Source organism: Salvia hispanica, chromosome 3 (assembly GCF_029641045.1).
Source record: "Salvia hispanica isolate PSC_SH4W2 chromosome 3, Shi_PSC_v1, whole genome shotgun sequence".
Classification (NCBI taxonomy): Eukaryota; Viridiplantae; Streptophyta; class Magnoliopsida; order Lamiales; family Lamiaceae; genus Salvia; species Salvia hispanica.
The window spans coordinates 10,180,581-10,304,684 of NC_142694.1; the positions used below are offsets into that span (position 1 = coordinate 10,180,581).

At 34.7% G+C, this 124,104-nt stretch overlaps 16 protein-coding genes, 1 long non-coding RNA gene and 1 pseudogene across 22 annotated transcripts in view; 8 read left to right on the top strand and 10 right to left on the bottom strand.

Annotated features, from left to right (window-relative positions):
- Nucleotides 1-1,680, top strand: part of LOC148930144 (uncharacterized) — a 2,772-nt gene extending 1,092 nt beyond the window's left edge. The window contains exons 3-5 of one of the 2 annotated variants that reach the window (XR_016136700.1): nucleotides 543-734; nucleotides 808-1,009; nucleotides 1,341-1,680. This is a non-coding gene — a long non-coding RNA (uncharacterized LOC148930144). The remainder of the gene's footprint in view (nucleotides 1-542; nucleotides 735-807; nucleotides 1,010-1,340) is intronic. The other variant, XR_016136701.1, reaches the window with a different exon arrangement.
- Nucleotides 1,681-4,814: 3,134 nt separating this feature from the next.
- Nucleotides 4,815-9,885, bottom strand: LOC125198685 (uncharacterized; annotated as a pseudogene).
- Nucleotides 9,886-11,579: 1,694 nt separating this feature from the next.
- On the bottom strand, nucleotides 11,580-13,491 carry LOC125198684 (uncharacterized). Its single transcript, XM_048096993.2, has 9 exons — nucleotides 13,371-13,491; nucleotides 13,186-13,270; nucleotides 13,038-13,117; nucleotides 12,835-12,919; nucleotides 12,621-12,741; nucleotides 12,319-12,479; nucleotides 12,125-12,245; nucleotides 11,837-12,055; nucleotides 11,580-11,759 (listed from the first exon to the last, which is right to left on the bottom strand). The coding sequence occupies exons 1-9, from the start codon at nucleotides 13,489-13,491 to the stop codon at nucleotides 11,580-11,582; spliced, it is 1,173 nt and encodes a 390-aa protein (XP_047952950.2).
- A 10,562-nt stretch (nucleotides 13,492-24,053) lies between these two features.
- LOC125199427 (Eukaryotic aspartyl protease family protein) lies at nucleotides 24,054-28,377 on the bottom strand. The gene is made up of 10 exons (XM_089068937.1): nucleotides 27,904-28,377; nucleotides 27,320-27,449; nucleotides 26,981-27,228; nucleotides 26,672-26,899; nucleotides 25,910-26,072; nucleotides 25,476-25,549; nucleotides 25,296-25,392; nucleotides 24,909-24,975; nucleotides 24,548-24,619; nucleotides 24,054-24,429 (listed from the first exon to the last, which is right to left on the bottom strand). The coding sequence occupies exons 1-10, from the start codon at nucleotides 28,161-28,163 to the stop codon at nucleotides 24,254-24,256; spliced, it is 1,515 nt and encodes a 504-aa protein (XP_088925063.1). The 5' UTR covers nucleotides 28,164-28,377; the 3' UTR covers nucleotides 24,054-24,253.
- Nucleotides 28,378-32,855: 4,478 nt separating this feature from the next.
- On the bottom strand, nucleotides 32,856-35,340 carry LOC125212225 (ATPase complex subunit). Of its 2 annotated transcripts, none has more exons than XM_048112326.2 (7): nucleotides 35,095-35,340; nucleotides 34,885-34,925; nucleotides 34,702-34,765; nucleotides 34,339-34,599; nucleotides 34,069-34,140; nucleotides 33,353-33,531; nucleotides 32,856-33,250 (listed from the first exon to the last, which is right to left on the bottom strand). In XM_048112326.2, the coding sequence occupies exons 1-7, from the start codon at nucleotides 35,242-35,244 to the stop codon at nucleotides 33,133-33,135; spliced, it is 885 nt and encodes a 294-aa protein (XP_047968283.1). In that variant the 5' UTR covers nucleotides 35,245-35,340; the 3' UTR covers nucleotides 32,856-33,132. The 2 variants fall into 2 exon arrangements, with proteins under 2 accessions (XP_047968283.1, XP_088923612.1); XM_089067486.1 differs by having other exon boundaries at nucleotides 34,702-34,770; nucleotides 35,095-35,193.
- A 522-nt stretch (nucleotides 35,341-35,862) lies between these two features.
- On the top strand, nucleotides 35,863-47,664 carry LOC125214677 (uncharacterized). Of its 2 annotated transcripts, XM_048115798.2 has the most exons (25): nucleotides 35,864-36,332; nucleotides 37,073-37,237; nucleotides 37,718-37,792; nucleotides 38,150-38,228; nucleotides 38,534-38,598; nucleotides 38,900-38,989; nucleotides 39,699-39,788; nucleotides 39,929-40,015; nucleotides 40,263-40,346; nucleotides 40,868-40,987; nucleotides 41,654-41,685; nucleotides 41,821-41,953; nucleotides 42,059-42,604; nucleotides 43,175-43,704; nucleotides 43,791-43,854; nucleotides 43,991-44,081; nucleotides 44,208-44,380; nucleotides 44,817-44,942; nucleotides 45,186-45,256; nucleotides 45,658-45,720; nucleotides 46,626-46,698; nucleotides 46,819-46,938; nucleotides 47,017-47,094; nucleotides 47,177-47,227; nucleotides 47,315-47,664. In XM_048115798.2, the coding sequence occupies exons 1-25, from the start codon at nucleotides 36,093-36,095 to the stop codon at nucleotides 47,414-47,416; spliced, it is 3,348 nt and encodes a 1,115-aa protein (XP_047971755.1). In that variant the 5' UTR covers nucleotides 35,864-36,092; the 3' UTR covers nucleotides 47,417-47,664. The 2 variants fall into 2 exon arrangements, 1 of the variants encoding a protein (XP_047971755.1); XR_007175155.2 differs by lacking the exons at nucleotides 46,626-46,698; nucleotides 46,819-46,938; nucleotides 47,017-47,094; nucleotides 47,177-47,227; nucleotides 47,315-47,664 and having other exon boundaries at nucleotides 35,863-36,332; nucleotides 44,870-44,942; nucleotides 45,658-45,725.
- A 1,069-nt stretch (nucleotides 47,665-48,733) lies between these two features.
- Nucleotides 48,734-51,569, bottom strand: LOC125211927 (serine carboxypeptidase-like 51). The gene is made up of 13 exons (XM_048111891.2): nucleotides 51,317-51,569; nucleotides 51,110-51,204; nucleotides 50,924-51,031; nucleotides 50,591-50,831; nucleotides 50,446-50,489; nucleotides 50,299-50,366; nucleotides 50,121-50,226; nucleotides 49,846-50,045; nucleotides 49,689-49,758; nucleotides 49,571-49,621; nucleotides 49,442-49,494; nucleotides 49,224-49,356; nucleotides 48,734-48,971 (listed from the first exon to the last, which is right to left on the bottom strand). The coding sequence occupies exons 1-13, from the start codon at nucleotides 51,441-51,443 to the stop codon at nucleotides 48,897-48,899; spliced, it is 1,371 nt and encodes a 456-aa protein (XP_047967848.1). The 5' UTR covers nucleotides 51,444-51,569; the 3' UTR covers nucleotides 48,734-48,896.
- Nucleotides 51,570-62,065: 10,496 nt separating this feature from the next.
- LOC148930145 (pectin acetylesterase 8-like) lies at nucleotides 62,066-63,337 on the top strand. Its single transcript, XM_089066324.1, has 4 exons — nucleotides 62,066-62,564; nucleotides 62,647-62,729; nucleotides 62,807-62,933; nucleotides 63,018-63,337. The coding sequence occupies exons 1-4, from the start codon at nucleotides 62,456-62,458 to the stop codon at nucleotides 63,104-63,106; spliced, it is 408 nt and encodes a 135-aa protein (XP_088922450.1). The 5' UTR covers nucleotides 62,066-62,455; the 3' UTR covers nucleotides 63,107-63,337.
- Nucleotides 63,338-71,512: 8,175 nt separating this feature from the next.
- Nucleotides 71,513-72,458, top strand: LOC125212169 (RING-H2 finger protein ATL57-like). Its single transcript, XM_048112256.2, has one exon. It carries the CDS (start codon nucleotides 71,689-71,691, stop codon nucleotides 72,277-72,279), a length of 591 nt encoding a protein of 196 aa, XP_047968213.1. The 5' UTR covers nucleotides 71,513-71,688; the 3' UTR covers nucleotides 72,280-72,458.
- A 1,603-nt stretch (nucleotides 72,459-74,061) lies between these two features.
- Nucleotides 74,062-78,566, bottom strand: LOC125213608 (uncharacterized). The gene is made up of 8 exons (XM_048114252.2): nucleotides 78,393-78,566; nucleotides 77,010-77,884; nucleotides 76,701-76,819; nucleotides 75,660-76,535; nucleotides 75,264-75,567; nucleotides 75,002-75,167; nucleotides 74,819-74,924; nucleotides 74,062-74,718 (listed from the first exon to the last, which is right to left on the bottom strand). Exons 2-8 carry the CDS (start codon nucleotides 77,742-77,744, stop codon nucleotides 74,601-74,603), a joined length of 2,424 nt encoding a protein of 807 aa, XP_047970209.1. The 5' UTR covers nucleotides 77,745-77,884; nucleotides 78,393-78,566; the 3' UTR covers nucleotides 74,062-74,600.
- A 7,233-nt stretch (nucleotides 78,567-85,799) lies between these two features.
- On the bottom strand, nucleotides 85,800-86,408 carry LOC125209184 (uncharacterized protein At1g08160-like). The gene has a single exon (XM_048108795.1). It carries the CDS (start codon nucleotides 86,406-86,408, stop codon nucleotides 85,800-85,802), a length of 609 nt encoding a protein of 202 aa, XP_047964752.1.
- Nucleotides 86,409-87,546: 1,138 nt separating this feature from the next.
- LOC125215244 (cyclin-dependent kinases regulatory subunit 1-like) lies at nucleotides 87,547-90,753 on the top strand. Its single transcript, XM_048116607.2, has 4 exons — nucleotides 87,547-87,662; nucleotides 87,731-87,804; nucleotides 87,914-87,974; nucleotides 90,343-90,753. The coding sequence occupies exons 2-4, from the start codon at nucleotides 87,752-87,754 to the stop codon at nucleotides 90,496-90,498; spliced, it is 270 nt and encodes an 89-aa protein (XP_047972564.1). The 5' UTR covers nucleotides 87,547-87,662; nucleotides 87,731-87,751; the 3' UTR covers nucleotides 90,499-90,753.
- A 2,286-nt stretch (nucleotides 90,754-93,039) lies between these two features.
- LOC125212413 (uncharacterized) lies at nucleotides 93,040-95,077 on the top strand. 3 transcript variants are annotated; one of them, XM_089067526.1, is made up of 4 exons: nucleotides 93,094-93,153; nucleotides 93,757-93,919; nucleotides 94,407-94,542; nucleotides 94,642-95,077. In XM_089067526.1, exons 3-4 carry the CDS (start codon nucleotides 94,460-94,462, stop codon nucleotides 94,772-94,774), a joined length of 216 nt encoding a protein of 71 aa, XP_088923652.1. In that variant the 5' UTR covers nucleotides 93,094-93,153; nucleotides 93,757-93,919; nucleotides 94,407-94,459; the 3' UTR covers nucleotides 94,775-95,077. The 3 variants fall into 3 exon arrangements, with proteins under 3 accessions (XP_088923651.1, XP_088923650.1, XP_088923652.1); XM_089067525.1 differs by lacking the exon at nucleotides 93,757-93,919 and having other exon boundaries at nucleotides 93,040-93,136; XM_089067524.1 differs by lacking the exon at nucleotides 93,757-93,919 and having other exon boundaries at nucleotides 93,052-93,153.
- A 4,018-nt stretch (nucleotides 95,078-99,095) lies between these two features.
- ACD1 (Pheophorbide a oxygenase family protein with Rieske 2Fe-2S domain-containing protein) lies at nucleotides 99,096-101,987 on the top strand. Its single transcript, XM_048113589.2, has 7 exons — nucleotides 99,096-99,769; nucleotides 99,872-100,107; nucleotides 100,276-100,402; nucleotides 100,828-100,964; nucleotides 101,099-101,258; nucleotides 101,335-101,610; nucleotides 101,681-101,987. Exons 1-7 carry the CDS (start codon nucleotides 99,350-99,352, stop codon nucleotides 101,933-101,935), a joined length of 1,611 nt encoding a protein of 536 aa, XP_047969546.1. The 5' UTR covers nucleotides 99,096-99,349; the 3' UTR covers nucleotides 101,936-101,987.
- An 81-nt stretch (nucleotides 101,988-102,068) lies between these two features.
- On the bottom strand, nucleotides 102,069-102,671 carry LOC125213193 (putative histone H2B.1). Its single transcript, XM_048113590.2, has one exon. The coding sequence runs from the start codon at nucleotides 102,598-102,600 to the stop codon at nucleotides 102,154-102,156; it is 447 nt and encodes a 148-aa protein (XP_047969547.1). The 5' UTR covers nucleotides 102,601-102,671; the 3' UTR covers nucleotides 102,069-102,153.
- Nucleotides 102,672-104,175: 1,504 nt separating this feature from the next.
- Nucleotides 104,176-106,957, top strand: RPL9 (ribosomal protein L9). The gene is made up of 7 exons (XM_048109353.2): nucleotides 104,176-104,408; nucleotides 104,509-104,636; nucleotides 105,108-105,153; nucleotides 105,605-105,702; nucleotides 105,787-105,834; nucleotides 106,187-106,365; nucleotides 106,762-106,957. Exons 1-6 carry the CDS (start codon nucleotides 104,268-104,270, stop codon nucleotides 106,305-106,307), a joined length of 582 nt encoding a protein of 193 aa, XP_047965310.1. The 5' UTR covers nucleotides 104,176-104,267; the 3' UTR covers nucleotides 106,308-106,365; nucleotides 106,762-106,957.
- Nucleotides 106,958-110,449: 3,492 nt separating this feature from the next.
- On the bottom strand, nucleotides 110,450-111,420 carry LOC125212684 (zinc finger protein ZAT5-like). Its single transcript, XM_048112914.2, has one exon. The coding sequence runs from the start codon at nucleotides 111,224-111,226 to the stop codon at nucleotides 110,546-110,548; it is 681 nt and encodes a 226-aa protein (XP_047968871.1). The 5' UTR covers nucleotides 111,227-111,420; the 3' UTR covers nucleotides 110,450-110,545.
- A 7,347-nt stretch (nucleotides 111,421-118,767) lies between these two features.
- On the bottom strand, nucleotides 118,768-121,179 carry CSD2 (copper/zinc superoxide dismutase 2). Its single transcript, XM_048117292.2, has 8 exons — nucleotides 120,866-121,179; nucleotides 120,602-120,663; nucleotides 120,453-120,492; nucleotides 120,269-120,364; nucleotides 120,147-120,178; nucleotides 119,979-120,054; nucleotides 119,777-119,830; nucleotides 118,768-119,018 (listed from the first exon to the last, which is right to left on the bottom strand). Exons 1-8 carry the CDS (start codon nucleotides 121,155-121,157, stop codon nucleotides 118,993-118,995), a joined length of 678 nt encoding a protein of 225 aa, XP_047973249.1. The 5' UTR covers nucleotides 121,158-121,179; the 3' UTR covers nucleotides 118,768-118,992.
- Between the last annotated feature and the right edge of the window lie 2,925 nt (nucleotides 121,180-124,104).

Below are 124,104 nucleotides of genomic sequence, written 5' to 3' on the forward strand. Positions count from 1 at the left end.
AGTTTGTGAATAGTGAGTGTGCAATGTGTGTATTTTGTGTAAAATTTGTGTAGTGTGTATTTTGTGTAAATTTTGTGTATTTTCTGAATAGTGTATGTACTATGTAGTGTGTATTTTGTGTATAATGTATCTAGTGTGTGTATATTGTGTACAATGTGTGTATTGTGTATAGTGTGTGCAGGTGTGTGGGTATTTTGTGCATAGTGAGTGCAGTGTTGTGTATTGTGTGTATGGTATGTGCGGTGTGTGTATAGTGTGTTTGTAATGTGTGTAGTGTGTGTATTTTGTGTGCAGTGTGTATTTGGTATATGGTATGCGTGGTATGTGTATAGTGGTGTTTGTAATGTGTGTATAGTGTGTGTAGAATGCGTATTGTGTGTATATTTCCGGTTGTCTCACAGTGCTGTCAACCGAAGAATGTATCGAAACCCGGGAAACAATATATGCAATACTTGGAGAATGTCTCCCTCAAAATAAATGCAAATGTCTGTCTTAAAGTTATCTAAAGATGTTATAATTCACTGTTGTTGTGTCTTGTTGAGGTGGAAACAATGTGTTGGAGATGGCCGTGAAAGGAAAGTTTCCATATCTCAGTGATCGACCCACTATTATACACGTCTCTTTGCTGCTAATCACAATGATAGGAACAACACTACCATGTCCTCTAATCTCTATGATGAGAACGCATTCACAGCCGATGGTCTGCAAATGCTGACAAACAGCTTGTGCTATACGTGAGTGTTCCCTTTAAATCACATTGCATACATTTATGCTGCATTTTTCTCTAACGACTCTTCTCATTTTCAGGTATGCCAGATGTACTCGCTCGGTGTCCCTAGGTCAGTACACACGACGACAAATGGTCGCCAGATATATTTCTCTCATATCGAATCACACGACGACACTACACACTCTTTACCTTATTATCTTCGATTGCTGAATTTTGTTTGATTTGCTGCACAAAGAATAAGAGGATTTCAAAGAGCAAGGATGAAGGCAAGAAGAAAGAGTGAGTTGCCGCATTCATTTAATTTCAACTGCGTGAATCATTTATTTATTTTTTGATTTCCCTACCTCAAAAATATTTCCGGTTGTTTTGGTGTTGAGTCATTTGCAAAGGAGTGATATGATGATTATTTATGATTGTTACACTATTTTTTCATCTTGTCATTGTAGTCATGATAATATATGTGTTTTGATTTTACTCCAGACCATTAAAAGTGCATTAGTACTATTTTGCTAGCAATAATGGTAATGAGCACTTGCCTAATTCTTAAAAGCACTATACCATGATTCAATTGGTTGGACCTAATTGTGATTTTATTGCAAATTGAACTCAGGAGGCTTGCTTTTTGCTTCTTTGAACATTGGATAATAGATAGGAGATGCAGCAGAAGCAGTAGTAGCTTCTACATCAACAACATGTCTCATCAGTCAAACACTAGTTTTGACTTTGTTATTTAAGTGCAATTGCACGTGCGCCGCACTTTTGGCACGAGGGGAAATAAATCTGCTACGCACGACCAAATTTAAATCATGCTAAATTGATAATGAATACAATGTGTTGCTATTTGAACCTAATGATTTTTGTATTTTTCAGGAAATTAGAAGAAATCAATAAATAGGTAGGGGTCGGGTGCGTAGACTATGATTGACAAAGTAATTTTCTTTTGCCTTATCGATCATATTCCACTGTCCCACACTTGGAGTTACAGGTCTCTTTCTTCCATTGTATTCAACTGTCAAGTTTTACGAAATGGATTATTACACAATTGGTTGGTCACAAGCTTATCGTTGTTGTAATAAAATTTAAATTATAAAGACATGGGAGAAACCAAATGATAATAAATATAAAGACATGCATGATTGAATTCTCTCTATCCTTGGGGCGTTGGCATGTCGCCTTCAACTGTGAAGTAGTAACTTGTCTTTCATTCAATTTTCTAGAGAATCTCTGACCATCGATAATCTTACAAAGTTGTTAATGAAGCGAAAGAGAACAACAGTTGCTTATTGTTATATATTTTGCCTTCAAAACAATTCATGATTTTTTTTCTACAACTACAAACCTTTGGCTATCTTGATATCTTTTAATAATCTCTCTGTTTGATTTCTTGTTTTTTGAGAGGTGGTTTTTGCATTTCCTGCTATATAAAGTCTAAGATATTTTGGAATGATAAAAAGCACAATCGGGTTAAATGATTTAAGTAATTTTTTTTATAAAGAAATTAGCTTATATCAATAAATAGGTAGAGAATACCTAAATCATATATTTGGGATTGTGGAAAGGGGAGCACGATGGACGAAGAGCGAAAAAAATATGTGCATGTGATGTGATATTTATGATCATGTTCTTTTTTAATTTTGTTATGAAAAGATGAAAGGAGAAAAGTTTGTTCTTTTATTTGAGTTAAAGGGAATACTTGGGCAGTGGTAGTGATGAAACTAGAAAGTTAAATATCACGGTACTGATCAAATATAAAATAATACTAATAACATTAAAATTTTTAAATTAATAATGTTGGTAACTAATTTCGATGGGTCCCTATAAAACTATAGAAAAATGGACTCAATATCAATATTTTAAAAATTTCTCTCTTATTAAAAAATTATGATATCATTCGTAACTTGTTATAATAATAACAACTGAATTTTTTGATAGATTTTCCATGTATTTACTGTTAAAAAACTTAATAAATAATGTCCATAACAAAATTTCTTCGCTACTTGGCATTATATTCTTGGTGCAGAATAATGCAAAGGTCTGTATTAAAGATGTTGCGTAATTCACTGTTTGTTTTGTCTTGTTGCTACTATCATTTTGGTAGGCTGGAGGTCGAAACAGTGTGTTGGAGATGGCCGTGAAAGGAAAGTTTTTGCCTCCGTTTTAAACTTCTAGTGCCGGAACTTAAAATATCCGTTTTAACGTGTAGCCTTCTATTTTCGTATTTATTTCATCTGTTGCTTTGCCTCCGAGCAGGGTACAAGTCGCCCCACGCACTACCATGTTAATGCCTTCACTTCTGATGGCATACAAGTTCCGACGAACAGCTTGTGCTATACGTGAGTGTTCTCTTTAAATTACTTTGCACACATTTGTGCTGCATTGCTGTGATGTCTCTTCTTGTTTTTCAGGTATGCCCGGTGTCCGTAGGTTGGTGCTCGTTGTTTTTTCTCCGATCGAGTCTAACTCTCTCTTCTGTAATTTTCCTAAGATAACATCTTCCTTGTGTTTGCAGTTCCGCCTGCGCATCTTGCTGCTTTTGGTGCTCGTTACTATATTGAAGGCAGTGATTTCTCTGACAGTGGATCGACTTCTGATGCTGGTCGGGAGGGGAACAAGGAGGTTGCCCCTCTGCCTAAGATCAAAGACTTGTTAAGGATGTGATGTTTTACATCTGAGCCTATGCTTGTTTAATGGTAATATATCTAAATAACATTTTGGCCTTTTGATGGATATAATCTCTCTTTTTTATTGATAGTATCTTGTTTTGAGTCCCTCTGCTTGCTATATAGAGTTTCAAAATATTTTGGAATGTAAATAGCACATAGGGGTTACATTTTGATACCAAAGTTGTTTTTGTTTTTTATTTTTTTTATATCAAAGTTGTTAATATTCATGCGAAATGGTTGCATTGAATTGATGAATCGGTATGTGCAAAAATTGAAATTTTCAAATTGAATGATTAGATTAGTGAATGAGTAGCAAGCTTTGGTCTGAGTAAAATTGTGGAGTACTTGTATTGGATATGATGAAATTGAGATATACACATTTTTATATAGTAATCTTCATTAATTTGACAACATGTGACACATATGTGGTCACGTCATCAATTTGAGACACAATGCACCACAGCATTACATTGAATTAGACGATTTGTATGATAGATAATGAGATAATTTGAATAATGGAGTATGAATTTCTTGATCGATTTTTAAAACCAAATTTATCGAATTATCACAGAGCCCTTGCTTCTTGAAATGAAAATAGAAACAAAAATTAAGATCCGAATGGGGTAAGAAATTAGTTAATCTAAGCCCATCAATTAATATTGGCCCACAAATTATAGCATTTTTTAAATTGGGCTAAGAAATTAGTTAATATCAGACAATCAATAAATTGGATAAAAGTACCAAACAAATAAAATATTGGATATTTTTATAGTACAAAGTTCGAGAAATTTTATTTACTTTTTATTTGTAGCATAAAATATTTTTATTTTTATGAGACGAAATAAGATATTTATTCTTTCATTTGCGTCATTATTGAAACTAGTATCACACCCGTGCGATGCACGACCAATTTTATTTTCATCACACTTATTTTATACGTTGAAATAATTTTATGAAATGATAAAATGAGGGTACGAAATCTAAAATCGTAGATATAAAAAATAAAAAACATTATAAAAGATATAAAATCAAAAAACGTTAAAAAAAATTATACACAAATATATTGATGGTGAATTTGGCCAACAAAATACATGCATATTGCTATTAATATTATGATAGATTAAATTACTAAATTTTTATTTGTATTATGAATACTCAACATTGACATATCAATACATTAATAGAATTTAAAATCAGTGAAAGATATAAAAAGTGTATTGGTGTATAATTTTGAGTACGACAAAAATGTGCTAATGCAACTAATGATTATGTACATATTTTTAAAAAATTAAGGCGTGCAAAGATGATAAAATTAGTGTTGACAATAGCGACAATATAAAAATAAAATAATCAATTACATAGGCAAAGCATAAATAAATCAAGCATTAAAAAAAGTGAACTCAATAAAATTTAATAATAATTTATAAATTCTGGAAAACTTCTTTGTAAACAACATTAACAGTAGAATCACAGGTACCATCACCATCTTCATTACAAACTAAAACCTTCAATCCTTCACGACTTGTAACTCTTGACACAACAACATATATACAATTGTCCATGGCTAAAAACAGATCTTTTTAAAAATAAGCCAACATGAGCAAGCGATTGACCTTGACTTTTGTTAATTGTCATGGCATAAGACACGGCCAAGGGGAATTGGCGTCGTTGAAATTTGAATGGCAACCTTGGATCAGACGGCGTTAATGACATCCTAGGAATCAACACCTTATGCCCAACATTATGACCGCTCAATATTTTTCCCTCCAACACATGATCACCTAAACGTGTAATGATCAACCGCGTACCATTACACAATCCATTAGCATGGTCTATGTTTCTAAGTAACATTACGGGAGTGCCAACCTTCAATAATAACTCATGATTAGGTGCACCAGAACACTTTAAATTATTCAAAAATTCAACTGAATGAATCTGAGCAAAAGCATTTGAAGTTGTATCAGAATTTGATATGCTATCTGAGCTCAAATAAACACGACCCTCTGAATCATCCAAGGAAATCATGAATTCATTAACCATGTCAACAACATCTAAAGTCGGTGCAAGTATAGCTCGATCATGCAAGTAAGAGCTCAATTCACCATGGTTCATATATGAAGGATATGTGCTTGCCACAATGGATTTTATAGCATCCCCATCATCTCTCAATACAATATCAACAGGAAGATCAATATTGACGTGACCATTATTAGGACCCCCCAAAACCCCATCTCCAATGGATGCTATCCACTTAGAAAATTCGTCTAATTTGGATGCTTCTTCACCAGATTGAACACCCAAAAGTCGCATATTTTTAGTTAACTTTAAAACCTTACAGTCCTTCCAAAGATATGAAGAATTAATAGTAGCATTCACAACATCTTGGCGGCTGCCCTTAGGAACAACTGGTAATATCTGTCTAAAATCACCGCCAAACACTACAGTTTTCCCACCAAATGGCGTTTCCAAACTCAAGTCATTGCACACGCGCATGATGTCACGCAAACTCCTATCAACGGCTTCAATACAATGTCTGTGAATCATAGGTGCTTCATCCCATATGATAAGCTTTGCCCTGACGATCAACTCCGCAAGTGCACTTCCTTGTTTTATATTGCAAGTAGAATCTTCGTTTGGATTGATAGGAATTTTAAATCGAGAATGGGCTGTTCTCCCACCAGGTAATAAGAGGGAAGCTATTCCACTGGAGGCCACATTCAAAACAATTCCCCCCTTCGAACGAATTCCAGCAGACAATGATTTCCATATGAAAGTTTTTCCAGTCCCACCATATCCATAAACAAAAAACATTCTTCCATGATCTGAATTTACATCTGCCATTATGGAATCATATATATGCCGTTGTTCATCTGTAAATTTTGAGAGGAAGTTTAAATGATCTCTTGCTAAAGCTTTTCGATCGTAACATAATTCATCATTGATCAATCTATTGTGAGAAGTTTGAAAATATTCCGTAGTTGGATATGGCATACAATCAAACTCACGCAAACTTCTCCCAACATTCACTAACAACTTCTCAATCTCAACCAAAGTCAAATTTTGGAGTTCATCATCTTTCAACAATAAATCTACAATCACAGAAGAAAGACATAAGATGATGAAAAAAATATTTATAACATGCATATATATATATAATAACCAATATCAATAAAATATACACAATTATACTAAATTTACCTGCATGTTGTAACAACATCCGTTGTTTGTACAGAATATCTTCAGACAAAAATTTCCAACAACTATTCCAAACAACGTCTGCTCGAGCGATAGATTCTGATGCTAGTAAACTCACAAAAAGCAACCTCAAAGAATGTGCAGATGCCCAAACAGAAGCTTTAATAATCCCATCAATGTATTCTTTATCATCATCTAACAACCCCAATGCATAGCAAGCATCTCAAAATGTGTCATAAAGAATACCATTAACACGTCTAATGTCTTCATAGCATGTTGCTCCACGAACAATATTTAATAAGCATCTTAAGTAATACATATCACCAGAACCTGGAGGAACATAAATTAATCTCCCAATACAAAATCTCTGTTTCCTAATATGCCAATTACCATTCCTCCACACAAACTTTGTTGGAAATTCAGCATATGTGAGATCTCTACCATCAATATAAGTGTTATTCGCTTCCATCCAACCTAAAAACTTGCTTTGATGAACTGTTTCTCGACTCAAAACACGATCCAATGGTTCAGATTCATCAAAAATCACATTTTGTTCATTTGGAAGATGAAAACTTAATCTTTCAACGGCAGGATCTTTGTATTGAATATCAAAACCAAATATTCTCCAAGTAGCTTCACATGATGATATGTACCTACAATCATAATACAAACTGACTTCGTCTACATTTTTTTCCACACCATCCCGATCAGATTGGAAAAAAGACGCTGTCACACGATCATAACCTTTATTTATGTATTTAAATAAATACTTAATTGATCGTGATTGATTGCACCATTCAACATTGATATGCCCACCATATTTCATCAGTAGAGCACGATTGTGTGGAATGACAAATCTATTATCTAATGACACACCACCCTTGAAAACAACATGGCCATTGTCTCTACGCCTATAAATGGGATATCCATCCTCATCAAACATAGTTGCATCAACATATTTCTTTGGGAAATATTTTGTACATCGTCCATTAGCCATGCACGGAGATGATTGTCGAGCAACACCACACGGCCCATGCATCATCAAATCTACCACATTTTCATGATATAAACGGTCATCCTGTGGATCTGGGATTTCAGCCGAAATAATTTGATCAATATAATCAGCATCCACTTGTTTGTTTCTTTGGCTTAAAAAAAAAGCAGAATATGTGCATGAGGCAACCCCCGCTTTTGAAATTCCACCGTGTAGACAACTGTAAGCAAAAGAGTCAATCCAACATAAGTATTTAGTATAAGTTATTCAATCTAATATTGATAAAAAAAAAACTAATACAACTTAGCATACCTGCTTTTACATCTCCAAAAATTTTCTCCTTTCTGAGATCCTTAATCAAATGATCCAATTTAACTTTAAAAACCCGACAAACAATATCAGGTCGATCATCTGATTTCAAGCCTCTAGATTCTAGATATCGAACAATTTCTGGCCATTTTGGATTACAAGTAAAAGTAATGAATAAGTTAGGATACCCAACCCATCTACATATAGCCATTGCATGTTGATAATTTTGGATCATATATCTTGCACCACCAACAAAACTCGAAGGCAAAATAATTCTTTTCCCACGTCTCGACCCATCAGCCTCACCTCTTAATACTGCATCCTCCAAACCTTTATACATCTCAGCGCGCAGTTTTTTTTGTTGCGTTCGAACAAACCGTAAACGGCCTGCCTCAATCATTGTATATGCATCAACAACAAATTGTTGGAATAAACGTCGAGAGTACAATATAGCAGAGCACTCATCAACTCTTTCATGCAATCTATATGCAAAAAATTCTTTTGGACTAATCCTACACCTCCGTTTTGAAGAACCACACAAATTTGAAAATCCAATATCTTCTCGATAACCATCCTCACCATATGGAAATAAAAGTGGATATTGTAGAGCAAGATAAGATGGATGTAGTTCTGTAATGCGCTGAAGTTGTCCAGATTGCGACTCAATAATTATATCTCGATCACCCAAAGCTTCATCAAAATCTCCAACAATAAGTGCGGCAACCTCAGACACGGAAGGTAGGTTATAAGTCCGACCATCTCTACTTCTCTTTCCAAGTAACTTTAAATTTACATTTTTTTTATTTTCTTCAACAATTTTTTGTCTGGCCATTCGAAACGTTTTTACCAATACATTATAGTCATCCAACATTTTTTGTATGTCCACGACTATTTCAGAGTGAAGATTATGCACAGCACTGTTGCCCCTTAAATATAAAAAATAAATATTAAACTAAAACATAGTAATAATATGTAATCTAATGTGAAAGCATATAAACCACATACCTTACTGATTGTAATCTATGATTAACCTCATTCTCAGTATCATAGATGTATAATTGAGTAAATTTTGGTTGACAACCTTGTAGCGGCAATAAACTACCAATCAGATGGAAATTTTGGCCATGCAAACGAAATGTAGGAGGTGAACGACCCGTGTACAGACTATTATCAATCTTTCCTCCCATCGAGGTAAATCCAAACATAGAATTGTATGATCGAATGTTTTTCAAATAGTGGTCACTTTTCAAATCTTTAGAGAACATTAAGTTATGCAAAACTTCAGGAGGAGGAAGCATCTTAGGAATTTGGATATTCCCATTTGCACAACAAACTGAATATTTCGGTTGAATTGGTTTAGAAGGTTTGCCCAATCGTTCTTCATACCAAAATAATGCACCACAATATGAGCATGTAAAAGAAGCATCACCAATATCACAATATTCTGCAAACAATGTCCAATTTAAAAAAAATTACAAAAACAAATATAATTAAATATCATGTATAATCGCCACATTATAAGAATTGTAAATATTTATTAGTGGCAAGAATTATTATGACATAAATAAAGATGATAAGGACACAAAATTCCTATTTAGTGCAACCTTAATTTTTGTAAACCAATATCTGCACTAAACATTTAACCTATCGTGTTATTATTGATCTATACCATAATTCAAAATCACAAATATATATCCAATACCACTAAATAAATAAATTAAATAATGCAAATATAATTGATAAATTAGATAACGACTTTTAGTAAAATATGGTAGAATAGTAATAGCTAAGGCACACCAGCCAAAGGTATATGCCAAACCACCTAAATAGTACTCGATATATAACCGATGAAAATTGCTATGTGAAACTTACCTGAACTGTAATGTGCCATCTCCTTTTGAACACAACTATTAAGTTTATTACTCCAATAACTTTGTCCACAAAATCTCCAAACAATGCTAAATATTTTTGACAACTAAGAATATGTATATATAGATAAAAAATAGTCCACGGCAATAAATGTAATATCTCTTACACAATCAAAGTTAAATAAGAAAAATTTTAAAATAGAAACACCCAACGGCTATGATGTTCAACCAACGGCTATGGTGTTTCAATTTCTTCATTCATGGTTTAGTTTTTTTAACATTTTACATTGAAAATCATTTTATAAACATTAATTGATTTAAAATAAATTTCATACTAATCATTCTGCAACACTTCAAGAAAGATTTAAAATTTTTACTTAAATATTTGTATATTTAATAAAATATATATTTTCTACTAAATATTTTATATTAATTCAAATCATAGTCGAAATCATGCTACGATTCAACATAAAATTTCTATATCACTTCTTTGTTATTGCTAAACATAATACAATAAATAACAAAACTAATTTTTAATTAAATTCACTTAAATTCAAATTTTTTACCACCATTTTGAATATTTATAATTTGTGAGTTAACTTTTTAATATTTAAGAGTGTTGTGTAATGTTTATAAAATGTTACAAAATATTCTATTCAATTTGCTTTTGTAACTGCCCACTTAAATTGACAAACAATTGTCACATTAATCGTATAAATTTGGCAGTTTCAAGTCTTAAATATGGGGAAATAATTAAATTACCAACAATTGTCTTAAAAATAATACTCCCTCCGTCTCGGATAATTCGGGTCATTTTGACCGGGCACGGGTTTTAAGAATTGTAATGAAAAGTGGGTTGAAAAAGTTAGTGGAATGTAGATGCTACCTTTATATATTAGTTTTAGTTTTATAATAAAATGTGAGTACGAATGAAATGTTATAAATATGTATGGACCTTGTATTTAGGATTTACTATTAATGATGTTATGGCATTTCATAATTTATGACGTTACTATAAATTATGAGCCTCTTCACAAATCTGTATACAGTAATTTATAGTGTTAATATAATATATGAGTCTTTAATATGAGTATTCCAATTATTATTAATAAAATTTTAAAACGTGGCGGTTACAATATCAACGGTAATAATAATAAATGTGCAAGCCATTTTATGTACTTAGCTTACTCCAATAAAATCTGTGTATTCTCCATAGGGTCATGGTTCCAGTCTTACATTTGTTTTGCTAGAAATATAAATTAAAATTTATGTTGGAATTTTACATAAATTAAAGTTTCATTGCCCATTTTCTAACTATATTTTGAATCGTGAACTCAGACTATATTGAAGGACAACTACTTTTTCGAGCTATTTTTAATAACCAAAATCTAATATAATCTCAGCATTATTCGAAAGCTATCCCAAAAATGACTAAGGTATTAGTCTATCATCATTTTGTTACAGAGATAAACTAAAATAAGCTACTTTTATAATTTTCTAATATCAAGTCCAAGGTAGTGTTCTCATAAAAAGAATGAACTTTTCTTGTTTCACTTTAATAGATTCGCAATTTTTTCTCTAAAGGTTGGTTGTTCTTAATTTTAGAGGATTTTTGTCATTTTGGTGGTATTCTCAATTCGTAATACTACCGGCTGACTAATAACTAATAATTGTTACATCCAATAAAAATTATATCAAAGTAATACAATGGCGATAAACAAAATTAAAACCTCAAAAGTTATATTATTGCATTCCCAAAATAACAAAACATTAAATATTATTACAATCCTCTCCACCCATAAGAAAAAAATCCGTCGGAGTTATTCCTTTTCTTGCTTAATGGCCACTTTTTTAATCTTATTCTCCTCTCCACTTTCAGTCGTCTCTCCTAAAAACTCGAGGTCCAAACATCTCTTTGTTGACCTTTCAGTGGGATGTGTAGTGATAGTTTCCTTGGGAAGAGATGATGAGCTTGAAAGAACAATTTCCGGTCCATTGGTCTGCGGAAAAAATATGCAAAAAACATTTTAAAATAGTAACCATATTAATAATGGTCTTCATGTAATTAAATCGTTACCTCCCCAACATCGGATCCAATCAAAGTAGCAGTGGACTTCAATCCCAATTGTGTAGGAATATATTTCTCAACGATATGCGGCAGATTGCAAACTTTATTTACTGTATATGGATGATTATTCGAATACGCAAAATCATTCCTCAGTTGGACTCTGAAAAGCACACTCTGACCCAAGAGCTTGTCCTCAATTTCAGTAGGAAGACAATCAGCATCGCTGGCCTGAAAATAATAATAAAATTAGCATAAATGACGTCTTTGCCAAATAAAATGATATCATAACAAACATACCTCATCAGGTCCAACGTCGATGTCGCCAACTCTTTTTCCTAACAGTAGCACACTCTCTCTATCCCACAATAGCAGAGAAGCATTACCACTATTGTCAACAACATTCACAACAAACCTGAACCTATAAATAGAAAACCTACAATGATTAAACATTCAAGCAACTGAAAGAGATATTACTGTCATAACAACCGTACCTCGGCAAGGCAATTCGTTCAGTACTATCACAAAATCCACAGTTGAACATATTCTCCACCTTAGTCACCTTTTTTACGCATGTTTTACACGCCATGTAGAACCACGCTCCGTAGTGGCATTCTACAGTTTCTATCTTGCCAAAAATCCAATGCGACCCTTCCTGTGGAACATAAATGCAATTATATGAAATGATATGTGGTGATATTATTTGTATTGAAAGAAAAATGGACGTAGTTAAAGAGATCAAAATTTATTCGAAACAAATTACCTACAATAGAATTTAAAAAAAAAGTAAAATTACCTCAAGCTTGTGAACATCCTCAATAGATTTCACCTCCAAACCATCGAATTCATTAGAGACCTCAACCGAAGGGAAAGGTACAGTTGTTTCATGGCATGGGAAAAAATCGTCACCGGAAATCCTAAAACGATATTGATGAGTAGATTAGATGCCATATATTTCAATTAACATGAAAAGTAAAGCAAAAAGCCGTAAAATTAAAAAGAAAAAATACCTCTCTTTGAATTTGGTAACTTCGTCTATATCATAGTTGATGCAAACTCTAGATGCATTAAAATACGTACTAACACGAATTTCACCTACAATTAAAAATATAAACAAATCAAATATTGCGAAAAAAAACTTTAAAAAATGAAGGAAAGAAGTATCACCTCGAAACATAGTAGGTTTACATAGTTGGACAATAATGATAGGTACTTGTCCTACGACATTTTCCAATTTGCTTGAGATATGAGTCAACAATATCACCCCAGAGTGTACAACAAATGGTGGTATGTCTGTAAGCAACATAGTAGAAAATGAATTTCAATAGAAAATAAAAACAAATTGATATTTCAACACTCACTGCGAATCAGCAATCACACTCTCGATGAGGCGAGAATTAGGTTGCCTAATGACCTTGCCTTGGTCGATAACCACACCAATTATGTCTAAAAAAATAGAAGTAGAGACAATGGTAATACAAATACAAATAGTAATAATAATAACAATAATAACAATATAATTGCTAAAGTAATACTCAAAAAATACCAATGAGAGGCTCTTCGTCCATTTTTGTGATCTGCTTGATGAGATCAAACGTCTTAAACGAATACATAAATCTTGGAAATTTGGAGTCGTCAACTTCAGATATTCGTGTTTTAGAGCACATAGCTATTACAAATGCATGATCCGTAATAGGAGTACGTACTCGATTTCTTCGTGCAAAAAAATAGCAGATATTAACAACTGAACCTTCCTTAATATGGTCTTGAAACTTATTTTGTAAATAATGGGGCAGTGTGCCTTGAATTCTAGTGCCCTGCGTGGAAAAATAAACAGTTAATGGTTTAGATAAATAGCTTAAAAACTGTAATAAGGTAAGAAGCGACACTCGTACCATCCTGTCATGGAAAATACATTCCAACGAAATTACATTTGATTTGTCTCCAGGTTTAAGGAATTCATAAACACGCACACACCGTACTCGAATCACTGACGATGAATTCCAAGGTTTAAGATCGTTGAGGAAGGTAAATTCCATGGTTTCAACAACTAAAATAAAATAAGACAATGAAGAAGTGATTATAATCTTGCACATGCTACATATTTATAGTGTAGATTCACAAATAACAAAGAATGGGAGTTACTTTTATGCAATTAATTATAATATTGCAATTTATTAGTAGTTAAAATTTTGAATTCAAAATTGAATTCCAATGGTTACTCATAATTTATTAGTGGCTCAAATTTTGAATTCAAAATTGAACTCCAATGATTACTCATAATGCAATAGTTTTATGAACAACTAAATATTGTAATCATATACTAATAATGTAATTGATTAGGTGTACAGCGGTTTCATCATTCTATCCACTATGTGCATTAATTTTCCCAATTCACATACGGCAGTTTCTCACGCATTTAGAACATTCAAATAAAAAATTAATTTTCATTAGTATAATGTATTAAATACACACATGACTATCAGCCTTTGAAATTATATTAAACTTTATTCCAATTTGTAATGTATAATATGGAATAAAATAGTTTTAAACTTAGGAAATTAAAATATTTTTTATATTGTTAGCCTATAAATGAAATGAGAAAATATAACCGAAATATTAATAAAAAGCTTTTTTATATTGGAAGCTTATATTTTTATATTGTTAGCCTATAAATGAAATGAGAAAATATATAATGATTTCATCCTTTGAAATTATATTAAACTTTATTCCAATTTGTAATGTATAATATGGAATAAAATAGTTTTAAACTTAGGAAATTAAAATATTTTTTATATTGTTAGCCTACAAATGAAATGAGAAAATATAACTGAAATATTAATAAAAAGCTTTTTTTATATTGGAAGCTTATATTTTTATATTGTTAGCCTATAAATGAAATGAGAGAATATATAATGATTTCATGGGGTTTATAATGTGAATGCAAATATCCAACTTTACACCCTACATTTGTTAATATTTAAATTTGTACCCAAAATTCATAAAAATTCAAAAGAAGGCCAAAACTCGCCTTTTATATATGTATAGATAGATTTTGGGTATAATTCAGTTATCGAATCCACGATTACACTAATTAAAAAGTTTGTAACCGCCACGTTATTAAGAATTGTATTAATAATTTTTAGAAATTCTCAAAACCCAAAATAAATAGCCCCAATTGCAATTAGGGTTTTTATGCTTAGCACAGTCTTTATCGGCTTTCTATCGCAAGCGCAAGCTAAGGCAAGGTTGTTATCACCATGGTCACCGGATATATTTCTCTCCTATGGAATCCACAACGACACTACACACTCTTTATCTTATTATCTTCGATTGCTTAATTTTGTTTGATATGGTGCAAAAAGAATAAGAGGATTTCAAAGGGAATGATGGAGGCAAGAAGAAAGAGTGAGTTACCACATTCATTTAATTTTAAATGCGTGATTTATTTATTTATTTCTTTGATTTCCCTACTAAGAAAATATTTCCTGTTATTTTAGTGTTAGATTCATTCGCAAAGGAGTGATATGATGATTATGATTGTTACCCTGTTTTTTATTTTAATGTTTGTCCTTGTAGTCATGATAATGTATGTGTATTGATTTTACTCAGACCATTAAAAGTGTATTACTCCTCCGTCCAAATTTAGGAGTCTCATTTGAGTTCGACACGAGTTTTAAGAAATGTAAAGAAAAGTGAGTGAAAAGAGATAGTGGAATGTTTATGACTCTTAATATAATGGCATTTTTTGTATGTTTAGGATTTTGCTTTGTATTATTTATATGAAAGTAATGGCATTTGAGTGTAAATTTCATCAACAATGAGGTTAAATTTTATGTCCAAATATGGTAAATTCTAAATGGAACTCTTAAACGGGGACGGACAAAAATGACAAAATAGGACTCTTAAACTGGGACAGAGGGTGTACTTATGTATTTATGAAATGTTGAAATGTGTTTTCCATTTAAATACATAGTTTAAGTAAAATGAGTCTAAGTCTTCTATATAGTAGACGAGTTGTGAACGGCGTTCACAGTAGGTAACTTGTCGGTTGATAGGCTTTGACTTAGGATGACAAATCGTGCGTGTTGGGTCGTTATCGGGTCAACCTGTTAACGACACGACCCAATACAAACAAACACGAACACGACCTGTTAAGACAATTCCAAACCCGAACACGAACCTGACCTGCTACCCTCAAATCCGAACAGGCACGAACCCGACACGAACACATTAACAGCACGAACCACCTTGGTCAACACGACACGATAACAATACATACATGACACGACACTATAACAACACGACCTAATAACACAGTTAAAACCTGATAACACGGTAAGAGCCTAATAACAAATGCTCTTAATTAACAAAAGTCGCATAACCTTGAATCTGATTATCAAGAGTCTTATTAAAAACCTAAAATCTGATTACATAATATGATCTAATGGACAATAACATCAATATATTCGTAGCAACAAAATCCAACAAAAAAATATATCATTTTTATAATACTAAAAAATAATATTATTATAATATTATTTCTTAACGGGTAACACGAACTCGACGCGAAATTTTCATGTTCTTAACCGGTTGACCCAATAAGGACACATACCCAATAAGCTTTGACCCAAACACATTAATTTCGTGGGGATTCGTGTTGGATTATCGTGTCGTGCCAAAAATTGTCAGTCCTACTTTGACTACCTATCGTGAAAGGTTGCGACGTCAGTTTGAAAGTTTCCTTACCTAAGAAAATGAACGACGTTGGTGTGGTTTACCACTGAAAGGATCAAACAGTGAGATAAGTCTTTCTTGGCTATTTACTGAAAAACGAGGTCTCAGTGATTGTCATTCCTTAATCATTGTTGACATAACATTGAACATACGATATTAATAAAAAATTACTTTGACCTATCAAATTATGAGGGTATGTCATTGCCCAAGAATCCTGATAGATTGGGTAGTGATCTAAGTGGTGCTAGTATTGTTATTGCAATGAAACGTGTGCTATGAGAGACCACTCTGATAATATCCTCAAGAGGTGTTTAGGAAAATATTTTATTATTTAGAAAATTGGTCAGTTGGAATTTATTTCGAATAATAAATAAGGTTTCTAAACTAGATCGCTTTTGAAAAAAGAAATCAATTAATGACAGTTGGATATCAGACTTGATATTAATTAATGGATATTTAGATCTTAAGACGAGAAATTATTTAATTAAAGTGAAAGTCTCGGAATACTCGTAATTTCGGTTTCAGACAGTCAATATTATATCTATAGTGGATGATAGTAATATTTAAGTTTGAGTTTGAATTAAATTAGTTTTAATTTAATCAGTGAAAGCCTGAACTGTGGCCCAACCCAATCCTATAGATCCCTGGTCTTGCCCAAATTATTAACTCTAGATAAGATGAGTAGATAGAATTAATTCTACATATTATTTTTCAATCTCTGCAGTCTCATGGAGAGAGTGAAAATATCAATTTTTAGGGTTATCTTCCCTACATATTTCTATCTTCAATCCTTTTTCAGATTTTGAGGATTCGACAAGCTTTGCCCACACAAAGTTCAATTGCGAGTTAAAGGGAACATATCAGAAGATCCGTGATTGAGATCGATTGAAGAAGGTGATTGTATTCAACCCTTGAATTTTTACTGTACTATAAAATTGCATATATTCAATACGATCTGCGATTATATGCTTATAAATATATTTTTAGTTTACAATATGATAAAAGAATGTAAATCATTCAATCAAATTATATATTTCTTCTCTGATGCTACCTTAAAAAACATTTCAGTTTTTGCCTAAACTAGAAATATTGGGCTTTTTGATGGATATAATCTCTTTATGAAGAGGTTGGTTTTTGAGTGCCTGCGCATTTCTTGCTCTATAGTTTTTTAAAACTATTTTGGAATGTAAAAGAACAATAGAGATTAATTTTTTTTATACGAAAGTTGTTAATATTCAGGCAAAAATGGTTTAGTTGCCTCTTCCCGAGTTTGTAGTTTGTTAATTACTATGTGTTCTTTAAATTTGTGAATTTAAGAGATTCAGTCGAATTTATGTCTTTTGAGTTTGCATTTTTTTTATGCGTTCCTTAAATTTGTGAATTTAAACAGTAGCATGACTGCATAAAGTCGAATTGATGAATCAATATGTGTAAAACTAGATCAACAATTTTTTTTTTTAAATTGAATTATTATATTAGTGACATGTAGTACTATAATGTATCCATCATATTTGAGTTTATCACAGAGTGACAATAAAATTTGTTCAAAAGGCAATAAATTATCCACGGTTTTGATTCTGTCAGTGAGCTTTGTTTTGAGTAAAATTGTATTTGCTGTGATGAAATTTGTATATAGTAGTAGTATTATTTCATATGAAAGGAGTCCGGTTTGTTGCTTTTTTGACTTAGCTATTTGTAATGTATATGTTCACAAACTATTTTTGCACAAACTTCGCACTTTTTTGCACGAAAGAAAAAATCTAGTTGCATACACGAAGGGATAATTTGATTCTCTATCAAATAAAAAACTAGTGTTGTTCAATTGGTTGGACCTAATTGTGATTTTATTGCAAATCTACTTTACTTTGGTATATTTTTGTTAAATTTTTGGAGGGGATGAATGACGTGCAAAACGCCAAAAGCTAAATCATGATATTAAACATTCTCTCCAGTTCCTTGATGAGATCACAAAGTGCAGATTGTAACAAAACGTTTTTGTTGTCATCGATCGATGTTTAGATCCTCGAAAACAAACTCAGAGAGGTATTCACAGTTAATAGAGACGAGCGAGCTCTGCCAGAATGTGGTGCAGAACTCACGAGGCCTGAAGACTTGCTTTTTGCTTCTTTGAACATTGGATAACAAATAGGAGATGCAGCAGAAGCAGTAGCAGCTTCTACATCAACAACATGTCTCATCAGTCAAACACTAGTTTTGACTTTGTTGTCTAAGTGCAATTGCACTTTTGGCACGAGGGGAAATAAATCTGCTACGCACTACCAAAATTAATTAAATCATGCAAAATGTTACTGTGTTGTGTGATTATAACAATACGATAAAACGAGTTTGTGAAACGGAGTTGGGTATTGTCAACCTAAGAATGTATCGAAACCAGGGAAACAATATTTCCAATACTTGGAGAATGGAGAATGTGTCACTTAAGATAAATGCAAAGGTTTACATGTCTTAAAGTTTATCTATAGATGTTGCATCAATTTACAAAAGACCATCTCCTGACTTAATTCACTGTTTGTTTTGTCATTTTGGTAGGCTGGAGGTCGAAACAGTGTGTTGGAGATGGCCGTATCTCAGTGATCGACCCACTATTATATTCGGGAAGGAGCGGCAATATTCTTCCTGGTATCAATTATGTTTGCACTTCCGCCTGTATACTATGCACATCTTGCTGCTTTCCATGCTCGTTACTATATTCAAAAATGGAAATGCTCTGTGCCTTCACTCTAAATTCTACAACATAATGTCATGTATTAATAAAGAAATATAAAAGACCTGTAAACATTCAAGATCTAAAAATTTTAGCTATCTGTAAATTCTTAAATCAGCAAAAACCTCCCGACATCATCTTTGGCGAATACGAGCTTTGTAAATTGGGTGAATTTTTGGATTCATTTGAGAAATTAATCAACAAGAATCAAGGCAGAAGGAAGAGCTAATTGATGATGTGAATTTGGGGATTGAGAATCTGAGATGAGAGAAAGACGATGATGGAAAATAATTTGGTGAATTTGGACTAAAATAAAATTATCTTCTCACAAATCTGTTTTCTTTAAAAAACTCAATTATAAAAAGGAAATAAATTGTACAGCTATTTTACAATAAATCAAATTTTGAATGGTAAAAATGCTGCGCTAATTGGCTCGTAAATAGAATGAGAAAAAATAGGGGTATTTACGTAAATGATAAATATTATACATAAGTATAAATATAATCATTCCAACCAAATAGTTAATTTTATCCAAGATTCAATCTTGCTTTCTCTCCTGATTAGGCACCGTTGTTGACTCAAAGATATGCCACTCAACTGAGTTTGATTTCTACCTTTGTAGCCATGCTAGCATCTAGGTTTTAAACTTCTAGTGCCAGAACTTAAAATATCCGTTTAAACGTGTAGCCTTCTTTTTTTTTATCATTTATTTCATCCATTGCTTTACCTCCGAGCATGTACAAGTCGCCCCATGCACTACTAGTACTATATTGAAGGCAGTGATTTCTCAGACAATGATCAAGCGGGGACTGCAAAAGTTTTGTGAGAGAAAAACTAAAAGGTGGTGTAAATCTTAAATTTGGTGTAAATGATTGAAGTAAAATTAATTTTTAGTGTAATTATACTTAAAAATTGATTTGAATTTGGCATAAATAATTGGAGATTGGTCTAAGTAGTAAGCTCTGGTATGAGTAAAATTGTGGAGTACTTGTATTGGATGTGATGAAATTGAGATATATACATATTTTATATAGTAATCTTCATTAATTTGACAACATGAACACACATGTGGTCGCGTCATCAATTTGAGAGAGAGTATAGCTTATACTCCATCCGTCTCAACTAAGTTGAGTAGTATTTCTCTTTGGGATGTCCCAATTAAGTTGAGTCATTTTCCTTTTTAGTAAAAAAAAAAACATCCAATCACACTTACTTTATTTCACTATCTACTTTACTCTATCTTTATTTTTTCTATTTTATTATTTTCTCCTACTTTTCAACACAATTTCTTAATCTCCGTGACCAAAAGTTATATCTCAATTTAGTTGGGACGGAGGGAGTTTCTTTTTGGTAATCAAGCATATTCAGAATATAACTGAGGAGACACTTTTTGGTACTTTTTAAACATTGCTCATTTTGTCTTCCAATATGTGTTCCACGTTGATCCGATATAAGTTTTAAGAAATGTAAAAGAAAATGAGTTGAAAACGTTAGTGGTAGGCGGGTCCTACTTTTTTATTATTAGTTTTATTATATAATGTGAGGGAAAAGAGTTAATGGAATATGGTGTTATTACCAAAAGTAGAAGTGAAGTGAGAAAATTAATAGGGGATGGATCAAAACAGAAAATTGAGTCACATAATGGAGGGCGGAGGAAGTACTTTTTAATTTGTAATTTATAAATATTATATAATTTTATAAAGCCTATACAATTTTCTTTCTGATTTATAAACTATATATAATTTTATTTCTCATTATTTTATTTATTTAATTAGTATTTTGTATTTTTTTTTAAAGAAAATTCAGTGTGTCGTGCAACACACGCGGTTGATACTAGTCTTTAAAACAGTCAAATTGCTGATAATTTAGAATAGAATTAAATAGTTGTTGAAGTATTATTACTCTGTTTGTATTAGTTATTTTAAAGTGTTATAATCAGTTCTTTTTTTATTAATTTAAATTTATATTTAATTAATTGCAACATGTTTTTATTTGTCTAATAAAATGTTATTACACAAATTTTCTGTTTCAAGATTACGCAATGACATTGGTTCTTAATTCCGTTGATTTATTGTGAATGTATAATTAATAGCATGTGCAAATTATATGGCACACTTGTCGCACTGGCACGCAGGGGCGTATCCAGGATTTTATTGTAAAAGGGGTAAAATGATATATAGGAGAAAAAATTTATATTTGAGCAGGAGCAATAAGTATAATTTTTTACATATATTTAAAAATTTATAACAAATTTATAAAGACAAACAAGAATTGATGAGGGGCATTTGCCCCACCATCTAATAGGCTAGATTCGCCCATGCTTGCACGGGTGGTGATACTAGTTTCATTAATATGAGAATTTTCTGCCGTATTTTGTGAAATGTTGATGTTCTTTATAGCATATGGTCACTCCATGTTTCTATAATTTAATTTTTTTTCTTAACATTATGGCTATGCATACTCTTTTGTTGCTCTTTTACTTACAATACTTATCTGGCAATTCGGCATTCATGTTAGGCCTGAGATGGCATCTATAGAGGCACGAGTGTTGCCTCTGTCCTCTATAGAGTTTGAGTTTTGGGCTTGCATCAGCTTTCCGTGCTCAGTACTATATTAAAGGCACTGACTTCTCTGAGAGTGGGATCGGCTTCTGATGCTGGTCGGGGTGCTACTCGAGAGAGGAACAGAGAGGTTGGACCTCTGCCAAAGATCAAAGACAATGTGAAGGATGTGATGTTTTTCATCTGATCCTTCTGCTTTTTTTGTTGGTAATACATATACATTTTATCTGATGATGCCTTAAAAACAATTCAGTTTTTGCCTAAACTATAAATATTTGATCTTTTGCTGGATATAATCTCTGTTTGAAGAGGTTGTTTTTTTAGTGTCGCTGCATTTCTTGCTCTATAGTTTCTTTAAACTATTTTGAAATGTAAAAGAACAATAGAGGTTACTTTTTTACATGAAATTTGTGTTAATAGTCAGGCGAAATGGTTTAGCTGCCTAAACTATAAACATTTGGCCTTTTGATGGATATTATCTCTGTTTGAAGAGGTTGGTTTTTGAGTACATCTGCATTTCTTGCTCTATAGTTTTTAAAATATTTTGGAATGTAAAAAGAACAGTTTGATATGGAAGTTGTTAATATTCAATTTAGCTAGTTACCTTTTTCGACTTTACAGTTTGTCAATACACATTTGCACAAGCATTTGCACAAACATTGCACTTTCCGTGCATTTGCAAAACCTAAACTAAATCATGATAATTAAACCATCCATTACCATCGATTGGGTCGGACTGGGTTTCTTAATACAAATTCGAAACCACTCCACCCCAGTACCACCGGTGAAGTTGGTCGAACGAACTGGGCTGAGTTGCATATAAAATTTACATTTTTTACAAAAAATATGTATTTTTTAATTTCCCTCCGTCCTAACTAGATTGAGTCGTATTCATTTTTGGGATGTCCCAATTAAGTTGAGTCGTATTCACATAAGTATTCACTATTTATCCCATTTAGCCCCATTCACGTGCACATCATGTAAATCATACATCACCGAAAGATTCATGTAACATCATATAATTAACAGAAATGTTTAATAGCAGTAAACTCCATATCAAAATTTTTGATTCCATATCATCTGCACACATTTATATTTATAAATACTTCCCGGTTTTACCATTTATTAGTCATTTCCTAATCATTAGCATCTTAGGCACGTACTAGAACATTAGAACACATATTGCCATTTAATAGCTAATTATAACCATAATTTATTGGGTATCCCATTTTAAGAGTCGCGGTTGGAATATTCCATAAATGGTATTAGGCCCCACATTCAACTAACTTTTTTCCACCCACATTTTATTATAAAATTAATATAAAAAGTATGACCCACATTCCACTATCTTTTTTCACCAACTTTTATTTACATTTCTTAAAACTCGTACCGAACTCAACCGGGATTCCTAAAGTGAGACGGAGGGAGTATAATTTCTAAGCTTAAATGTTATTCTATATTCATTAAATCATTTACACAAATATACATGCTAATTCAAACAATTAATGTTCGGTCCTTTATCAAGTCATATTTTTATTATCAAGTCATAACCATATTTATTCGAATGTAAATTTTGCATTAAAATAAAAACTATCCATATGAGAACTTAAAATTATTCAAGTTAGACAAACGCTACTTAACTCGCATCAAATATTGATATCAACCAAGATTTCTTACCCATTAAATACATAACATTTAATCCTACATTATATTCATTCTCACTTTCTCACCCATCTCACTCACTTCAATTTGTATTCCCAATCATGTTTAACTACATCATTACTCATTAGGCATGAAAAAGTAAACATGAAAATTTCATGAAAGACCATCTCCATTTATTTAATTTTTTATCCATATAGGTTCTACAAAGTAAATATTACTATAGCTTGAAAGTAATAATCAAAACATACTCAGTAACCTCATAATCATAATTTTTTTTCAAGAATTAACTCTCACACATATACATACCAAGAATTGATTTTTGAATGCCTCTTCATTTCCTTCCATATAGAGTTTAAATCATGTTAAAATGTAAAGATCAGAATTGGGTTACCTAATATGTTTACAAATTTAATAATTTCTGATTTCTAGGAAGAGCATAACTAATATCCTTTCAAATTGAAAGTAATCAAATTGAGCGATTATAATGATATGATGATGTATCCCATTTGCAGATGTGTGATGTCACGCTTCTCTAAATTAAAAATAAGTAAAAATCTGTGCAATAAATCTACAAATTTTTAAAAGTGCAACAAGACAAGACCAATTCTATTCTAATAAAGATATAGTAGTATCTTTTAACTTAACTTGGAAGCCTGCAATTTTATCTAAGTATACAACATAGAAACTACCAAAATGAAAAGAATTTACATAAGACCTCACACAAGAGATTCATCATGATTCATATCACAATAATGGGGGGACGCCAAAGAATGCTATATGCAGTAGTAGTGCTACAACGAAGATCGGTATAAGCTTGGAAGGCGCATAATCTGCCGAGTTGCTATTGTCAACTTGCCCAGCATTGAAGAACTCCGTTTTACCTGTACTGGTGGTTGTAGAGACGTTCACAGATGACGAACCTGCAGAACACAGAGTTTGTATTAATGAGTGAGTCGAAGCAGTTTTTGAGATTGCTGGCATTGTGTTAAGTTGAGAACGGGAAGGAGAAGGATATCGAGCTGAGCAAGGAAAGCTTACAGTCGTAGTTTGCCCATCCAATCCTTTGACCAGCTATATCATACACAACAATCTTATCTTTCAGAACAAGATCTGCAGGGAGAGGTGCCATATATCTCAATCAACAGCGAATAAAGAAAGTCGAACATGGAGTCTGGAACAACACATAGATGCCATATATCTTAAGCCTCATTCAGTACTAAAATTGACCATCCCAACACATTGGACAGAGATTTCATATATATGTGGAATACAGAAATCAGATGAGCCCAGAAGATATGAGGTAAGCATTTTATTAATAACTTTAAAACTTGCTGTAACTGTTTGGTGTATATGATTATAAATATGCATGGATAGAATAGGTAAGCTGAAATATTCGTACCGCCTAAAATGGTAATTCCTTGACCCTGAATTTTCTGAATGCCGATGCACCACACTGCAGCACCACCCTATGCAAGCAAAACATTGCATATTTACCAAACATCAAGAAAGCAAAGGGAAGGATAGAGAGCTGTAATACAGAGTATAGTGAATAGCATATATTTAGATTCCAATCAAGGATATCCATAGCTGAATATGAATAACTACTTTCTCCATAATGTAGTCGAGTATAACATATGTCAGCTTCAGTTTTAGATTCTAAGATCAGTGTCGCTAAATGCCTAACTCTATGACAAATCAAATCAGTATGTTTCCGGATGTAGTCAGGTGGAGGGCTAATGCTACAGTTTTTCTGAGAGATTCCAAATGCTACCAAATGTTGACTTACAATAGAATTCTGCTGCAAAAGATAGTCTTGAGGCCTGAGAATCATTGATGCACCACCAGCAAAGTTCAGAGTAACTTGTGGGAATATTTCTGAGACACTGGAGACAAAAAATAAAGAACAATTTAAGAGGAATGGCCAGAAAGATGCGCAAACAAGAATAATTAGTCTCAGATATAAAACCTCGAGGTAGTTAGATAGCACTGATTTCCCTTTGCAAGCAGAGGGCGAACCGATCCTGAGACGGTTTCTGTGATCTGCATGGCCAATAAATACTCCACATATCAGATATCGGAGTACAATGAAATTCAGTATAAGCCTTTGCTTTGAATAACACTGTTCACTCTATTTGAAAATTACAATACAAGTTTTCTAAATTATAATTATAACACCACCATTGAACCATTCACAATCAAAACACTCACATATTGGATAGCAACAAAACAATGTTGTTTCATCAGTATAACGACTCTGTTATAAGGGAGGATGCAATATTAATCTTAAGAGATGGTTATGTGCAAGGCTTGAGAGTAATGCTTTAATTGCAGATAATGGTAAAGATTCCATTGGTTGCACCATTTAACCAAAAATTGAATATACCCTCTTTTGAAACTTACTGCAGTAACAAATGGATCGTAAGCCTCTTCCGCAAGGTATGCCAAAGTTGTGCCTGAATCAATTATTGTTCCACGGTTGCTTGAAGTCGCAAAAACAGATGAATCAATGCTCAGTGTCCGGCCATTTACAGCTATACTTTGTAAATTTACATTGTAATGTGGCCTGGAAAGATGGATGGAGCAAATATTTCAAATTGAGTGCTGGTGACATATCCAACAAGTTGAATTAGTTAAGTTCATAATATTCAGAATCTGAAGTATAGACAACACTTGCAACATGAAAAACAAATTCCAATGAGAAGGCCTAATCCTTAAACTACAGCAATTTCAGAAAACATTCATGATATCCTAAGTCAACATTCAGCACTTCACAGTAGATAACTTTCCAAAACATATGAAGTAATTAATTCTGATTGAGGACGCTAGAATAGCAACAAACACACATTAACTTAAGACATGAGTTTTAAGTCATGAGTTGTTGAATTGTGGTTTTAGCTGTAGCAGACTGTTTATTTACCTATTAAGGCTAGTTTCAGAATTTCAAATATTTAAGGAAAAGACAGAGACAAATGTATCAAGTAGTTCCTATGACTACTAATCAAGGAGTCCCTTCTATCAAGGAGTACATTTCTGAGACTACGCTTTAGTAAAATCAACCAAAAAATAAACAAGGCTTTACATGGGAGAACTTAAATTCACCATAGATTAACAAAAAATGTGGAAGGCAAATAATTGAAGATTTTCTGGCAGGAAAATACATACTGTGATGGAACAAGTGGAGTGAAAACCATATTTGGCTCCACTATTTGACCAAGAACCAATATGCCACCACCACCACTCTCTCCTCTCAAACAATGAGAAAACGAATATGGGGTGATTCCCTGCGATGAAAGCTGTGAAATCACAGATAATCCCTGCTGTCCAAAACCAAATATACCATCAACTGCCCTATCTGGTTTGGTAAGGTCCCCAGTTTGTGATGTGCTACAACTGTGAAGGAATGTACCCAAGAAAATCAATTGATAAAAACAAGCACAAATGATAATTGAACTAGTAAGAACAAGAACTAACCCGAAAACAACAGGTGCTGAATTATTGGAAGCCAATGTACTCCCAACTACAGAGTCGAAATACATCGAGTCATACACATAGTAGCCAGATGTCCCACTGCCATCACCATACTGGAAGGTATACCCACACTGGTTCTGGCCCGAACAACCAGAATCAGAAGACTGAGCCCCCAGAGCACACCTCTGGTCAGAACATGAGATCGGTGAAGCCGTGGATGAGCTGGGAGGATCAAAAAACTCGAGCTCTATCTGTCGAGAAAAACAATGCATTTCAATAAACCATCAGTTTAAAAAACTTAAATTTCGAAGCAACGGAATTTGCAGAAAATGTTTGACATACTTGAAGTCCACTGGATGAGGGACAGCCTTTACAGGGATTGCAACTAACCCATAGCACATCACTTCCAGTATCTATCTGTACATAGAATTCTTTTGCCGGAGTTCCCAATTTTACTCTTGTATAATATAGCCTGAGGAACAACCCAACAAGATATAATCAATGAACAGCCGAGCTTACAAAATGGAGCATTAAATTCACACTAAAAATTGAAGAAATTTGTGCAGCATTCCGTCTGAAATTGAAGAATATATTCTCTACGAAAATTAATTGCACAACACAACACAACACATCACATTCAATCACGTTGGAATCAATTCAAATGCACTTTTGTAACAATGAAGCAAAGGTTTTTTGACTTCGACAGTTAATTCCAAGAAAGGAACAAAGATTTCACAACAGAATCAGCTTTATATCACCATTCTTCATCCAATCAGAAACAGGCATTCTGATATCCAGCTCATTTATCCGTTTATTTCCATAAAGGGGAAATTCTTCGTAAAACACCGCACATTCACCTTTCCAATCCAAATCGCCCAATCACAACAATCCAACGATAAAATTAATCACAAAATTCAAAATCTCACCCAACAAGATAAGGATCATAGGTGCCTTCAACCGAGAAATCGACGACGCCTGAAGGCGGCTGCTGCTGCTGCTGCTGCAACAACCTACCGTGCCTGACTCGGTCGCGGTGCCTGAGTTGACTCACCCCAACTCCCTCGTGACTCGCCCTCTCCAAGCTCAGCACCATTCCCTTCCCCTCCCCATCCACCGACGCCGCGAAAAGTAGCACCGCCGCCGCCGCCACGATTGCCTGAGCCACCAGAATTGTCGCCGGCGGCATTCTGCTATCCACACACCACCCCCTTTTCCCCTGCTTTTTTCTCTCTCAATTTTTCACCTTTCCTTATGCTGTAAGCAACAATACGGAGATTATCGATATTTATACACGAATTTGTATAAATACGTGAGAGTATAATCAGTGATTATGCATTGTGCATAAATCTCTGTGGGCGCATGAATTTTGAGAGAAAGAATGAGAGAGAAAAGGAGAGAGAGAGAGAGAGGGAAGAACAGATAACTGCAGCTTTATAATTACGTAAGATGTGGATTGTTCGCTGCGGTTGATTGTACGTTGAATGGAAGAGGTTGTACGCTTACTTACTTTAAGGTTATTTCTTTGTAATTTAGTATAATCATAGTAAATCAATTGTTTAAGCAATCTACACACTGATTTTCAAAATTGATAAGCAAAAATAGAATTTAAAGATTGTGAATTTTCAATTGTAGGCTATTGAAATACTTTGCCAATGGCTAGTAGAGGAAAACATTTGTTAATTAAGTTGTGTTTTAGAATTAAATGATACTTTCTTCGTTCATAATTAGTACTAATTGTGTTTTTTTAGTTTGTTTAGTTAACAAAAAATTGTCAATAAATACTTAATTTGATAGATCGAGTTAAAATTACATAGTATCAATATTTAATCAACAAAAATTAATCTATTTTTAATTTGGGCCATTTTCTTAATTTGGTAGTTTTAGAAAATAGAGTGATTTTGATAGAGTTTAAATGATAGTATTAGTACTTAATATAAAGAAAACCATGTGTTTTGTTTAGCATTTACTCATATACAAGACTTATTATCGATTAACTACAATATAAAATTAAGATTCAAATAGATCGATGTAAAAATCGTCATGATTTTATACCTACAAAATCGCCAACTTTGACGATTGTATTGACACAATTAATAATTAATTTATTAAGATGATTGATACTCCTACAATGTTGACTCACCCTAAAATAAATAAATAAATTCAAAAACAAAAATAAATGCAATTGGTCCACCTATTATAAAACTGCATGAAACTGCAGCCATATTTGTCTTAAAATTCTCTACCACGACGCAACTATATTCTAGAATTGTTTCTAATTCTTATCCGATTAATTTGCCAAATAATACATTATGGACAATTATTCATCACGATTAATTTATCATATTGGGTAAGCATATTTAGTTTAACTGCCCCTCTCAACTACTGTAACATAATTTGAGCTTAATGAGCCACGGCTGCCCTTATAATCAATAAATTATCATACTATTAATAATAAAAAAAAGAGCGATGCTATTTACCATAATAACTATTATACTCATTTATTAAGATCACCTTATCATCACTATAATGGACTACAAAAAAGAAATACGACTGAACTATAATGAAACGGGTTGAATATTAATTATACCACGTAAACGCATACTAAAGCTTTGATTAATTAAGATGAAATTATTTAAAAACAAGTAAGATATTTATAAAATTATTAAGATAGTGGCAATGATTGGTTGAAAAGAATGTGTTGTTTGATGAAGGATGCAGGTTACTACCTAAAACCATTAATTAGTGACAGTTTACTTAACAAGGAAAATTAAGTTATTTAATATTGATTAATTCTATATACATAATCAATGAAAAAGCTAATAATGGACCAACCAATATGTATATTATTTCTTAAACTATGTGGGGTCATCCCCTAATTCTGTATAAAGATGGCTCATTCATCAGAAAAATAAATTTAAAATTAAATGTACATGATCCACAACTTTCTTGAGATGCTAAAGCTAAGAAATTGCCCAAGAACCTTCTTCAAAATATTATTTTATGGAGTAATATGTTTTGAGTCACACCACCTTTATTTTATTTTTATTTTTTTGCATGCTTTACCCAAAAACATGGTGCCTCAATAATTCAATTCTTTCACTTTGCCCCTAAGAAATGGACTCAAAAGCAAAGTGGGGTTCGCCTTTTTTAGGTGGATTAGGGATCTAATTAATCTATATATATTAATGACGAAGAACTTTAAAAATATATAAAAAAATAAGTAATACTTTTGATGGATTCAATTAGTATTGATACAGTGAAACCAATATACCCAATAAAAAAATAAACTTATGTTTATGTACAAAGAAAGAAATAAACATAAATTACTGGCACCACTGTGGAGTGTGAACCATTATTATTTATTAAGCATGCAATAAATATAATCCAATCAGTCTTCAGTTTATTTTATTTATCATTGTATGGTCTTATATAAGTTTCACCGTCTAAATAGATTTGATATGTCACATGCAATGCAATTACGACGTTTTAAATCTTTTTTTAATTAATCGCATGTCTCAGAATAAATAAATCATTTTTCTCCTAATTAAATCTTTTTTTTTTTTTAATGTTGAAAGTGAGAGTGAGTGTATATTAATTGTTCCAAGGGCTTTTAAGTGTACAAATTTACTAAAGCTAATTAATAATTTTATGGGAACTGTAACTACTTATTGCGATTTATGAAATTCTTAGTATTTATATTACTTTATGATCGTTATTATTTTTGTTCGTAGGATTAATTAAATGTCGCAAAAGTCAATAACTTTGAGTTCAATCTCTTTGAAACGTGGATAGATGAGAGAATTTTGGTCTTTCCTATGACCAAGATCTTTGCTTAAATTAGATGCATCATTTGGCAACTTTTTGTATGATATACTTTCGAATGTCAATCGAGTTTTGAAAATCCATCAAATTTGTTAATATCGAGTAAATTTGAAGTGCTTCCACCATCAAAGGGAATATATATATTTAAATAAATACTAATAATATTTAAGTTCATAATTGAATATCACATTTTGATTCAACAAGAGTTTAAATATGAAATAAAGTAGTGGAAAATGTTAATAGAATGTGTTCTAGTAGTATATGTGTGCAATGAGTTAGTTAAATGTATTATCCATTTATCGAAATTTGTAAAATTGAAATGAGGCATTTAATGATAGATGGACAAAAATAAAAATATGAGAACAAACATAATCTCCTAATAATCCATGTAGTTAACCTACCATTTCAAACTCGTATTGCTGCAAAAAAATTGAGATTGTTAAACGTCCGCATTTAAATAAATTTTCTATTATATTCCTCAAATTTCCACCCAAATCTAAAAGGTTATTTTCTGTCAATTAATATTAATATGTTTTTTTTATGATATTGATATATCGAGTTTGGTAGAATAACTCGACAAAGAAAGTGGAGCACGTATTCTTGTCCAGTGCAGACAACTTATTTGTTTTTGTCAGTTTACTGGTTTCTATCTAACAATTTGTCCATTACCAAAAAGAATTCAGCCAGAAAACCACTTTCAAATCATAAAATAAATAAAACCCCCAATTTTTATTTGAAAAATATAGTAGTACTATAAATAAATAAAGTCAGGAACCGAGTTAATGGGCCCTCTTTTTAGGCCCAATTAAAACAAAATAGTAATTCACATTACAAGATTGTTAAAATGCACACGCCTCACAACAAAACCATATCACGGCCATGTAGAAAACGCACTGTGAGTAATATATCGTGCAACGCAAGGAGGATAACCGAGGCAACGTTAACCAGCCATGTCGGACCGGTTAGACCAAACCGGACTGTGCAACCGGCCACCACAGTACAAATTAGGCTATAGAAAATCCCCGTCTCGAACCGGCCCATGGTCAGAGCATCGCAACCGAGCCAAGCAACGGCTAACCACACGAACGTCAACACATGCTCCAAAGATTCCAATCTGAACAATAATTGGAATGCGAAAACCACAAACGTTGTAGCTATGAATTTAAAAACCTTCCACTTCTTCGATGCCTCCTGACCGCCCGGTCCAGTTTGGTCCGACCCCGTCGGACCGGAACCGGAAGAAAAACCGTCATGGATTAATGCTGATGCGCCCGAAGTGAAAAATGCGGCAACAAGCACAAAGGGGGCGAAAAACGCGTCGTTTTGGACGTGGAGCGAGAACGTGACGGACCGTATGATGAAGTCGACGAGGAGGCCGGTTTCGGTGGTCGTGACAAGGGAGATTATAATGGTGACGGCGAGGGCGTATGATAAGACGAGGGTCAGAGGTATCGGTCGTAGGAAGATGGATAAGTAGAGAAGGAAGGAAAATCCGAGGACCGAGAGTCGGAGATGGTCGAAGAGGGATGCATTGTTGGCGCCGTGGCGATGGACTAAGGCGTAGGTGGATGAATGGCAAACGCGGACGGCTAGGATTCGCTTGAGGGAGAAGATGATGAGTGGTGAGATATTGGTGGAGCTTTGAAGCTCTAGAGATTGGAATCCAAGTTTGAGAGAAGTGATGGTGATGAGAGACCAGCATGAGAAGTAGAGTAAAGCAGAGATTTCCATGACTCTTTTTTCTTTCAAGGATTCAAGAAATTTTATTTATGGAAGTTGGAATTGTGGTGGGGGAGCTGAATTTGGAGCTTAGGTGTTTTTTTTCCTTGCAATATAGTAATGGATATTGATGAGATTATGAGATCTGGCCCACGTGGCGGTGTATTATTGGTAGACAATCAAACTTTGTAAGTTTTATATGCAAGTTGTAATAGTTGACCTTTGACTGTTGACTTATTTTTCCACTTCATATTCGTTAAGATTTACATAATTAAATTAAATTAAATATAATAAAATGACTCATGAATTAGAATATTGCAAATGAGCCTAGTAGCGATTTGAGAATTGGATTTAATTCCTTCGTCTCTGATTTATTGCAAATAGGGTCAAACAAAAGCCATATGAAAGTGCATAAAATCAAATGCAATAATGCATACGACCTTTGCAATCAGAATTCCATGTGGTCAAAACCATCTGGAAATAGATATTGAGTTAGACAGCTTGTAAAAGGATTATTGGCAGGCAGCTACTCTTCCAAAACAACGATCTCGTTCCGTCTTGTTTGCGCGATGAAGTGTCCTCAAATTTGAACATCGAATCAAAACATTTGTTTCTTACTTCTCTTCCAGCAGCATGGATGTGCAACGTAAAAGCGACGACACCTCCTCCTCTGTTGCTGCTCCAGTACCTGACCACCGTATTCTACCAGATTTGTCGAGTAAGAATGCATATCTGCAGATATCAGAGTTGAGGTGTAAGTAAGAAGCCACAAAAAATTGATCTGGGCTAATCACGAAGGTGGAGTAGAATAGAGTATGAAAGAAACTGATATACCCTGCAAGAAGATTTACTATTTTAAGCTCCTTCCTGAAGTAATAATGATCACCAAAGGAATAAACGATCTGCCTCTGCAGAGCATCTTGCTTCTCTGCAGGCGCGGGTTTCCTCATGTACTTAAGGAGTAGTTTCCTTATGAGCTTACGTGACAATAACCATTGATCCGTTAAGGACACCTGCACAAGAGACGTGATCCTCAAAAAACGTTGACATGATTCATTTTGGGAATAGTAATAATGCTTCACATATAAGTTCCTGTATATTTGAGATAGATTATTTTAAAATTCACATTTAAGTTTGCTCCTCAATTGTTTAAAAGGCGATCGTCTTCTATGTTCTAAGCGAGTGCGCAGTAGGAAGGGAAATGTTGCTCGGTCCATTGGTAGTTACAGGAATGAAAATAAAAAAGCATGTTATAAATCACATTACCGAAGTAAATTGAAAAACAAAGATCAGGTGCAGTTCTTCATAAAAATGACAGATTCAATAGTCGGACATTATGTTGATCGTATGAGGTTTTATGATCCTATAACCAAGCCTATATGAAGTAGAGATAGATAGAAAATCTAGTGTAGCCTGTAATCAGTTCAAAAAACTGAAAGCAGTCGAGGAAATTTCAATAATCTCCATTTAGCAGCAAGACAAGAGCAAAAGATAAGTTTGACCGGTAAACCTGCTAGCATATCATTACTATTCAGAGAAAGATGCAATACCTCGTACAGACGAACATCACTTGAATGTGCAAATGCTTTCAAGAAGGGTGAGGTCCACGAGTCAACCATAGCCTGTCAGGTAGTGAAAAAAATTAAAAGCTAACAATTATGTCAGGAAAATGCGCCATAAGCACAAGTTCTCGCATAAATCAAGAACGTATCCATGAAAGCAACTGAGGCATCTGCTTGCTCCATCTCTACACCCAAAAGATGGTAACCTCATAAAAGAAGATGATCTGATAATTGAGATTTGATATACACAAATCTCACCCGCGAGATTTCCCGAAAAGATAGACATATTAAAGACGCCTTAGCACTGTCTATTTCAGCAGTATCTGACGTCAACACGTTCGTATCATTAGTTTTCGAGGTTAGGGACAGCTTAGCCATATTTGATGAGGACAAATTTGCTTCGTCTTCTTTGGAGGTCACGGGAAGTGTAAGCTTAGAACCATTCGTAAAGTAGACTTCAAGGGAAGGAAACTTGAGTGCTGACGCTGCAGGAACTATAACCTTATTCGCTTTTGATACCTGCACCCAAGTCTCAAAATCTACAATCAAAACTCAACCTTATATGCACTCAAAAATCATATAATCAAAATTCTAACTTAGCTTTAAAGTTGTATAACTTACCTTCCCACGATGTTTCTCAAATTCATTTATGTCAGTAAATATACTCCTATTCATCTCATCTTTACTGCCCTAATTCACACATGACCTTCTACATTAGCATCAGTCAAGCAAATTCCCATACCTCAAATTGAAATTCAAGGTAAATGCAATAAATTGAGCAGAGCAACATCGACAATTACTCACATTCGAGCTCGTGATTGCTTAACAGCCGCCTCATGCGCCAACTGCGATCAAATTACGCAATCAATTATACGAAAATGTCAATCGGAACAGATTCAAATGAGACCTATGACCATACAGGGATAAAATTCGAAAATTCCGTGGCGATTTGATTTGTATGATCTATCCAAATTAGTTCCGAAACCATTAAAATGCAATAAATTTTGAGCCGACCTTATAGACGTCGTCCTGGAATCGTAGGGAAGTCCATCGGCAAGGGTTGCAGGGAGGGATAACGGAGGAAAACTTCCCCTCTCTGAAAAGCAAGCTTCCGCCATTAGCATTTCGTAATGCTGCTGAGAGAATTTTCCTCGATCTCAGCATATTCTTCTTCGTTTGGAAAAACCCCTGCTGAATCTCTGTGTTTGCAGAATCGCAATCTAATTTGATCAAAACGATTTGGGCTTAGAATCTCGGATGCGTTTTCATTTTCAAACAAAAGCCCAAGCCATTTAAAGCTTTCTTTTCTATTGGTAATCCAATTAAAAAGGCCACAATAAAAGAATTTTTTTAACAAAAATTCTATATAAAATTGTTATATATGCTCAAATAATAATAACAAAAATAAAAAATACTGTATATATATATATTAAATACTTCATACTTAAAAATATAACAATTATAATAATAACAATAATAATTTATTATTATAAAATTAAATTTGTTGAGTACACATCAAAAGACATGTAGTCACACTAATAATCTAATTTGTGTATGATTCTTTAAAATCGAATTATTTGTGTATGATTCTTTAAAATTGAATCAATTTCTCTCGAGTTGTCAATATTAGAAATAACGGGATGATTTAGGCAACAATATTCAAAATGTACGATTAATTTGTCAAATAAACTTTTCTTCGTATTTATTTCTACTACAAATGTGGCTGAACCTGCAATGGGATGGATAAATAAATTAAGTATTGACTGAATAGAGATTTTTTTGATAAAAATGATGATTAAATGAAGAAATACTGAATTCCCAAATTCTTGCATCGCAGCAGAAAAAAGTCTTCACAATCAATCCAAAGTAAACCCAATCTCAAAATTCAATCGCCAGCAACATTAATTTCCCCTCCCTTTCTCTCTCTGACTGATTGCGCGATTACATGAAATCCGATCTGATCTGGCCGCAATGAGGTGGCGCGATTCGGTCCACGGCGGGGCGTGATTGAGATGCAGCCGGGCGACAATCCACCGACACTTCCGTTTCCACTCAGTCCATTGCTGCTATTGAATGCCGGTGATTTCGGCGACGGAGGCTTTGAATTGTCGCGCTATTTGTTCCTAGGATCGCTGCTCTTCTCGCGACAAGCAGGCGGCATGGACTTGTCCAAAGTCGGGGAGAAGATCTTCAGCTCAGTTCGCTCCGCGCGCTCGATTGGCCTCCTGCCTCCCCCCTCCGATCGTCCCGAGGTACTGCCACTTTCGCTGCTGCCTCAGCTGGACTAATAATTGTGCTGCTGCTACATTGTATCGTCATATTATGTGTGTTGCATTGTGAATGCGGTGGAGTTTGAGGTTACTCGATCTAAGAGATGTTTATAAACTTGGTAAAACTTAGGAGAGGAATTTAGTAAATCATGTTTCGTTCAATGTCCGAGTAACATTATGTCATGTTTGTGCATTTATATTTTGTTTAATGGTTACATTAAGTGCATAGGTAACATTATGTCATGTTTGTGCATTTATATTTTGTTTAATGGTTACATTAAGTGCTTTTTGGTTGATCAAGGAATGCGCATTTTTTTGAAGTATTAAAATTGTTCAAGACAGATGAGTTAGAGTTGCAGATTAAACAAGCGTATGGAATTCACTGTATATCTGATATTTCGGCCATTTATATCATAATGCAATCAATTTGATTGTTTTTAGTTGGTTATGGCTGGGGCTATTTATTTCTCTCTTTTTATATATAATGTTGAAAATGTCCAACATCACCTGCCAATATGCTGACATGGCCTTTGATGCCTTCAAAATGCAACACCATGATTTATAAGTAAGGGAAAAATGATACTGCAGTGTTATCACACTAAAGAAACTGAATTTGACATTTCAATAACTATATCCTTTTGTCTTTTACTAGTATCTATTCAGGTTGATTGAAATTCTCCGAGTTGTTGCTGACTTTATAATGCAACTATTTTGCAACACAGGTTCCAGCACGAGCAGCAGCAGCTGCAGCTGTGGCCCGTGTTCTTGCTGGACTACCTCCACATCAAAGACATAATATTTCAAGCTCTGATGGACTGAGTTTCATAGATGGGAGCAATTCTCAAGGTCAAGCTCTAGATGAGCTTGAGAAGGAATTTTATGAGGAGGTTGTTTGCTCTTTCTTTAGTGGCATCAGTAATTTTTGTGTCTCAATATATAAGTAAATAAGATTGGAAGAAACAACGAGGTCAAAAATTATCTCCTTAAGCAGATTAGTTCTTCATATATGTGAATAATAACAACATCAATGAGTATTTAACTATTTACATGCAATGGAAGGCTTAGAACTACAGTCTATGGTAGAATAATCTTTGGCTTCGTCAATATGGTAGGAGGTGACTAAATTTAAATTCATAGAGGAAAGCTATTCGAAGATGATTGTGGCGTCTTCCAAATTGTTATGTAACATTGGAAATGGAAGTGCATCTCTTAGCTTTTCTTACTAATATGTTCCTTTTGCTACTCAACCGTGATAACATTTATATTTTTAATGTTACTATTACGGTAGATGCTATTGTGCTGTATCTATTTATATTTTATCTACAAACCAGAATTAGAAACTGCTAAGGGTATATATTGTTTTTCAGGAGTTTGATCCTGTTAGACACATTTTAGAACAAATCCCCTCGGAAGAAAAGGAACCAGCATATTTCGAGGAGCAGGTCTTATTCTTCATCTGACCTATTTCTTCTCCCCATTCATGCATGCTATGCTGTTACCTTTGATTTGTTTAACATAACATCAACACCTGTTGTGGTCCTGTTTATTTTTCTTGCTGATATTAATTTTTTCTCTGTAAATTTCCATTTTTTCTTTGTTTTCGTTGCATTTATCCAGACGTTTGTGTTATGTTATACATGGATCCATTGAGTACTCTCCTCAAGCTTTTTTGCTCAGATCCTTTAGCAAGATTGCGGAGGATGGGGCTTGTTTCATAATTATGTTTCTATTTTAAACGAAAATATAATATCTCATCGGTCCATTATTTACAGATCATTCTGCATTGCATTCTTTTGTAGGCTGCTCTTCGATTAGCGCAACTGGATAGAATTTCTGAGCACTTGTCGCGTCATGTAATGGAACATCATGAACAAATGGGTGAGTTTCCTTATTTCCCTTTCGAGCCCCCTCAAGTTTTCTTGCAATGTAGGAAAGTTCTTATAAAAGAAATGTCCATAAACTTCTTTATTGCAAGCGTGTTGCATGATCATCTTATGCTGCATAAGCGTGTTGCCTATTTGGAGTGTGCCTTTCAAATCTCATCTCCTTGATTCTAGAAGAATTAGTGGCTAACTGATTTGGCTGCACAGCATTTTTTACTCTGGTCACAACATATGGTATTCTCTTATATGAAAATTCTAGAATTTTGAATTCCTACATTCTGGCAATATACTTTGTTTCAGTAAATGGGATGAATCTGGTCAGAGAGTTGGAGAAGGACTTGAAGATTGCAAATGTTATTTGCATGGTAAGCAGGTGACTTTTTTTACCATTCAACTGCTAGCCATTGGGCTTGATAGAGTAGTGTAACTCTTTGAACTTGCTGGTAGATCTGATTAGTATTGCCAAACTCAGACTTCTACACGGTTGTCTGAGCTAAACTGCTTAATTCTTTAAGATGCGGAACCAAGTGGAGGCCTATTCTTCCCCAAAAGTTCCATATCTGAAACTTTGATTACTGAACAATCTGTTTCTAGGAAATTTATTGAATAAACATTGATCTACAGATAATGGTTTTGTCATCATGCTTCCTCTTTTATTTATTGCAGAATGGGCGAAGACACCTTACCTCTTCAAGGAATGAGGTATCTAGGGATCTAATTGTTACAGAAAGTTCAAAGAAGAAGCAAGCGCTAGTGGTAATCTGCTCACCTGAAAGTTTTGGTTGACTATTTCAATCTGTTTTTCTTCATTTGGTTCCCATGTTCTCTAATGGCATAAAAAAAACTTTTCATTAGACTGGACATCTATCTTTGAAAGATTGTCATGTTAATCACTTATAGTGGTATTGTTTTTTACATCTGGATAAACCAAACAATGTTTAATTGATGTAAATGGTTATCTAGGATGCTGAACATGAAATGCTTATTTAGCCAAAATTGTTGATCAAAGTAGCGTCACAACTCACAGTTAATTTCTCATTCACACCTCTTATTTCGTTGAATTTAATAACATTGACTTTTAAATGACTCTGGTCACAAATTTGAAATTTCTGTTATGATTTACTTCACTTCAGATATCTTTGGGCTAGAAAGGAATTAGGGGAAGAAAAGAGCAGATGATCCTCTTTATCCCTTAATTGTTAACTAATCTTTTAATCCTCAGCAGCATATTCAACGTTGAGTGCAGTTAAGAAATGCTATTTATTGCTAAGTCTTTCTGTTGGGTAATTCTTATTGTATTTCTTTTGATTAAGTGCTAAGGGTTAATTCTGTTTGTGATTCTAAATGAAAGTAAAGTTAGTAACTAGGCTATACTGTTTTTATTATTTTATTAATCCCAGAGCTAGCTTTGACTGTTCTTAAGTTATTACTTTACTACCTGAGTAATAATTATCGCAATTTGCAGGGCATGATTCCCATCTTGTCTGAGCTTCGTCATGCTGTGGACTTGCAAGTTGCTCTTGATACTTGTGTTGAGGAAGGGAGTTTCACTAAGGTGCTTTTTATTTCATAATGATTATAGAAAAGGGATGTTTTCAGTTCTTTATTTGTCTTTTCGACATCTTCTGCCTTTGGCTTTGCTTTGTATGCATGAATTTAAATATTATCTCTAAATGCTTACCTTTACATTCTCAGGCTTTCCAAATACTGCCGGAGTATTTACAACTTTTAGATAGTTTATCAAACCTTTCGGCTGTGCAAGAGATGAGCCTTAATATTGAGGTGAACTTAACATGCATATACATAAAGAAACGTGTTTTTATTTATCCACCATTGGTGCTTGTGCTTCCTCTTTATCTGTACATATAGGTTTATCTTTGATTGCTTCTATAGTCTCTTAGTGATAATTGTTATGCTTTACTTGAATATATTAATCATTATTACTATTGTATTGTTATTGTTGTTATTAATATGTGTTCTTGGGCTTTCATTTAATTGCATGATGATCAAGATAGCTAATATGGTGCAGGTTTGGTTGGGGAAGACTCTTCAGAAGTTGGATTCAATTCTATTAGAAGTGTGCCAGGACTTCAAAGAGGATGGCTATCTCACTGTTAGTTCTAGATTGCTTTACATAATATGAAGAACTAATCATAAAGTCCTACTTGCTCCCTCAGTTTGTAGAATACCGATTACTATTATAAATTTGTAGTAATACATATGAATAACTATTTATTTTAAAATATCTGATTTGATGTGAATATATATATATATATATATATATATATATATATATATATATATAATCTGTATCTGTTCCACGCATTTTTTCGTTTCATTATGTTATAGGAGAAGTACTTTTACCTTGTGCTTCATTATTATGCATAATTTTTATCATCCAAGAGAATATGAGCACACTAAATATAACCATTATTGGCCTTATATTGATTGATGACGACAAATCCTCTGTAAATCATTGGGATGATAAAAAATAGTACTACAAAATTAAGATAATAAGTTTTACATAGAAGAGCTCACTCCATGCCCTTACTTAACCTTCATGCTATGCACAAACGTTCATTTAGTTGATGCTTGGGGTTAAAATAAAGTTGTTTTGTTTTCTCAATTCTGCAGGTGATTGATGCATATGCTTTAATTGGTGATGTTTCTGGTCTAGCTGAAAAAATACAGAGCTTCTTCATGCAGGAGGTTCTCTCTGAAAGTCACTCAACCTTGAAGACCATTTTGCAAGAGGCAAGAAAAATATTTTCATGAGAATCTAATTGCTTATCATTTGAGTAATGAGGTAATTGGTATGATGGAATGAAATGATCATCGGGATATTCATTCACATTCTATGATCAATATGTCTTGAATCAAGAATCGCCATTCCCAGGGGAATCACCCTTCATAAAGTTGAGGGAATGGCCATTCATTGCACCAGTTTTACCATTTTGGGCTACCCACCAAAATTAGACCAATTCTAAAAATGGAAAGTTTTAAACACTACCAACACTACTAATAATGCGGACCCCACAATCCACTACTACTACTACTATCTTTTCTTCTTCTCTCTCTCTCTCTTATTTTATTGAAGAAAAAAAATTACTAAAATAAATATATGCCTAACAAACTTTAATATATTTATTTAGTATAACAAACTTTAGGAAATGGTTTCAATTCATGAAGTGTATAATTCTGAAGAGAAAAGATAGATAGTTTGCAACTCCTGCTATGTATAGTAAACTAAGTTAGCTTGTGCTTGAAGCACGTTACATCAAATCTGAGCTTTGCTATAAACTAAGTTGATAGGAGCCTTCTTTTCAAGTTTCAACACCCTCAAATGCATTAATTGAGTTGTATGCTTTCATTTAGTATTATAATTTCTTATATGGCTGACACTAAAATCTTGCATTGCAGGACTTTGAAAATTCAAATACCCAAATTACGAGGTGAGAGTTAATCTTATCCTGTACTTTGAAGTTGTTAGGATATTTTTTTGGTCTTGGGGTTTATTTTCCTCAGTTTTCTATGCTTAGATGAAATGTAATATAGTGCCTTTCTTGTTTGGTTTTAAATTTCCCCAGGCTAACATACAGTGATTTGTGCACCCAAATACCCGAGTCCAAGTTTAGGCAGTGTTTACAAGCAATGATAGCTGTTCTGTTTAAGCTGATGTGTTCGTACTATGTAATTACTAACTTCAAACTCGAAGACAAAGTGAGTTATCGCTCTCCAACTATATATATTTGATATTATTTGAATGCAACTGAAAGTGTTAATGAAACATTGTACATTTTTTAAATGCATTATTCTTTCTGACAGGTGCCATCCTGCCATAACCCTAGTGGTAATCAACATGGTATTCTATCTGGGGTCTCCGAGGATACTGCCAAAGAAGTTTCTTCTTCTCTGACAGAAGAAGGCTCAGTTATTGCATCCGTTCAGAGAGGATCTCGTTCCTCCTCAGCAGAAGTGAGTTTGACGTCTGTAACACATGCTGAACGAACTCAAGGTCCTATACGCGAAGATCATTCAACTGATGAGGGAAGAGATGATGGAAGTGCAGCATCAAGTAGTGGGTCCCCATGGTTCTTGCTGCGAAAAGATGCCTTGACGTTTGTTTCACTTGCCTTACAAAGGGGATGTAGGAACCTTTGGCAGCTTACAACAAGCCGTATTTCAGTTTTGCTTTCTTCTCCAGCAGTTTCTTCTACCAGCATTCATCAATTTTTGAGAAACTATGAAGATCTAAGTATATTCATTTTGGCTGGGGAAGCTTTTTGTGGAACTGAGGCTATTGAGTTTCGTCAGAAGGTTAAATCCATTTGTGAAGGTTATTTTGCTGCATTCCATCGTCAGAATATTTACGTAAGTCCAACTCTATGACTGAGAGCATATCATGCGCAGGAATTCCATGCTTCTATGTTTCTTTGGATCTTTCATCTCGCCACATCATGTTGTGACTAACTAAATGTATTTGGTTAGAAGCATTTATGCAAAATCTATATTCATCATCACTTCATCAGTGCAAACATGTGAAAGTTGCAAAGACACAGGATTGCTTTATAGAACAAAAACAGAAAGGTTAAAACTACACTACCTACTAAAAGAAAACTTTGGGCCCATGTATTGCATCTCATCATTACCCTAGCAATTTATACTTCGTTATTGCAGATGCTTGAAGTTGTCTTTCCAGTGGGAGCATAAATTATGTTCCTTCAGAAGCTACTGAGTGGAGTTGTAAATTAGTTGGAATATATCTTTTACTTTGTTTTAGCTTTGATCATCTGTACAGGATTCATGCTATTTGATATGAATGTGGAATATATGCTTGAAGTTGCCTTTCATCATGTGTATTTTGAAATTAAAAGGAAATATAGGATGGAAAAATTTCTTGTATTGTGAGATTGAGATCATTCATCATTATTTGCTTTGCAGGCCTTAAAAATGGTGATGGAGAGGGAAAATTGGCAGATTTTGCCACCAGACACGATTCAAGTGGTTAGTTTTCCAGGACTGGTTGGTGATGGAGCAGCTCTCCTTGTTTCATCTGTCAGTTCTCCCCGTGCACAATTACTACATGACAGTAAATCAGTTGGACTAGCTAGTGGGTCGAAGAAGGGTGGATTTTCATATTGGCTTGAAAATGGTAAGCTGTTTTTGCCAAAAGTGATCGGCAGTTCTGAGGAGTATTCCGACTCCTTCCAGTCCAATGGTTTGGCCACACAAGGATCTGGAAATACTAATAAGATACCCAGGCAAACTAAATCATCCTCTGAAGTAGACACGAACCATGTCAACGGGACTACTCCAGAAGAAGAAAATGAGGATCTTCATGCAGATTTTATTGATGAAGATAGTCAGCTTCCGAGTCGTATTTCCAAACGCGGTCATTCAAGGCATAACTCTTTAAGTGGGAACAATGAAGATTCGATGGCACAAACAGGATCCTCCCTTAGTGTCCTGAGGTGAGCTTTAAGTTCTTCAATTATTTGTCTATAAAATGCTATAATTTCCATATAAGTATTGAGCTCTATTGCTGTTTCTGAATCAGATCGATGGACAAATATGCACGGTTGATGCAGAAATTAGAGATTGTCAATGTTGACTTTTATAAGGTAGGCTCATCTGCTGATAGTTGCTTATTTCAGCAAATTAGTCTGCTTATATATATTGATGTGCATTTGCCAATCTTTTGTAACCTGGTTCTTGTCTTATGCTTTTCTAGTAATTGTATTTCATTATGTTTCACAGGGAATTTGCCAATTGTTTGAGATATTTTTCTACTTTGTGTTTGAGACATTCTGTGAGCATAATGCTCCAGCTAGTGGAAAAGGCATTCCTCGTAAGTTTTTAATTTCCTCTTGATATATATAAGCAAATCATATGATTATCTTCCAAACAGGACAGAATTTCCGCATGTTTACAATAGGTGCCATCCACTAAATAATTTCACTGTTATTTTCCCCAGACAAGGTAAAAACTGCAATAGCAAGAATTTCGCAAGAGTGTGACCAGTGGATAAAACATCAACCAGTATCAACATCTTCGTCATCCCCAACATCTTCAAGTCCATTCACTCACATGGATGTTACCCCTATGAGTCCTCCCAGTCATGTGAATCATACTTCTTTCGGACTGAAGGTATTATGCCTATGGAGTGATCTCATGTTTCTGGTGTTTATTTTACTACTCTAGGAGGGTTTCAAGTCTCTTAGATTTCTTCTTAAATTGTTCTAGTGAAGACAAAGCATTTACTATAATCTTATCATCTTATGCACCATTTATGCTCCATTCCAGCAATCTTGACCCTTAACCATACTAAGAGGAGATGCTAACCAGTATATTGATATGTGGATTTTATCCCCTGTTTATCCGCTCAACTGTAATCTTGTTCAAACATTACCTCCACATGCATGACATGGTTATGACCATATACTAATCTTGTGATCACTAAGCTACTGTGATAAAAGATCTCGTTTGTCCTTACATAGAAACATGGTTTTACTGTAAAAGTACTTTTAGTTGGAGTTCTATTTTTGACTAATATGTGAGTAATTACATTGACATAACGCTGCAGGAAAGATGTTCTGGGGCTGACACTATATCTCTTGTTGCTCAATTATTGCATAGATCCAAAACGCATTTGCAATCAATGCTTCCACGCAAATATGCAGCACTAGTGGAGGACTTCTATTTTCACATGGTATGTTTTGCATGATTATTTAGGGTAATAATCTGCTCGGTACTCAATGACATGTATTTATTTCACAATCTGATGGTTTGGTTTCTTCCTCCTTGCGTACCTTGTATCTTTCACTAGTTGTTTCTATGATCACTATCAAACTACCTTCTTCAGAAAACGATAATGTAATTTGTTTCTCTATAGTTTTTAGTATCTACCCAAACAATGTTGTTTGCAGTAAGTTAACTAATCCATCTTTTCCAGGTTAATGCTGTGCCTGATCTTACTCAGCTTATTCATAGGACAACAGCAAAATCGCTACTGCACATCAATGGGTGAGACAAGAAAAGGCAGTGCTTATACTTGTGATTATATAAATTATTTTAACAACATTGATTGTGAGATATCCTTAAGATGATCAATGAATTTTGTTTGCATCTTATAAAACATCAAACATCTCTGATCTCACATTCCTCATCTCAAGATCTTTGTCTTATGTTTCTTATTATCGTTTTAGTTGAAAGAAAGTATTAGAAGATCCATTTAGCTTTTAGAATACCAATACAACATTGTTTGCTCTAGAATAGTGATTGTTTCCTTTCTGAAATGAAAAATATAATGGCGCTTTAAGGCGGTGCTGTTTCCAGTTGAATATCTCGTGTAGGATATGTTTCCTAGTAGTATATTTTAGAGGTGTCTTTTAGTAGTGGTATTTATTGGATGATGGTTTGAGCAGGTATGCTGATCGCATTGCCAATGCTAAATGGGAGGTGAAAGAGCTTGGAATGGAGCATAATGGGTAAGTTTTCTCAAAGCAAGTACTCCCTCCGTCCCGCTTAAGATGACACGTTTTCCTTTTTAGTCTGTCCCAACTAAGATGATACATTTCCTTTTTTGGTAACTTTCTCTCTCCAATTAATACACTCAACCACTTTTTCTCACTCCTATTAAAATATTCATCTTTCTTTATCTCTCTACTTTAATACTTACATCCACCTTCTCTCTCTCCAATTAAACACTTTAACCAATAACTCCTAAAACCCCGTGCCGGCTAAGCAATGTGTCATCTTAGCCGGGACGGAGGGAGTAATATCTTTAACATTCCGTGCTGTATCCGTCAACATCAGTTACTTTGATGGAATAAGAAGTTATGGTTTGCAGCATTCATTATTCACTGATGAAAATAGGCATGTGAAAAGAAAGGTAAATGTTATGTTATATGTTAAAATGAATCCCTCAACAAAGCAAATGCCAAACCTGAGGAGGGGTGAATTATGTGATTATGAGAAGTGCATGGTTGCAAAGATCAAGAAAATAAACAGAGCAATTATTTATTGGGTTGCATATCAAATATATTAACAGATCTTCCAAAGCTCACCAGAAAGTCATGATATATTTGGAGATAATATTATGAACCATTCTAAATAAAATAAGTGGGACAGGATTAAGAACGGAATATGAATGACCTCAGCATCAGGCAGTTGCTTTCAAAGAGCGGTGATAAACTAATTACTGAAGCATTAGCTGGAAATGGGTGGCACATTTCTAATTGTTGATCATGTTAGCTATCTCTGCTTATGCAGTGCTATAATACATTGTAAAACTTTTGTGAAATTCAGTTAAATCTTCGAGAGTCTTTATCTCTCGATAGGTACTATATTGATTGTGGTGGGTGAAAAAATAAAATACATCTCATGTTATTAGGTATGTTGATTTATTACTGGGCGAATTTAAGCACTACAAAACGAGGATTGCTCATGGGGGTATCAGGCAAGAGGTAATGAGTGGATTTAAATATTCATTACTGCTGCCTAAATTCGTCTCATATTTCTCGTATCTATGTGGGTATGCAAACTCATCGATATAGCTTCTATATATTACACCAACATCAATCTAGGTTCAAGATCTCCTCTTAGAATATGGACTTGAAAATGTTGCTGAAACTCTGATCGAGGGCCTATCTAGGGTGAAGAGGTGTACTGATGAAGGACGAGCACTCATGTCGCTCGATCTCCAGGTACGATTTTACTTCCCACTTACATGATACGATATGTGGTTTGTTTTCCTTATTTGATCAGTACCTCTCCCTTTTCAGGTTCTAATAAATGGCCTAAAGCATTTTGTCACAATCGATGTACAGCCAAAATTGCATATAGTGGAAACTTTCATCAAGGTAGACAAATTTAGTTATACTCCAGATATAAAATATCTTTGTTGCGTTTCCAACAACTTAGCCATTGTCACGGTATCCACAGGCGTACTACCTTCCAGAAACCGAATATGTCCACTGGTCGCGTGCTCATCCGGTATAAAATCATCAATTGAATCCCCGTTAACAGTATCGCTCTAACTGAATACCTCTGATGGATCCTATTGCGCTGGTAATCGTGCAGGAATATAGCAAGAGTCAAATAGTGGGGCTTATCAACCTCGTCGCGACAATGAAGGGCTGGAAAAGAAAAACCAGGTTAGAGATCTTAGAGAAGATAGAATGATGTTATGTTTTCGTTGATGTATTGCTTTTTTGAGCCTTGAAAATTTTGCGATCATTTTTCACCAATTTTCGTATTTATACATATATAAATTCTGCACTACACAATTTTTATAGGATCCAATTGAGGTTGTATATGTGTCTAATCTGTAATATATATTCTCCCCTGTCAAGGGTAAGTTTTTGTATATTTTGGATTAAGAGTTGTACGGCTCCCATCATTATATTTTATACCTGTGCATTTTAGTATTATTCCCTTGTCCCAACAAACTTGCATCGTTGCTTTTGGGCCCGCGATTTAAGGAGGTTGTGTTTAGTGATTTAAACGTGTTTGTAATTGTATAATTCGTGTATAGTTAGTAATTTATTTTCTAGGAAAATTTCAATAGTGAATTGCTTCCTCAGAACCTTCAAGATCACTCCATAACTAAGTTGCTTGCTCAAACTTTGCCAGAATCAAGCTGTTGCTCTATCACTAAACAACATAATTTCCAATCCTAAAACATGAAGAAACTCAAAATCCAAAATCTCTTGGGATTCTTGAAGCCTTGATCATCTATAGCCTATAAACTTGTTTTAGGAGAGGACCCCATGATATATATCTACACAAATCTTGTCAGAACCAAGAAATATTCACATGTTGCAAAAATCAAGAACTGGATAATAAGTAGTTCCATCAATACACACACAATAGAATCAAAATGTAATCATCTGTGGGATTCTGCTCATATAAAATACATTAAAAAAAGAGATGGGAATGAAGAATAATTGGAACAAATAATTGATTTAAATTAGTGAATTGAAGAAACAGTGGACAAATTAACAGCACAGAAAGACAAGAACAAAATGGGTTTTATGCATTTGTATATCAAAGAGAAAGTATAGTGAATTAACAGAAAAGTTCAAATATTTATTTGCAGAAAATGGAAAATCTTGAGTCAAACCTTTTTGACAAAATAAAATTAATCCTATAAACTAATTCATTATTTATTCTTTAAAATTTACTCATTGCCTTTTGAACTAGACTATATATTTTTGCTTTCAAATGGAGTACATACTATTTATGAGTATATGACTAGACCTGTTTATTATTGATATCTTTCCTTTCACATAGAGTGCATACTATTTATGACAATAAGTCAATAATTACTTATACTGTTATTTTTTGTCATTTATACCACACACTATTTTTTTGTCATTTTCTACTTGTTCAGCTGATTTTCAAGCATAATTCTGCAATTACTCTTTTTTTGTTAAATGGAGTACTCCTACTACTTAGTAGTTTGTCAAACGAGTCTGGGGTAAAAGGTGGACGTAAAAATATGTCAAAATAAATTCTCACAATTGCTAAAAAAAATCACAGTACAAACAACATATTTGCAATTACAAATGGGATTTATTTTTAAAAATTATTTTTTTCCTATCTCATCATTTTCTACCAATTCTTGAATGAGGCTTTCAATTATGTATTAAGAATCAACCATTTATTTCGAAACGTTGGGAGATTGTGTTACGCTGCTTATCATGCTCAATGCTACACAAGGCTGATCAACAGGTACCTGAAATCAAACCAAAAATAAATTAAATCATACTCCTTATAACTAAATTGATTTGGACCAAACACACATTTATTATATGATCATAAATCAAAACTCAAGTGGTGTTTGAGTGAATTTTTTGACAAGGACATGAGGTGACATGCTTGTAGTCTTGTGACTGTCGGTGGATTAAATTATGTCATCATACTTCAATTTTCATATTTATTTATTATATTCAGTATATGTAGCAATAAATAGAGTGAGTTTACTTACAAAATGGCCAGCTCCAAGAATCCAATAGAAATGCAAATTTTTGTAGGATCTGGTGAAACCCTTTGTTATTGTCTCTTTCCCACAATACAATGGTGTTCTCTCCATGCTCAAGAAAGTTTTGAGCCCACCCCACCTAAAATATATAATAAACAATTAATAAACATTACTCCATTATTATTGCATATAAATATATACTTGAGGTAACATAATATTCTTACTTGAGCTTTTCAACCCATGCTTCAGTTCCCTTGGTGGAGCAAATGACATCAAGCTACAAAAACACAACTTTATAATAACACACAAAAATCTATTCCAAAAAATGAAAAATCAAGATTCAAAACACTCACTTGACCACTATAAATAGTTAGATTGACTCCTTTAGCAAGAAGCTGATCCACCTACAAAAATACAAAACATTTAACAAAAAAATAAAAACATCATCAACACACTATTTTCTCTTCTTACCTCATCAATCCTAGGTTTCATGAAATCTCCTTCCAAAGCTGAAAAAACAGAATCTGATTGGCCTCCCCATCTATCACAAACCATCATCACAATTTGAGAAACTCAACTATGTCTTAAACAACAACAAAACTCATGGTAAGCAAAAAAATCAACTCACACAACACTTTTAGGTATCTTGAGCTTCTTCTTGATCACACCATTCATAAGTTTATCGATATCGCCATCCCCATCGGGTGTATCCCGCCTCAACGAATTTAGGTACCTCGAGTATCGCCTGATCGAGATCTGCTGCGACAGCACAGAGGCTGACAAGGACACAGGGTCCATCCCAGAATCCAGCAAGAAATTGTAGAAATCCTGAAAATCAGCATTTGCCCGAATCAATCTTAGTCGAACACTACCGATGTTTTCTAAGTCTGTGTTTTGTTTTACCACTGAATTGCTGCTGGAACTGATAACACTTTCAAGATCACTCCATGATTCTGTTGCCTCAACAAACTTGCCTGTCTCAAGTTCTTGCTTAATTTGCTCAGCTAAACTGTTTTTTTTTCCATATATTAGTCATCAAAAAGTGCAAGAAATGTCTTATCAAAATCATGAAATGCTATACCTGTTTGATTTCTTCAAGCCATTATTGTCCAGCCTTGAAACATCTTTCAAAAGGGGGCCCCATGAAAACTGCATAATCATGTGAAATTCACACATGCCTTAGTTGTCACATGTTGCAAGAATCAAGAATCAAACAAACAAGACACACCACAAAATCTTCTGGTGAAATCCAGGTATCCCCCAATGCAATTCCTATGAAACAGAATCAAAAAATTCTTCAACTCAAGAATATTAGTACAATTCAAGATTCAATTTTTATCCTTTTTTGGGGGATTTTCATATTTGCAATTTACCTCCAAGTTTGAGCTTCAATTTCCCAGCTTCAATTGCTTTAAGTGCAGTCAATCCAAGAGTGACAGCATATTTTCCACCATAAGATTCAGCCACAATGTAAAGAGGGCTTTTTTGGAGAGTCTGATTTCTATTGAAAATCTCAATTAAAAGTGTGGTTAGATCATCAGCTGCTTCATAATCAGTTTTCACCAACAAATCAAGATCCTCCACAAAACTGTATCCTGTCCCAACTGGATTATCCTACACCATGAATCAAACCCCAAATCTCAAAATACATTTTCAAGAATCAAGATTGTGATACATGGATAATGAATAACATTCTCATTTCTCACCACAAACAGAAGATCAGCTTTCTTCAACCATGTTGAATTTCTTGGCTTCAAATATGAGTCCAAAGGCCCAATCTCCTCAAAATTTCCAATCCCAACCCCAGAAGCACCCTTAACAACAACCAATCACTATTTCAGTAAAAAAGGAATTTCATTTCAAATCTACAACCAATCAAAAAAGGAACTCACAGGTCCACCCTGAAGCCAGAGAATGATTGGCCAAGGCTTGTTTGGATCTTCAGTTCTATATGGACTTCTGTAATACCACCAAAACATATGGGCTTCTGCTCATTACAGAGAGAGAGAGAATCAGAAAATAAAATGAAAATTGATAAACAGAGAAAATGGGAAAGAAAAAGATTGCATTTTGATTATTGTTCCATCATTTTTTCTTACTGGGCCTGACTTCAACATAGCCCCATGATTCTGAGCCATCATCTGTTCTTACAGCTCTGACTAGAGATCCTTGAATCAAGAAAAGAAGTGAAGCAAGAAGAGAGAAAACAACATGGGACTTCCCCATTTGTAATAAAAAGAAGTGGGATTCTTGCAGAAATGTGGAGGTGAAACTGTGGGACTTATATTGTGAAACAAAGGACTGCCATTGGTGGTGACCTCTCACTTCTTGTCTCTGACTCCAACTGACTTTTAATTTTATTTTAATTCTCTTTCACTGAAAATGAAAAAAAGAAGATAAATCCCAAATAAAAAGAATTCAGAAAGTTTGACTTTACAGAGGAAATATCCCAATTTATCAGTCAATCAAGTAAGAGTTTTTTCTGAAGATCTGCTCAGTTTTTTTGTAGTCATCAATGATTTCCAAAACTAATAAATGAGCAGTGATTAATTGTGGAGAAAATGGGACCTTTAATTGTACATATGTATTTTTTTGATTAAATGTGTGTAGATATAAATTTGATTTATTAATATTATTCTGAATAAAAAAAGAAGGGGAAAATTATGGAAATTGGAAGAAGGAAGACATGTTAGTTGTTACTATATTCATGCTTTAATTTGTTTTATATTGCAATTTTTTATATTAATTAACCGAATGCAGAATTTCATCGAGATATATGCATTGATGCACATGCAATCTGGCTGGCATAATTAATTATTGGTATATGTTCGTATACATTGAGAGTATCATTATTGATATATCGTAATATATCAATGTGGATATTCCACAAATTAGAGTAGATTTTTTTTGGATATTACTTCCTCCGTCCCCGATTAAGAGTCACATTTTTCTATTTCGGTCCGTCCCCAATTAAGAGTCACATTTTATTTTTACCATAAATAGTAAGTAGGTCTCACATTCTACTTATTCAATTCACTCACATTTAATTATAAAATCAATATAAAAAAATGGATCTCACATTTCACTAATTTTTTCAATCAACTTTTCTTTACATTTTTTAAAACTCGTGCCCGGTCAAAGTGTAACTCTTAATCAGGGACGGAGGAATACTATTTTAGACCTTTAGTATGTGGCATTAATTTTAAATTTAACGAAAGCTATAACACTGTAGTCACACTTTGCTGCTAAAAAAGTGAAATTCTATTTACAGAGACATCAATTTAATCATTGTGCTTCTGAGTAAATTCCACAAAAGAAGCTCGAGGAAAATGATAAAGTAAAGATTAAAATAATGCTACTAATTCCCAAACTTGGTCACAATTAAATATCTTGAATTTCTGAATGTTAAATAACACTTTTTATTACTATAAATCGCGTAAAGGTATATTACAACTCCTACTTTAGTAATCTATTCTGAGTAGTAGCATAATTTTATTTTTTCGATTTTTCCAATTATGTGGTGGCTTGAGCCTTGGTTTTTCCATTGATCTCTTGGACTTTTGGATGTAAACAAAATTCTAAATATCTTATTAGCGAGACATAAAATCAAATTTTTATATTTTAAGAAATGCGTATTCATAATATATTACTTATATTGATATGTAAATAAGTAAATGTGGATTAATTAGGCTTGCTCGAAGAAGATCTGCACTTTTCATACAGTAGTGTGTGAGTAGATTTCAATTAAAAGATTTTGGACTCAATTTGAATAGTATTAATCTCGTTTAGTAAACAAATAAAAATGCTTTGTGATCCCCACTTTTTTAAGTATTTAATTTTCAATTATGCCATAAATATCGTCGCCAACAACAGATAAATTGGTATTTGGACTGCAATTGGCTTTTTGTCAATTGTTTTTTTATCCACTCTATTAACTTAGGTTTCTTCTCTTTGATTTGGTTTGTCATTTCCCTTTGTTCGTAACACTAATAATTACAGCTATAGCACATAATTATGGTTTTGTCATATTTATTACTAACACACATAATTATTTGATTTGGCTTTGTCATTTTTGTTTTGTTCATACCCTAGACAAGTGATTCGATCTGGTTTCGTTAATTATAATTTGTTTTTATTAATGATTTCACAACATATATTTATTGATATAAATATTAATTTTTATTTATTGATATGTAAATATTAATAATAAAACTATCATTTGAGCTCAAGAACAGTTCTTGAAATACTTCTATGAATTAATGTTTATAATAACTGTAGTTATTTCTGAATGATGGTTTTCACGTGTATCACTTAATTAATCCAGTAAGTACAAGAATAAAGTAAAAGTAAAAGTAAATGAATGGCAGCGATTATTTTTAAATAACTTTCACATTAAAGTTTGTAGGTACAAGATCGTAGTTATTGACTTATTAATTAATTAGCCAACTATTTATAACCAACTAATTAATTAGCCAAATTATATGTAAACTAAGTTTGGTTAATTATATGTTAAACGAGCGAATAAAAGAACCTATTTCATACTCCATATAACCTTTCATTTTTAAAAATGGACGTGAAAATAAAATATGAACGAATAACACATTATACAGGATTTTAAGAAATAAGAATGGTTACATAGGAGAAAGAATCACTTTGAATCCAAGATTATTATTGAAAATTGCTCAAGCCAAGAATCAACAAGCTAATATAAAATGAGGTCTAAAACATCCAACACCTAACAAATGGAATCCAAACCCAACTTACCTCAAAATCAAAAGGTCATATAAGTAAGATAGATATATTATTTGTATGGGACCAAAAATTAGGCATCCATGGCATGGGCATTACTCACTCTTTGTCCCATTCATTATCTCCACTCTCAAGCCTACTTTTTTCTTTTCTTTTCTTTTCCTTTTTTTGTTTTTTCTACTTTAGGTCTAAATTTGATATGGAAATTTTTATTTTACTTCTTTGTTTTTAAATGAGTTCATTTGTTTGGAATTTATTCCTCACACTTTATCCTATATTGAACTTGTCTTTGTATTTAGTACTAACGTGTGTGTTTAAATTACATAGTGTTTCATCATTTTCATTTGACAATTGACAACTACCGGGATCCAATTTTAATAATATACTTTTATTAACAGTGTTACATGCTTGAAGGTATTCAAGGAAATAATTTTACAAGTTTACTTTTTTTTTTTTTTTTTTTCAATTTGTATAAGCTTAATCAAGGTAGCCCAGTCATTTTTAATTAAATTATAGTTATAACTAAAGGAAATTATTTGAGATACAATGAAACCAAAATAGACCCATTGTGCTAATTTCTTCTGTATATAATTGGGCTATAGGCCCATAATTTAATGAAATTAATTCCCAATTTAAATTGGGTCCTAGGCCTATGATCTAGTTCATTTAACACCCATAGGAATTTCTCCCTTTGGTACATCCGATAAAATTAGATCGATACATAGAAGAGTAACATGAATATCGTGCAAGAATGAAATGCATAAATTGAGAAAATGAGATTACTAACAAAGAAAAATATTTCAGATTAAATTAGAAAACATATAATTTGATAGCCCAGTTAGAGTCGAGATTATATTTGCAATCTTTGACAATCTAGGGCAAGATATGTTACTACTTAGGGTATCTCCACCGGCGCCCGTCCCGGTCGCCCGTCGGCGACGTCCGACCGGACGTCCGCCGTAGGGAGCGGGAAGGGCGCCCATGCCCGTCCCGAGTGCCCGTCGGATGGGCTCGCCCCTCGCATCGACGTCCGACCGGACGTCCGCCACTGTGGCGAAGGTCGGACGTCCGGAATTTTTAATTTTTTTAAAAAAAACTCTATAAATAGGGCTCCCCCAACTTCATTTCATTCACACTACTTGTGTTGATAAGTTTCTCTCTCTAACCTCTCTTTTCAATTATCTATAATGGCGCGTAGTCGTGCGGGTGGTAGTGGCGGAGGCTCTAGTGATAGTGATGGTTATAGTGATGATGAATTGGATTTCGTTGTGCAAGAGGCGATTGATCGACGGCTCCGGCAGAGGCAGCAGCGGCAGCGGCCGTACCTCGGCCGATCCATCGCCGACGGCATGTACCCCGGGACCACATTGCTGCACATATTCGGTTGTATGAGGACTACTTTGCTCCGCAACCGCATTTTGGGGATGCCTTATTCCGCCGACGTTTTAGGATGCATCGCCCTCTGTTTATGCATATCGTTGGTGCATTAGAGAGAAGGTACGAGTTTTTCAGGATCAGGGAGGATGCGACTGGCAAACCCGGACACACGCCCTTACAGAAGTGCACTGCCGCAATCAGGCAACTGGCGTACGGAGGCCCGGCCGACATGTTCGACGAGTACCTCCACATTGGCGAGTCTTCAGCCGTCGAGTGTCTGCTGAATTTTTGCGCGGGCGTTAGAGCGATATTCGGGGATCAGTATCTTTGGCGTCCGAGTCCCGAAGACTGCCAACGGCTGATTAATATGCACGGCTCGGTGCACGGGTTCCCTGGGTTGTTGGGCAACATCGATTGTATGCATTGGGAGTGGAGGAACTGTCCCGCCGCCTAGAAGGGGATACACACTTCCGGCTTCAAAGCCAAGCATCCCACGATGATCCTTGAAGCTGTAGCTGACTACCGGCTGTGGATATGGCATGCTTATTTTGGAGTGGCCGGGTCGAACAACGACATCAACGTCCTCCAGTCGTCGCCCCTGTTCAATGATCAGTGCAATGGCGTTGGTCCTGATGGTGCTGGCAACGGAAGCGGTCACATAAATAACAATCACATAATAATCAGATCTATTTAGCAGATTATTTAGACAAAACCTATTCGCGTAATTATCACATGTATCATGCTCATAACTTGAATTAATCATGCTTTAAGAATAATGAAATCTAAAACATGCTTTTCTACGGAGTAGATAAATACCTAATTAATTCTCCAAAGAATTGAAGATGGCTAGCTTCTTCTCCACGTGATGCTTTGAGTTCTAGACCACAAATCTTCTCTCTGGTTCCCGAACTGTATCCCAATATCAGTGTGGGCTGATCTTACTAGAATACTAGGACTTAAATAAAGAAGACAGAAGAAATCCTTTTTGGAATAGGAGAGGAATTCGAAATTCTCTTCAGCTTAGGGCTGAAAATTTCGAAAATTACAATAATTAAAATTGTGTTATTTCTGTCTCCTTTATTCTCCTATTTATATTAAGTTCTTTTTGGGCCCAGACAGGGATCTATGGAAGGTTTTGGATATGAGCTCATCCAATTTACTTTTTACTAATTAAATTGAACCCACAATTTAATATAAGTTATAATTAGAATATTACGAGCAGCCACTACAGAAGTAATATTGAACTCTCCCCATCTAAATCCGAAATTACAAGTAATCCGGTTTTCCGTTTAACTTTCATTTCCCGTGCTTAAGATTAAAATGTCCATTAATTAATTAATGTCTGCTACTGACGTAATTAATTAACTTCTTATTAATTCCAAGAGTGGACTTAGCATGAAACACTTATTTATTATTCATAGAGTAATCAAACTCCAACTAGCTAGGTTCCGAATAATAAAACCTTGTTTCGCGCTCCTCTTGAGGACATTATCAAACGAGACTCTCATCGTGCACGATTATATATAATAGCAATCCTAGCACCGCTAGATATTGATCACCACTACCCAATATATCAGGATAATTGGGTTACGAAAAACCCGCACCATTTGATAAGTCAAAGTAGTGCATAATCAATACCGTATGCTCAATGCTAACCTACATTGATTAAGAAACAAATATTATCAAGACCTCGCCTTTCAGTAGATAGCCCAAGGCAAGTCTTGCTGTTAGATCCGTTCAGTGCTATACCACACCAATGTCATCTTATTTCAGTAAGGCTTAGAAATATGCGGACTGACATTGCAACCTTTCTCGATGGATAGTCAAATTCCATCTAGGTTGTGAAATTCATCTTTTTCTTTGTTTAGAACTGACCGTGTTACCTTAAAGTGGACGACGCCCACAACCGGTCTACTAAAACAAAGACTTAGACTTTGTTAGGTTAACTTATACATTTAAACATGCATTAACATCCATTAAATGTAAAACATAACAATATTATGACAAAAATAATCTGTTTTATTCCTTGGAAAATAAAATAAGAGTTTTACAGTATTCAATCACTCGAAACGTGATTTCTAGTATACAAACTCTAACAATCTCCCACTTATACTCAAAACACTTTCGAGTATACAAAATGTGCTAACTAACGTCAAATTCTCCCACTTATACTGAAAGCGGATTGAGGTCTTGAATTAGTCGAACTCCCATTCCTTCAACATGGCTTTCATACGGCTTTACCGCTAATGCCTTTGTGAAAGGATCTGCTAGGTTGTTTTCTGACTCAATCTTGACCACTTTTATGTTTCCTCTCTGCACTATATCTCGTATAATATGATACTTCCTCTCTATGTGCTTGCTCGCTTTATGAGCCCGTGGTTCTTTCGAATTTGCCACAACACCAGAATTGTCACAATAGATGGTTATGCTTTTGGGCATATTCGAAACCACACCTAAGTCCATGAGGAAGTTCTTAAGCCATACAGCCTCTTTTGCAGCCTCCGAAGCGGCCACATACTCGGCTTCCATGGTAGAGTCTGCAATGCATTTCTGCTTTACACTCTTCCAAATTACGGCTCCACCTCCTAAGGTAAACACATATCCGGAAGTTGATTTTCTCGAATCTACATCAGCTTGAAAATTTGAATCTGTATATCCTAAAGGACAGAGCTCGGCTGCATTGTAAACTAGAACATAGTCCTTAGTCCGATTAAGGTACTTGAGTATGTTCTTTACGGCAGTCCAATGCCCTTGGTCGGGATTGGATTGATATCTTGCTACCATGCCAACAACAAAGCAGATATCGGGTCTAGTACAAAGCATAACATACATGAGACTACCAACTGCCGAGGCATATGGTATTCTTCTCATCTCTGCTATCTCAGATGCTGTCTTAGGACACATCTCTTGAGATAAATGGATGCCATGTCTAAAAGGTAGAAAACCTTTCTTGGCATCTTGCATGCTAAATCGTCTAAGTACTGTATCTATGTAAGGTTCTTGGGATAAGCACAACATTCTCTTGGCTCGGTTCCTTAGAACCTTGATACCTAGAATGTGTCCCGCTTCACCCATATCTTTCATTTCGAACTGGCTGGACAACCAAGTTCGCACTGATGACAACATCTTTTTATTGTTTCTAATTAGAAGAATGTCATCTACATATAAAATTAAGAACACAACATTTCCCTTTTCAACCTTCTTATACACACAGCTTTCATTAGGGCATTTTTCGAATCCAAACTTTTGAACAGTTTGATCGAAACACTGGTTCCATGATCCAGATGCTTGCTTGAGGCCATAAATGGTCTTCTTAAGCTTCCAAACCATGTGTTCCTTGCCCTTTACCACATAACCTTCGGGTTGTTCCATGTAGATGGTCTCCTCAAGACTCCCGTTTAAAAACGCAGTCTTGACGTCCATCTGCCATACTTCCCAATCCATGTAAGCTACTATAGAAAAAAGTATACAGATCGATTTGAGCATGGCGACTGGGGAGAAGGTCTCATCGTAATCGATGCCTTCCTTTTGGGTATACCCCTTAGCCACTAGTCTTGCCTTAAAGACTTTAACTCGTCCATCGGATCCACGTTTACGTTTGTATATCCACTTGCTCCCAATGGCAGTACAGCCTTCGGGTAGGACAGACAAATCGTAGACGTCCTTGTCTACCATTGATTGTAGTTCCGAATCTATTGCTTTCACCCATTCGCAATGATCGACATCTGCCTGCGCCTCTGCAAAATTCCAGGGATCAAGTACATTGTTGTCCGAGGAGTGATCCATGCACTCTCCCAAACCAATGTATCTATCGGGCTCATGAGAGACCCTCCCACTGCGGCGCGACACTACAATATCTGGAGTATTAGTTGAAATTTCTAGAATTGTTGGTACACTAGGTAATTGTTCTTGGTTAATGGAAGTTGTAACTTGAGTGAGCTCTTCAAGAGCTATCTCACTGCTGGGCTTATGATTCATTACATAGTCTTCCTCTAAGAATGTGGCATGAGTGCTCACAATCACTTTCTGATCTCTGAGACTATAGAATTCATAAGCTTTCGTTCCTCTAGGGTATCCTATAAACACACAAACCTCCGTCATGTACGCGTGGTATATTCCCAACATCGGCGACATCATGTACGCGTGTATCATTTTGCACAACATGATTGTCGAAAGTGAAGGGGACGAACTGACTCGGTGGACCAGCAAAGATGACACGGGTGCCGGTCCAAGCAACGGCGTGGCCACTGCGAATGTGAACATGGGGGTACCTCATGGAGAGGTTGAGCGATTGCGCGCATTTGCCGACATCCGGCAAAGAAATGCCCATATTCGACTTCAGGAGGATATCATCGAAGAGGTTTGGATGCGGAGGGGTGGACACTGATGTGGTTATTTTTTTATTCTATCTACTATGTAAATTTTTTTTTTCGAATGATGTATGTTTTTTTTATGAAATATTCGTATTTCCCGTTCGTATTCGTGTCGAATTTTAATTGCGTGAATTTTTATTTTAATTGTGAATTAATTTAATTGTGGGAAGGGCTAGTGATATGGCAATGGAATGAGAAGGGCTAGTGCTGACGTGGCATGCAGTTTTTGTGGGAAGGGCTAGTGGAGGTCCTAGTGGGAGGGGCGATACCGGAGACACCCTTAGTAGTATTTATTTGCCAGTTCCACTATAAGTTAGAATTTTCATCTTTAACACAAAAATAACATATTTACTCTTTACTCTATCCACTTTTTTTTTTTTTACTATTTTATTTTCTTTCCACTTGACTGACTAAATATCATTTTCTTAAATCCTATGTCCAGATGACATATCTTGCAAATAATACTATGAGATAGGAGAGTATAATAATGTGTCTTATGAATGGTAGTATATGGTTGACTAGATATGACCCAATACTTCATCTCGGGTTAATGTTACATAAGATTTGTCATGACTAATGAGTATTGATTTTCACCCGTAGCAAAATTAGCAAATAATCTCGAGCTAATTAAGTTTCAGATAATGTCGAGACAAGTTAATGTTGAATAAAATTTATAAGCAAAGATTATTTCTACTTAACACTATCTCGAGATTAAATAGCGGGCTTAATTCGTCCAAGCAAAACAAGACTAATAAAATTATAAAACCATATCATTTCCAATATCCAATCAAACACCACATATGATTAAAGTAAATTTGTCATCGAACATACACCGTTAATAGATAACCACGTAAAGCATAGTTGCCTAATAGTTAGGCCCATATTTCCAAATAAAAATCAACATCCACAAAAGAAGATAGGCCCAAATCAGTATTAAAGACATTAGTATTTTAATTGTATTTTTCACCATTTGTTACGCAATCAATTTTCATTTACTATGTCAGAGAAATGAGAGAACACCAATAATTCAATAAACAATACGATTAAAAATTGGATGAAAGTAGAAAAAGGTGAAGACATTGATTTGAATTGAGGTCCCTTGTAGTAAATATAGAATTATGATGTAATGGTGAAATAAATCTTGACCAAGTAAATTTTGGTACAAGAAAAAGGGTTGGCCAATTTACAGTGTTTAAATTTGGAAGGAATTAATGCAGAATTTCATTTTTTTGTTTTTGTTTTTTGTGATGATGAATCTTGATGTAGGATTATTCTTTGAAATACCCATATTTCTCCACTATGTATGAAAATATAATCCAGATATTACAATAGATAAATTAAATCAGGGCAGTGAAATTTTGAGGTATATAGGGTTGTACCTCTCTTTCCAAAAAAATTATTAGTAGTAGACAGTAAAAAAAAACTAAGTTGTTTCGTTGATTAAATTTTTTAATTAATAAATGTGATTTGCAGGATAGTTGATGGAGATTAGACATGGCCACGGTTAAAAAACCGCCGGTTCCGGTTCGTCAAATGCTTGAACCGTAACCGGCCCGGATACCGGTTATCCAGTTCCGGTTTAACCGCCGGTTCGGTTCTGGTTACTAACTGTCGGTTTTTCAGCGGTTCCGGCGGTTCCGGGCCGGTTCCGGTTCTTTTTTATTTATTTATTTTATTTTATTTAAATCTTATAGTTATAACTTTTAAATTCTATAGTAAAATCCAAAGAGACTTTGAAAACGGTCGAAAACTGTTGGTTTTCTGCCCGAACCGCCGGTTTGTGTCAGAAAACCGCCGGTTTCTGACCGAAAACCGGTGGTTTCCGACACCTTTTCAGACCCTACGCTGCAACCCTACGCCTACGCCTGCAACCCTAGCCCTGAACCGTCAGGAACCGGCGGTTTTCCGACCTTTTTCAGCCCTACGCCTGCAACCCTAGGAACCTACCGGTGACGGCTACATTTTCCCGGTTAACCGGCAGTTCCGAACCGATGGTTAACCGCCGGTTCCGATTTCATATTTTTTGAACCGTAACCGGCCCGTTATAAACCCTAAACCGGATTTCGAATCGGAACCGTCGTCCGGTTTCGGTTCCGGTTCCGACCCACCGGTTGGGAACCGGCGGTTAACCGCCAGTCCGATTGGGTTTGGCCACCTCTGGAGACAAAGTCTAACAAGAATGGGTCATCATGGAGTACTATTTATAAACATCCATCCAATCCTTACTATATATAATAGGTTGGTATTCAATTATTTAAAGTCACTTGAATCAACCTAACATTCGGTCTCAAAAATTACTTAAATAGTTCCTACATAGCAATATCAGAAACACAACATTCTCCACTTCACTCTATCAGAAACACAACATTAACCACTTCAATCATTCTTCAACAAAGCAGCAATATACCTCTCATTCTTCTTATTCACGAAATCACCCAAGTGAATTCTCCCCTCTCTCTTTCTAAGTATGCTTGTATATATTTTTATGTGTGATGGTGTGAAGTATCCCCTCTCTCTTTCTAAGTATGCTTGTATATATTTTTATGTGTGATGGTGTGAAGTAGAGCATATGCATTAATTTTATGTATTTGTGTTTTCTAAATTGTGTTCTGATTGCTCCAATTCTCATCATACATATTAGTGCTTGAGATTCTAGAGTGATTAATTGTGGCATCCTTGAATCTTTTTTATTGGGATAATATAATTTAAACTTAAATCACAATTTCTCTCACTCTATAGATGTGGAAGCTTATCATTTCCTTGATGATGGCTGCATGCATTGTTGCAAGCAGCCTCGAATTCGATGTTCCATTAACTGAAGTCTCCAATGCAACTCAAAAACGAGCAGGTTTATATTTGTTAGTACTTTTTTCGTCCGTGAATAAATGACTCATTTTGTATGTGATTATATACACATAATTCCATTTCAGTGTGTATGGACGGCTCACCGGCTGGCTACTATTACTCGGCCGAGTCAGGGGACGGAGCCAAGAATTGGCTCCTCTATCTCAGGGTTATAATTAATTTAAACCATTTTTTTCTTAAAATATCTTAATTTTAGATTATGTCTAACTTTCTTTAATAATATAGGGAGGTGTATGGTGCGATAACATTGCTGATTGCCAAAACAAACTGAACCAATCTTTAGGCAATAGCAGATTCCTCCCATTTACAACATTTGCCGGCATTCTTAGGCCAGATAGCCAAATCAATCCGGGTATATTTATATATAGAGAGATAGAAGCACTAATTAATTAATTAATTCGTTTTAATTACATTTAACATATAATATCATTTTCAGATTTCTATAATTGGAATACGATTTCAGTGGCTTATTGTGATCAATCATCATTCCTAGGTGACACCGAGCTTGGTGGTCAAGTCAGTTAGTAATTCAAAATTTTGAAATATAACTTAATTTATCTAGTATTTATTAACATTGGTCATATTGTACCAGGGACCGACACTTCAATTTCGAGGATCAAGGATTTTTGATGCGGTTGTTGACGACCTTTTGGCTAAAGGAACTTCAATTTTGAGGATCCAATATTTTAGCTTAATGGTTGCATTCCTTCTTGCAAGCAGCTTCGATGTTCTATTCACTAAAATCGCCATTGCAATTCTAAGACAAGCAATTTTATATCTAATTTATTTTCGATTAATTAATTATATAAGTCACCGTGCGAATTTCAATTCAACGTGCGAATTTCACGTCAATGTGCGGATTTCAAGTCAACGTGCGAATTATTAGGGTTTAGCCATATACAAAAAGAGCATTAGTTACAGCCATTAGCACAAAATTAATCACACAGTTTGTTAACATGAACACAATTAAGCAGGGTTGAATCAATATTACCACACGAGATAATTAAACTAGAATACTATTAACTTTTAAAGGTTTCAATAGGAAGAATCACTAAAAAAAGTGGTGTTTACTTTATGGATTTACCAACATACATATACCTATCGTCGACTTCTGATGTAACATCCGTTGGTAAATATCCAACTGAAAATTGGAGAGAATGTCCAATTTGGTCTCTTTTACTGTTATTTAGTTTTCTTTTTTATGGTACGTGACAGAAAGAATGTCCTTAATGCCAACTACGGAGAGAAATATTTTACCTCCACAATTATGCTCCATGTATGTATCACTTTTTTTGTAAACATATGAAATTTTTCAAAACAATTTGACATATTTGATTCATAAACATCGATCTCATATTTATCGAATACTATTGTAGAATATATCCAGCCTCCTTCCCGTGGCATGCACTGAGAGAATAGATCCGAGTTTGGTAAGTGACATATGATTAGCATTATAGTATTTAATTATTTTGCAGTGTTTTTTTCCTAAAAATCTAGTCGAAGACATTCAAACTCCACTCTTTATATTGAATAGTACATTTGATACATATCAGGTATGTACCTATACAAGTATATTAATTTCTATAAACAGTTTTAATTTTGATATATATAGTGTGAATTTCATATTTATTCCTTACTATTTGTTTTAGGTTATATTCCGTTTGGTACCTCCAAGTTCTTATGACCGCATAAGATGTGATTTGTGCTTGAAGAATCTCAGTACTTGTACAAGCACGGGATAAACAATTAATAACTGGTACCCTATTCTATTTTTTATTCTACAAGCTTCTAAGTAATATTTATTATTAGACAAAACTAATTAAATAATTGAGTTTTGGAAAGAGATTTTGAGGGTGCTTTTTTTGAAGCTGTTAGAGAGATCTCAAATAATCCAACAATAGGCATGTTTATAAATGCATGCTTCAGTCACGCTGTCTTATATGATGAACGTTATTGGTCACCCAATTCAACGATCAAATTGGGAAATTTGGTGAGTTTAATAGTAGTGCACCTGCTACATAATTTTGTGAGTAAATTTTTTTTTACAGTACTATTAATTAGTGTTTGAAAAAATAATAATTTTACTTTATTCCTTTCAAATATATGCAGAACATACGAGAGGCCTTTGCAAATTAATACTTGACAGAGATTCAGTTACACTTATTACTGCAGCTAATTTACTTAATGGCTGCATTCCTTCTTGCAAGCAGCTTCGATGTTCTATTCACTAAAATTGTCATTGCAATTCTAAGACAAGCAAGTTTTTATTTATTTTAGTTTCGATTATTTAATTATATAAGTCAACGTGCAAATTTCACGTCAACAAGCGAATTTCAAGTTACTATACGAATTATTAGGGCTAGAGCATTAGTTACCGCCATTAGCACAAAATTAATCACACATTTTGTTACATGAACACAATTAATTAGGGTTGAATCAATATCACCACACGAGATAATTAAACTAGAATACTATTAATATTTTAAAGGTTTCAATTGGAAGAATCACTAAAAAAAAAAAAGGTGGAGTTTACTTTATGGATTTACCAACTGAAAATGACGTTACACGCTAAATTTACTACTCCCTTCCTCCCGCATTATGTTTTCAGTTTTTCATTTTGGTCCGCCCTTAATTAGTTGTCTCGTTTTATTTTTACTATTTTTGGTAATTGACCTCACATTCCATTAACTCATTTCCACCACATATTATATTATAAAACTAACATATAAAAGTCAGACTCACATGCCACGAATTTTTTCAACTCACTTTTATTTATATTTCTTAAAACTTGTGCCGGATAATGAGACGCATATTGGAGGACGGAGGCGAGGGTGTATCTATTTTGCCAACGGTAAGGTTTCATTTGAGAGAATTAAATTGAAGGAATGAATGCATGCATCCAATTAAATTAACAATCTATAATTGATGGAAGAGCTACTAAACTTTATCAGTTTTGTTGATTCACAATTTGGTGAGCCAATAATCATATAGAATGTTTTCTTTATTCTCAAATAATTTTCATGTTTATGTTATTATAAAGGGATATTGGCATCTAATATCACGAAACTTTCAAAAAGTTGAGTTTTTCCCACGAATTTTAAAATTGGCAAATAATATCACGAACTTTACCACGTGTTTGTTTTTTCCCATGAATGAAAAAATTCCCATAAATAATACTATGATACTGATTTTTTTTTCGTAATTTCTCGATAACAATTTCGAAAGTTTCAAGTTTTTCAATATTTGAAGATAGTTTTTCTTGAAGCACACCCTCAAAAATTGTTCTTCAATCTATTAAAATAACATGAATTTATTCATTCGTGGGAAAAAACAAACCCAAGGTAAAGTTCGTGCTATTATTTGTCAATTTTAAAGTTCGTGGGAAAAATTCAACTTTTTGAAAATTTCGTGATATTAGATGTCAATATCCCTATTATAAATTAAGTGTGGGAATAGTAATATTCATTCTGGTTTAATAGTATAAGAATTCATTATAGATGTTGTTTATTATTCTTATTTTAAAGAGTGCACTTTAAATTATGTGACTTAAAATGAGATTTGTACGTCATTTAAGTATCTCAACTCGAAAGAATATCATCATAGACCTTTGAAAAACTATTAAGGCCATCCGCAACTTTTATCCGTCTCTTAAACGTCTCATCTCTTCATTATTTATGGGCTTCACTACTGTACTTTTCAGCTCATCTCTTAAATAAGAGAAAACACCTGCATCCCTCCATCTCTTAACCATCTCATCCCTTAACTATTCATTCAATTTCATTTTTTATTTTTATTTCCAACAAATTCAATTAATAAAAACACCATTAAATAAAATAAAATTACAATTTAAAAACCTAAAAAAATAAAAAAGACATAATTTAAAAAACTAGAAATTACAAATTGCACACTTGCTCAAATGGATCCATGAATGGATTAAATTTGGGAGAAGAAAAAAATAAAGGAATGATTTATAGAAGTGATTGGAGAGGAAAGAAAGAGAGGTGAGAGAATAATAGATGTGTGTTTGTGTGTAAAATGGAGAATGAGAAGAGTATTTATAGAATAAAAAATAAATAAAAAAAATTAAAATTCGACCGTTGAACGGTCATATTACCGTTTTTTATTTTTTATTTTTTTTCGAAAAATCAATTTAAAAAAAAAACGAATTATGACGTCATTATTACGACGCTCACACGCCGCGCGCCAGCGTGCGTCGCGTAGCACGCGCGCGTGGCGAGCCAGCTCGAGGCCGGCCTCTTCCGCGCGCGACGAGCGATGAGCTGGCTCGTCTCTTCGGGAAGAGATACATGCCGCATCGCCGTCTCGATGTCAGCTCGTCTCTTCGAGACGAGATAGGGACCGCAGCGAGATGCGTTGCGGATACCCTAAGTACATTTAAGTCCTTCTCAAAAAAAAAAAATTCTTTTGTCTCCTTAATCACTTGAGCACATAATTGATCTAATTAGGAGCTTCTTGCACTCCATGAGGAAATCAAATGTTTATATACATTTGTAATATTTATGTATGTTAATTGAGAGTCCCATTATCCACAAACCCACTCTTAAAGACCGAACCACCGAACCATACCAAATTAGGGTTTTTAGATCTAGTTTTTTATGGATGAGATTCACAAATTTATAAATTATTTTCTCCTTCATCACCAGTCTATTTTTATTCATCCGAAGGTAAATAAGTCATACTAACACGTTACGAATATTTAACTTCATTCCATAATATATTACTTCATTCCGGTAGGTTTTTACTTCATTCTAATAGGATTATTACTTCATTCTAGTACGTAAATGCAGTTTCGCCGTCGCGTGCCGTTCTTTCTCTCTACAATATCTATCACCACCGCTACGACGCTGATATGGTGTAATAAACACATGGAATAATATAATAAATTATATAAATGAAGTATGTGTAGAAGCATTTGAAGTCCTACTGGAATGAAGTAAAAACCTTATCCAGTGAAGTAATAACGTTTCTGAATGAAGTAATAAATTCACTTGAATAAATTGCATTTTTTAATGTGAATAAAGTAAAAACTCATGTCAATGAATTCGAACGAAACATATGTTGAATCATTTCAAAACCTACTTGAAGCAAGTTAAAACATGTTATAGTTTCAATGTATTACGTACAGAATGAAGTAATAAACCTATACAATGAAGTAAAATTGGCTTGTAATGAAGAGCGAAAAAAATTTACACAGCAACATATCTCATCAAAAAACTAGATCTTATGGCCCAGATATGTTCTCTAGTTCGGTCTTTAAGAAGGGTTCGACATTGATTACAACTCTGTTAATTGAAGCGTAAATAAGTTAGCCCAATCATTTGACTATTTGAGATATAATGGGACCAAATCTGACCCATTTTATGCTTTTTGTTTTTGTATATAATTGGGCTATAGGCCCATTATCTAATGCAATTAATATCTAGTGCATTTAACTCCCATAAGAAATAGGAATTCTTGTAGTAGTATACTACAAAAGAAAATATTTTCAGAATGAATTCGAAAACATATAATTTGATAGCCCAATTAATATTTCATAGGTTTCAATTGGGATAATTAAATTGAAGGAATGAAACGCATGCATCCAATTAAATTAACCATCTATAACTTTCTTGAATACTATTATTATAAGAAGTCAATTAACCTAGGCATTTCACATCAACACTTTCACCATGATTCATATCCTAATTTTTCTGATTATCAGTGGAGTGATTTCTGGTGAATTCCAAGAAATTAATGGCAACATAATTTATCCAATCACAAATGAAAAAAATAGTGATACATGCTACCAAGTTGTCATATCTAATAATTGCTTGGAGTCAATTTTCTATGCCTTTTGTTTTGATGAATATTATGGCCCAATAGTCGATGGTTGTTGTGGTTATTATATACAAATTGCCAAAGATTGCATTCCTCAAATGGCTTCGGATGCAAAAGCTGCGAATCGTTGCGGCCAAGAAGTTGATCTAATTGATGGAAGAGCGACTAAACTTTATCAGTTTTGTCTAAATAATCTGTAATTCACAATTTGGTGAACAAATAATCATATAAGACCAAATAATTTTCATGTTTATGTTATTATAAATTTAAGTGTGGCAATATTGGAATATCCATTCTTGTTGTAATAGTATAAGAATAAATCATAATGGATGCTGTTTATTATTTTTATGTTAAAGAGTACACTTTAAATTATGTGACTTAAAAATGAGATTTGTACTTCTTTTAAGTATCTCAAGTTCTCAACTCAAAAGAATATCATCATATACCTTTGAAAAACTATTAATTATTCCCTCCGTTCCGCGCGGTAGTTGAGTCATTTTGCCATTTCGGTACGTTCCATAATAGTTGAGTCATTTCCTTTTATAGCAAAAGTCAACACATTTCTTATCTCTTACTTTACTCTCTCCTAATTTATTATTTCTTCATCTCTCTACCTTTTTCACTTTTCACTTTTCACTTTATTCTTCCTTTATTTAACTCACTTTAACACAATTTTTTTCTTAAATTCCGTGCTAAAAAGAAACGCCTCTATTACCGCAGAACGGAGAGAGTACTACATTTAAGTCCTTCTCAATTTTTTTTCTTTTATACTCCTTAATCATCTCTTGCACCATAATCATGTTCCTGCAGGAGGAAATCAAATGTTTAAAAACATTTGTAATATTTATGTGTATTAATTGAAGCGTAAGTAAGTTAGTAAGGTAGCCCAATCATTTGACTATAATGGGACCATATCAGAGTCTCAGACGCATTTTATGCTTATTTTGTATATATATAATTGGGCTATAGGCCCATTATCTAATGCAATTAATATAAAATCTGGTGCATTTAACACCCATAAGAATTACTACAAAATAAAATATATTCAGATTGAATTAGGAAACATATAATTTGATAGCCCAATTAGAGTAAAGATTATATTATCACTCTTTGTTTGACAATCTTGGTCAAAGTGATGTTTGGTTTAATGAATTACTACTCCTACTATTTAAGATCGTTTCTTAAGAATAATATTAGGTCAAATAGATACGACCCGATACTTCATCTCGAGACAAGTTATAATTGTGTGTACATAATACTCTCCACAGAAAAAAAAATACTTAACACTGTCGAGATTAAATAGAAGGCTATATCCAACCAAATACCACAAATGGATAAAGTGTGGACTAGGACTCCAATAAATTTGTCATCAAACAAACAATTGAGTGAATATTGGTGACATATGTCGTATCACCTAAAAAAATAACAAAACAAAAAAAATAATCTTCAACAATGTTTCCCCTTTTGTAAGAAAGAGATAATTGGTGTCACGGACTCAATTCGTAATGAGCTTTCACACCGTTAATTTATTAACACGTAAGACATGTTTCTCATTTAATTAGGCCTTGCACATACAATTAACATTTGTCACAAAAGAAGATAGACCCAAATCAGCATCAATGGCAACAATATTTTAACATTATTTTCCCCAAAATGTCCAAATATCGTGTTTACTTCATGTTGTATTACGAATTATGAATGGAGTTAATTACTTGTTGAAACACATAAACAGTAACTTTTTAATAGGCGTAAATCAATAAAAAATAAATAAGGATATGTCATATGAGGGTGCAAATTTTTATTTTTATTTTTTAAATTTAAAAAACTGAATCTAGAATAAGGCTCTAAATGGCTTGGATTTGTGGGGTAGATCGGTCCTAATTTTTGTAATCGATTTTTGTGATGAAGTGGCAAATAGCGAAAGGAGAATTGAATTATCTAGAACTATAGTTTGCAATTATAGCTTAAGGTGAGATTTAGCTACTTAGTCACGTTTCTAATTAACACATTCCAAAATGGTGTAATTAATATAATCTCGAGAATTTTCTGGACAATTCTACAACGCTACTGAACTATGTAACTATTAAACAAATATCAGTATACAGTATGGATAAATCTAAATTATTCATTATTGGGTGTTACTATTCAAATTTTAATTTAGATCACATTGCCCAATAGTTAAAGAAGTTCCCTCATAAATATGTGGAAAAAATCTCAAATGGGGACCAAATCTGATTTGAAACATGGCTTGGAATTGTGTTTCGAAATATACAAAAAAATAATGGAAATTTTTCAGATAGAATATGATCATGAAAGATGACACAAGCGGTCCGAATTAATACATATAACACGTCAAAATTCATTTAAACAAGATATTTCATAAAAATCCGAAATTTGTCCCACTAATCCAATTGAAGCGTACCTGAATGTATTCTTTTAATAAACAAAAGTAGATGTGAGTTTTGATACATTAATAAAAACCAAAGTTCTACTTAATTACTACTCTCCCTGCCCCACAGAAAATGTCACACTTGTGTGACGACACGAGATCTTAGGAGATTTTGTTTTATATGTAAAATGAAGATAGAAATATAAGCTTTTTATTCATGTGTGAAAGAACTTTTTCCAAAATTAGAAATGTGACATCTTTTATAGGACAAACTAAAAAAGAAAGTGTGACATCTACTATGAGACGAAAGGAGTACTTAAAATAAATAGAATTTGATTTTTCACTCATTTAAAGCCCAAACCCAACAACAATAAGTCACTAATAAAAATAACTAAATTGATTAGCCTATAATTAAATAGCGTAAATATACTTTTGTAACAATTTATTCAACAAATCATCAAATATCAATTTGGCAAAGTGTCACCAATTATTTATCTTAATTCAATCTCCATTAAATAATTTCCCATTATTTTCAAAATCCGTCAAGATAAATCCCATTCCCCATCATTAGCTGACAAAACTAAGTTTTCAATTTTGCAGTATTACAAGTAGAAACTGAAAATGAAATGAAATAAATAAAAAGAAAAAACGTAACATAACATAAATAAAAGCTTATCAGGAACCACTCCCCTTCCCCAGTTTCGCTTTCACCAAACCCTCCAAATTAACCTCACAGCCATCTCTCTCTGTAACGTTTATATATAATGTATATATACTCATATCCAATTTTTGTCTCTCTCTCTCTCTCACTCTCTTAATCATCATCATCAGATATCAGTGGTGGTGAAACTGAATTGATGATAAACAAAAATTGAAAAAAATGAGCGCAATTTCAATCTCGAGAAGATTCATCCAAACCTCCGACGTCGATTCCTTCAATGGCAATCCAGAAACTTCCAGAACTCCGCCGCTCCTGCAAGCTGCCCCCGTCTTCGACTCCTCCATGGCCCTCACAATCCTAGTCCTCCTCACCGCTCTCTTCTTCCTCGCCTTCTTCTCCATCTACATCCGCCGCTTCGCCACCGCCACCGCCACCGCCGCCGTGCCTCCTCACCGCAAGTGCGGCGGCGGAGGACTGGACAGCTCGGCCGTTGATTCGCTGCCGCTAGTTCCGTACGGTGGGGCCGCGAAGCACAGGATGATCGAGGAGTGCCCGATCTGCCTGGGCGAGTTCAGTGAGACGGAGACGGTTAAAATGATCCCCTACTGCGGCCACGTGTTCCATCCCAGCTGTCTCGACACGTGGCTCGCGGCGCACGTGACCTGCCCCCTCTGCCGCTCCGCTGAGCTGTTCAGGCCCAACGATGAGATCTGTTTGGACGTCAGCTCCATTGGTGTCACTGTCAGGAGAGCTTCTAGTTGCTCTCATCTCGCTAATCCCACGTCGTTTCGTAGAACCGCTAGTTTTTAATCCAAACTATTCTACTAGTTATTGCGACTGTAAATCGTCCATACCTTTTTCATTTCAATTTCCAATTTTTGGTTAGCTTCGCAAATAGTACTACTAAATCATGACATTTTAATTTGTCTCGTCAACGAATGTAAATCATCCAAATTTTTTTAATTTCTATTTCTAGATAAGTTCTACTACATTCGAAATAAAGAAATTTGGTTTATCTTGTGAACAATTTATAGTAAGTATCTGGAAATACCAACCTGGCATGCCAGAGATTGACGTGAAAAATACAGGGATATTATATAAAATGACATGGGACTTACCAATCATGGCTTTGTATAAAATAAATTAAAAGTTCATGCATATTTTATATTTATTGCAAAAAAAAAAAAAAAGGCTCATATATTGAGATATATTGTAATGTTTACACTCCTTTCTTTATTTCATTAATATAAACCGGTGTTGATTTTGTACTTAAACGTGCCAGAATGAATATATAAGGCTCGTTCGCTACTACAATGTCGGATTCACAAACATAACTTTAGAGAAAATTTATTAGGTGAAAATAGTCTGCTTTAATAATAGTAATATATTTGTGTAAATTATTAAATCTCAAACCTGCATCATTTGACGTCGGTCTTGTAAAATAGTTGCATATCAAAGCGATCATGGCTTATTTAGCTTATACTAAAGGAAAAAATTAGATCTTTCTAGCAGCTTGTGAAGCCGTCTTTAAATACGTCATTAAACACTCGAAAATTTTTTGGAGCAATGGTGAAAAATGAGAACTCAATCCGAATTTTAGTGGCTAAACGCATGAAAACACATTAATTGAGTATCACAAATTGATAAAATAGGGAAAAGGCGGAAAAGTTACTTACTTTTACTCTTGTACTATCAAGAATGACCAATTCAACATAGTATTATAATCATATCATCAGAGATATCAATGTCTCTTGTGTCACACTCATATTGACTAACTAAGCAGTGACGTGGAGGGATCGGTTCAAATATATTTATGTCATTTATTAACCCATGACTATATAATGATGTATATTCATTTCCTAGTAACACAAGGAACTATCACATGTTACCGGCAAGACTATTTTTCCTTTCTACTCTACTTTTGATGTATATATCACTTATCGATCATACAACTAACAGATCTGTCATTTTTGAATTTAACAAAACAATTATTGATATGTAATTATGATTCGATTCATCAAACTTAAGTGAATGATAAGTTTATGTATGTATAGAGAGAATATAATTACTAGACATAATTACTACTGCTAAAAAGTGATTAGCACATGTGAATAGCACGATTTAAGTCTATAGCCGAAAGCAACCCTCAAGAATATACTTTAATTAGCCAACAAGATATTTAAAAGTTGAAATTAAAAAGATTCTTACAAAAATCAACATAATTTCCACCTAAACTTTTGTTCTCTTGTCTCCCATACTAAAAAAACACATTTTTTCAGTTCACCAGACACCAGTTACAGAGTGCTTATATTAGTACTATTAGAACATTTATGTAAAATTTACAACACAAGTAAATTTGCAAAATAATAGTACTACTATATATTTTTTTAGTTTTATAGTAATAAAATGTGAAATAAATTGGTGAAATTTAAGATCTATTTACCATAAAATAGTAAAAATGAAATGAGAATTACAATAGTGGATATTCTAAAATAATAATATGGGATATTTAACTATAAAGGAATGAAGTACATATAGTATTAATTTCATAATTTGAAAAAAAATTATTAATGATATGGGAAACGAGCAAAGTAAGAGAAATTGGGTTTTGCCACTATATATAATCACTCCAAATAAATACATATCTCAAAGTGTCAAATGATACAACAAATAATGCAGCCCATAATTCATTGACTACTGCACATGTGCAATGCACCAATCAATTATCAGCTTTCACCCCATTCATCAATCTCTCATGCCACTCTTTTTTCTTGGCTCTGTCAAGATTTCAACCGGCAGACCCAGTGACTAATCCACTCGTGTATGTGTAGGCACCTTGAAGACCCGAAAATTTAAGGCTATTCCTTCCCCAAAGCCAAAGATCGACAATCCCCTGACGTTCGGTTACGAATGACGAGTCTCGTCCACTCAACCACACCCCTCAGGCCGTGCTACTCTTTATTCACAACAGAAGCCATCCAAAAATACCAATGACTATCTGGTCAAATATATCACCTACTTTTGTTAAACAACTTTAGTTGCTGTAAGAAAAAAGAGCTCAATCATCAAGCAACTTCCTCATCCTGAATCAGATAAATCTACTAAACTCTAATTTCATCTTTGATTTTTATTCACTGGATAAAGTAAGCTCGGACCGCCTCGACTACCGGGGCCCGGCACATCGGACACTTCCTCGTGTCCTGGATCAGTTTATCAGCACACTTGGAACAGGTGCACATGTGCCCACATCTGTATGTTCATTTTCATCACCATTTTGCATAATGTTAAAGGAAAGATCATTTCACAAGAATCCAAGATAGAACCGAGCATCAAACGAAAATATCGTTACCTGTACAATAACGTATCGATGTTGGTGTCGTGACACAAGCAGCAGATCCCTTTCCTCACACAGTCCAATTGAGACTCGTCGTGGGGAGGGGTCCTTTTCGATGTCCCTGCATTTGATATCGTGAAAATGGTCAAGGGACGAAGCTAGATGACGTTATTAGTTTTGCCTCATAGTCACACTTGCCTTTTGTTGTGAAGGACCGGTTTAGAGCAGCGGAAACCTCTTGGCGCACTGAACGCTGCAGCTCGATTTGCATGTCCATGCATTGTTCCAGCATGCCTTGCATGTTGTTTAACCTCTGCTGAAGCTTGGCCATGTCGGCTCTCAGCTCGTTAACCACCTCCCAGTCCTAATACACGTTAACTTGATCGATGAGCACACGAAAAGATGCTCTAACACGATATTTTGGACAAACAGACGAAAGGATTAGGAAATGTGATATTACCGTTCCGAAATGCTGGCTCAAGTTGAAGTGAGGCAAGCTCGCCCCCTGCATTTCCTCGTCCCAGAGTGGCCGGGGAGCAGAGACGAAGGAAGATTCCGGAGCGAATGAATTTCTCTCTGCAACATCCAAGGCTCGGTCACCATTTGGTTGCTCTCCTTGGTCTTGATCAACTAGACTAGGAGAAGAAGATTCGTTCTCCATTTCCCAATCGCCAGAGGCATGACCTTGCCTTTCCACGTGAGATTGTAGCATCTGGTTGAGGCTCTCACGGAAACCACTTCGAAGAAGACCAGAGACGCGTCTCCTGCATCACAAAAGGATATTTATATCAAAAACTTGAGAGAGTCATATTCTGATGAATGAGATTACACAAACTTATATTAAATCTTTGCATACCGGCTGAAAAGTTCCCGGAGTTCGATACTGTGAGCATTGTCGTCATCAGAGTAATAGAATGAATCTAGTCTTCCAACGGACTCACCGACCTCTGCAGAAGGCATACCCAGCCAACTATCAATAGCCTCCTGTAAGTCGTGGCTTGGCCAGTCGTCGTGTGATTCTTGCATCCGATCTTGCACTGCAGCATTGTTATCAGATGTTTCTCGTAACAACTCAGTATGAGAGGCTTCCTGCCAACTTCTAGCCATTGATTCTCCACTGGTATCCACCCATTCTTCAATGTCAGCTACAGAATCCACTGGCCCGTCAAATTGTTCGTCCGCATTTCCTTCCAAGTCAACAGTACGGGATGCAAATTCCTCATCATAACTCACACCACTTCTCGATTCGAAATGATCGTGTGGTATGTCAGTTTCTAATGTAAACTCATTGGTTATTGTTACATTTATCTCTTCTTCATGTCTATTAACACCAGCTCCCTCAGTGGTGGACACTTCCTCAGTCACCTCGCTGTCCAAAACTTGGCCCTCTACAGTACCAACACTTGCGATATCAAATGGAACATCTTGTTGACCGACATCAATGTACGGAGACATTTCTTGCCCACGTCCCTCATTCCCAGAAGAAACATCTTCCGCATTACCCAAGTCACGCACAACTTGGTTCTCAGCTTCAGCGACTTCTCTTCCAAATTCCTGGGGACCCCCATTTCTGTCCGCAACACTTTCCAAGTCGGGTGTTGGCGAACTTACGGCTGTATCTCTTTCTTGCAACGTAGACTCTAATTCAGAATGGATTTGATCACTCAACCAAGAATCAGAACTGTTTGTTGAAGTAGAAGCAGATTTTTCTAATTTGGAAAGGAAGCCTTCCCTGTTTTGCCATATTATAATACCATTAGTTTAACAGGAATATTTTGATTGATAACTAATCCTCATTAATCATCAAGATAAACATAATTTATCAGTACCAAGTAAAGTTTTTTAGAACTGCAATGTCGAAATGGTAAAACAGTCGATAAATATATCTTCAATATACCTTAGGCCAGAGACAGTATGCCGTTGTCTTAGCATACCCAGTTCTGTTACAGCAACAGACGATGGTCTGATGTCCGGTGCCATTGTCTCGTTTCTTAAGAATCTACCCCTAAGCAAAGCCTGAAATAGGCATAAATTAGGTGAGATCGTGAGGGTGATCAATTAAAGTACTCTTTATTGACCTTGTATCCGTCGTTAACAGATGGTTTACACAAAATCAGCAGTGCAAGGTAAAGAATATAGCAATTCAACATAGACATAACATAATATGATGCATAGGAAAATTAGAGGAAATAAAATATACAATCACCTGTATGCGATTGCGGTGGGTGAAATCGGACACGGGCCTGTGCTCCAACAGACCCTGGAGTTCTTCCTTCCTCTCAAACTGAGCCCTTTGGAGAAGATCAAGCAGAGTTTGTCTGCCACATAATCTGCGAATGGGCCGACGTGCAGTGGTCTCACGATGCGCGACAGCCAATCCCTCACGCACCTGCTCAATATGAGAACCGGCCTCAGTACCTCCGTCTCCAACTGATGCCTGATTGTTTCTCTCCCGGGAATTCGTCTGCACCCATTCTCTTATAATTCTCACCCTTTCACACTCATTCTCACCAAGCCCCTGTGGTCCCGAACGGTTAGGTGAAGGGCTCATCGCACCACTGTTCATCCACTCTTGAAATATCTGTCTCACTCGTTCCCGCTCTGTTTCTCCCAAGTCACTAGATTGTTCGGATATGACACTATTGTTATCGTCGTGATCCACCTCTGAACCTATAACAGCTCGAGCGTTAGTTTCATCAGCATCCTCAGAGATATCAAGCTCGTGCCCAGTATCACTCCTACGGGAAACTCTCCGCCCCCTTGACCTATAAGAAGGGCTCACCACATGGTCACCCTCGAGCTCCCGCCACATCTGCAAGAGAGAGGATGCCCTGGTGCGAGGCGTGCCAGGCTCATCGCTCCACTGCCTCGAAGCATTAGATTGGGAGTCCCGAAAGAAGGTCCCAAAAGCCGATACATTATGCAAACCAGCAATAGCCATTGCTAAAACTCAATCACACAACAAACAACACAACAGTGCTTAACCGCACATTCGAGTCAACCCTATCAATCCATCGTAAACACGATTCGTCATCACCCCTTCTAATCAGATTCGAAGTCAACACAAACATCAAACAATGCCTGCAAAAAGATCTTGAAATTTTTACTTTGTTTGTTGCAATCAAGCACAAAAGTGATCAAATTTATGCTAGATTCTTGTAATACTTATCCAGCCCATCAAAGGGGGAAAAATAAAAATCTAAAGATGCTAACAAAATTAGGGATTTGGTAAAGGAAAAGGGGAAAAGGTAGTGTCTTGTAGATCCATCTTGTCCCTGACCAATGACAGCTCACCCAAAAGGAAAAGCGAAGCAAAAGCAACTGCCAACATTCAAATTCTTCTGACAAATTCAAAATTGAAATCAAGAAACGAATCCAATTTTTGGGATTAATGAAAATTAAAGGCATAATTAATCACCCCATCAAAATTGGATCTTTTTTTCTCACGCGATTCCAAATTCAACGAATTAGTCGCACTAGCAATATTTCACTCGAATCAATCGAAACAAACATCGCCCCGTTTTACATATTGACCATTGATTTGAATAAATACGACATAATAAGAGGAAATGAGAAGGTTTGTATGTACCTCTATGCAAAAATTCTTCAATCCCAATACGAGAAATCGATGGAGAGAGATTTAAAAGGGTGATTAGAAGAAGAAGAGAAGAAGGTAGAAAGAGGAAGAAACGGTTGAAGAGGAGACAAACTAGAGAGAGAGAGAGAGAGAGAGAGAGAGAGAGAGAAGAGATTGGATTTGTTCTTGAGCTATGAAAAGTAACAGCAGCTAAAACGGAATGTAAGGAGAGAAGAGAGTCAGCGGCAACGTAACTCAACCGTCTATTTTTACAGCTGAGCTCGCGGATGATTGCCACGTGTTGCGTTTTCTCACCTTACTATTTTACTTACGCAAAGTAATAAATGTTTTGCAAAATGCACCCCTAATCTTTTACTTTATTATGTTTTCCACACCAAATAAGTGGAGTACTTAATTTTACTTCCTTTTTCCATTTCCTCCCTAGAGAAATTGGAATTGGACTGTGGTTAATGACTTAATGCAATTCCATCTAATTATTATTAGAGCAATAATTATTCAAATTATAAATTTAGTCAAATTTGGGTTAATCTTATTTTATTTTTTTCAATTATCTCATGCACAAAATGTCGTGTCTTTTGAAGATATTTAAACGACATTTTTCGTTATAATACTCCCTTCGTCCCCGATTAATTGTCACTTTTTGACCGAGCACGAGTTTTAAGAAATATAAAGAAAAGTTGGTTGAAAAAGTTAGTGGAAGTGAGATCCACTTATTTATATTGATTTTAAATGTGAGTGAAGTGAGTTAGTGGAATTGAGACCTACTTACCCTTTATGGTAAAAATGAAGTGTGACAATTATTGAGGGACGGACCGAAATGAAAAAGAGTGACAATTAATCGGCGATGGAGGGAGTAGTATTTATTCTTTTATTTTCTTATTTATTTTTTAAAATTATCAAACGATATTAATTCGTATACGAATGACATAATGGAGAAAATTTTAAATCGCATAATTTAATATTTTAATTTTAAAAATTGTGTAATGAAAAATTAATAAAAAAAATTTAATTTAAATAATAATATTATTATTGTTATGATTCCATCTAATTAAATTAGAGAAATAGTTGGTGGCGATTCCATCTATTTTGCGCGTTTTCAATGTGTGGGCCCTTTTGTAGTATTTTGTGGCACTAATTTGATTGTTAGATTGAAGACAAATATGGAATTTAGCATACTTAGTTGTCACGTTCACTGTCACGTTGAAAGAAAAAATTATATTACGGAGTTTTTCTTATTAGTGGATTTTTGTTTTAACTTATGAAAAAATTATAAAATCATACTTAGTTGCCGTATGATTTTATATAATTATTATAAATAATTTTGAACCCATTTTATTTTCAACTTTCTTTTCCAATTTCACATCGTTCCACATGCTTTAGTTGGAATCTGTAATTTCTGTATTATGAGAAGATTCTATATATAATAAATAAACCTTATATCAAATGGAAATTGTAATAGTAGTGAAACCAAAAGTTTTTTTTGCTTTCTAATGTTTTTGCTTCACATGGGTTGTTTGGTAATTTATAAGCGACATGAGTATTTAATGCAATTTCACCTAACAGTAGGTGTGTGTTTTACTCTGAATTACATGAACAGAAATTCAATAAATAAAACAATTAATCGAATTATATACTTTTGGAAAGTGGAGTTGGTGAATGAATGTATGAATTATAACACATGTAACATTTCAAATGGGTAAAATCGTAAAATTTTGGCCATATATTCAACTATTTTTATGGTGCTTAATCACAAATGTACTATTTGTAATTTATTTATTTTATATGTTGAAGGAGTTAAAACTAGCTAAAAAATATAAATGGCTGATAGCAATTAACTAACGAATGGTATCCACTATGCCATTCAAATGAAAATAAAGAATGATTAACCAAGTAATCAAACTTTTGTGAGTTTTTAAATTGGTTTTTTATTTTTAGTACTCCTATATTCTTTTGGAAGAAATGTGACAGTTGATTTGACATTGATTAGTTAATTAGTACTCCATCAAACATTGTTTAGCTATTTTTGAAGTGAGGATAAACAACTAAATTTTTGTGCAACCAAAATAAGGTAATATTAATAATTTGAAGTATTAATTATATATTAAAATCATAAATATAGTAAGTGGATAAGTTAAAAAGACTTATTAGCCTTTAATCTCATTTTTTTATGTTTATATTTGAATTTTCTTTCTATTACTTTTAAAATTTGAATTAAAATATGCATTAATTAAATTTATTGTTCCAAAAAATAAAAAAAATTATGCATAAATCATAAATATATGACCAAAATATTATACACTTTCCATGTATTATATATACATTCATATATTTTAATTAAAAGCTTAAATAAACCTATTTCTTTTCAAATAAATTAGTTTTTGGTTGTACAAAATTTGGTCACATAGATTTGTTGATTTTGGAACTCCTTCAACATAATAAAATATACTAATAGATACCTTATAATTAGTGACATTTTGTTAGTAATTGCATCGTGCTTAACAGTTTCATCAAAGTCAGTAAAATTTATGCCCAAATTTTCCGGGTTAAGATAGATGTGTGTTACAAGTAACTTATCATCGTCTCTATTTTCATTTATTTTCTTTATTTCTATTTTATGTGAAGTTATTTATTGAATGACTCATAAAGTCATAATGAAGAATCAAAATAAAAAGTGGATCTCATATATTAATTGACCGATATTATACCTGTAATTCCAGTAGAAGCCACGTGGTCTTTAGAGTTTCCTATTGAACTTTTTGTAATAAAAATAATTAATTTTATGAGTATACTTTTTCCTTCTTTTTTTTTGGGATAAAACACCTACACATTTTCTAATTGCCAAGTTATTACCCACATAATACTTCAATTTCCGATCATCGGTTTCCAAAGTATTGGAGAATTCTTTGATAAAACTTTAGCATTGCTGATTATTCAAAAAAGATTGAGATGTCACAAACTATTTACGAGCATGACTGACTGACTATAGTTCATTTAATAGAACACCATGAGCAAATTATATTAATAAGGTATTAAAGAATGCTAAAGGCACCAACGGGTCGTAGCGCAGTTGGCAGCGCGGAGCTGTGGTAACCTTAAGATCACGGTTTCAAACCCACCACCCGGAAACTTTCAGCCTTAATCAGCAAACCCGGTTTCCACAATGACAACAATCACTAAATATACACACCATAACCTCTTTACATGTTAATTAATTATATACTCAATGGCTAAAGTTGTTGCAAGAGAAAAGGAGCGAGAATCTATTCGATGAGGCAATATGATAACTAAAAGGAGGCCTCTTTTATGAAGGATAACAAACAATTAAACATTTTTTAATACCCAATTAATAATGAAATAATTATAAATCTACAATCATATTTTTCTATGTCTCTATGGCCCTGTGAGCAAAATTATCTTATTTGAATTGGCCAATCTACTTTTAGAGAAACCTTAGAAATCACGAAACTCGACTAGATCCATAAACATGTTACTATAATTGCTTATCAATAAATTATGATTAGCAAGAAGTCGAGATCATGATGCCATTGGCTCCAGCACAACCTTGATACTAATTAATCTAATCATTGTAATTATTCAAAAAGTTTCATGGGACAATGTCCCTTCATAACACAACATCGATAGTGCTTAATTGTATTTATAATGTAAAGTAAAGAGACCCCAAAATAGTTTTAGTAAGCCACTTTAATCTTGTTTGGGACAATTACACACCATTTGTCGTCTTGTTTGTGTGTGAGTGAGTGTGTGTTGTGTGTTTTTTATGCATGTGTTAATTATAATTTTCAAATAAATATTCAGATGAAGCGTATCAATTTATTCCTAGTTTACGGTGGAATCTAATTATATTGTTACATATGAATATTTAACATGTTTTAGAATTCACATTGCTAGAAACAGATCAAGACCAAGTGGTGATTTTGTTGGCGATCGAGGATTTGAGTATTTACAATCGGATATGTTTCCCACTCACCCGTTGTTAGTTCCTTGGTTGTGTTGTGTTGATTGGTTTGATGGAAGGTATGATCCCTCTTTTATTTGGTACTTTCTCGCTATTACCATTTGTTTTCTTCCCTTATGTTTGAGATGTTTAGTTGGATAATTATGCTACCGACTGTTTTAGAAACTGTGTTGGTGGTTGCGTTGTTGTTTTTGCTTTTTTTTATATTTTGTAGGAATTGCTTGTTTTCTTGTGGATTTATTGTATTCTTGAATTTTCAGGTTTGCTAATATTTTGGATGTTGGAATTTTTACATAATATATCAGTCCAATAAATATAAATATCTTACTCCAAACATGTCTACATGATATAGGGAAACACTATATCTACATTTGATTGTGCAATTATTTAATTCAAAATCTATTGATGCAATGTGGAAACATGATGCATGAGCAAAGTACAAGTAAAGTGACAAGTGGTTGCAATTCATGAGGCTATATAATGGTAAAAATTGAGGACCCATAATTATTAATTCCATATAATTGTTACATTGCATGGAAAAGGAAGTTACATTGATGATAGCATAAATAAGTTGGTGAATCACCAAAAGTTATACAAATAGGTCACATTTCTATCAACCCCCCAATCTTTGTCTATTTTTTCTAGGTTTTTCCCAACCCATGCTTTGATTAGTCTCTATTATTTCGATTTTCTTAGCTCAAAATTTCAATCATCCTTTTGTCGGCATCTTATGAGAAGACAATACATCACCACTAATGCTTTACGTAGTGAAATTTTCTTCATTTTTCTGCATACACGTGTTGACCCTTTCACAGTGTCTCCTGAATATTATAATTGATTTGGTAAAAGATAACAGCTCCAAGATCAAAAATGATTTATGTGCCCCGTAACAAATCTTGATTGGGTTTCATAAACAACCGATTGAATTATTACATACATCGTACCAATGGCACGACGTCGTGTCGGTGGGCCCTACTAACCCATGTTCATGTGGCATGCACACAAAATATCAGTTATATCTCTTATCCCATTGGATATGTATGTCCTTGTGTACCTTGGCCCTTTTGTTTGTTATTTTGCTGATATTTATTCAGCCATGTGATGGAGTGGCATCCTAGGCCAAAAACATGCACACACAAAAAAGAAAAGAAAAAAGAAAAAAATGTTTGCTTTTGGGTATAGAGTTTGAAAAAGTTTTCACTTCCACCTTCTATGGTGTCTGCCTTTTCCAGTTTAGACTCATTGAAATTGAGACTTTGCAAAACCAAAAGAAGTTAGATTGTCTTTTCCTTTAAGAAAAGTGGACCAAATTTTGTGGGGATATTTAAATTGAAATTGCAAGTTGCTTGTCTGTCTTTGATATTTTATAGGCATTATCACCTTTAAAAATTGAACTAAATCATGGCCTCATTAGAATCTAGTAGTAGTAAGTATATGTCAATTTGGAATTTTGACTTAAAGATAACATAGCAATTAAAGTTCATGTTCTGTTTGAGTAAATTTTGTAGAAAAACATAATTCGTTTATAACAAATAAAGTTTATAAGAGAATAAAATTTCTAGATATGCTCAATTAATATATATTGTATGTAATTAAGAATTTTATATTTTGAAACTATATTATTTGAGAATCTTAAATTTGGCTCCTTTTAATATGAGCTTCAAATGGAATGTTTAACCAGAAACTTCCATAGTTCATGTTTATATATTTTATAATGTGTTGAAACGTGTGGCATGTGTGTGATGCACAAATAATCCACTAGTTGCTTGTCAACTTATGTAATCCATTAATTAACGTGATATAAAAAATAATAATTCAATTTAGACGACGAAGTCCAGAAACTCTCAAATTCTTTTATGACAAGTTTCAATAATCTATTTTATTTATTTACTTATTGCAATATTTAATTATATGAATGCTTCCAAGATCTATTTATTTATCATGGATCTACTATCTATACTCACATTTAATTTATCCTTAATTTTGCAATCTTTAAATTTCATTAACTTGAGTGTTAATGGGCCCACTTGTGTACATATGTTATGATAAATAAAAAAAACGTGTATGGACCAAGCTATTGAAATTATCCCATCCAATGAAATTCACTTTATACATGTGGAGATTAGTATTGCTATAATACTCCACTAATAAAAGTACTCACTTAAATACAGAGTAATTTAATAATTAAATTATTTTTATTTCAGCGAACACCGATTATAGGGAGAATAATTTATTTCGAACCAACTAAAAATGTACTCCCTCCGTCCCAGAAAGATTGTCCCAGTTCATTTTTTGCACTCGTTTTGCAAAAATAATTAAGAATAGGTAAAGTTGAAAGAGAGTAAAATAAAAGAAAGAATAATGTAGGTAAGACTATTCTCTACATTATTCTCTCTTTTACTTTACTTTTTTTCTACTTTAACAATTTATTATTATTTTTACGAAACGAATATGAAAAAGGAAATGAGACAATCTTTCTGGGACGGAGGGAGTACTAGTATTTCGAAGCTCATGATTATGCTAAACGAAATTGAGCCCATTATTGTCTTTATTTACATATTTTCTGATTGGGCCTTATAAAGTGTTGGCCCAAATATGGTTATTTTAATACTCCAATTCAAACTATAATCTAAAATCACATATACTGCGAAATTTAATCCTATATTCAGCAAGAGATATGTAGAGCACTACCCTATTTGAGAGCGACTATCTTAGTAGTAGTATTTTAAATTTTAAATTTTCATGCTATATGTGTTTCATAATTTTAAATTCGGCTCATGCCTATACTATTACGTGCTATATTAGCTTCAGCTCGTTGCACTCAGCCACTCACAACAATGACCTCAAATCAGGTCACGCTGCAAAATTCTAAATCACGAAAACAACTAAAAAACAAAAGAAAAAGAGGAAAATCAAAATTCAAAAATTTTAAATGGTCGTGCCACATGATGGTCCTCGATTGGCGAACTGCTCTGCAGTCTAGACAAGCAGCCCGACTGGCGACTCCCTCCCCTGCACGATCCATGCTAGTTCGTTATTCGATTAAATGTTGTGGGTGATTGCAAGTGCTTTAATTATACCTATAATTTGTTAATACTATTTGATTTTGACTACACATTAGTTTGCAATCGTCCAACTCAAATAGAAGACATAAATGACTAAATATATTCATTCAAAAAATACACAATTATAAGTCCTCTTATAAAGAATCAAACCAAGCCTCAAATAAATTACAAAACACATAAAATGAACAATCTCAAAACACAAAACATGATCAACCGAAATCATCATCTACATTTCTTTCAAATAAAAAATAAAAAATCCCACAATATATATAAATCTCATTACCCATTCCAAGAAACAACAATACACGTGACATGCACTGATGAAACAAAACAAAACAAAACACGAAATAAAATCAATCAATAAGATACATCGGTGTCGCAGTCGACCCTCCGAAACCCCTCCGACTCCTTAAACGGGACTTCGTAGGGCCCACAGGCGGCGGTGACGGTCCGATGCACCTTGAACACCCCGATCTTCATGTGCGTCTTCCCCGTGACCTTGACCTCCATCGTGGCGCTCCCCGTCGCCCTCTCCGCCCTAAATTGGTCGGCCTCCTTCCCCTGCAGCGCCGCCCTCACCCCGGGCAATTCCACCTCCACCTCCGTCACGTTCCTCACCGGCTGGCGGAACGGCGCCACGCTCCCGTTGAAGAGCTTGGTGCCGTGGTAGGTGGCCTCCACCTCGATCCTCTTGAATTGGAAGGAGACGCGCTTGTTGGGGTTCCTGGACCGGAGCAGGCAGTGGAAGGTGGAGTTGCCGGCGGTGGCGTTGTTGCCGGTGTAGCCGGTGATGGAGCTGTGCTCGATGGAGAGGATGAGCTTCTTGGGCTGGACGGCGAGCCAGATGACGGCGACCACGAAGAGGGTGAGGAGGATGAGGACGAGGACGACGATGAGGATGCAGCGCGTGGCGTTGGGCTGCCGCGCCTGCACCGTCGGCGGCGGCGTGTCCTTGGATTTTGGCATGGTGGTGGGATTTTGTGTAATTTTATGTGGTGAAGGTGAGTAGATATAGTCATATGGAGGGGTACTTAAGTGCTTTTTGATTTCTTGGGGGGAACTCAAGAAATATTCTAGGAGTGAGAGTGACTAAAAAGGAGGTTGTGTTTGTGTGTGGATGTATGTGCAAGAATGTAGGGTTCTTGGATTATTTTGTGATGAAGATTGAAGATGTATCGTGGTGGTGTGATTTGAAGAATATTTTTAGTGGTAATGATTGCTTAGTTTTCAAGGTATTCGATTGGATAGGATCTCTAATGATGTTTTTGCTTTTGGATAGAATCAAGTTTGACTTAGGTTTTTCTTTATATCGAGATAGCAAGTAAGTATATGTAACTTGATTTATGATTTTTAATAATTTTTTTTATTCATGATATCTAATACTTTATTAATTTTAAATTAAAATTGTGTCGTCTATCATCGATAGTCATGATAGTGTATTTGCTAGGCTCGAAAAAGATGTGCAATGCAGATTGGGGTGTTATTATCATGCCCCATTTCGTGATTGATTTATAACATGTCTCTCTTTTTACCCTTCCTCGTCCTCACCATCATCCATCTCCTCTCTCTCTTTCGTTGTGTTCATTGGATTCTCTTTTGAACTCGAGGAACACAACCTCGAGCAACCTAATCTGTGTTTCGTTTTCTTTATTCAATTTCAATTGGACAAATTCATTCAAACTGATCAACCATGGATTTTGATTACGATCGCTATATGCTCACAAGCATTGCCATAGCAAAAGTGTCCAAGCCCTATTCTCCTCCCAAATCACTCTACATCTTAAATCTTGAACAACAATTGTTCTAGAATTTTGTCTTTCAAGAACAAGGCATCGCCATATTTCACGAAAGCAAGTGGCGAGGAAGAAGAGACTGAAGCTCTTTTATCGGATGAATAAATGTCAAAAAAGGAAGATATGGTGACCCTAGAATAAAGAAGGTTGTTTGTCATTAGCCGATGTCATGAGGTGGCCCAACGAGAGAAGGATGTTGACCTATTTTATTTATCTTGAATTTTTATCAAAAACACGTTATTGTACTTTTTTCTAAAATTTTATAGGAGTACTAAAAATATATAAGCGGGAATTTTGGAAATTTGAAAATCAAACGAGGGCCACATGTTTCATTTAATAAATTCATATAACAACCTTTAAAATTCAAGATGTAAATTATTTGTAGCTTTGTTTTTCCACCACTCTCACACTCTCTCCCCCTGCGAAGGTATCTCCGTATCTGTATTTTCTCTTTTTAACGGTTAAATCTCAAATTTGTGTTTTGTTTCGATTCAGCGATCTTACCGTGAACCAGAAATGGGCCAGATCCAGTATTCGGAGAAGTATAATGATGATACGTATGAGTACAGGTGATTCGTCTCTTCCCCCAATTTGTTGAATTGAATTCAGGATGTGCAATTTATTGATGAGGATTTTCAATTGTCTATCATGTGGAATTCATGGAATTTTTTTCTCCAGACATGTTGTTCTTCCGCCGGAGGTTGCCAGACTGCTTCCGAAAAATCGCCTTCTCACTGAAGTAAGTCAGAAATTGGGGCTTAGGGTTTTCTATCAGCTCATTTATGTTTTTTTTTTCCTATTATTGTTGTATTGTTGATCGATTAGGTTTTCTGCCGGTTTTAATCGCCGCTGGTGAATTTGTTGAACTGAGTCGAAATTATGAGCTCTTTTTGATCGATTTTATGCGTGGTGGAATCATTTGTGGGATATCTGAAGAACCTATGTGATTGAGTTTAAGTTAGAATGCTTAGAGCACTCCCAATGGAGTTCCCTAAAAACTCCCTTATTTCTCCCTAACTCCTGCCACATCAGCGCCACATCAGCACCAAAATTTATCCCCAGTTTTTAGCCAAGTGCTACATTGGTTTCTCCCTTATTTCTCCCTTATTTCTCCCTAACTCAACATTTCATTTTTACATCATTATTTTTTATATTATTTAATTTTCCCTACAAATGTATTTAATAAATAGACTAATAATGAACAATTCATCGTTGTATTAATCATTGGAAAATATAATACAACGAGAAAAAAAAAACTACAAATAAAAAACGCAAATAAACAAAGATTTAAAAAAAAAAAATCTAAGACGGAGGGGCCGGAGGGGCGTCGGGATCGAGCCCCAGCGTACTCTGCAGGTGTTGGATGCATTTCCAGAGGGCCGCCTTTTCTTCAGGGGTCCCGCCGCCGGTGAAGTACAGCGTGTACATCTGGGTCAGATTGGCGACATTGCTCGAATAAGTGGCTTTTTCTAAGTCGATGACGGATTCCGACGCGACTTCCGACGTTGCGCCCTTCCCCTTCCGCCTCCCCTTCGCCTTCTTCACTCCCTCCGGGCGCTCGTGCGGACCATCCCCACTCAAGTCGATGTGGGCCGCGCTCCCCTCGCTCTCCGAAACGCTAAGTCGCGAGCGCACCGATTTCCCGTGCAGCGCGTCGTGCATTCCCGTCCGGAATTTGGGGAGATCCTTCAGCTTATCGTAGATGTTCCAATACTTGAAGCCCTTCGTCGACAAGTACTGGCTACTATACATCCGGATGGCCTCATCTCGGACCATGTGCTCGTTCTGGCCACTCGTCATGTGAGTCATCAAGTTAGAATAAATACCGTTGAAGTGCCCGCAGTCCCTCATGAGGCGCTCCCAATGCCGACGGATCGCCTCGCTGCCATGGTCCTTCATTGAGGCAGTCTTGTGGCTCCTGTACTTCGCGGCAATCCGCTCCCAGAATATGATCTCAGTCTGGTAGTTGCTGCGCTCCGCGTCCTGTGACGTGTCCGCCCAGCAGTCGGCTATCAGCTCGGACTCTTGCAGAGTGTAAGTAGTCCTTACCCGCTTCGGCCTCTCATCGGAACCCGTATCAGTCGCAGCCGACGACGCCGGCGCCTTCCCCCTCCCGCTCCTAGAAGGCGGCTCGGTGGGCGTTTCTTCCACCTCGAAGTCCTCCGCGCTCAGTGTCGCGGCCTGAGATTCTTGGTCGCCTGGGGTTGATCCGGGGGTGTCGAACTGGGGCCGATACACATCGTCGGCTGGAAAGGGCATTCTGCCGGCAGAGTTGAAGTACGGAGAAAGTCTCCGCGCCGGAGGAGTCTGCAAAGGAGACGGACCCCCGTATGGAAGTTGGCCGGGAGGAGAACCCATCGCCAACAACGACTGCATCCACTGCTCGTTTGCTTCATCCGTGTTGGGAATTTGTGAACTCGACTCTTTCCCCTTACCCTTATCCTTACCCGATCGGGAACTTTTCTTCCAAAAGCTCATAATTTTGATGAAAATTGAAGATTGGGAGAAGAGATTGAAAATGGAGAGAATGAAGATTGTGGGTGATGAATGGAGGAAGTGGAGGAAATATTTATAGGGGTGGAATGTAAAATAGCCGTTGGGTTCAAAAAAAAAAAAAAAAAATTTTAATTATCGCCGATTATCGCCGAGCGTCGCCACAGTGGCCGGCGATCGCTCGGCGATAATCCGGCGTTAGAACGCCACTCGGCGAAGCAACGGCAACATTATCGCCGAATTATCGCCGACTTCGCCACAATGGCCGGCGATAATTCGGCGATAACCGGCGATTTATCGCCGAGAATTCGCCACCTCCATTGGGAATGCTCTTAATTTGTTTAGGCGTTTTCTACTTGGTTTTGTTAATTAGGGATTTCGTAGAATCTCTACATGAAATACGAACTTTACCCTGAAAACAATAAAAAAATCTACTACTATAATTCACTATTATATTCCCTCAGTTCCAAATAATTGTCGATTAGGCCTATTTTTTGGAGACGGGGGTGTGGGGGTGTGTCTTTTGTGGAGCTTCCAGAACTAGCTATTGTATGTATGTGTGTTTATCGTAGAATACAAATGCTGTGACTGATGGTGTTCGATTCTGCGTACAGAATGAATGGCGTGCTATCGGGGTTCAGCAGAGCCGAGGGTGGGTCCACTATGCAATCCACCGCCCAGAGCCACATATCATGCTTTTCAGGAGGGCACTGAACTTTCAGCAGCAGCAGCAGGATAGCCAAGCTCAACAAACCTTGCTTGCCAAGTGAAGAACAGCTACTGTGCTTTAGCACGAAAAGGGGTATTCTTGTTTCCTCTGGGAATGAGCTTACTATATATAAACACACAATATGCTGTATTAAGATGTTTGAACTAATCAGAGTGAGATGAAATTCTGCTGATGAAACTGCGTAGAACTTCAAAGTTGAAATTACTTTTTCAACAGATTGAATGTTGTTAGCTTGAGAAATGTATAACCTGTTGATTAAATGTTTGCTCGTGAAGTAATATGCTGCTTGCTGCTATATAGACACTCTCTTGCTTCATCATTGTTCGACATCTTGGATTATCTTAGCTTGCAGGGCTTTCCTTTATAGTAGATTTTTGTCACTTTATCATCTTGTGATTTGCGCATCTTTTGGTCATGTTGATATACTTCGTATAGCTTGCCTTAAACTGTCGATTATCCAAGATATTGACATCTCCATAGCAAGTTCTGTGACCTGTCATGCAACTTATTTGCTTTGAAGTATAGTTAGTTGGGAAATATTACAAAAATATATGATAAAATTTTAAGCTTTATATAGGCAGCAATCCAATTGAACCGTTTGTTGATGCTACTTGTTATATTATTCTTCTGCGTATAAATATGCAAAGTTGCTCATTTTCTTGACACGTTATTGAGGCAAAATATTGTGATTTCTGCATTTCTATTCATTCTTTATAATGCTGAGAACTGCTTTCCATACCAGTTTGTATTTTCTTATGTTGAGATTTCTTAGAATATTGGCCTCGAAAAGATGCGGCAATTATTGGCATAGTGAGCTCTCAGCATTACTTATGATCCTTTTTTATTCACAAATTCTTGATTTTGGAGTTTGTAACGAATGGAGTACTACCTACTTTTTCTTTTCAACTGTGCTTTTGCACCTACAATATATTATGTGCAGCAGTAATTTGTTTATTGATAAAATTGGTTACTAATTCATAGTAGTACCTTATTATGATGTAATTATTGAATTTCAAATGATAATACAATTCGTCATGTATACTGTGTTTTATAAAATTGTGCGTCAAAGAAAAAGATTATATTGAACATGCAAAAATATAAACTTAGCTTCTTATTTTCTTCACTTCAAAAATCCATTTTAATCCACTATCCAGTAAGGGCTACTGATTATATGAACTTTTAGAGGATTGTTAGAGCATCCGCAACAATGGATATTTTCCCCTTTATTGAGAGCGATGAACTGTCGAAAATCCTCACGATTCTGGCTCATGCTTGATATATATTAATTGAATTATATAAATTAGCATATTAAATGAATACACAAAAGACTAAAAGAGGTCGTAGCTTAGTGAGAGAAGAAACGTCTATGTTATCATATAATAACATGCTAATATTACAAAATATAATCATATATGGGTATCCCATATTAGTGTATACTATTTATTTATTTTTGAACGTATAGGACTAGCTAACAAAGATGGACTAATCCCTATTTTTGGACCAGTAAATCGATTATTTATATTACAGGAAAATTAAAATTAAAAGTCGCCCTTAAGAGATACGGAGTAATAATTAATTAATATCAATGGATTTCATGTTCTTAACTGATGGGCTCATTGCTTAAATCTTCATTACCATGTTTTAATATATTGATTTCTCTAGGATTTATCGAATTCATCAAGAAGAAATTAAATAAATGCATTGGCCTTAATTTAAATGCTACGAACTCAGACGCTCACTATAAAATGGCTTAACTTGCTTTTAATCTTTTACATTATCGGAGTATCAAAAAAAAGTTTAATAATAATAATAATGTCTCGTGCTTATCTTTTTACACTAGTTTTGATCTCTTGTTTTGTATTGCTCTGTCACAAATAAGCAATGAAGAAGACTCAACATCATCGAAGTTAAGGGTTACTGACAGAATGTTAGAGGAAGAAAATGATACACTACATCGTCATGCTCCATCGCCTCATGGCCACCATGCACAAGCTCCACACCATCACCACCATCGTCGCGGCCACCACCACCATGCCCATGCTCCTAACCACCATCACCATGCTCATGCTCCTAGTCCTAGCCACCACCATGCTCATGCTCCAAGTCCAAGCCACCATCATGCCCATGCTCCTGCTCCAAAAGGCCATCACCATGGCCATGCATAATTGAATGGTTAAGTTGTAAGATTTTGGGGAGTTTCTTAATTAGCAAGAATAAAAGAGAGATTTAGCTCTTTATGATTGTTTTTATGCAATGGTTAATCTTCTACCACAAGATTTATAAGTTTCTAATTTGAATAAAATCATAGAGAGATTTATGAGATGATTTCTTTGTTAATGGTTTTTTATGAAATTCTATATAATCAAGTCAATTCTATGGTTTTTATGCAATGGTTAACTTAGTAGATGTTTGTAAACCATGAGTTTTTGTTACTATACATTGAAACCATGGGTTAAAGTTTAGATATATATATTGAAATCTTTTTTTTGATTCAATTGTGGTTCATATTTTAGTGGGCTTTTACATAATATTATACGTGGGCTAAGTGAAAACCAATGGGCTTAGTATTACTGATTCGGGCCCAAATTCGTAATTTTAATCTTTTGCTCGTCACCACTTCTAGAAGCTTCAGTTCTCAGCTCCATCACGACGGCGGCAGCGGCGGCTAGATTCAGCCTGTGAGCTGCCATTTCCGGTTAATATTTTTTTTTAAATTATTTTTTATGCCTATCACATGGAATTAGTCGGATTTTACGTCGATTGACGTTATTAATCACTAAAAATGGTTTGTCATAACAATGTATTCGTTTTTTGCGATTCAAAATTTCAATCGGAGCTTCTCAGATTTTTAGGTTTTTGTGTTTCCTTCTGAAATTTCGATGTCGCCGGTCTTCTTTGTGCTATGCAGCTCGCGTAATTGCTTGAATTGTTGCGTTTTGGTGTTTTATCGTATTTCCTGGTTATAGTTTTACTAGCTGGAAAATATCCTCTGCTTATTATGACTGCTGTTACAATTAGGGTTGCTTCATCGTTTGAAAAATAATTCGTATATAGGTAATTTAGGCCTGCTTATCAAATTGGGAATATATCTTCTGTAGAAATGAAAGAAGAGGATTACTGATCAAATTGTGAATTTTCAGGGGACTTTGGTTGAAAAATGTGTAAATACTTTGATAATGAACAAAAAGTTAAAGATGTTTGGATAAAAGAATTCGAAAGATCCAGTCATTCTATGGTCAAGTCCCACAAATGGCACTAAGCAATGCTTTTGGCTTTCTCTGCTTTGGTCTTGATACAGAGTGTGCAAAAGATCTTGGTGCTCACTTTTTAGAAGAAGAATGTATGCGCCTCGTTGAATGCCTAAGCAGCCTTCTTATCACGATTGCTTTCGCCGCCATGTTTGCCCTCCCCAGTGTTACACTTTGTGCCTATTTTTTCATCATCCTCTTAACATCATATACGTAATTATTTTTTTCTAAACTGCTATTTGATCATCTGCATATTCACTGTATGACTCTTCCATGACTGCACTCATTCGTGTATTGAATGCTCTACAATTTTATGGGTGTTCGTGCAAGGATTGAAGATTGTTGCTTCATGGAAATTTAATCATTTGCTACACTTGAAGAAACATTTTTATTTATTCAATTAACTGTTGATAGCCTGGAATTTGGCAAGTGAACTCTATTGACGTATCCATGGTGTTTTCTTTACGTTGATTATTTTAGTTGGACGTAAATGTGTATGGTAGTTTATTTTCTAAACTCTAAAATGTCCACTTTTTTGTTGATCAAAACTCAAAAGGGTTAAGGGCCACACATTAACATGATATGCATACAATTATGTGCTAATGCAATTAAGTCTGTTTGAGAGTTTGATTTGCAAGTTTCTTGTTTCCTCTGTTATTATAGGAAAGTCATATGATGTGACTTGTTTCTTTGATTTCAGTTCTCATAAACTCTCAGTTCTCAGAGTATCAGTTGATTCTTTAACCAATCTTGATGTCACGCAAGCGCAACGTCATTGTGGCCACAGGCTTAGTGGTTTTTGCATCGGCCGGATTGGCATTTCCCTTCTACATGGCGTAGGTGAACTTGTCAAATGAGTAATATTGTTGAGATTTCTCACCTCACCTAATTTGGTTAGTCTGATTCCAATTCTCGCACTGCCCTGTTGTATATAGGTCGAAGTCATCCAAGGGTCCTGTGATAGACTCATCAAAGCCGCTGCCCCCTCAAGCAACTTTCCGCGGACCTTACATCAATACTGGCTCACGCGATATTGGACCCGATTCTGAAATCTATCCTAAGAAATAGTTTGCTTCTCTCATGGTAGGAAAATGTGGACTCTTGCTTCAACTAAACACGGGCATTGTCGTGCTCCATCGCCTCATAGCCACCGCGCACAAGCTCCACGCGGCCACCGCTGCCACCAAGCTCGTGCTTATTTGTTTAAGTTTGTACTAGAAAATTTATGAATGTTAGAATAGCATAACCTTTTTAATGTCTATGACCACACTTGGTTATAGTCACATTATCTTCTTTTTTTTCCAATTAACTTATAATGTAAGATTGATTTTCACTAAATAAAGTTTTGGTCTATAGCTCCAATTTTCTTAATTGATTTGAATAGACCATATATATTTTCTGAATACAATTTTGTATTTTTATTTTAATAAACAAAGTTAAAAGCATATTGAAATGTGACTTCGAAATCACTTTGCAAGTTCCTTAATTTTTAAAAGAAATAATTTTCGTTAGAAATAAACACTAAAGAAATGCTATCTGTTTAACAATCAATGTTCGTAATTGATGTACCATATTTAATTCCTGAAACTGAAAATTAATTTTGATATACATGATATCCCTAAACTTTAATGAGCAAGATTTAATTCTAACAACGCCACAAACCCATATTTTCTACTAATATAAAAGGCACTGGCACTCTTTCCTTGCAATATTTCCTTCAAGAACTTCCAAAATGCCTCGCATCTACTCTTTTGTGACAATTGCCACTCTCTTATTTTTCATTTCTTTCTCAGGGGCTCAAAATGTGGATATAGAAGATTCAACATTCTCAAATTCTGATCTTACCCAATTAGTGGAAGATCAATTGACATGGAATCTTGAATCATCCGATCATGAACCATCCCATCATGACCATGACCATGCACATGCTCCACATCACCACCACCACCATGATCATGCTCATGCTCATGCTCCAAGCCATGGCCACCGCCACCATGCTCCTCCACCACAACATGGCTAACATTGTATCCCAAAATATACGAGTATTTGAATACCAAACTTATTTCGTTCGTAATGGGAGAATTAGCCTTATTATATCTCACCATCATATATCTATATGATTATTGTGTTACCATTTATTATGGCTAATGAATCAATTTGTCACACATTTCATATAGTATGATATATATGATGCATAAAGTCATCGTATTATCTAGTTGGTAATGTATTTATCCAACAATTAAAAGATTGAAAGTTTGAGCGGTTGGCTAAATTTCCGTGATGATCGAATGATAGTTGGTAATTACATTATCATTTAGCATCCATCGTTTCATTTCTGGGAATAAAATGTCCTGCAAAAAAGATTATAGTGATCGAAATATGGACGTGACAGCCAAAATTAAATGTCGATTGAGTAATTGACGTGTAATTTTGGTGGACGTCCCAAATGATTAGCTAAATAGGGGGATACATATTTTCGGGTGAACGTCCCAAATGATAGACACAAAATCGACCATTTGCCCTATTTTTAAATTCGAAAAAGTTAAATATATATCGATTAGCGAATAAAATATATACTCCCTCCGTCCCAGATAATTCGACCCAGTATTCCATTTCGGGCCGTCCCACATAATTTGTCTCATTTCACTTTTGCCATTTTTGGTAGTGGACCTCATATTCCACTAACTCATTCCTACTCACATTTTATTATAAATCTAATACTTTAAAAATATGACTCATATCCCACCAACTTTTTCAACTCACTTTTCATTAGATTTCTTAAAATCCGTGTTGGGTCAAAGTGTCCCAAATTATCTGAGACGGAGGGAGTACTTCGTAATTTTTTCTTTTTAAAATAATCGATTGCAATGTGGTGTTTTTTTCGTGATTACACTGTATATATTCATCTGGGTACACATACAATAGAAGTTGACACATCAAGAGTTCAACAATAAATTATTTATCCTAATTATCAAACTATTACGATATAAAATAACAATATTACAAAATTTAGCCGTTGGGTTCCTATCACTTATATCTACCATTAGGGGATATACGTTTATGTTCTGGTGACTTCTTTAACTGGTCTCACAGTAATTGGCTCTTGCATAATACTAGATTGTACACATTTTTTATATTTCATTGGCTTGTTTTATGTGTGGGTTTTGTTCATTTTCCTTAACAAAACAAAAAGATGCAAATTGCCGGAAAATAGTGAAATTTGGTCAAATTTTGATATGTCCTATAACTTTCAAAATTAGCAGGAAAAATCATCAAGTTTGTATTTATTCTCATTTATAAATAACATTATTCAAGCAAATAACATTATTTTCTTTATAAATATATAATGGAGTATTATTTAACTCATTAATAACAGTGAAGTCAAACTTATGATTTCTGTCATATCATATACTCCTGCAGTTTCACCTTCATTACAAGATGCGGATATTATGGAAATAGTCTATACTTAGTAATTAAATTTTTTACAGTAAAATATAAACCAAAAGATAGAGATGAACGAAACAAATGATAGACATTAAAAAATGTCAAATTTAATATGGGTTGAGATTTGAATGCAAATAATAAAATTCACAATTGCAGTTATATATGATGAATCTGATCCATATAGTCTTGGGCTTTGATCTATAAAGTAGTCTTATGCACAATTAAATGTTGAATGTGTAATTATGACTTACTACTATTTCTTACCACTATAAAATATAAAATAAAATGGGCCAATTATGGTAATCTTTTACCGTACTGAATTATGAACAATCTTGTGTCAAAAAAATTGAACATACTACTATATATTAGTAAGAATATGTAATATGAAATATTGGATGTATAGAACTAACTAAATCGATTTTCTAACATGAAAATGAAAATGAAAATGAAAATGAAAATGAAAATTAAAAGTCTCCCTAATTTCACAAGAATAGATAGTAGTAATAAATAATATAATTAATATCAATGGATTCCATGTTCCTACCGATGGATTCATTACTTAAATGGTCATTAACATATTGATTCCTCTAGGATTTATCGAATTCATTGAGAACAAATTACAATAATTGTATTGGCTCTAATTTAAATGATACAAACTCATATGCTCATTATAAAAGGGCTTCAGTTGTTTTCAATATTTACATCACCGGAATAACATAAAAAAGTCTAGAATAACAATGTCTCGTGTTTATCTTTCCGTATTGGTCTTGAGTCTCTTGTTTTGTATTGCTCTATCACAAATAGACAATGGAGATTCGACATCATCGGATCTAAGTCTTACCGACAGAATCTTGGATGAAGAAGACGACATGTCGGATTTGCATCACGCACAAGCTCCACACCACCATCGTCGTCGCCGCCGCCGCCACCACCATGCTCATGCTCCTGGTCATGGTCACCACCATGCCCATGCTCCGAGTCCTAGCCACCATCATCATGCCCATGCTCCTGCTCCGAGTCAAGGCCATCATCATGCCCATGCTCCAAGCCCTAGCCACCATGATCATGCTCATGCTCCGAGTCCTAGCCACCACCATGCCCATGCTCCTGCTCCGGGTAAAGGCCACCACCATGCCCATGCTCCGAGTCCTAGCCACCACCATGCCCATGCTCCAGCTCCGGGTAAAGGCCATCATCATGCCCATGCTCCGAGTCCTAAGCACCATCATGCCCATGCTCCAACTCCAAGTCATGGCCATCATCATGGTCATGCACCAGCACCATTAGATGGTTAAGTTTGCACCAAAAGATTCATGAGAGGTGCTTAATTAAAATAAAATAAGGAGATTTATTAGAGGATTTGGTTCTTTTTGAATTCTACAGTCAACTTAAATTTTATATTATTAGAACAACTCATTCACATGAGGTGATTTTAATGTATAATCTGTTACTCCGTACTTATTATAAGAGAAATGTATTATCAGTTGAATTTCGGTTAATATATGTGTTTTAATCACAAGTTCTTTTTGCCGTATATACATTGGTTTATATAAGTCGTAGTATTCTAAAAGTGGAGATAAGTTGAGGGAAAAAAAAGTAGTCGAAAGTCAATTTTTGGTTTGTTATTTATGACTACTTTTCAAATGTTGAATTACATATGACCAATTAGAATATATATAAAATTTTGATGATATTAATAAATAATGATTTAAATATATAATCCTAGTCGATTAAACAATGTTATTTTGAATTTGAAAATTTAAAAAAAAAAAATTGATTACATGAGACAATTGACAAATTTTCAAATTTTCATGTGAGTAACACGTTTTCTTTTTCTTTTTCTTTTTCTTTTTCTTTTCTATTTGAGTTTTTCTTTTCTTTTTTCGTGGCCTAAATTTTTTCATCAAACGATTAGAAATTTCGAGTACCAAAAATATCTGCTGTCACTGTAAAATCAGGAGCAAATTCTGCAGTTAATCAAGCTCGACTAATGGTAGATGATTCCAGAAAAATACGTATAATTCGATCCTTGCACGCAAAGCCTTCTTCCAACCCCACAATTCCAATTCAAAGTGTGATCATAGACGAATTAATCATAATTTCCAACACTGCTCCATCAAAAAAGATTGGTTTTTTATGCAATAAGCTACGAATCGTTGGTAGTTGGAGCTACTGTTTCTCGAAATTACCCAAAACAATATGGTGGTTGTTTCTCTAGCTTCATCAGCGCCGATATTCCACTGCACTGGTAGTAGCTCGCCGCGAATTCCCTTATGCTCTGTACGTGTTTGTGGAAATGCCTCACAAAAAAGGAGAAAAATATCCAGCAATCCGCTGCGCGTAGCTGCGCCGTCGTCCGCTTCTACCGCCGCCGCTTCTGACGAGGATCGAGAAAACGTAGAGGCGTCGATCGAGATCGAAGATTTGGAAGAGGATTCGTCTTCGAAGTTTTCCTGGAGAGATCATTGGTACCCTGTCTCACTCGTGGAAGATCTCGACCCTCGTTATCCGACGCCGTTTCAGCTGCTGAACCGTGACCTAGTTCTCTGGTTCGACAACTCTGCCTCGCAATGGGTTGCTTTCGATGACAAATGCCCCCACAGGCTCGCTCCTTTATCTGTAAATTCGTGACTCAAATCTCTCAATTCTTGAAATTTATGCATACATCACAGTTTTCAAGCTATCAAATTGATTGATTGGTTGTTTATGATTGCGGTGTAGGAAGGGAGGATAGATGAGAACGGGCATTTGCAGTGCTCATATCACGGGTGGTCCTTTGATGGATGCGGCTCGTGCAGCCGGATCCCTCAGGCGGCCTCGCAAGGGCCGGAGGCGCGTGCTGTTAAGTCTCCGAGGGCGTGTGCAACGAGGTTTCCGACCATGGTTTCTCAAGGCCTTCTCTTTGTTTGGCCTGATGAGAAAGGATGGGAAAGAGCTCAAGCCACCATTCCTCCAAAGTAAACCTTTTATGATATTATATTTTTGTTTTATAGTATTTCAACTGAATTTCAAGTAGACTAATATATTTGAGTGTTGGATTGTTGGTGCAATTGATTAAGATTTGTTTTGATTGTTCAATATTGAATGGTTTAACTGGCTTTGTCTCTTTTGGATTGATGGTGAAGGTTGCCTGATGATTTCGACAAGCCTGAGTTTGCATCGGTGACAATTCAGCGCGATCTGTACTATGGCTACGATACTCTCATGGAGAATGTCTCTGATCCTTCCCACATTGACTTTGCACACCACAAGGTAAAACGTTGAGACCTAAAAGAATCCATTTTTAATGAATAGTTTATCATACTTTGTCCCATATTAAGGTATAGATTTGGCTTTGCAAATCTACAAAGTTGTATTGTTATGCTCTATTGTGATTTGAGTTCATCGCCTCCCTAGTCACCTGTGCTCTAATGATTGCTACAAGATGCTCTAGACATTGCATCGCAATCAAGTGAATGATTTGATGCAAGAATAATGTATAGCTTTATGCATTTCGGAACAGATCTTTATGGTTAGCATGATAACAAATTATGATCAGCATGGCTTCATTCATATTAGTTCAATGGTTCCTACTAAAAACAAGATTAGGGTGAGTAACCGGTTATAGGTGATCGAGTAAGGTATAACCGTTGAGTTACAGTTTTTTCGAGTTTGCAACTTACGAACACTATTAACAGGTTACTGGTAGACGAGACAGAGCGAAGCCCTTACCATTCAAGATGGAGTCAAGTGGACCTTGGGGTTTTACTGGTGCAAATGATGGCAATCCAAAGATCAGTTCTAAGTTTATTGCCCCATGCTATTTTATCAATAAGTAAGTTCATCTAATCATCTTTGACAAAATGTAATTGAGTTTGCATATTTCCCTTTTCGGCTGGCTTTGTTCGCCTGCTGCCTCGTGCTGATATGGTCTCGATTTTATCCCCCTCGTTGCTTGAATACATTCAGGGTTGAGATCGACACAAAGCTTCCAATCGTTGGTGACCAGAAATGGGTGATATGGATCTGCTCCTTCAACGTACCAATGGCACCCGGGAAGACCCGCTCGATTGTTTGCAGTGCTCGGAACTTCTTCCAGCTAACCATGCCCGGCCCTGCATGGTGGCAGGTAACATGCAACACAATCCTTTCATCTCCCAACACAATCCATTGATTATTCAACTTCTGATCCATTGTCAAATTAGGTGGTTCCTCGATGGCACGAGCACTGGACTTCGAACAAGGTCTACGACGGTGACATGATCGTGCTTCAAGGCCAAGAAAAGGTCTTTCTTTCACAATCAAACAACAGCGATGTCAACAAGCAATACACAAAGCTCACCTTCACCCCAACACAAGCCGACCGTTTCGTCCTTGCCTTCCGGAACTGGCTCTCCCGCCACGGCAACAGCCAGCCCCAGTGGTTTGGCTCCACCGCCTCCAACCAGCCACTCCCATCAACCGTACTATCCAAACGCCAGGTACAAATTCATCAACTAATTCAACATCCAGAATTGGATTAGCAACAAACTAAATCTCAATTTCTGTCAGATGATGGACAGATACGAGCAGCACACACTCAAATGCTCATCGTGTAAGAACGCACACATCGCGTTCGAGAAATTGCAAAAGCTTTTAATCGGAGCAGCAATCGCCTCCGCCGCTACAGCCGGAATCCCTTCCAACGTCCAGCTGCGAATCATCATCGGAGCAATAGCCATCATAGCCGCTGCATCAGCTTATGCTATACACGAATTAAGTAAGAATTTCGTTTTTGTTGATTACGTTCACGCTGACATTGATTAATTTACCCCATTGTATAAAATTTAATTTCACAATCAAGATCGAATTTTTTTTCCTCGTTGATCCAAAATTGAGCATCTAATTTCATGATCAAACGCCATTTTCTGCTAATTCAGATCGAAACAGACACCAAATGTGGGAAATTTCATCAATTCATTCATCGTCGATACAAAATAAGAATTTAACTAAACCCTAGAAAATCTAAGCCATGAAAAAAAAACCTAAGAGCTGGTGAATTTGGTAACCGCCTTGGTTCCTTCGGAAACGGCATGCTTGGCGAGTTCGCCGGGAAGCACCAATCTGACGGCGGTCTGGATTTCCCTGGAGGTGATCGTGGGCTTCTTGTTGTACCTCGCCAATTTGGAGGATTCCTGGGCGAGCTTCTCGAAGATGTCGTTGATGAAGCTGTTCATGATCCCCATGGCCTTGCTGGAGATCCCGATGTCGGGATGGACCTGCTTGAGGACCTTGAAGATGTAGATCTTGTAGGTCTCCACGCTCTTCCTCGCCTTCTTCTTCTTCTTGTCTCCGGCGGCGGAGGCGTCCTTGGGCAGCTTCTTGCCGGCCTTGGGCTTCTTCTCGGCCGCGGGGGCTTTCTCAGCGACGGCCGATTTCTTCTCCTCCGCCGGCTTCTTCTCGGCGGGCTTCTTCTCTGCCTTGGGTGCCATTAGAGAGAGAATTTGAGAGAGTAAATGGAAGTTTTGGGATTGAAGAAAAAAAGTGCGAATGTAAAGATGGAGGGAATAGGTTGATGAGATTTGGGCATATATAAAGAGGGGCTGCGATGTGATTGGCTGGTTTGGGTGTGACGGGGATCATGCGTGTGGACCGTAGGATGTGATTTGACCAACGGTGCGCGATATTTGGAATCGGTCGTGTTGGATTTGGCGACGCGGATTATGAAGGTGGACCGTTGATGATTATCAAAATAGACGGAGCAGATTCGTTCACGGGAAAAGCGGGGGATTTATGAATGCTTTAGGTTTGATTTCTGCAATTGGGCCGTATTATATCTATTTAAAGGCCCAGATTAATGTTAATAATTTTACAAACAAATACGAAAGCAGAAATAGTCTCAGTTCAAATTTCTTTGGCAATTTCTATTTTCTATAAATAAGTAATTCAACGTAATTATTTGGATGGGTTTTGATAATCTGATTAAATTTAAACCTGATTCAGTATTTAATTTTGTATTATACCAATCTATCACATTACTCAAACTAAATCAGCCTAAGTAATCTTAAACTTGTGTGGTGATTGCGGATCATGGGTTCTTTTTCTTTGTTGGATATATGATAATTACTCTTTCTATTCCACTAAAAAGGTCTATATTATTAAATAACATGAGTTTTAGTTGGAATAGTTATCTGTTATAAAGTAGAATGAAAAAAATGATTGAATATGAGTAGAGAGGAGTGGAGAGAGATTTATTTACAGATATAGAAAATGGACATCTTGAATTAGACAAAATTAAAAATGAAATGTGGACATCTTGAATGGAACAAATGGTGTATATGATTGATTATTTGAATGATGAGATCAGGGATGGCAAAGTGGGTATCGGGTAGTATCTGACCCGATACATGCAATTCTCTGGTGTGGTGCAAGAACATATATTGAACCTTCTAACATTTTGGATATATGATATGCCCGATTATCCATTAGTTATCTATCAAATGTCAATATTTTTAAGGATTAAAGAGAGAAATGAGAGAAGTATATAAGTTGTTATTCCAAATCTATTAATGAAGCGGTAATATCAATCAATTTCCAAACAAGTCTTAAGTCTATAAAAATTTTACTGTAAAAATTTTCATATTGCTATAGATGTAAAAAAATTATTCGTTGTAACTAGGGATATCGTTGATTCATCAATTGGCAATTCCAGATTTAAAAAATTGGAACGTTAATCTACTAATTAAAGGTAGTGATTTTAGGCGATTTTGATCGATTTATCACAAATTAAATTTGAATCAAAATGGATGATTAACCACCCATTATAGTTCAACTTTCGGAACCAAAACCATATTGGTAGAACAAATATTCCCACATGCCGGGTTATGATTCGGCACGTGAGAAGTGTGTAGTGCAGTTCAAAAACTTGGATCGACTATTCTGATTTAACCATGCATCCCACGCGTACCAAATAATTCGAAGTTGGGCTTACAACGTGGGCTGGGCTGGCCCAAAGATTGAGTATCAGTTTACCTCTTTCTCATCACAACTGCTATATTGAAGAGGGAAGAAGGATAACGGGATAAGATTTTAGCTGAATGCAACTGCAGCAACTCCACTGATCGAAATAAATTGCTGATTCTACAACAGTTTTGCGGCAATGGCTTCCACAAGTCTTTCATGGACTTCATCTTCATGGCTTCAGAATCACACCTTCTCCAAAAACACCGCCGCCAAAACTGCCGACGGAGCTCCGCTTCTCAGAGTTGTAGCTCAAAAGAAGGCTAGAAAACTGCGCAAGGCATGCGTGAAATCAAGCTTCATCTTCAATTGTTTGTTTTTTTATTTATTTTATTTTTGTGTTTTCACTCTTAATTTCCCCCTTTTTTGGTTTGATTTAGGTTATACTGAAGGAGGACGTGACAGCTGTGGGGAAAAAGGGGCAGCTGCTGGATGTGAAAGCTGGATATCTTAGGAATTATCTGCTGCCGCTGGGTATGGCGCAGATTGTCACCCCTCAACTTATCAAGTAATTGTTTCACATTCATTTTTTTTTTAATTTCGGTTGTTTTGCTGTGTTTTTCCTTTTCTATCAGCAATGCTGTCGTGTTTCTACTATCTCTGGATTATGTCTTGTTTATATACTTCTGATTATCGAATTTATGAATGAATTTACTTTGTGAAATGAGGTATATGATCAAGACGGATTAGATCATCTTAGTGCAATGTATCTGAATTATGATGTAAGGGCACCTCTGTAATTCATGCTAGATATGGTTTTGTTGCTTATGGTTGGATTCCTCGTAGTAATCCGATCATCTAGAAAATTCTCGAGAACAGAGGGAGGAAGATGTAGTTTTAGTCTTTATTTGATGTGATGCTAAGTAGTTTTCGCGTACAATACGTGATTGATTGATTGTTGTTGCTGATTTTCAAGCACAAGTATGACAGTACGGTTTTTATAGTTTTTCTTGTTTAAAGTTTCTTACTTCTTTGTTAGGGAAATGAAGATGGAAGATGAGAGGATTGAGGCCGAGAAGAAAAGAGTAACTCATTATTTTATTTAGCTGTATATCAGTATCAGATTATCTGAATTTTCCTCACGCTGCTGTATTATGATTATCTAAAATGGAAAATATTTTCTAGTTCATAAATGACAAGTATTGTGGCATAAAGAGGCCAAATTTTGATGATAAATGAGCAATCACAGATAAATTATGCAAAACATAACTACCAGCTACTGCATGATTTCCAAAACTTTATTGATTCTCCCACCAAAGTCTAGGAGAATAAATATGGATAACAAATGTGATGGATGGAAATGTAAAATAGAAAAACGTTTAGTTTGCACACTTGATCAACTATTCATACCGTGATGATATAATATAATTATTGTTATCTAACCGACTTAGGTTTAGTTGAGGGTCACTATGTTGAAGTTTTGAATTAAAGGATATCATTTGAGTTTGTTATTTTCTATGACAATATGATTCTTAGGTTAAAGAAGAGGCACAACAGCTTGCCACGATTTTTGAGACAGTTGGCGCTTTCAAGGTGAAGCGCAAGGGTGGGAAAGGAAAACAAATTTTTGGATCGTAAGTTAACTTTCGCTTTTCTACACGTGCAACTTATATATACAATTCGTGCGGCCAATTGCTGACATATTCTCTTAATGACAGTGTCACTGCTCAGGACCTCGTTGACATTATCAAGGCCCAACTTCAGAGGTACATTTTTTTCAGATTCATGCTTATGCCGTATACTTGTATTGTATGTGGCGACTGTCTCTAAGTAGACTTCAAACTGTTTGGGACTTCTTGAGAATCCATGGTTTGAATGTTCAGTGTCCTTTAACTTATAGCACTCATTCTACATTAGTATGTCATAGACCTTTCTTCGGTTACCATCACATACAATCTTTATTTTTTGTTTAAATGTAGAAACATTTTAATGATTCAGTATCTGCTGTGGAGTTCTTTGCAATCTGCAGAGACTTTGTATCACTAATTGAGATGCTGATGGAAAGTCTTTTAATTGACGGCTGTACATTACATTTGGCTTTAACGTTTACTTTTTTAGGGATGTCGACAAAAGAATTGTCTCACTTCCAGAAATCAGAGAAACTGGAGAATACATTGCAGAGCTAAAACTCCATCCTGATGTCACGGCTCGTGTAAGGGTGACTGTGTACGCTAACTGAGGACATTCTAGGGATACACATAAAAGCCCAAGTTTCTGATTTTGGGGATTTTCTCAAGGTATGTGGTTAATTGGTCATTGAAATAATTTCTGTGTACCCGGGAACCATATAACTGGAATTCCTCTGTATGCTTCTTCGGCACATTTTGATTTACATGTACTTTATGTGTCTGATTGAGCCCCAATGGTCAATTTTCACCTATCCATGAGGGACACCTACTTCTGTTATTTTATTTCCACTTTCTGTGCATGCTTTGAAATAAGTTATATACCAGGCTGTCAATTGACCAAGCCGAAAGACTGACGTGTTTTCTTGAACTCAGTCGAAATAGAAATCAAGAACCTAAGTGGAATAATAGTGAACTAAGTAGAGTATTTAGCCATGCCAAGCTTGAGTAGTAGATTGAATTTATTGTACTCACTTAAGATTTCTGTTTCTTTTCCTTTTCATGTAGGATTCTTCGTGGTTCAAACGGTTATAGGTTTTATGTCTGAGGAGAATTCCATCTCTGTAAGTCTTTGATCCAATGTACTTAGTTTTGAGGCTACAATTGCTTTGGCTTTTTGTATCATATCTATTTCCTGTAATAGTTTATTGGGATTCATTAGCAAATGGAGATATGGAAATGTAGTTGCATTCTTCTATCACAACATCTTCTCACGAGTTTAAAATTATAATCAATCATTTGGTGATCTCAATAGTTTTCTGAAACAACATATAAAGAGATACAGGCTGGACATATACTCAGTATCTGAAACAGCTAAGTTCATGTTACATAAAAAACTTATCAGAATCCCTTGTAGCATCTCTTGTAGATAGTGACCGATATCTCGTTGATAAGAGTTTATCTGGAACTTAAGGTCATTTTCCGCGTTCTTCTCCTACCATCTGCTAGTCATTTCATCAACCACCTTTCTGATTTTGAATTAACAGTTACACTCTACATGCTTTTGTCTGCTGAATTCATGCATCATTTTTCAAGAATTTAGATTGGGATGAGATATTAGTAACAGACAAAACATTATAGTTAAATTAAATTCAGCAATTATTGAAGTAAGTACAACTGTGGTTGGTGGTGAAGGCAAGAATCTCACTCCAAATATATTTAGTAGAACTGTTGAATTAGTAACAATAATTGTGTAGTTGCTATAAGATAAGACTTACCTAATATATATTGCGATGTTCCCACTCTATCAGGTCAATTTTTATTTATGATTTAGCTCACAACTTGTCCTTTGATATTTGAATTATGGAAGACAATTATGTGTTACTTTTTTACTGGACTAATATCAACTTTTATTTGTTTTTCCTTAAAAGATTTATTTTCCAATCTTAATTTAATGTTGTATTTTAATTCAATAAACATATTGCAGGCCCCCTTTAGAAAATAAACATATTGTCGGTATGATATCATTAATATGGCAAAAGTTAGAAATCACGATAATTAATAAACAAACTATTGTTTGAAACCAATAATCATGTTCGCACGATACATTGTCTAATATACACACTGAGAATTGATACATTGTTGGGTTGGTAAACCCTTCATTTTTTGGTGTTCCACTTTAGGAGTTTCGGTTGGAATATTCCATAAATATTAGGCCCTCTATTTCATTAATATTTTTTTACTCACATTTTATATAAAACTAATGTAAAAAGGTAGGACTCACATTTTAATATTTCTTTTCACCAACTTTTCGTTATATTTCTAAAAATTCATGCTGAACTCAACTATGATTCTTAAAGTGGGACGAAGGGAGTAGTTTGTTAATTTTTGACATGGCACTGAAATTGACAAGAGAACTGAGAACCAACCACGTGTCAACATGAGAGATGTGCCACGCAAGTGTTCACTAATATGAATTGGTGATTGGTAAGTGATCAGAACTTAGGAAGCCATACTAGTAGTGCTCACTGAAGAGTGCTCATGTTTTTATTGTGTAAATTAATCTAGTTTTACAATTGATGACCATTGACTTTGTGATTGTTAAAAAGTAAATTCATTAATTTACTAGAACAAGTTGTGAAGCAGTACTAATTAAGGTGTACGTACTTTATTATTAGTATAAGTTGTAAATGGCCATTAAAACTTTGGCCAACATATCACTTTTGCGTGTGAAATAAAATACTTTTGCAATTCGATTAGTTGTCACACATCTTTAACTCAGAAATTAGGCAAAAGGATATAACTAATTTTTCGGCCGACTTCAGAATTTGTGGAGGCCAATTTAAGAGGAATCGATTTCAACAAAAAAATATAGTAATCATTATGAGGTGTCAAGATGGAATTGGTATCACTTATAACAACTCATCTCTCTTATAGATATATATGTCTAATTATTTTTAAATCAGTCAAATTATGGCATGTCTTCGCCTTTTAAAACTAAGTGACGAATAACGAAATTTCTAAAATTCGAAATTGTTTTATGGTGATTTTTGAGCAAATATGATATCGAGTTGGTGCACACACATAAAATTTGGTTAGATGAGACATGCCATAGGACATCTAAGAATTTTTTAAATTTTATGATTTGTCATTTAATTTTTTTAATTTGTGGCACACAACAGAATTTGTTCCAATATATTTGAGTCATTTCTATTTATGCTAAAAATTTACTTTACTATCAATTCCACTTAAATCACTAAACAACACCTCCTAAATTTCGATGCCCAAAAAAAATGAGTCTAATATCTTGAATGGAGAGAATACCTATTTACTTATTTTTTATAATTATATAGGTTTTGTGTGGGTGAGATATATAATTTTTTTTATAAAAATGACAAGCTGTATTCTGAAGCAACATCAAATTGCAAAAGCTTAACCAAAAAGATACTGAGGCTGTGCATCACCTAATTAGTTTGATTGATTATACTGTATGTCTAACTAAAAAATTAAGTATTACGTTTACTCAGTGTTTTCTTTGGTAATATTTTTGCTTTTCTTTTTTATGCTAGATTGGTGGTGACAGGTGAGCAATAATATTGGACCATTGCAATTTAGAATTTCATAACTTTATAATACTCCAACAAAATAAATGTTTTATCATGTTGAGCACTATCACTACATGAATACATGATATGTACATGTGCTGGCAAATAAAACTATCATGGATTAAAAATATTTTAAATAGGTCCTGATTAAAGTGGTTTGGTTGAAAAATTAGGAATTAATCAGTCCAATAGTTAGGTGTAAATTGGTGGGGTTAGACCCTGAGAGCTACAAGTGCAGTGAGGTAACTGATAAAAATAAAGTGGATTTAGTAACAAATTGATGTCAAAGTGTATTTAATGGAACTAATTAATATATATACCGAAATTAAGAATATACACACATATGATTGACGGTTCGAAACTAACTTTTCTTCGAGTAAAAATTCTATGATCCGAACGCACTACTCCCTCCGTCCCAAGATATTAGACGCATATACCATTTTGGAGTGTCCCAACATACTTGAGCCATTTAGATTTATAGTAAAAATTTACTTTATTACCAATTCCACTTACCTACTAAACAACATCTCCTAAATTCTTGTGTTCAAAAGAAAGGGGTCTAATATCTTGGGACGGAGGGAGTATTACGCAGTGTAGCTAACTAATCGGAATTGCAAAGGACTTGCAATTCCTAAATAACCATCTATTCTTCTAACCATGGAGTGTTTTTTTTTGTCATTTCTAATGAAATGGAAATAATTCTCAACTCCTTTGCTTTATCTTCCTTTTCAATATTTCTAAAGTTTGTATTTTGTTAGTAGTTTTGTACCACTTTTTTATCTCTTCCATCTTTTATTATCATATGATGCATTGTGATCCACAATAAATATCACATGCATACTGAATTGAGAACTTTCACGTCATCCACCACACGTAAAATAGACTGAAAAACCCACTCAACATCCTTCCGCGATCCACACTATTTCACTCACTCTTATCTCACTTTACATACACAAAAAGAACATGAAAACTACATTTAGTGAATAAGAAACAAAAAGAGCATAAAGAAATATGCATCATGACTCACTTTTCGTGAATGAAAGGCAACCATGAATTGTGACCACTTGATCACTCCAATATATTTCAATTCCAAACGTAAAAACCAAATTAAATATTTGGCTCGATTCAAAGAATTGCTGATCAAATTAAAATTTTTAAATGCCACTTATAATATCATAACACTATCCAAATTTTAAAAATTATAAATAAATTATTCACAATAATTGACCGAAATAGTCAGCCCTCCCTCAGTAGTGGCAATCCACCACCGCCGCGAAAATAAGCCGCGGCTTCGAGAACTCCTCCGGCGGCGCCGGCAAGTTGAGATCCAACGAGAACACATTCCGATGACGATGATCGTGATCGCTCGAATCAGAATCATCGCCACTTCTCGCCGCCGCCGACGGTGGAGGAGAACGGTGTCGTCTCATGTGGCCGCCCAGCGCCTGCCCCGACGCGAATTCCGATCCGCAGATCGAGCACTCGTGGATTTTACTCATCTGAAGCTTTATTGGAGGCGGCGGAGTGTCAACAATCGTGTCGAATTTGCCTAATTTCGCTTCCTCCGGCGGCGGCGGTGACCTAATTTTGCGATCGAGTAATTCCGCGGCGGAATTAGGTTTTCTGTGGCTGGTGCGGTGGCCGCCTAATGCTTGAAAGGAGGCGAAAGTGCGGCTGCAGGTCTTGCACTCGTAGGCGTCTTCGGCGAATTTCCGGCGGGTGGATTGGGGGCGGAGGCGGCCGCGGGCGAGGAGGATGAGGCAATTGGCGAGGTCTTCGTCTTCTTCTGTGTTTGTTGATGCAATTTCAGTGGTGGAGGGAGATGAATTTGAATCGACGGCGGAGGGGCGGTGGCGCTTGGTGCGCTTTCGTTTGAAGACGGCGTGATCGTTGGAGGCGGAGAATTCTTCCGAGAGATCGGTGTTCATCGCTGTGGGAAAGTGGAGAGGAGCGATTAAGTGTGGACGAGAGAGAAATCAATACGAGTGTATATGTATTTATAGTGTTGAGTATAAGTAGGATTAGTGATTTAATTAGTAAGATGATTAAATTGGTGAATGTGTGAGAGTGTGTGGAGTGAAAAGCAAAGCATGTTATTAGTTAGCTAACAAGTAGATTGTGGCCACCAATCTCCTTGCCTATTTCCAACTTTTGGCCGACTATGACCATATCATTTATGTGTTATGTGAGTTTGTAAGTTTAGGCTTCAAATGCTCGTAAGACTTGCCGATTGCATGCATTTTGGACTACTTTGCAGTGCGATCTGCCTCACTCCCCCGTAATAGATGATCTGTTCTCGCATCTCACGTCCGACCACTATTTACGAATGTCCTTCTAAGAGTTGAGTTTTATTTTTTTCTTAATTTTGCACTAGCCACTACGCACACCAAAGATTAGGTTTTTTTCTTTTTCTTCATCATCATTTATGTTTAATTTATGACAGTAATTGCTATCTCAAAAGAATTTATTGCACTTCAGTTAGTAATTAATTAAGACCAAATTTTACTTGTGGCAATGAATATATGCACATTCAATGCAAACGTTATACTAGTATATTTCTTCAAAATTAAAAATAAATGCAAAAAATGAAATACTATACCTTCACCCTATATAGGCTTTAGTTATACTGTAAAGATTAGTGTGTGGTGATGAGCATATCATACGTATCACTAAATTACATACATGCATAATTATGGAAACCAAAGCAATTAATTAAATTATTTCTAAACACGTCTAATTACTCTAATTTTCAAAATATTTAAATAACTTCTTGTAACAACGGTTGTACTACTAGAGAAATATAAGTAGCTATCAATTTATAGTGTTGAACTGTTGATAGCCCATTGTAAAATTTTATGCCTAATGCAATATTGGAGTGGCTCAATAAAGCCCACAATATTAGGGTACTCTACAGTACCAATATAATTAATGTGAGGAAGGATACATTGAAGTAATAATTTTTCTATATTTAATTAATTGTATTGGTTAAAATTAATGGAATGCCGTATATCTATAGATGAAACTGATTTTGGAAGGGTCCTCTTCTAATGCTTTCAGTATAATAATCCCAAAATGAGACTGAATTTAAACCCTTAGATCTTGAGATGAAAAATTGAGATTCAATTAAAAAAATTATCAACAAATAGAAACAAAAATTTCAACAAAAGGGTACAATGGTCAATTCAGGTTAAACTGAGCGTGGGATTTAATATTGGTTCTCACCGTATGTTACACTTCTTCACCCACCTAGGGGTGGTTCGGTACGGTATACCGTACCGGGAGTGTCATACCGTATACCGTACCGTAAGTTTCGGTATACCGGAAATTCGGTATGACAGTTTTTCATACCGTTACCATACCGTGTTATCGGTATACCGTACCGCATTTCGGTAAACCGTACTTTTGCGGTATACGGAACTGCGATATGGCATTCCGATATACGGCAGATTTAGAGATTTGAAAAAATCGACGGTATTGACTGTATGCCTTAAGTTAAATCTTCAAAATTTGTTTTGAACTTGATAAAATCTCAACAAAAACAAACGTAATACATTAATTATGCAGCAAACGACTTCAATTTGAGTTCAAGGAATTCAATCGGAAGTGATTCTCCAGAAGATGCATAGAAAGGTATTTTTCAGTTTTAGTTTATGATTTCTAATCTCTAACAAATTAGGGTTCAGTTTTTGATAATATATGTTTAAAAGGTTTCAATACTTGTTTTGTAGTTAAGTTTGTTAAAGTTAAGTTTGTTAAACTCTGGAAATGGATTTTATAAGGAAGATGAATCTTAAATTTCTATGTTGACTTTTGTTGGATTGATTTCAACTATCATGAGGATGATAGAATCTTCAGTTTCTGAATGCTTGAATTTCTGTTGATATTAGTTTGTCAAATCATAAGTTGATAACTAATCACACACTGCACCTTTATCAGATTATTATAAGTTTGCTATATCCAGACAAAATGTTGTGTTAGCCATATATTGATAATGTCTTACATATATATTGATAATGTGTTAGCTATATGTTGATAACTAATTACACACAGCAGTTTTTGTTTGCTACACTTTATCATATCTAGAACAAATGTTGATATTATGTTGCATAAATGTTGATAATGTATTAACTATAGGTTGATATTTGTGAATTCAAACAGTTGGTTAGAACCATTGTGGTACTTGACACAAGTTTCTTGAGAAACTAATTATCATGGTTTACGTTTACCAAACTTAGTTACCAATTACACGCGCCGCAACTTTTTGCGTCCTATATATAATACAAATATTGTTATTGAGTTAGCTAAATGTTGATGATGAGTTAACTATATGTTTATATCGAGTTAGCTATGTGTTAATAATGTGTTAGTTATATGTTGATGATGTCTTAGATATATGTTGATATTTGTGAATTCAAGAGCCTGATAGAATGATTGTAGGACTTTACATAAGTTTGTTTCTAAATTAATTATCATGGTTTATGTTTACCAAAAATACAGCTACAAGGAAAAGATCTAGACCACAGGAAGATGAAGATAACTTTACAGTAGTGAGAACTTAAGGTTTTCTGCTAAAAAAATTAAAAAGGCAAAAGCCGCAAAATAGAAACATGAAGATAAAAAGAAGGAAAAGGAAACTGAAGGAGATTCTTCGGTAACGAGAACATAAACAGAAAATGAAAAAACACACAAGGAAAAGGGAGTTGCTGACGATTCTTCACAAGAAACCGAAAAGGCAGAAGGTGGAGAGAAGGAAAACAGAGGAGAATGCAGGAAAACAAGTGAAGAAAGAAAAGCCGGAGAAGGATAAAGACGACGAGGAAACAAAAACATTGAACATAAAGAGGGCAACTAAATACTTTGTCGATATGTTGGAACATTTAATTGAAAAGCAAAAGGCTGCTGCAAAATTGATGTGAAAGTTGTTACCGCAACTTGGGAAAAACGGTAGGAGATTTGTAGGATTATATGTTAGCTAAACTTCTTTTGTGACTATGCCGCCATTGAACATTTTGTAAGTAGAAATACTAAAGACATTACCTATATCATTTTGGACATGTTACGTGTGTACCTTTTGTCAGCATTGAGAAGTATCGGAACTCATCTATAAAATATTAAGAAGTACATGATTTGGTATTGTTTCAATGTTGTGTTGATATTATTTTGTTATTCACAACTATATTGAGAATGTGTATAAGCCAACTATTGAGAAAGTATACATGATTATTGAGAATTCCAAATAGTTATGTTGAGAATTTATGCACGATTTATTGAGAATTCCAAATAGTCATGTTGAGAATTTATACACGATTTATTGAGAATTCCAAATAGTTATGTTGAGAAATTATACACGATTTATTGAGAATTCCAAAGAGTTATGTTGAGAAATTATATATGATTTATTGAGAATTCCAAATAGATATGTTGAGAATTTATACACCATTTATTGAGAATTCCAAATAGTTATGTTGAGAATTTGTACACCATTCATTGAGAATTCCAGATAGTTCTGTTGAGAATTTATAAAGTTGTATTGATGTTCATTTGTTTACAGATAATTGAAAATGTAAGCAACACGAAATATTTTGAACAAACTTAATAGTTAATAGTATATGGAAAATAAAATGAGATAACATTCAGAACATAACTTTGAGATTATTATTCTTCCATACCAACATGGAACCAAGAATGCTAAGGAATATCCAAACAAGGAATTATGTATGCAGATAAATAGTGATATGAACAATTGATTTATTCTCTTTGCTGCAATTCCTTGAATCATGATACCATTTTATAGCATTTTCCACATCGTCTAGGAGGTTTAGTTGCCGCCTTCTTCGCCGCCTCCATCTGAGAAGGCAGCATGGATCTAGATCCCTTACATTTCACCATATTTGGTGGATGAGCATGTCATCAGGCCTCACAACACCATACAATTCCTCAAATCTCTTCTTTTTCTCCAACATCATGTATAACATCAGGCCTCACATTACAGAAGAACCATCACCAAAAAGCTGATTTCCAACATCCTCAACGTCGTCCTCGGCTCTTTGTACTAATTTGTATATTGTGTGCAGTTTGTTGATGGCATTGCGCTCATCATCGAAAAAGAAATCTATAGATAATAAACAAAATAATATCAACTCAATAAGCAAAAACTATAAATTATAATAAATCAATGTATAATACTTGTCTGACCCTGAAAAGTTGAGCTCGAAGAACCAACTAAATCGGGTCACAAAAATCAGGTTACAAAAATCAATAAAAAAACACTTCTGTCATGCAATCAGATTCAACTAAAAAACATTCTTGTCATACGATCAGGTTATAACTTCAACCAAACACGTTACAAAATTAATAAACAACACTTCAATCATAGAATCGGAGTATGCTAAAATGTTGAATTGTATTCAAACATAATAAAAACATAGTATCAATAAATTACATTGCAATTTTCAATGCAGAGCGTATACCTTAAGACATACAGGTTAAAACAGAGAAAAACAAAATTGACCGAATGTATAAAACAAATTGTGCTAAAACACATTAACCTAACATTAATCAATGAAAAAAATGCTGAAAACGTAAACATACATCAGAAACATGAACATTACAATCAATTGATCATGAGAAAATTAAAAAATTTACTGACAAATATACAAAACATCGAATGAATCGGAAACTTGAAGTACAAAAATTGAGAAGAGGCATATCGATCGATTCAAAATTAAAACATAAACAACACAATTATTGATACATACCTGCCATTATTGAATAAAGACAACAATAAAATAGCTCGGAGAAGATGAAAAACGCGATAAGCTGATGAGATCGGCGAAAATCGAACAGCGTGAATCAATTCCTCAATATTAATGCTGCGTGATTCAGAGAATATGACTTTGGAAACAAAATATTCATGATTTAAAGAGTAAATTTTGAAGATACGATTGAATCTGGCATAGAGAATATAGGAGAAGAGAGATTTTAGGAAAGAAAATATGAGTGGGATTGGGAGCATAGTCATGTACGGTAACTTTGATAGACTAAAATACCCTTTTTAGATTAGTTTAACTAATTAAAGGAGAAAAAAAAGATAAAATCTAAGCTAATCTAGCCCTTAGATTAGAAGGACGGAGGGATATGATTAAGTCTTATTTTGGGATTAGTAATTAGTTAGCATTTGATTATGACCCGATTTTGGAATACTTATACTAGTATCTAGATTAGGGATGTCAATTGGGCTAACCCGCTCGGGTTCAGGCCAACCCATTCGGTTTATCGGGCTATTTGGGTGCGAGTTATTCGGGCTGTGGATTTTTCGGGTTATAAATTTTTGGCCCTAACCCTAACTCTTCGGGTTTCGAGCTAACCCACGGGCTATTCGGGTCAGAAGTGATATTATTTGTTACTTTCTATCCAATTCAATATTCTAATTTATAAAAAAAACAGATTGTCGTAAAGTGAAGTATTATCAAAGGGATCAAGAGAAGAAAAATAATAGCTATTGAAAATTGAAACAAAATACATAAACATATCGCTCAATTAGTAGCACGTGTGAATATGAATACAATTAAATGACAATTAAATGGAAATCATGCATTTCAAAAGGAGTTAAATAACGTTCTTAATTGTTTACCCGAAAAATAAATTCTACGAAATTAAAAAATATAGTATAGATAATAAGTATGTCAAAAAATAATTTCTATGGACTTTAATATGATTATACGAGTACATATTATGATATTAATATACTCTATATTTCATTTAACCCTAACTTTTAATTTGAGAAAGAAGATATAATTACCATATATAGGTTCATATGCCATATATATTTCATATATATAAGTTTATAAACCCAAAATTTGATAATATTTTTTTTAAATGCTCAACCCATGGGCTAACCCGCAACCCACCTGGGCCAGCTCGCATAACCCGCCGACCCAAACGGGTCAGGCCGTGTAGCCCGGTTATGTATTTGGGTTACAATTTTCCGGCCCTAACCCTATAATTTTACCGAGTTATTTGAATCGACCCGCGGGCTTCGGGCTAGATTGACATCCCTAATCTAGATGCAAGGGTAAGTAATTATTTATTGAGTGTACCCTAATCTAGATGCAAGGGTAAGTAATTATTTATTGAGTGTAGGAAAATAATGGCATGATAAAAATATACTACTATTAAGATATAAGGATAACTAGAAGATGCGAAGTGACGTTTTTTAAAGTATAGTGGGTTAGACACAATATTTTCTCACAGTTTTGCCAACAAAAGTTGCTAAATCACAATATTTCGTCAGTCTATACCAGATTCGTGAATGAAATTTAAAATCACAATTAAACTCAATATTGTTTTTAGTGTATTTAATCAACAGAGTTGGATAAATGCATAAAACACACGTATTTTAAGATTTTAATTGAGTGTTTAGTTTATTTTCATAGTTAAAAAAACATTCATATGTTTTAATTATTTTTATGCTATTTGTGTTCTTCACGTTTATCACTCTCCTTTCAACTAGTTTTCTCTGTATTTGATAAGTTGACGTTTCTGTATCATCTTTTTTTTTAATCTTTGATACTAGCATTAACTATAATTTCTTTTACAAGACACACATTATAGTAGAGGATTGAGATTGGGTTAAATTTCAAAGCCATCCGTATAAAGACAAAATTCCTATGAAATTCATCAACAATGGACATGACTGGTTGAAAAAATATATTCAAAAGGAGTCAACTTTAATTAATTACTTACACTTGTGATATGTGGAACAACTACTCCTTAGGCTTAGGCTATGTTAAGTTGTTAACCATAAATATCTTGTACAACTTATTTTATTTATGGCTAATTTTTTTCGTAAGTTATTTATGTGAATTTAGTTTAAGCTAACTTTTTAATCAGAGAGAAGCTAAATCGGCATGTTTAATTGTTCATAGTGGTGAAAATATTAGTATTATTAACATATCGTGAGATTACTTGTTCAAATCTATTTTAATAAGTTCCGTATGCAAACAAGGGATAAGTCTATTCTAATTTTCGATATTTTGAAAAAATATTATCAATTCATGTTATTTATCAAAGACAAAATTGCCAACAAAACCATAAAATATTTCAAAAATACAAGTAAAGAGGACAATTGAGAAAATTGTGAAGTTATTATATACAACCATTTTTTAAAATTGCAGGATTAACCAGAATTTGACAAAACTTCCCAATTTGGACTTTTAAAATCCCTCAAAATATCTCAAACTAAGTACTCCTAATATCCATATAATTATATCACTCTATATAGTTCAACTAACCTAATATTAAGTGGCAAGAAACTGTATTTTCTATCTTTAGCTTTGTAACAAGGATCTTGTGTCACTTTCGCTAATGTTAGGGCGAAAACACTGCTCTCAGTTCTTGCAGTTCCGAGGGCACCTTAATAAGGCGTCTCGTTCATTAAACATACATCTGACCGGAAACTTTTACCAAATTAAACAATTTAATCCCGATTTTATTTCAATCCAAACCAATTCAGGCAGTAGCAATGGAATACAAGCTTAGTATCTATCTGGCACACAGCTTATGCACACAACATTATTCGTTGACAATGAACAATGCCACTTATCTAATACTGCTGCTACCACAAGCCTCTATACGAACCACAGACAGATACAGAGTGCACAACGGGGTTGACTTTCTGAAGCATTGGTATAGTTTAGAGGGGAGTCAAACCCACAACCCCTGCACGTTGCATATAAAAGAAGGTATCAATCAGATGAAGAATGTTTGGTAACAAAAGCACACAAATTTGGGTTCTATAAAACATATCACCAGAAATAAACATGATATAATGACAAAAATAAAGATAAAAGCAGCCAACCAAGCATATAATGAGATGATAAAAGAACAACTTGAAGAGCTAAAAGAGAATATAAGAAGGCCAGATTTAGTGATGTAATATGTTTTTGACTAGGGAAAAAGATAATTTTATGGGGATGAATTTCAAAAAAAAGTCACAAAGTTTAAGTCAAGTTTTAATTGCAAAACAAACTTCTTTTTTGGCTTTTTTGGGCCAATGTCTGTGATGCGGCACCCCAAATTTGTAGTTATCTCACCCTATGGAGACACCCCATTTCTATCGGATCCACCGTGGGATTCCACTTTAAAACAAAAAATATGAGCCTGAACGAACATGTTTTAGGCCAAATTCTTTTTCAATATGAAGTAGCTCTACAACTTTTAGGTTCTCAAGAGCTATAAGATTAGTAATTAGCCGTCACCATATATACACACAACTGAAATCAACACAGACAATTGATACAAATTATGTTTTAGTTGAACTCAAGAAAAAATGGTTATGAATAGATTCGATATTTCTTGATGCTGAAGATCATGAGAGAGTTAAAATTCCAGACCCAATATGATATATTCAAATGCAGCAATGTCATGATTCAGGTAGTAGAAAGTTTGAGCTAGCATTAGAAAAAAAAATAGCCTACCACAAGCCAAGCGCCCTCCAGCATTGCCAGTAGAAAGACTGAGCTCATGACCACCTGCAGTTAAAACAATTCAATGGAAGATGATTAAACTCGTACGCTAGATGGTAATGATATATGGTGACTTCAACTGCTGCAAAGGAAAGTGAAATACAGAGACGACTGTAAAAACGTCATCATTTATAACTAAAATTAATAAATGTACCCTTTCCAAGATCATCCTCGAGTTCATGAACCACGAAGGCTCTTCCAACAACTGCGTTAGGACCAGTCAAAGGGATCTGCAAAGTAAATGCTCAGCTTATATTTTTAATCCCAAAACGAACAATCATTAACTATTTAAATCCTAAAATCCTGGCATCTAGAGTGCTACCTGAGAGTCCACTATTGTTGCCTCAGCCACGCCTATGTCAATTCCATCGCATCAATTTAAAAAAATGAGAACTTGAACAAATGTAAGATATGGCATTAGAAATGTGAGAAGAAAAATAATACCCTCGGCGTTGGCAATTATGTTTCCCAGATCACCCGCATGACGGACTTCATCTTCAGGAGCTCCATGTGTCAAACCATTCGGATTGAAATGTGGTCCTATCAATAGCAATTATGCTCATTATCAAGAACTAAAATTTCAAGAACAGAAAAAGCATTTCAGCTTATAAATCAACAAAGTCCCAACCTGTTGAAATGCATCCATTCGTAGTGTCACCAAACTCGTGCTACATTCACATCAGGAAACAGAGCTTTTTAGATTCATAACTTGATTGTGCAAAAATTTCCCGATTTTATCAGCTAAAAACTAATCCAGCCCATCAAAAACACACTCACCAGATGAAATCCGTGCTTGCCCGGAGCGAGCCCGGTGATCCGAACATTAACAGTAGTTGGTCCTACGACGCCAAATAAGCAAACAAAATGAAAGTCAAATATCACAATGTATGCTGATATTGATAATCAGACAACAATTTGCAGATCCCATTTCACGAAATTGGATAAATAACTAGAACATCAGCAGTATAAGCACGAAAGCAAACATAAAAGTAACGAAGCGAAGATGTTCGACGAAATGACTGAGAGTGAAAGTGAGCTTACCTTCGCCATCCTGGGTAAGAGTGACAACGCCCTCGACGCCGGAAGTCCCCTTGAGGACGGCGACAGCCTTTTTGGCGGCGGATACGACGGCGAGGGGCTTGGGGGCGGCGGCGGCGGAGAGGGAAAGAAATGGGCGGATTTTGGGCTTGAGAGCGACGCCGTGGAAGGAGGAGTGAAATTGGGGCGATTGTGAAGAGGTGGAGGAAATGGTGGGGAAGAGGAGAGGTTGGTGGGAGGCGGAGGCGGCTGCAAGAAGAGAGTGTGCGGCCATGACTGCGAGAGCTGCTTGCATAGGATTGGATTAGGTGTGTGTGAGAGTAGGCGAAGAGCCGAAGACTGCTTTTATTTGTTTCTTTCCCTTTTTTCGCCACGTTTCTATTTTGTCGTCATGTTCGGGCTGGGCTTTTACTTAAAGTTCAATGTTTCGAAGATTGGGCCATTTGATTGGACTTGTATGAATGCTATTTTCGATTAGGCTTGGATTTCAATAATATGAGAAAAACATTATATATTCATAGGGCTACGATGAATTGAGATATTTTATATTAATTGAGAAATAAAATGCAATATCGGTCACTCATCTATCAATATATAAAGTGAAAGTTTTTAAGAAACTTTTTAAATACCAATTTTGCTCTTTTTGGTGGGAAAACTGTTCACTACAACTGCCATTGGTTGTATTAAAATATGTATTTTAATTGTAAATCTAATTGTAGAATTTTCGGCCATTTATGGAAAATTGTGTAATGGCAGACCTATATATGTTAAACTGTAGACCTACATTTTATGTTTAAGATGCATGACTATTTTTGTTAAGAAAAATATTACGGTTTTTGAAAGTGGAAGCATCGAATACTATTCTATTACAAAAAAAAATCAATTCTTCCATTTTACTAAAAGCTGGCAATGATCCATTCTCTCCTCTTTCCAAAAGATCTTAACCTGAAAAAAAAAGGAGTAGATTATATGTTTAAAATATCAAAACAAATAGTACTATTATATTAGTATAAAAAATCAATTCTTACATAAACCTGAAAATAAAACCTACTATGTCTAAACTTTTATACATAAATTTAAAACATAAAAAAAATTCATGAAAAAAGTTAGCTATATTCAAAGCATGACATTAAAATTGAATGGATTCTCTAACAAAGGATAATGTTCTATGTGAAAGAAAAGATTAGTAACTCTAATATATTTAAACTGATTTGAATACCCTATTAATTAGAAATAAGATTCCTTGCAAATTACAAATGGAAGATTAGCAGCACTAATTTAAATTAGATTGGATTTGGGATCTGTAAAATAATTAAATCTGACTCAAAAGAGTAGTAACTCTAATTTAAACTTGACTTGAATAAAATGATTCAAGACCTACCTAATCTACATTATGTCTAAAATATCTATAACTAAAATTTAAACTTAACTTCAACGCTAAAACATTCTTTGAATTTTGAGTGAGCGATTTATACAATTATACCTATTTTATATTCTTCTTCTTTCTTCCTATACTTCTTACTCCATGCTAAGTGTAGACTTACAGAGACTACCATGTGTTGCTGTAGTCTGTGCTCCTTTTGTAATGATTTTATAGACTCCAACCTCCCAAATTTCCAGGCTTTCTTCACCCTTTTCCAAATTTCATATTCTCACCTTTTAAAGATTTACTCTGTTTCACTATATTTGTTTTATTTCACCGAGAGAGTCGCCTCTCTTCTTTTAGGTTTTGCTTTTAAGTAATCAAGTTATATAGTCGTGTAACTAAACAATCAAGTTAAAGAAATGAAATGGGCTTTATAATCAAGTTATTTTTTAGTAGTAGTTTTTAGGTACTTGACTGGTTCTTTGAAATTAACGTTCGCAAATTTATAGTATTACTCTAATTTAGATTTATATATGAATTTATTTTTGAAACATTTACTCAACAATTTTTTAAAATTTTAATTGATATTGATATTCTATGTGAAAGAAAAGATTAGTAACTCTAATATATTTAAACTGATTTGAATACCCTAGAAATAAGATTCCTTGCAAATTACAAATGGAAGATTAGCAGCACTAATTTAAATTAGATTGGATTTGGGATCTGTAAAATAATTAAATCTGACTCAAAAGAGTAGTAACTCTAATTTAAACTTGACTTGAATAAAATGATTCAAGACCTACCTAATCTACATTATGTCTAAAATATCTATAACTAAAATTTAAACTTAACTTCAACGCTAAAACATTCTTTGAATTTTGAGTGAGCGATTTATACAATTATACCTATTTTATATTCTTCTTCTTTCTTCCTATACTTCTTACTCCATGCTAAGTGTAGACTTACAGAGACTACCATGTGTTGCTGTAGTCTGTGCTCCTTTTGTAATGATTTTATAGACTCCAACCTCCCAAATTTCCAGGCTTTCTTCACCCTTTTCCAGATTTCATATTCTCACCTTTTAAAGATTTACTCTGTTTCACTATATTTGTTTTATTTCACCGAGAGAGGCGCCTCTCTTCTTTTAGGTTTTGCTTTTAAGTAATCAAGTTATATAGTCGTGTAACTAAACAATCAAGTTAAAGAAATGAAATGGGCTTTATAATCAAGTTATTTTTTAGTAGTAGTTTTTAGGTACTTGACTGGTTCTTTGAAATTAACGTTCGCAAATTTATAGTATTACTCTAATTTAGATTTATATATGAATTTATTTTTGAAACATTTACTCAACAATTTTTTAAAATTTTAATTGATATTGAATTCAGATTTTTGTATCAAATTAGATATAGATTTCTACTCCTATTTTTTTTAAAATTTTGATTATTCTTATTAAGGTTTTTACTGAAATACTTTCTCAATTATTTTTTATAGTTTTTTTTTAATATTATTATCTGATAAATCTTTTATTTGTTATATGGAAGGTCTTTTGCATTATTGTGTTTTTTTGGGAACATGCACAGTTTTTTTAAAGAGCAGGCTAACCTCTTTTTCTCCTATAAATACCCTATTATGCTCTCCTACAAATACCCTATTATGCTCTTCCAAAATCACTCATCAGCTGTTCTAGCAACTTAAAGTTTAGATAGTTCAGTTTTATACCTCATCGATTCTCTTTCCAAATTTCTTCACTCTATTCTCCTTCAATGAAATTCTCCGTTGCATGTGTTCTTCTTTTCTCATCTCAAACCTTCAACATTGAATTAGTAAATTTTTTTACTAGACTTTCAGTTGCTAAATTCATTAAAGGGGAATGGAG

What these genes read in the sequence shown, in the direction of transcription:
- LOC125211927 (XM_048111891.2), bottom strand. Translation starts at nt 51,443, where the DNA reads ATGGGGAAGTCCCATGTTGTTTTCTCTCTTCTTGCTTCACTTCTTTTC. An exon ending in TTTCACCAGAAGATTTTGTG is followed by an intron (nt 50,367 to 50,445) that starts GTGTGTCTTGTT and finishes ATGATTATGCAG; the next exon opens with TTTTCATGGGGCCCCCTTTT. An exon ending in TTCTTGGAGCTGGCCATTTT is followed by an intron (nt 48,972 to 49,223) that starts GTAAGTAAACTC and finishes GTTTGATTTCAG; the next exon opens with GTACCTGTTGATCAGCCTTG.
- LOC125215244 (XM_048116607.2), top strand. Translation starts at nt 87,752, where the DNA reads ATGGGCCAGATCCAGTATTCGGAGAAGTATAATGATGATACGTATGAG. An exon ending in GATGATACGTATGAGTACAG is followed by an intron (nt 87,805 to 87,913) that starts GTGATTCGTCTC and finishes TTTTTTCTCCAG; the next exon opens with ACATGTTGTTCTTCCGCCGG. An exon ending in AAAATCGCCTTCTCACTGAA is followed by an intron (nt 87,975 to 90,342) that starts GTAAGTCAGAAA and finishes TTCTGCGTACAG; the next exon opens with AATGAATGGCGTGCTATCGG.
- LOC125213608 (XM_048114252.2), bottom strand. Translation starts at nt 77,744, where the DNA reads ATGGCTATTGCTGGTTTGCATAATGTATCGGCTTTTGGGACCTTCTTT. An exon ending in TGAGCCAGCATTTCGGAACG is followed by an intron (nt 75,168 to 75,263) that starts GTAATATCACAT and finishes AACGTGTATTAG; the next exon opens with GACTGGGAGGTGGTTAACGA. An exon ending in CCGGTCCTTCACAACAAAAG is followed by an intron (nt 74,925 to 75,001) that starts GCAAGTGTGACT and finishes TATCAAATGCAG; the next exon opens with GGACATCGAAAAGGACCCCT.
- LOC125198684 (XM_048096993.2), bottom strand. Translation starts at nt 13,491, where the DNA reads ATGTGCTCTAAAACACGAATATCTGAAGTTGACGACTCCAAATTTCCA. An exon ending in AGTGTGATTGCTGATTCGCA is followed by an intron (nt 13,118 to 13,185) that starts GTGAGTGTTGAA and finishes TGTTGCTTACAG; the next exon opens with ACATACCACCATTTGTTGTA. An exon ending in GTTACCAAATTCAAAGAGAG is followed by an intron (nt 12,742 to 12,834) that starts GTATTTTTTCTT and finishes ATATCGTTTTAG; the next exon opens with GATTTCCGGTGACGATTTTT.
- LOC125212684 (XM_048112914.2), bottom strand. Translation starts at nt 111,226, where the DNA reads ATGAACACCGATCTCTCGGAAGAATTCTCCGCCTCCAACGATCACGCC.
- LOC125212225 (XM_048112326.2), bottom strand. Translation starts at nt 35,244, where the DNA reads ATGCTGAGATCGAGGAAAATTCTCTCAGCAGCATTACGAAATGCTAAT. An exon ending in AAGCAATCACGAGCTCGAAT is followed by an intron (nt 34,766 to 34,884) that starts GTGAGTAATTGT and finishes GAATTAGGGCAG; the next exon opens with TAAAGATGAGATGAATAGGA. An exon ending in GTGATGTTCGTCTGTACGAG is followed by an intron (nt 33,532 to 34,068) that starts GTATTGCATCTT and finishes TCTCTTGTGCAG; the next exon opens with GTGTCCTTAACGGATCAATG.
- LOC125214677 (XM_048115798.2), top strand. Translation starts at nt 36,093, where the DNA reads ATGCAGCCGGGCGACAATCCACCGACACTTCCGTTTCCACTCAGTCCA. An exon ending in TTGCAAATGTTATTTGCATG is followed by an intron (nt 38,599 to 38,899) that starts GTAAGCAGGTGA and finishes TATTTATTGCAG; the next exon opens with AATGGGCGAAGACACCTTAC. An exon ending in AGAAGAAGCAAGCGCTAGTG is followed by an intron (nt 38,990 to 39,698) that starts GTAATCTGCTCA and finishes CGCAATTTGCAG; the next exon opens with GGCATGATTCCCATCTTGTC.
- ACD1 (XM_048113589.2), top strand. Translation starts at nt 99,350, where the DNA reads ATGGTGGTTGTTTCTCTAGCTTCATCAGCGCCGATATTCCACTGCACT. An exon ending in CAAGCCACCATTCCTCCAAA is followed by an intron (nt 100,108 to 100,275) that starts GTAAACCTTTTA and finishes TTGATGGTGAAG; the next exon opens with GTTGCCTGATGATTTCGACA. An exon ending in CCGGCCCTGCATGGTGGCAG is followed by an intron (nt 101,259 to 101,334) that starts GTAACATGCAAC and finishes TTGTCAAATTAG; the next exon opens with GTGGTTCCTCGATGGCACGA.
- LOC125199427 (XM_089068937.1), bottom strand. Translation starts at nt 28,163, where the DNA reads ATGCCGCCGGCGACAATTCTGGTGGCTCAGGCAATCGTGGCGGCGGCG. An exon ending in TCAGCACCTGTTGTTTTCGG is followed by an intron (nt 26,900 to 26,980) that starts GTTAGTTCTTGT and finishes ATTCCTTCACAG; the next exon opens with TTGTAGCACATCACAAACTG. An exon ending in TTTTGCAGCAGAATTCTATT is followed by an intron (nt 24,976 to 25,295) that starts GTAAGTCAACAT and finishes TTGCTTGCATAG; the next exon opens with GGTGGTGCTGCAGTGTGGTG.
- LOC125212169 (XM_048112256.2), top strand. Translation starts at nt 71,689, where the DNA reads ATGAGCGCAATTTCAATCTCGAGAAGATTCATCCAAACCTCCGACGTC.
- CSD2 (XM_048117292.2), bottom strand. Translation starts at nt 121,157, where the DNA reads ATGCAAGCAGCTCTCGCAGTCATGGCCGCACACTCTCTTCTTGCAGCC. An exon ending in GCAAGCACGGATTTCATCTG is followed by an intron (nt 120,493 to 120,601) that starts GTGAGTGTGTTT and finishes ATGTGAATGTAG; the next exon opens with CACGAGTTTGGTGACACTAC. An exon ending in CGAGGATGATCTTGGAAAGG is followed by an intron (nt 119,831 to 119,978) that starts GTACATTTATTA and finishes TTTTAACTGCAG; the next exon opens with GTGGTCATGAGCTCAGTCTT.
- RPL9 (XM_048109353.2), top strand. Translation starts at nt 104,268, where the DNA reads ATGGCTTCCACAAGTCTTTCATGGACTTCATCTTCATGGCTTCAGAAT. An exon ending in GGAAAACAAATTTTTGGATC is followed by an intron (nt 105,703 to 105,786) that starts GTAAGTTAACTT and finishes TCTTAATGACAG; the next exon opens with TGTCACTGCTCAGGACCTCG. An exon ending in ATCAAGGCCCAACTTCAGAG is followed by an intron (nt 105,835 to 106,186) that starts GTACATTTTTTT and finishes TTACTTTTTTAG; the next exon opens with GGATGTCGACAAAAGAATTG.
- LOC125209184 (XM_048108795.1), bottom strand. Translation starts at nt 86,408, where the DNA reads ATGCCAAAATCCAAGGACACGCCGCCGCCGACGGTGCAGGCGCGGCAG.
- LOC125212413 (XM_089067525.1), top strand. Translation starts at nt 94,460, where the DNA reads ATGTCACGCAAGCGCAACGTCATTGTGGCCACAGGCTTAGTGGTTTTT. An exon ending in GCATTTCCCTTCTACATGGC is followed by an intron (nt 94,543 to 94,641) that starts GTAGGTGAACTT and finishes TGTTGTATATAG; the next exon opens with GTCGAAGTCATCCAAGGGTC.
- LOC125213193 (XM_048113590.2), bottom strand. Translation starts at nt 102,600, where the DNA reads ATGGCACCCAAGGCAGAGAAGAAGCCCGCCGAGAAGAAGCCGGCGGAG.
- LOC148930145 (XM_089066324.1), top strand. Translation starts at nt 62,456, where the DNA reads ATGTGGAAGCTTATCATTTCCTTGATGATGGCTGCATGCATTGTTGCA. An exon ending in TGCAACTCAAAAACGAGCAG is followed by an intron (nt 62,565 to 62,646) that starts GTTTATATTTGT and finishes ATTCCATTTCAG; the next exon opens with TGTGTATGGACGGCTCACCG. An exon ending in AGATAGCCAAATCAATCCGG is followed by an intron (nt 62,934 to 63,017) that starts GTATATTTATAT and finishes TATCATTTTCAG; the next exon opens with ATTTCTATAATTGGAATACG.